General features: G+C 40.6%; 1 protein-coding gene and 2 long non-coding RNA genes across 5 annotated transcripts; 2 read left to right on the top strand and 1 right to left on the bottom strand.

The window, feature by feature from the left end:
* Nucleotides 1-26,417: 26,417 nt before the first annotated feature.
* On the bottom strand, nucleotides 26,418-40,737 carry LOC113599169 (uncharacterized). Its single transcript, XR_003419879.2, has 3 exons — nucleotides 39,638-40,737; nucleotides 27,096-27,252; nucleotides 26,418-26,653 (listed from the first exon to the last, which is right to left on the bottom strand). It is a non-coding gene; the product is annotated as an uncharacterized LOC113599169 (long non-coding RNA).
* On the top strand, nucleotides 39,954-135,052 carry WARS2 (tryptophanyl tRNA synthetase 2, mitochondrial). Of its 2 annotated transcripts, XM_015076185.3 has the most exons (6): nucleotides 39,954-40,088; nucleotides 90,153-90,410; nucleotides 115,366-115,446; nucleotides 119,227-119,312; nucleotides 131,564-131,682; nucleotides 134,404-135,049. In XM_015076185.3, the coding sequence occupies exons 1-6, from the start codon at nucleotides 39,999-40,001 to the stop codon at nucleotides 134,850-134,852; spliced, it is 1,083 nt and encodes a 360-aa protein (XP_014931671.2). In that variant the 5' UTR covers nucleotides 39,954-39,998; the 3' UTR covers nucleotides 134,853-135,049. The 2 variants fall into 2 exon arrangements, with proteins under 2 accessions (XP_014931671.2, XP_026914065.2); XM_027058264.2 differs by lacking the exon at nucleotides 90,153-90,410 and having other exon boundaries at nucleotides 39,984-40,088; nucleotides 134,404-135,052.
* A 713-nt stretch (nucleotides 135,053-135,765) lies between these two features.
* LOC113599170 (uncharacterized) lies at nucleotides 135,766-138,182 on the top strand. 2 transcript variants are annotated; one of them, XR_003419883.2, is made up of 3 exons: nucleotides 135,766-136,466; nucleotides 137,073-137,166; nucleotides 137,342-138,182. It is a non-coding gene; the product is annotated as an uncharacterized LOC113599170 (long non-coding RNA). The 2 variants fall into 2 exon arrangements; XR_008295199.1 differs by having other exon boundaries at nucleotides 135,766-137,166.
* Nucleotides 138,183-144,179: the final 5,997 nt, after the last annotated feature.

The following is a 144,179-nucleotide window of genomic DNA, read 5'->3' as shown; positions in this document are numbered from 1 at the left end:
CTTCTGGCCATTTCTTAACTGGGTTATTTGTTTTTTGGGTGTTGAGGTTGATGAGTTCTTTATAGATTTTGGATACTAAACCTTTATCAGATATGTTGTTTGCAAACATCTGCTCCCATTCCGTAGCCTGCCTTTTAGTTTTGTTGATTGTTTCCGTCACATGGTCGTTTTTAAAATAACATCCCTCTCTTTTTGCATCCACTTGCCTCAGTTCAGGTTTTCTGTCTATACAACTACAACATGACAGTAACTTCGTAATTATCCTACTGCTTTCAGTAGGTCTCACTTCCAAGATACACTTCACATTGATACTAAAGTATTCTAAAGCAAAAATCTGTCCATTCATCCCCATATTTAAAGCCCCTTGATGGCTCTTGTGATTGCCAACAACAATGACACCAAAATCCAACTGAGGCAGCTTATCATTTAAGAAATTTAGTGATCTTCTCCTTTCCAGCCTCACCTATCAATCCTGTCACCTGTCATAAGCTGGTTTCTTAGAACTACATCCCTGCCACCAAACACATATCCTCATGTATTCATACCACTAGGCTTTTGCACATGTGATTATTCCTTCTGCCACAAATTGTTTCCATTCTTTTCATGGCTGGAAAATTCCTGATAATATTTTGAAATCAGATCAAATGGCACCTTCTCTACAAAGGCTTCTTCTGATTCATGTTTAATCACTTCCTACTTTTTTATCAACCCGACACTGTACACATCTATCTATTATAACAATTGTTACAGCTTATTTAAACAACTTATTAACATGTCCATATCCCCCACTAAACTCTGGACTCATTGATGCTAGGTCCTCTATCATCTTTTGTCTTAAGTTCTTAGTACCAGACACATACATTTTGTCTGTGAGTGATCATCTCAATAGATGCAGAAACGATATTTGACAACATTCAACATCCACTCATGATAAAAAAGAAATCTTTAATGTGACAAAGAAATGTACATCAACAACACACATAATGGTGAAATTATGTTAATTATGTGTAAATTAAAAGTTTCTCCTTTGAGGTAAATAACAAGCAAGATGTCCACCAATTTCTATCTTCTGCTTTCTCCTAACCTTACATTAGAGGTCTTAATCAGTACAATAAGGCAGGAAAAAAGAAATAATAGCTAAAAGGATTGGCTAAAAAAAAAAAAAATCAAAATTCATTATTGGAAGATGACATGACTATATACGTAGAAAAAACAAAACTATCTACAGATAATTATATTTAATACAGATTTAGAAAAGGGGTGCCTGGGTGGCTCAGTCGGTTAGGTGTCTGTCTTCAGCCTAGGTCATGATCTCGCCATTCATGAGTTTGAGCCCCACATTGTGCTCTGTGCTGACAGCTCAGAGCCTGGAGCCTGCTTCGGATTATGTGTCTCCCTCTCTCTCTCTGCCTCTCCCCCACTCACACTCTGTTTCTCTCTCTCAAAAATAATTAAACATTTTTTAACAAAGAATTTAGAAAAATTATTGAATATAAAATCAGTACACAAAAATTCTTTTTACTTCTATATACTAGCCACAAATAGTTAAAAATATAAAAAGGATACCATTTTTGGAGCACGTGGGTGGTTCAGTCGGTTAAGTGACCGACTTCGGCTCAAGTCATGATCTCACAGTTTGTGGGTTCGAGCCCCCCATCGGGCTCTGTGCTGATGACTCAGAGCCTGGAGCCTGCTTCTGATTCTATGTCTTCCTCTCTCTCTCTGCCCCTCCCTCTGCTTCTACAGTCTGCCTCTTTCTCTCTCAAAAATAAATAAACATTAAAAAAAATTTTTTTAAATAAAAAAAAAGGATACCATTTTTAATACCATTTTAAAAACTACTTCAGAATATATCTAACCAAAGATGTGCTAGAATTCTTAACAGAAAATTATAAGATTTTGTTGAGAGACATTAAAGAAGCCTAAATAAATGAAGAAATATATATAGTTTGTGATTTAGAAAATTTGATGCCATAAAGATGTCAGATATCCCAAACTACTTTACAGATTTCATCAAATTCCAAACAGGTCTTTGCATATGTATGTGTACATGTGCACACAACATGTCTGGGTGTGTGTGCGTGTGTGTGTGTGTGTGTGTGTGTCATTTGACAAATTGATTCTATAATCAGTAAGTAAATTGTGAAGGGCCAAGAGTAAACAAGACACTCATAAAGAAGGGCAGAGGGTGTACTTTTCTAAAAGATTGCCAAGGTTTATTACAAAGCTAGCAATTAAGGAGCGTTACTAGAGCAAGATTAGTAATAGCCCAATGGAAAAGGAAAGAGAGCCCCGAAAGTGTCATTCATATATAGGAATTTGACGTGTGACAGAAGCGGAACTGCAGGGCAATGGGGAAAGTACAGTCTTTTCACAAATGGTGCTGGGGCAATTCAATACACATATGGTGGCAGAGCAAGAGGAAAATGAATCACTCCCTCACACAACAGCAAAAAGTCAATCTATAAACCTCAATGTAAGAGGCAAAAGGTTTCAGCTTTTAGAAAATACTATAGGAAAATATCCTCCTGATCTCCATAATGAGAGTTATTTATTTAAAAAAAAATTTTTTTAACGTTTGTATTTATTTTTGAGACAGAGAGAGACAGAGCATAAGCAGGGGAGGGGCAGAGAGAGAGGGAGACACAGAATCTGAAGCAGCCTCCAGGCTCTGAGCTGTCAGCACAGAGCCCAACACAGGGCTTGAACTCACAAACCGCGAGATCATGACCTGAGCCGAAGTCAGACGCTCGACTGATTGAGCCACCCTGGCGCCCCGAGAATTATTTATTAAACATGACACAAAAACATTAATCATAAAAGGAAGAGATTAATAAGTTGACTACATTTAACTAAAGAACTTTGTTCATCAATAAAAACCATAAAGGGAAAGAACAAATCACAGAATTGGAGGAGATATTTGCAGCACGTACTACTAACAAATGAATAGTATCCAGAATACAAAAAGGATTCCTACAAATAGATAAGTAAAAGACAAACAAAATCAGTCTAGCAGAGATACAGCCCAAAGGCTTAAAGACACAATTAACAAAAGAGGACATTTTAATTGGCTTATTAGCATATTCTCAGGCTCTCAACCTTAAGGAAATACAGATTAAAGCCATAGTGAAATTTCACTATAGGATTCCAGGTTCATAGAATTCAGTAAGTCTGATAATGTCGGGTGTGGCAAGAATGTGGCGCCCTTGGAATTCCCAGTTAGTGACAGTATAGATTAGTGCAAACTCCTCTGAAAATTGCTGTTAAGTTTGAAGTTATACATACCCCATGACCCAGAATTCTACTTCTGGGTATCCAGGCTAGAGAAATTCCTGCCCTTGTCAACCATAATACATGTACAAGAATGCTCACAGCAACATGGTCCATATTTGTCCCAAAGTAAAGATAACTCACCTGCCCATCAATAGTAGAATGGGTAAACAAATGGTCTTATATTCATACAATGGAATATTATACGGCAAAAAAAAATTATACAGACAAACCTAAAAAAGTCAGACACAAAAGAATACAGTATCATTATATTTATGTAAACTTTAAAGCAGAACAGAATAAATCTTAAAGTATATTAATAAGAAACATATTTATAGGTGGTAAAACTGTAGAGAAAAACAAGGACTGCTTTGAAGACTGGTAATATGCTATTTCTTAGTCTGAGCAGAGGTTGCCTATTATTTGCTTATTTTCATACAGTACATTTAAGTTCTGGGTATGTTTCTACACACATATGACATTCTGAAACTTGAAACAGGCTTTAACAAAAGATTATGCAAGCTCAGCTAAACAATACTATCCTTAAATGCTGCTTCCTTTATAGAAAAATGATTAAGAACAAAGGTTTCCCCTTTGCAACATGTGTGATTCTATAGTCAACATTGAACTTCATAGCCAGGAATCACCCATGAAGCTGACTGATTTAACCATAAGGCCGAGAATCTTTAGATTCTCAAAAAATCTACCTCCAGGTCTATGGTCATACCACCCTGAACACACCCAACCTCAGAAGCTGAGCAGAGTTCAGAGCTGATTAGTACTTGGATGTGAGATACTAGGGAATGCTGGGTATTACAGTTAAAAAAAAATTCTATCTCCAATAAAGAAGAAATAATAGGAATGTTGCTTACAGAAATATCTGACCTTCAATAGTATTGAACCGGTTTCTCAATAATTTATACTTTGCCATTTTTACATTTATTTTATTTTGAGGGTGTGCATGCATGCGTGCATGGGAGTGTGGGAGGGGTAGAGAGAGAGGGAGAGAGAATCCCAAGCAGGCTCCACGCTGTCAGCACAGAGCCAGATGCGGGGCTCAATCCCATGACCCTGGGATCATGACCTGAGCCGAAATCAAGAGTCAGAGGTTTAACTGACTGAGTCACCCAAGCGCACCTACTTTGCAGTTTTTAATAGGAAATTTAGATTGTTTTAGTCTTAATTCTTCAGGTAAAGAACTTGTCTTTATATAATAATAATGAAGATAATAATAGTGATCGCATATAATTGCCTGAGTTTTAACTAAGAACTAAAAGCGTATTGTGCCCTTGCTGTGCTCGTGTACATCTTCCGCGTGATCTGATCCAACGTCCACTGCAACCCTACAGTGCTAGTATACTTACCGTTGCTTTGCAGGTGACATTCACACAGGTCAGGTAATTTGTAAATATGGCTAATAATCTAATGACTCGTAGCTAGGATTTGAAAGCAGGTCTTTTTGATTTTCAACATTAAATGTTTCCTGCTATACTACATGGTTTTCCCTGAAGAACTCAAAGTATGCCAGGCTAAACATATTAGATAAGCTGAAAAATAGCAGCTTCACTGAACATCTGCCATGTACCCAGCACTGTGGTGAATACTGTAGAAAAGGCAAAAGGCATAGCTGAGAGAGTTGAAAGGGTACAAGACATAATGCCGTGCCTTAAGGAACAGGATACCCCTTCAAGCCTGAGATGCTCGGGTTCAAGCCAACTGAGAAGACAGTGACCACACATTAAACAGCTAGAGAACATGTCAAACACCATGCACTTAAGATCAAAGCTGTGTGATACGGAAGCAGAAGACCCTGCCTCCCTGTTTGTACTACTTTTAACTTTTAAATTCTCGAGATGTGTATCTGTGACTGACTTTCATGTGTGGCTTGGCCGCAAACTGTGAATAACCATCACCTGCATGATTTGGTCATATCACAGAACACTGGGCTTCAGCTAGTTCCACTCTCGTGATTAGACCTGATGGTGTCCCATACAGCAGTGCGCTGGGAGTGGGTGGGGATAATGAAGGCCTTGCCAAGATTAAGGACTAGAACAGTGATTCTTAATCAGAGGCAACCCATCGGCCACCACCAGTAGATCTGAGAAATGCTGCTAAACATCCTTCAATGCACAGGATGATACCTCCCTCCCCACCCCCACCGCCCCAACAACAAAGAACTATTTGGATCAAAATGCCAATAGAACAGGCTTGAGAAACCCTGGCCTAAAAGGACCCATAAGAGAAACAGAACAGAAGAGAATTTGGGAATGTGCCTGATAATTACAAAATTTTTCAATCAGCAGAAAGCAAAAGCATACACACATACAAGTGGTTAGGAGAGATGATGGGAGATCTCCATTTATAATAGCAACCAAAAAAATTACCACGAAATGGACATGATTTACGTTTATTTAAATACAGCCTTTAAAGAAACATTTAAATACACATTAAAATGAGCACACACACACAGAAACACACATGACAAATACAAAAGCATACCACACTCCTGGGGGGGAGTAATCAACATCATAAAGATGCCTACTTTCCCTAAATCTACAAATTTAACACACCCTGATTTTTTGAATGCCAAAATGATTTTTTTGAACTGGCAACCTGATTCTAAAATTCATATAGAAGAAAACAGCAACAAGGGAAACAGGAAAATTCTGAAAGACAAGAGTAATAAAGGGAATTATTTCTATTAAACAATCAGACAAAAATTTTGGTGCATTATTTTATAAACTGAAGCCAATTTATAAAAGCCAGTTTATGAAGAAGACGGACCTTTCTAGTTCTGCCACTCAGACCTCGATAACTAAATGTCTCGTTGGGTGGGATTCCAGTCTTTTTGAAAAAACAATAAATCAATTTTTGAAGCCACAGATAATTAAAATAATATGATATTGGCATGACAGATAACACAAACAGATTAGGAATTTCAAAAAGAGGTACAAATGCAATGGAGATTTTATGTATTTTAAAGGTAACATTTCAAATCTATGGATTAAAGATAGATTATTCAATAAGTGATATTGGGACAACCGGGCAGCCATCTGGAAAAACATAAAATTTGATTTACCTGCCATTTATATGAATACTAGAAGAAACTATGGGATGTTCACAATTTTTTAAAATTTAGTTTAAAAAATTTTTAGAGAGAGAGAGCATGAGTGGGGGAGGGGGCGGAGGGAGAGAGAGAATCCCAACTGGGCTCTGCGCTGACGTGGGGCTCAATCCCACAACCCTGGGATCACAACCTGAACCGAAAACAAGAGTCAGACACTCAACCGACTGAGCCACCCAGGCACCTCAAAACCATGGGATTTTTAAGAAGCAATCTCAAAGTGGAAAAAAACTTTTCTAAGTATGTCGCAAAACCAAAACCCAGGAATCATGGAATGAAAGGTGTGAATATATTCATCTATGTAAATATAAAAAATGACAAACAGGAAAATACATCTGCAACTTACATCACACGGGGATAATCTCCTTGATATATGAAGAGCCCCTCTAAACCAATAGAACTCCGCCAACTCCATAGAAATATAAAGAAAGGAAATGGGCTATCCACTGAAAAGGGAATTCAAATGGCTCTAAAGTTTGTGAAAAGAAACCAAACTCACTCATAACAGATACACAAAGATGACTTACTTTTCACCCCAAAAGATTGTCAAGGCTCTAAAAAAAAGTGTGTATGTGTGTGAGGATGTGTGTATGTGTGTGAGACATTCTCATACATTAGTGGTGCGTGTATAAGTTGACAAATAGTCAGATTTGAACAAGACAACCTGACGCACATACCTTTCAAACCAGGAATTTTATGCTACAAATCTACTCACACATGTGCAAAATATGTAAGTTATTCAGAGAGGCATTGCCAGTAATAAAAAATTGGTAAGCTCCCTAGATGTTTATTGATAGTGACTATAAAAAGTCACAAAGAATATAAAACCTCATTAATTGCAGGCCACAAAATTATTGCACATTTATACATATGCATAAAAAGTATGGAAGGAGCTATTTATGCGTGAATATGGACCTATCTCCAAATCTGCAAGATATATTGCTAAGAGTAAGAGCAAAGAGGAGAGCAATGCATACAGCGTATCACCATTTGTCAAAAAACAGAGATGGGGCGATACACATGCACACACAAATACGTATTGGATGCATGTGCATAAAACATCTCTGGAATGGTACAGAGACAAGTAACTTTGGATGCTTCTTCAGAGTTGGGTGACAAGGTGATGAGCGCAGAAGCAATACTTTCTGTTCCTTGTACACACTTTTGTACCTTTTGGATTCTGAACCAAATTTGACTATCACCTATACCAGTCAACCATCAATCAATAAGAAAATCTGAAAACAAACCCCAACACGGTCATCCTGATCTCCAGCTCTGACCGGCCAAGTTTCCTGCCCCTTTCCTCGCCTCTGCCGGCCCTTTCCAGGCTGTGGGATAGGGAATTTGAAACAAGGGAATAGCTTTCCTTTATACGCATCAAACCAAGGCTGGAGCTCTCCATGGGTTCACAACAGCCTGCTTTTCAATCCACGGGGGTGGAGAGTTTAGCTTATTTTTAAATTGGGTGGAATTCAGAAAAGAACTGCCAAAATGATTAAATGGACTGGAGAGGCTGGTTCATAAAGAAAGATGAAAAGACAGAAATGTGTGTAATTTGGCTAAGAGACAGCAGGGCCAGGCTGTGGTTAGCACATAGAAATATTCAAACACCAGGGCAGGAGAACACGATGTAAATAGGAAAAAAAAAAAAAAAATGAAAATATGAAAAGAAAAACAAAATGTCTCAGTCTTTCTGTCTGTCTCTATCTCCAGAGCAGCCTCTCCAAGAAAGCAATGGATGTGTTGTTCCTTGCACAATATCCTAGGAAATCTTTACTGTGGCAGGGTGTGAAGCCCACACCAGCTCCCAGGCCAGGGGTTAGATGTCAGCACAGAGGCTTGGCTTTAGCTTCCTTTTCTCTCTACCATCTCCTGGGTCCAAGCAGTTACTTTGCTTGCTCTCTCCCTTCTGCGTGCAGACCCAGTGAGGGTCAGATAGTCTTGTGCGGGGAGGGGTCCGTGCCGAGTATATTAATCATCCATATTTCCAAATCTTGCTGGGTGCCTATGATGAAGCTGGAAAACAAGACTGTCCTTCCCTGCTACTATCAAGGAGTTCATGAGAGCCCACGATAGTTCGACTATGAAGAAGTGACCATCAAAATGACCAGGGCGACACGGACCAGTGTCCCAGGAGCGCTCGGCTGTCCATTAGGCCCATCTCTTCTAATCAGCCTCTCATTAGGCCTATCCCTGGGGCACACAGAATTACATTACTGCAAAGCCATTAAAATGAGTCACATTTGTTCATTTGGAATCTATCTGCCTGGTCTTTTTAGTTGCTATATCTGTCCCATCCCTTATATTTCTTATTAACTAAACCTCAATCCATATTCCTTTGAGCCTGCATATCAATGTGCCAGGATATATGCTAAAGGATATACATAGCAATGCGGTAGTAGGTATAAAAATCTCTGTGCATGTCTGTGTAAACACAACAGTCTGTGTGTGCCTTTCTGGGTTAATATCTATATGTTGCTCTATATCTAAGGAGATGCACATATGGGTGGGATGAGCCAAGAACTAGATGAGCCAAAAATAAAATTTAAGAAGCACTCTTGTAGGGATTCCAAAACCAATACTTAGGAGTATATTTTAAAACCATTTGTGGTTTGTGTTTATTTAAAGTTTTCCCCATTTATCAGATGAAGGAACCGAGCTGTGGCTGAAACGGGGCCCAATGTGCTTACTGTTGGCAGCAGCAGGTGAAGTCACACCCCTGTGGGCAGAGAAGAGGCTCTGAAAGGAATAATCAGTATAATTCTCAATTATCCTGAAAAGGCTTCTGGGCGAGGAGATGAAAAATTGGCAGTTCGGTCCTAGACTGTAGGTAAGGAGAGAATTACTTCATTCTGGGCTCTGGTTCTCTTGGGAAGAGGCTCTGAGGAGTCCAGCCATGCTAAAGGGCTTTCGCACACAGTGGAGAGGAGTTGGACTCCGCCATATGCAACCAGGTCAGGAGTCCAGGAGCCCCACAGCAAGGGAGGAAAGCAGGTTCATCATCGCTGCTGTGCTGTGATCAGGTTTGCCTACAGGTTACAGAACACCCAATCACACACAAAGAAGCCCAGAAGCGATTCTTCCAAGGATGCTGTGATGACTTCCCCAAGAAATCAGTGACTCCACCTTCTTTCTGCTCTATCATCCTCGGCATTTGGCTTCCAGCCTCAAGACCACCTCATGTTCCAATATGGCCGCCATAGCCCGTGTCGTCCCACAACTCATTTCAGGCAGCAGGAAGGGAAAAAGGAAACACCTCTCAGTTTTACCAGCCCCTGCAAGGAGCCCTCCCAGAAGTCCACCTCTATGGGGTTAGCCAGAACTCAGTCTTAAGACCATACCCAGCTGCAAAAAAGGCCAGGAAAGATATTCTTTTAGCGGGCTTCAGCACCATCTCAAATGAAATTGTTTTTCTGGAACAAAACAATAAGGACAGAAAGGGTATTGGGTGGAAAGCTTTTCTGCAGTATCAGGGCAGAAGTGTGGCCTGTAGCAGACTATGTAAGGATGGATAGCTGACAGCTGAAGGGTGATTTTGATATATATCTGGGGCTGTACCAAAAAAACCAGTATTCAGTGTTACAATCTATTCTTGGCTGCGCTGTTAGGTATTACAGAAAGGGTGTGTGTCCCCCCTTGGGCAGCACCCAGAGCCTGTAGTGGTTGGTAGCACCGGTGACCTTGGAAAGCACTGGCCTGGGCAGAATCACACAGAGCTTTCTAGAGCAACAGAGCTACTTTACGCTCAGAGACGAGGTATCTAAGTTGTCCTTACTGACAAGGGGGACACAAGCATGACACCTTCTAGAGACTCCCTGAGAAACATGAGAGGGTAGCAGCACCTCAGAAGTGGGCTGGGACTGTTCCACAGGCGAGGGTTACCACGTCAGTGAACTTCGTGCTGAACCACGTCTGTGACCTCATTTATAACCATGAGCAGGTGAGCCTGAGGGACATTTGAATGACCTGAAATAAAGGATGCATTTCAAAGTGATATGTTCTATAAAGAAAGAATTGGTTAAGGAAACGTGAATGCATGCATTTTAGACTAAATTCCAGCTTTTAAAAAAAAATTTTTTTTAACGTTTATTTATTTTTGAGACAGAGAGAGACAGAGCATGAACAGGGGAGGGTCTGAGAGAGAGGGAGACACAGAATCGGAAACAGGCTCCAGGCTCTGAGCTGTCAGCACAGAGCCCGAAGCGGGGCTCGAACTCACGGACCGTGAGATCATGACCTGAGCTGAAGTCGGAGGCTTAACCAACTGAGCCACCCAGGTGCCCCTAAATTCCAGCTTTTTAAAGTGAACAGTGGTTGGTGCTCACTTTGGTAAGCTCACTGATTTTCAAAGCACATTTCATGCATGGGACTCTCTAGTTTTGGGGAGTACCTCAGAGACCAGAGGAGGGCTTGGGTCCCCAAATAACATATAGCTTACAACTTATTCATATTTTTGCATTCCATATAACTTTTCATTTCAAAATTATTTCCACTTCTCAAGATATTAGAAATTTTTGACATTGGCATTAAACTTATTAATGGTGGTTATCTAATAAAGTTGGTCTCATTACCTTAAACACAGAAAAACTGCAGAAAACCTGAATAGGAGGACATGGGTGTATTACATCTACTCTTCTGGAAAAACAAAAGAATCCCAGCCTCAACCCACATGCACTGAGATATGCAATACCATTCACCGTGATTGAGGTATGAAAGAAGGTTCTGGATATCATCAAGTACAAAATTTCAGAGGAGAGGAAGGAATTCTACATGAGGACAAGCTTTGGAAACTCCTATTCATCCATCTGGGAAGATGAAAGAAATGGCGGAGGGAACGGGCGGGTGGAGTGTGCAATAAAAATCTGATTAAAGTTTTCCAAGTCATGGAGGATATGGAAATGGAGAATCATAGACTCTTTAACCAAATTCTGGGATACGACACTTGGTGAAACTCCTTGAATTTAAAAGAAGCAGATACACAACAAATAAAAGGAAGCCCTACTCCATCCATACAAGTTGAACATAGAAATCGGGTACAGGAAAGATTTAGAGACATTGTGAACCACATGAGTGCTTCAGGTCCTGACTTCGATGAGTGGCTCTTGGGACCCCGTACTAGGAAATTGAGATAACCTAGAAATCTCCATCCTAACCTTTCTGAGCCAGTATTTTTCAGGGTAATCATTACTTTCCACATCCCACATGGAATAATGAATCCCATCATTCTACTTTCCGACTCAGATACTGGTCTGGGAGGACCACGGACTGATATGGATTCTTACGAGTATGTACACAATGGGGAGTTACAGGCATTTCCTCTACCAGCCAAGTTTTCCTAAAGCAATGAGATATAATGTCAATCAAAGCAGAATGTATAGGACACACACTGCTGCTAATTTCAACGTAAGAACATACGCCTGCTTTGCTTGGTCGGCATCATGCTTTGTTTATCGTAACACAGATCATAATTACAACAAGCAAGTATTTACGTCACGCTATGTTAATAAGAATGCTTTTAGTAATCGCTACATACAGGCCATTACTCCTGATTAGAAGTGAAATGTCACACTGAACGCTTTGCACCATGAATTAAAATAATAAAGCTATATACAGACAGCTTTCTATTTTATTAAAACTGCATCACTCAAATTCCTGCAGGGGGAAAAAAAACATCAACTTTGTTATTGCCAATGCAAGGCTCTATCTTCTAGCACTTTGTTTCCTTCTGAAACAATGGGATTGGGGCACAGGAGGTTACTGAAGAATGCAATTATTGTGAGGCAACAGAGTTGCCTGCAATTGGGAGCTCTGAGTAGGCGGCTTATCACAATCAGTGGCAGGAGATGTGATTCAGGCTACTCTAGAGAGACATGAGCAATCCCTTTAGGACAGAATCTGCTCTAATACTGTGAGAAGTGTGGCCCTTCACAGAAAAGATGGGGATTCCTGCTGAACTGAAAAGCTGCAAGTGACCTTCCAAGGTCATCTAGTTCAGCCCCTTCAGGCAGAAACCCTTAGAACCCACAGTAATTCAATGATAAGGCAGCCTGAGAGAGGGGGCCTACATTCCAGAATCACTTCAACATTAAGAACTTCACTGCCAAGAAATCCCTCTTGGGTTTAAATACAATTCTTCATGCTATGGCTAATTTGCTTTTGTTTCTGTTTTCTTCTCCTGAGTGACAAATAAGCCAGTCAAGTAAGACTAAGGCACCAAAGGAAAACAACCTGCCTAAAGGCGGTGAATTCAAAACTAGACAGTTCATTCTATCTCCATTCTTTCCCCCAGATCTAAAGAGCAGCAAATGGCTTTTCTTGGCAGGCTGAGGGCACTGGCAGGAGGCAGCTGGTCTACCTGTTGGCGGATAACTAAAACCCTTACGGCTCAGGGTACAACACACCAGGGAGTCATTTGGTAGTGCCAACCAAAAAGAAAGAAAAGGGTAGAAAAAAAGAGGAAGGAGAGCAGCAATTTAGAAGTCTACAAAAATGGTGAGCTACATGGGTCTGAGCGTGAGGGTGAGCAGGAGGTCTCTTTTTCACCCAGGTAATGATTGTACGAGCCCCATAAGGAGATGGTTAAATCAAACACCGAGATGACTGCTCTTAAGAGGGGGAAAATATGTCAATCACACTTTGCCTTTGACACAAGGAAATTCCTTGAAACTGAGAATGGAGAGTGGAAGGGAGGGAGAATGTCTCCTGATGTGGGTGGCCAGGAAACCGGGGGCCAGAAAAGCATGAGAGGAGAGAGGGAGAAAGAGACAGAGAGGGAAAAAAACACAAGATTGAATTCTAATCAAAATGCTATGAGGCGTTCACACCAGGCCTTGAGAGAATATTAACAAGGTTACCCGAGGGGGGGCCTTTAGCCCCAGGAATTATTAGTGAATATGGAATTATATTTGCACAAACATTACCAGATGCAAGGAGCTAAATGTCCTGCAGATGTGGAAGGAGCCAGCGTATGTTCCAAATAGGCAGCAGCTTTATTTGTTTTACCCTTCTTATAAGAGGCTGGGTAGCACGTTTCTGAGGGGTTACATTTCTGGAATGACCACCATACCACTAGGCCCCCATTTCCCCACTGCTGCTTGCACCAGCTTCAAAAATATCTCAGCCCAGGACCACATGGAGTGTCCCTGAAGCAGGTTTGACAAACTTACCAGCTTACCTCTACCGCCTCCAGGTATCATAGTGCTCCCTGGGGATCATGGTGCTCCCAGAAGGGATTTTCTGAAAGATGCATATGTTCAGAGTCAGGTAAATCACAGAACTTTCAAAGAGGAGTTGTACACTCAAGTGTAACCGGCTGACATTGGGGGAAAACACCCAGAAAAAACAGAAGGAACAAAGAGTTTCCTTCTGATATGCCATCATCACATCCTCAAGACTCAGTTTAATTTAGACTCACCATTGCTGAAGGAGACATATCTCGTCTCTGTGTTTGGACAAGCTGTTGCCTTCCAGAGTCTCCTGAATTTGTAACCCCAAATCCCTACCGTTATTTTGCTCACGTTGAGTAATACTTGCCAATATGAGGGACAGAATTGTTTGGCATGCCCATATGACACATAGAGGTGGTTGACCATGAAGCTAATGGCATGAGCCCCCTCCAAGGCCCTGGTAGGAGTTCTAGCAATGTGTGGGCATGGTTATATGTTTTTGTAAAGTTTACAAAATTAAAGTATTTGACGTTAATTCATTAACTGGTGACTGAATTGCCCACTGCCACTTCTCCCTTTGTGTAGGCTGGCTTTTGGAGTTGAGTTGAAGATACATTTAGCTTGAGTGCCATGCGATGTATTGTGTAGCTCACATCACTTTTGTGTATAGGTGATGCTAGCCACTGGGTTGTAGGAATGGATTTCAACTCTCTTATCCGCTGTTCACTCAGTGAGCTGGAGTATCATGGTATATATCATGCTGGGATGTGACTGCATTCTACAATGCCCAGCCTTGAGATTAGGAGGACAGAGGAGGAAAGCAAGAATTGAGATGTACAGAGTCAGAAGCTAGTCCATGAAAGACTTACCTAAATCTTAACTCTTTCGTGAAAAACCTTGTTAGAACATTTCCCAAATTTGACAACAATCGTAAAATTGTGTGTGACATTACAAGCAAGTCGTGACACTGAAAAAATTGTTTCTAAACTATTGATAATAAAAAACAGATTTTGACAAATCATACTAGAGGAAGGTTAAAATACGCTCTCATTCTCTGTATATATTCAAGAATTTTTGTCAAATGAAGAGGCCATCAGAATATACAGCACATATATATATTGTGTATGTGTATACATACACATAAAACACACCAAACAGGTATTGTAGGTAGTTAATAAATTTAAACATCGTGTCGTTTTCCTGGATTTTGTGATGTTTGTGGTTATTGTCAGTTTGGTGGTTTTTTTAAGTGATTTGTTATTTCTTTTCTCATTCGAATTATTTGCTTTACTATATAATTTTATAAACCAGAATTGTGTATTTTCTGTGTGTGTGTGTGTGTGTGTGTGTTCTTTTTCTTAAAGATGGCCTCCAATACTGTCTAAGCTTTAGACCCAATATGACCCAAATTTGCTTTTGGTACCACACACCATGTAAATATTTAGGGATTTTTTTTTTTATTATTTCACTCATCAACTTACAAGGTAGGACTTATTTTAAAAGTTTTAAAAAAGAGGAACCTCAGACTTTTAGTCATGGTTTCTATGTGGATTTGAATCCAGGGTCTGTCTTATGCCAAAGGGAGTAGATTCGTCTTGGCCCTAACTGTATTCACTAGCCCCACCAGAGGGCATGCTGAGTCCTTAAGTAATCTTTCTGTGCTTTATCTAGTCTGGTTTAAAAGGCTTCTGCTGACACCTTTCCCTCTACCACCCTAACCCATCTGTCCCCTGAACTACCTCCTTGTTAATAGATCTGAAAGACCTCACTGTCAGAAAACTTTTCTTCACTTCCTCTCCATTACTCTGAAATGTGCCCCACGGACCTCTTGGTCAATTCCTTCTTCTTGTGACATTTGACAAATTTTTTGTGGTGTTTACACTCCATAGAAAGAAACAGAAAAGATATTTCAATTCATCTGAGTGGAAGGACACACCATCTCTGAAATCTTGCTTTTTTAATTAAAATTCAAAACACACCTCTTCCAAGAAGCCCACCACATTAATGGCAGGCAGCAAAATCCCCACACCATCCTTTCAAGCTATAACTTACTTTTGGCTCTTCACAACCACACTGGAGGCGTTTGCTTATGTTCTCTTTCTTATTAGAAAACTCGAGATTAGCAATGCCTTACAATCTTTACTGCTTAAACTTAAATGCGTATTTGGATTCCAAAATTTTTGTGGGAACTCCATCAAACGTTCATACTATGTGAAAGGAAGTGAAGTCTGTTTTTGTCCTTCAGTACACCTCAGTATCGATTGTGTTGCTTCCAAAATGAAAACTATGCAAGTTCATTTTGTGTAAAAACAGAAAACCTTGCTTCTGTGGTGAAACAAAAGCTCATCAGCAGCCTGGCCTGGTTCTCCCAAATTCTAATGCACAGCTTTAACTCTTTCAGTGGGTAATAGCGGCGAACAAAAATGCTTCAGTTTCTCTATCTGTGAAATAAGAATTGTGTTATTTCTTGCCCATTTGCTTCACAAAAGTCTCATGGGGAACAAGAGTTAGATGATTAATGACTTAAAGCTCTTAGGCAAACACAAAGTGCTTAATAAAAATAACCCCTGGTTGCCACAGTGATAGGCACCAGTGACCTGATGCTAAACCCTGACTGAAATGGAAGGCAATTCAGATAAACTTTGGGCCCTGTCCATGAATTCGGGCTTCTTTTCCCCTGGTGAGGACAATCTGGTCTCATGTTCCTTGACTTCCTCCACTGACGGGCCCCTGCTTATGGCCCCTGCAGGCTCAACCCCAACCCCCAAGTTATATGAAATCTAGCTTCCTGGTTGTGGAGGGGCAACATGTGGGAGCCCATAAAATGCACCATTGTGAGGTCAATATAATTTTATCCTCCCCCTTTCAGGGAACATGCTCATACCACAACATTATTAAGAAAACTATTTGAGATCAAAACTCCATTTTTCATCGAGGTTAGGCCCTTCCTAAGAGAAGTCCTTGCATAGCCCTGAAAAGAGTCTCCGAGTGAGCAACATTTCCTGTCATGACTGAAAGAACTGGAGTATGCTTGAGGAGTAAGTGTATCTCTATTGGCAGAAACCGTAAAGTTATTTTAAAAGGAAACAGGGATTCAGGCATATTTTTAGTTTATTGAACATAATCTATTCCTGGACTCAAACCTGATGCAGAAATTCAGAAAACTCAAGATGCATGCTTACTCAACCAATTCCGCTGTACATTGGACTGTCCTGTCCTAAAGTGGCTTTTTAAAAAGTCCCTTCTTTAAGAGAATGAAAGAAAATAAGAGAGTTCCTAGCAGAGAAAAGAACCACAGCTTTGTCATGTGTCATGAACCAGAGGACAAAGCAGTGCAATGAGTTTGGGCTTTGGAATCAGACAGACCTCGGTTTGGAATCTCAATAGTATCAGTTACTAGCTGTGGGAACTCGAGCAAACTAAATCTTCCTTGAATCCAATTCCCTGTCTATAAAGAGGGACAAGAATCTCTGTATCATAGAGCAATAGTGAAGGCTGAATTAGATATTGTATAAAATGCCTGGTAGAGTACCTAATTTACAGTAGACAGTTAATATATGATAGCTAGTCATAATCATGAGAATGAAAATAATATATTCCTGGACAACCCATAAATCAACAAATGGTCTTGAGGATCAATGTGCTGGGCACTATGGGAAAGGAAAATACAATGATTCACACAAAATGAAACCTACCCTCAAAGATCTGACCATTTAGTTTCATTTTTGAAAATGTTAGTAAAAATATGTCTTTATGTAGTGTCTGCTTTTGCTTAAAATATACGCCAATCATAGCATAGGTTTTGACCCATGCTATGATGGGTCTAAAACTGTGCAGGTTGTAACTACTATACCACCATATACAAACTCCTCAGAAACAATACATACCATAAACTGCATGTTCAAATGAAAGGGAAATGGGAAGAAAAAAAAAAAAAAGCCAACATCTTCAGCTTTGTAACCAGAGCACTAACCAAAACAGTAATTATGACATGGAAGATAAGCCCAGGAAAGCAGATCAGCTGGAGGCTGCCTCAGGGGAAATTTTAAAATGCATTAAAACAATAACATGTGACTTCTGCTTCTGACCAAGATGGAGTATCGGGGACTAGATCTGCCAAAAATAAATGCCTGGGCAAATACATGAAACAATAACTCTCAAGATTAGTGGAAACAAGCAATGAAGGCCAATGGTCTCTGAGTGATGGAAAACAAACACTGGCCTGAAGAGATAGAGCTGTGAGTCCAGGTAAGTCAACGTGGCTGGAGTTCTCATCGTAGAGGACTGGAGACGAGAAAATTGTACAGAGAGAGACCTGAGATCCACAGAGGGTCCCCTTCAAGATTTCAGTCCACGGCTGATCAAGCATGTGAGCAGGGAAATCTACCTGAGGCCAGAGAACGAATCATCTTACAGGATAAGAACAAACTGTCCCAGGGTTCATACAGAGCCAGGACAGTGGCCATTCCCATCATCCAGAGTGGAAAACCTCATGATTCATGAGGCTGAGATTAGGAAAAAGAAAGTTCCGACCTCAGCAGTGGGGAAAAACAAACCCTAGGCTAAGTTCTGGTCCCACCAAACACAGCTTAAAAGCAAGACCCAAAGGTATGAAACTGCTTCCAAATATTTTAACCATATTCCAGAATAAAATTTTATGACACTTTTAAGAATATAAAAATATCCAACATCTCTTAAGATAAAATTCATAAAGTTGGGAATCTAATTAAAAATTTGACCAAGCAAGCTAAGAATCAGAAAAATAAAACCTATAATAAGGAGGAAATTAAAAATTTTTTTAAAATACCAAAAATGACCTAGATAATAGCATTACTAAATAAGGACAGTAAAACGGCTATGATATGTGTATTCCACATGCTCAAAAAATAAGTAGAAATATCAAACATATTAAAGATATGAAAGATTGTTTAAAAATTTTTTTAATGTTTATTTATTTTTGAGAGAGAGAGAGAGAGAGAGAGAGAGAGAGGGAGGGGCAGAGAAAGAGGGAGACACAGAATCTGAAGCAGGCTCCAGTCTCTGAGCTGTCAGCACAGAGTCCAACACGGGGCTTGAACTCATGAACCATGAGATCACAACCTGAGCTGAAGCTGGACACTTAACTGACTAAGCCACCTAGGCACCCCAAGATATGAAAGATGGTTTTTAAATTGAACTTCTATAGGGGTCAACAAAAATGTCTGAAATGCAAAATACACTGGATGGGGAGAACAGCAGAAGAGACATCCTGGAAGGAAAGATGAGTGAATTTAGAGGCGCAGAAATAGAAACTATGCAAACTGAAGCACAGAGATTAACAAAAAGAAGAACAAGGAAGAAATAAAGTGTTGTTGAACCATGGGACAACTTCAAGTGGCGAAACACGTGTGAAATTGGGAGCCGTGAAAGGCAAGGCAGGGGGGCAGACACAGAATACTTGAAAAATGAATGCCTGCGATATTTTCAAACTTGGTATAAACTCATAGTTCTAAGAAACTGAATGGATTTCAAGCACAAGAAATATGAAGAAAACAACCCAAAAATGCATCATAATCAAATTACTTAAAACTAGTGATAAAGGGAAAATCTTAAAAGAAGGCTGAGACAGATGATGTTTTACACACAGAGAAATAACAATAAGGATACACAAGAGTTTTGTCAGGTGTTCTTCAGGTGAGAAGCTAGCGTAGGATACCCTTAAAGTACTCACAGAAAACAAGCCTAAACTAAAAGATGACCCACCTGTGATCATCTCAATAGAGGAAAAAACATTCGACAAATTCCAATATCCAGTCCTGATTTTTGAAAAAAGTCTCAGCAAACTCAGAATAGAAGAAAATTTCTCACCTTCATAAGTAGCGTCTACAAAGAAACCTACAGCTGATATCATACTTAATGGTGAAAGACTAAATGGTTTTCCTTCAAAATCAGGAATAAGTCAAAGATGTCTGTTCTACTACTTCTACTGAACATTATCCTGGAGGTTCTGGCCAGCACAGGAGGAAGAAAAAGAAATAAATGATGTCCAACTGGGAAGAAAGAAGCAAAACTGTCTTCATGCATGGATGACATTGTCTGTGTAGAAAATCCTAGGGAAACTAAAACAAGCTACTAGGACTAATCAGTGAGCTCAGCAAGCTTGCAAGACACAAGTTCAAGATACAAAATATAATTGCATTTCTATATACCAGTAACAATGAGAATTTTTAAATCCCACTTACAATAGCATCAAAAATATGAAATAGGGATAAATCTGACAAAAGATGTTCAATATTTGTATACCACAAACTACGAAATATTGCTGAGAGAAATTTTAAAAGACCTAAGTAATTGGAGCATTACACTACATTCATGAATCAGAAGATCTGATGTCGCCACCATGTCAGTTCTCTCCAAACTGATATACAGATTCAATGCTTTCCCTCTCAGAATACCCACAGTGGTTTTTGGTTTTTTGTTTTTGTAGAATTTGACAAGATGATTTGAAAACTGATACGAAAATGACAAGGCTCTAGAATACTTAAAACACGTTGAAAAGGCAGACAAAACTGGAGAACTTACACTACCTGAGTTCAAGGCATACTGTAAAGCCATAGTCATCAAGGAAAATAAGTAGACAATATATTTGAGAGGCCACAGGTAGACCCACACCTGTGTGGTCCATGGATTTTTGACAAAGATGCAAAGGCAATTAAGTACAGAAAAGATAGTCTTTCCATAAACAGTGCCGGCACAATTTTACACTCATATGCAAAGAAGTGAACTTTGATCCATAACTGGAAATTAACTCAATGTAGACTATACATCAAAATGTGAAACTTAAAATTACAAGACTACAAGAAACTATTTGCTGAACGATTTGATGTAAGTTACAGGTATCGTGACATTTCAGCCCTGAGTACTTCAGCATGTGTCTGAAACACCGAACGATTATACTCTTTCCATGTTACTGTTATCACACCAGTAAACACGGATACCTAATATACAATACATATTCAGATTTTCTCAGTTGGCCCAATAATATCCTTTTCTTGTATCTTTTTCAATCCAGGATCAAACCAAGGATTATGATTACATGTAAGATTCCATGTCTCTTTACTATAATCTCAACTAGTCCCCCTCTCTCAAGTCTTTAAACACTTTATGACATTTTTCAAAATGTCATTTTATGACATTTATCAAAAGCCCATGCCAATAGTCTTGAAGGATGTTTAATAATCTGGATGCTCTTATTGCTTCCTCAAGGTTTTTTGTTTTGTTTTGTCTTTTTGAGAGAGAGAGAGAGAACGTGTACACGAGCAAGGGAGGGGCAGAGAGAAGGAGGAAGAAAGAGAGAATCCCAAGCAGGCTCCACACTGTCAGCACAGAACCCGATGTGGGGCTCGAACGCACAAACTGTGAGATCATGACCTGAGCCAAAGTCAAGAGTCGGATGCTTAACTGCCTGAGCCACCCCGGGCGCCCCTTGATTCCTCAAGTTTTGATGCAGGTTAAATATTTTTGACAAATATGCTACATAAGTGGTGGTATACACTTTCCGTTGTATCACAGTAGCTACACCTAATGTCATTTGCCCATTGGTGCAAAGTTTAATCACCTGGTTAAGTGCCATCTGCTGACTCTCTTCATTGTAAAGACATCTTTTCTCTTTGTAATGAATAAGCCATCTGTGATGTGATATTTTGAGATTTATGACTACTGTGCTTTCCAATAACAGTTCACTATTGACAATCTTTTTTTGGGGGGGTCTTCTATTTTTAAACTGAGATATAATTGACATATAACATATGAGTTTCAGGTGTAGAACATAATGATTCAACACACGTATATACAGTGAAATGATCCCCACAGTAAGTCTAGCCACTACTGATGATCTTTACCTGAACCAATTATTGTATTGCTGGTTGCAAATGGTAAACTTGTAAATTTTATCATCCCTTCTATATATATTAGTTGGCATTCTTCTGTAAAGAAGAGCTTTCCTCCCTCCCCTTGCTTTTGTTTTTTGTTTTGTTTTGTTTTAGTATCACTACGAACATAGGGACTTTTAATGTCAGCCCCTCAGGACTGCTCCTGTGTCCTTTAGACATGTCTTTTTTTTTTTTAATGTTTATTCATTTTTGAGACCGAGAGAGAGAGAGACAGAGCATGAGTCGGGGAGGGAGAAGGGGCAGAGAGAGAGGGGGACACAGAATCCGAAGCAGGCTCCAGGCTCCGAGCTGTCAGAGATCATGACCCAAGCTGAAGTCTGATGCGTAACCTACTGAGCCACCCAGCAGCCCCTAGACATGTCTTTTGTAGTCTTTGAACACGCCCTGGATTTCTGGTACTATATATTTTGGGCTCATCTTGCGCTTCCCCTGCTCCAAACTTAGAATTGGCCATCAGCCCAGGGGGCCTTGTTGTTTAAGAGAGTAAAGAATCGTATTTAGAAACCAAGACCTAATTTCTAGGTGTGCCCGCTGCTACTGACACAGAATTCATCATGGCACCCTCCAATTTCAGGGTTCTCCCTCACCTTTCCCCACTGTGTATATATTCTAAACAGGAAGGACCCGAGTTCCTAACTCCCTCAACACGATTTTTTCTTTTGCTCTATCCCACAATACAAATACGGTAATTTCAGTACTCTAATACCAATCCTAACAGCAAACCTACTAAGTTCCAAGGTTTGCTGCTGATCTTTTGATCCTTAGGCTGTCTCTCATTCAGATTACTGTGTCCAAAAGTTACTTTAATTCTGTTAACCTGCATGGTCATGTTACCAATTTGAGAAATGATTAGGTTTACTTTTTTTTCTAGTTATTTTGATTTCAGGGTTTGCTTCTTTGAGTCTTTTCAGTTTAATTTATTTTTTAATGTGCAGCACATTTACATAACTCAAAAATTCAAACTAAATACAAAGATCCACCCAGGGATACTGCACCCCCATCCCTATTTAATCTAGCTCAGTACCTACCCCTTATCTTACATTAGGTTAACGGTGGGTAGCCTATCGTTTTGGATCTATCCTTCCTGTGTTTATTTTTTGTAAAAATATTTTTATTTTCCTTCCTTCTAACAACAAAAACTAGTATATTACGTACACTCTGTTGTACTTGCTGTTTTTCACATAAGAGCATATCCTGGAAATCACTTCGTATCAGGTCACAGCGTCTTCCTCACTGTCTTTTATGGCTGCATCATACCCCATTGTGTGCGTATGCCATAGTTGACTAGTCTCCAGTGGAAGGAAATTAGGTTCTTTCCATTTTTGTTGCTATCATAAATATTATCACAATGAATAATTTTCATTATGTTGTTTCCTTTTTATGTGTCCAAGAATTATTTATTAGTTTGCTAGGGCTGCCATAGCAAAATACTATAGATTGGGTAGCTTAAACTGCAGAAATTTATTTTTTCCCAGTTTTAGAGACTAGAGATCCCAAATCAAGGTGTTGGCAAATTTGGTTTCTCCTGAGGCCTCTCTCTTTGGCTTGCAGATAGCCACCTGCTTGCTGTGTGCTCACATGGTCTTTCCTCTTACTGTGTAATGTCCATGTCTAAATCTCCCTTCTAATAAGGACACCAGTCACATCAGGTTAGGATGCACCCATACAACCCAATCTTGCCTTAATTACCTCTTTAAAGGTCCTGTCTGTAAACACCATTGCATTTTGAAGTACTGAGCGTGAAGACGTCAACATACGAATTTGGGAGGGGACACAATTCAGCCCATAAGCAAGGGTAAATGCTAGATTTGTCTAGGTAAATTCTAGGTAAATGCTAGAATTGTCAAATTCCATTTCATTGGGCTTGCCCAATTTTGCACTACCATTAGCAATTAAGCACTTCTTTTTAAATTCCTTAAAATACGATGGAAAGAACTACTGCTTAGCAGCAGACACACTAAAGGTTTTTCCTTCCATACGGAAGGTTATAATTTCATTCCTGTCATTCCCGCTGTCCTTGCCCAGGATAGTCATGCTTGAGTTCCACAAATTCCATGTTTTACTGACATTATTTTCCTATTTGCCTATTGCATATGAGATACCACACGTTACAGAAACATCTCGTGTAGCAGACCAGACAGGACTTTAAATTCTTGTGACTCAGATTTTTTCCCCTCCAATCTGGATATTGTTTTGCAAAGAATTTCTGCCCAGAAACACTTCTCTACGGTAATGATTCTGAGGGTGGGACACTAAAGAAAATGTGTACACGTGGGCATAGATCCAAGTTTTCCAGTCTGTGTGAGAAAAAGAGGAATTGAGCGCACTCTAGTCTAGTCTAGCAGAATTTAAAGGGAGTAGTGCAGACTGTATTGTCCTTTGGGTACAAGAGAGGAGGACTAAGTGCAGTGCTTGACCACTGTTCCTTGCTTTGTAAGTGTATCCTGTAAAAATCAATTCTCATTCTAGGGCTCATCCCGATCTCATGGGGGGTGGGGAGATAGTAACACTGTAAGAGATTTATAACTATCTCTAGCCTGCTGGATCTTGTTAGCACAGGGTTACCTCCCCCGGTGCTCCCCAGTAGGTAGCTGGTAAGGCATAGTCCCTTCCCCTCTGTAAGCCTGCCCTTATCAGAGCTCTGTCTCTGACTGTCCCCTTCTGTGGTCTTATTTTGATGAATGGTCTCATATTCTGGGCTCTGCTTTGCAAGTAGAATCTTATTCCCCAAACAGTTACAAACAAGTGTTCTTAATCTCTTTCATCTTTTTTAATTACAAAAAGGAACATCATCATTATGTCATGTCTATATACCACAGACGTCTATGAAAAAAAAAGTAAAAGTCTTCCCCTGAACCCCAGAGGTAACAAATTTCCAGCGATGGGAGCAGTTGGGAAACATACTCGCATGCATTGCTGCTGAGTGTTTACACTGGTTAACAAGTTGGGGTCTAAATTAGGAGGTAATTATCAATATGTAAATATATGTAAGCTCAGAATTAGTCATTCCACTTTTAGAAGTTTACCCTGCAGATATATTTTCTTTTGTGCACAAGTATATATTTACAAAGGCGTTCAGTAGAGTATTGTTTGCAATAGTAATGATCTAAAAACAATTCAGATGTGGACCAGAAAGAGATTGTATAAACAGTTAATGGTATTTTCACTCAGTGGAATACTCTGAAGCTCACAATTGTCTTTTAAACTGAAATATAGATGTTTACTGATATGTAAGGATGTTTAAGACACAAGAAGGGAAAAAATCCAGTTGTAGAACCTGTACAGAAAGAAAGCATGTGGTTGTCTGTGACATCTTTGTAATATGCATAGCCATCTTCAGGAGGGATATAAAACAAATGGCTAACAGTGTTTCTTATGTCAGTGGGTTCAGCAGTCGGGGTAGGATATTGGAGAACAGAACATTTACTTCTTGTTTGGTACTTTTCTTTACAGTTTGATTTTTTTTGTTGTTGTTACCATATCCAAGTATTCTTTTTAAAATGGTACTGGATCAAAAATATATACATAGATGGATGGAACAGAATAGAGAGCCCAGAAATGAACCAACACTTATATGGTCAATTAATCCACAACCAAAGAAGCAAGAATATTCAATGTTGAAAAGATATTCTCATCAACAAATGGTGCTGGGGAAACTGGACAGCCACATGCAAAAGAATGAAATGGGACCACTTTCTTACACTATACACAAAAATAAACTTAAAGTGGATTAAAGACCTAAATGTGAGACTGAAACCAAAAAACTCGTGGAAGAAAAAATAGGCTGCAATTTCTATGACATCAGGCATAGACGCATTTTTCTAGATATGTCTCCATAGGGAAAGGAAACAAAAGCAAAATTAAGCTACTGGGACTACACCAAGACAAAAAAACTTCTGCACAGCAAAGGAAATGATCCACAAAACAAAAAGGCAACCTATTGAATGGTAAAAGATATTTGCAAATGATATATCCAAAAAGAGGTTAGTATCCAAAATATATAAAGAACTCCTACAACTCAACACCAAAAAACAAATAATCCAATTAAAAAGGGGCATAGGACCTGAATAGACATTTTTCCAAAGACATACAAATGGCCAGCAGATACATGAAAAGATGCTCAACATAATTCATCATCAGGGAAATGCAAACTAAAACTACAATGAGCTATCTATCACCTCACACTTGTCAGAACGACTAAAAATCAAAACACAAGAAACAAGTGTTAGTGAGGATGTGGAGAAAAAGGAACCCTCATGCACTGTTGGTAGGGATGCAAACTGGTATAGCTACTGTGGAAAACAATATGAAGGTTCATCAAAAAATTAAAAATATAAATGCCATATGATCCAACAATTCTGCTACCAGGTATTTACTCAAAGAAAATGAAAACACTAACTTGAAAAGATATGTGCACTCCTATGTTTACTGCAGCATTATTTACAGTAGCCCAGATATGGAAGCAACCCAAGTGTCCATCCATAGATGAATAAAGAAGATGTGGTGTGTACATATAATATAATGGAATACACTCAGCTATAAAAAAGAATGAAATCTTGCCATCTGCTATAACATGGATGGATGTAGAAGGTATAATGCTAAGTGAAATAAGTCAGAGAAAGAAAAATACCATATGATTTCACACATATATGGGATCTAAGAAACAAAACAAAGGAATAAAGAAAAAAAAGAGACAGACAAAAAACAGACTCTTGAAAACAGAGAACAAACTGGTGGTTGCCATAGGGAAGGTGGGTAGGGGGGTGGGTGAAGTAGGTAAAGGGGATTAAGAGTATCATGATAAGCACTGAGAAATGTATAGAAGTGTTGCATCATTATATTGTACACCTGAAACTAACATAACACTGTATGTTAATTATATTTCAATTAAAAAAAAAGAGCAGAAGAAAAAATATACAACTCACCTCTATAGCTCTTCTGGGGGGGAAAAAAGAAACAAAAGAAAAGAAAATTTTTAGAAAGTATTTTAAAAAAGCAAGTTCGATGTTCTTGGACATAAAAAACTTACAGTTCCCTGTTAAGTAAATCATAATGCATTTGTTTACCACTGTCCTCTGAAAGCTTTCTTTTCTTCTTCCTTTTCAGTAGCCATTCTACATCATGGAAGAGAATGGTTGAGTTTTGTCTAAGGCATAGTAGAACTGGAAGGAAAAAGAAAAGCAAGTTGGGCTTCGTCTTACATAATTCCTCACTGTGTTATAATAACATATCTAACTTCCCAGGCAACATACCAAGAAACACTTAAGCGAAAAGGGCAAGAAATTTGAAGTGAGGCACTCTGGATGCAGATGTGCAGAACATCCGCCTCCCCAACCATGGCACTCGCATTCTAATTGTTCCATGTTTACCTTCTAAATCCCGGAGACCAGGCGTACTTTTCTCATACCAAAACTGCATTACAGTTGGAAAAGGTGGATGCTTAGTTACTTTGCTGTTGGGGAATACTCGAGCAGTATTTCTGTGGGAAAGGTCAAGAATTATTAGAACTCACTAGACTAAGGCTTTATGAAATAATATCCAACCATCCTGGACCTACAAAATTTTTACAGGCACACAGAGAGAAAAGTCTTGGTTAACGCTCACAGCTGGCCAAGATGAAAATCAGACATTGGATGCATTGGACGACAGGGCCATCAGTACCGTATTCTGAGAATTCACAGCTGTATCTCTGAGTTGCAGCATACATATGACGGTTGGCCATCTCATTCCACAGTAAGGACATCTTCTAAAAGTATGGCATCTGTAAATTAAAATGAAATGAATATTTGACTTCATTTTCAGAATATTTAGAAGTATTTCGCAATTCCCCTGGAGAACTGCAGCTCCTTGGACCGTTGCAAAGCCAGGGCTAGCAATCCCTGCCAGAGAAGACAACTGGCGTCAGCCACTTGAGGAGTCAGGAATGGTATGAAATGGCACCAGGATGTGTCACCGTCGCTTGTTTGATTTGAATTTAAAAAATTAATCAAGAGTTGACTTCCTAAGATAGGTGCCCAAACAGTGGTATTGTTCAAAGATTTCCGGCAACCTGCATCACCAATTGAGTGAAAGCAAGGCCCAAGTACTTCCCTCACCATCCCTTACCAACTCCAGCAACGGAAAGCCACCTGCGCCCTGGCTAAGCCCAGAACAGCCGAATTCTCTGTGCGAGTAACCACTCCTCCTACCATCCGAGTCCCATCCAAACACTGATGTCTGCTTCAGTCTGCAAGGGACTGAGCGCATGGGCAGTCTCTGCTACAGTTCTGTGAGAGCAAAACTAACATCTGCAGCCGACTTTAGAGTTTTCAAAGCATTTTTCCCTCCTATATCCTGTGCTCTTCCTCATACACAACCACAAGTATGAGGGCAGCTCAAGTATGGTTTTTGTTATGTACTCAACCTGTATCCCTGCTCAGCCTGTCAAATCAGGCTGAAATGTCATTGGCCAGTATTTATTTGAGAACTGCCAGAACAGTTTTTTGTTTTTTCCTTAGAAATAATCCATTAAAATTGAAAACCATTTTCCAGCCTTCCGAAACGAGAGTTTGACTTCAGATATCTCAAACTTTGCCCAAAGTAGCGCCTACGTTGTATGATACCATTCAATTCAATGAAGCAATGATTTATTAAGCACATTCTGTGTGCAGGGCATGTCCCATGCAACCTCAAGCAGGACTAGTTGCTGCTCTAGAAGGATCTGAGCGTCCATGGAGAACACAGACAGGAGATGGGACAGGGGATGACAGACCCTGTGGAATATGGGAGCATCAGGAAGGGTGCTAACCCCATCGTGGGAGAAGAACATGTCTCGTGTGGCTTGACAATAGATAGCCACCGCATCTTCATGGGATGTTAAGGAGAAACATACTGTTTGAATTATAGGAAGCGGTGTGCAAGCATCCTCTCTGGGGGAAAGCAGAAGAAAGCTTGCATATTCACCCCTGGGCTTCGTCCGTGTTCATCATTAGCCCCTCCCTTATCTCATCATGGCCTTGACTCCTCGTGAGCTGCGCAGGATACTGGCTCCCAATAGATTCCTGGGAAACGTCTGAAATGCTGTGTCATACCAAGGCGTGGGATGCAGTGAGTGAAGGGACCGGGGGCAGACACTGGCCTGGGGGGAAAGGCATCCACAGAACAACTGGCTCCGTTTAGCAAAACACCAGTGGCCAGGGACAGGCAAGCCCAAAGGGCCCAAACCTTGGTAATGATCAAACCACTCTACTGAGATGTTAGTTTTGGGATTCTCTACTCACAGTCCCCTCCTCACTAATACCATCTTCCAGGCAGGGTCAGATACCCACTCTGGGCCTCCACCAGAGCCCTCACTCCTCTCTGGTGGCACTGGCTTTCAGTGGAGCAACCCTCTGTTTGCTTGTCACCCCTATTAAGCTCTAAGTGTGTGGAGTTCAGGAATTTGCTTTTATCTCTAGTGTCTGCCATAATGCCTGGTTCAGAGTAATGCTCAGAAAATATTTGTTTCTATTTTTAAAATTAAAAAAAAAAACCACTGGGAATCCTCAAATTAAAGTAAAATATAACAGACACACTTAATCCCACTGCTTTTTTAAAAAATGACATAAAGATGTAAATGTTCCCCTTTCATATCCTCCGTTTTCCTTTGCTAAAAGGGACCATATCAGTATATACAGTGAATGTTGGTTAAGTGAATTCATAAAGGAGTAAACAAGTAAATCTAATCGAGTTGAAGAGACCAAAGGAAGGGATGTCAGAAGTTAAGTCAATAATCAGAAGGATCATCTCCCCATGTCAAGATTCTTAATGTCATCTCATCTGCCCAGTGCCTTCTGCCATATTTCTGGGCAGTAGGATGTAGGCAGAGCTGAAGCCCATCTTTCTGTCTACAAGGGGGTCCTTGTTACCAGTCCACACTCTCCCTCTAAGGGGCAGATGGACCTCACTCACTTTCCTTCTTTGGATCTTAGTTTCCTTACCTGTAAACTGGGGAAACTCATTCAACAAGTGCGTTACTAGCCATCCACATTCTAGGCTTGAGAGGTACAGAATAAAATGAAATTCTCTGCTCCTATGATGCTTATGTTCTAGAGGAGGGGCAAATAAATTAAGTAGAATATGTTAGATGGTAATAAGGGTTGAGGACTTGTGAGGAGACCGGTGTGTCCAGGCAGAGCAAGGTAAGGGGGGGTGGTAGTGAGGAAAGAGGCCAGAAAGGGAGGTTGGGAGAATGCAGATCATTTGGGCCTTATAGGTCTTGGTAAAGACTTGGGATTTTTCCCAAATGACATGTAAAGCCACTGGAGGTTTTGAGCAGAAGGGTGGCTGTAATCTGACATATAGTTTAATGTGTTGCTCCGGCTGCTAATTACGAATAGACCGGAAGGTTCAAGGGAGAAAGCAGGCAGAGGTATTAATACCTTATTTGCTTTAATTTCACCTTTTGGTATGCCTTATTCATGTCTATGGCCATGCTTCCTTCATGCAGTTATCTCTCCTAAGGGCACCCCGGTCCTCTTTCCAATTCAAAATCCCATCCAGTACCTCCTTCAAGAGCTGCTCAGTCCTCTCCTCAGAGCTGTAAGGGAACTCGGGGAACTTGTTATCCCCTGCTTTCATCTCAGGATGAGGAAACTGGGCCCCAGGCCCTTAGGAAGCCTGTCCGGGGTCGTACAAGTAGCAAGTAATAGAGCCAGCATTGCCCTTGAAGCGTGATTCGAGGGAAAGCAAAAGGCCTTCTTGATACAAAGATGTTTTCCCTGGAATTCTTTTGCTGTTTGCAGCTTCCCTCATTAAATTGTGATGTGGAAAAGCGCACAGAGTATCTTATTCAGTTTTGTGTACTTAGCACCTGGCCTGGTGCCTGGGTTGTGATAGACCCCCATAGGTATTTGCTTATGTGTAAATAACAGAATGTCAAGCCCTCAAGAGTCTGGTGTTTATATGTTATATGTCTCCCCACCGCACCCCACTGCCTCATGGTATTAAATGTCAGACAACTGGAAAGGTTTAAGAATCTATGAGAGCTAAACTGAGTGTTCTAGGAAACGAGACCTTGTTATTGTAATGAAAGGCGTGGCACCAGGATTGGAGTGGGATCTTCCAATCATCATAAAGGTCAGAGCTGGAGACCCCTTCTTTTTCCTTCCCTCCTTGATTCCCAAGCAATTCTAGAATAAAAAGGATAACACAGGTTCTGAAGGGATGTTATTCTTCGAGGAGAAACCACAGTCCTATTTTGAGTGAACTCCTGTGCCCAAAGCATGCAGGTGATAAGTGATAGTGACGATGTGATCGCCAAGCGTAGCGAAGGCTGGTGTGGGAGTGGTGTGTGTTGACCTGGAGACAGGCCCTAAGAAGCGCATCCTTGTTCTGCCAGAGACCCTGTGGACTCATATTGAGTTATCTAGTTGCGAATATTTTTTTAATGGGCAACTTGAGTTCACATTACCATGTCCACGCTCAAGAATGGCTCCTATCCTGCTGTATTTTTTTTTAATTTTTTTTAACGTTTATTTATTTTTGAGACAGAGAGAGACAGAGCATGAACGGGGGAGGGGCAGAGAGAGAGGGAGACACAGAATCAGAAGCAGGCTCCAGGCTCTGAGCCATCAGCCCAGAGCCCGAAGCAGGGCTCGAACTCACGGACCGCGAGATCATGACCTGAGCTGAAGTCGGACGCTTAACCAACTGAGCCACCCAGGTGCCCCTATCCTAATGTATTTTAACAAGTTGACAAGAAATCTTCCCTGCAGTACTCAGCTTCCCCAAGGTGGGATCCAGCCTTTATCCTCTGTGGATCCCAGTACTTTAGACAGTCCCAGGTTAATAGTAGGTGGTCAGCAAGTACAGAAAAGAAGGAAGGCAGGATGGGAAGGTGGGAGTCGGGAAAGAATGCCGGTTTCCCAGTTTCTCTAAGTTTTCAGAGTGGGAACTAGTAAACTACAGCCAGGAAAAGAAGGTGATAGATGTGATAACTATAAGAGGTATCACTATGATGACTCAAGATTGCCTTTTTAGTCCTTTAGTTTTATGGGCATGCAGTTAGCATGCGGTAAATGATTTCTGGGTGAGTAAATACTGTGAACGAAGTTAACGGCACCTTTGACTAACAAATTTTACGGTAGCTGGTTTCCCATCTCCTCTACCTCCAAGGTCTCTGCCCAGGCACTAGCTGCCAAACTGGCCCCCACCTCGGAGATGCATGTGATATTAAAGACTCTTCATTTCACCTTTCCTTTGAATTTACTATCTAGTGATTTCCTCACTGACAGTATGCTCTTCAAGTTAGTCACAGTTTGGCTCAATTCCTCCAACACCAGATTACCCAAGACAGTTTCTGGGCCTTCCACACATGAACAGTGTAATAGGTAAAGGATCATTGAGTCCCAGCTGGATCGTCTGTCCAAATGGGAGTATATTTCATCCTATCTGCCCAAGTACCAGGAGATCCTTGGTTAAAAAATGAGACACCTGCATGATCATAAGCTTATACAGTTAAGGGCTGGAAGGACCCTTGAGAATCAGCTGGTTCAACCACTCCCATTTTTTCAAGGTAAAAAGCAGGCTGAGAGGCTACTTTCCAACGCCACTTTGCTAGTTGTGGCAGAGTCAGAACTGGGTATAAAACCCAGTGTTCTTCTCAGGACACCCACTGCCTACTGGAACACAAGCTCTTCTCTCTTGCTTCCCAGTGCTTCAAGCCTGCTGATGGAAGTTGCTCTTCTTAGATGCAAAACTGGTATGGACAGATCCTTAAGAAGAGATGCTGGCAAACAGAGAGCTTGATGATAAACAGGGAGATGATGCAAACACAAGAACTGAATCCAGAAATAAATCATATCTTCACAATAGTGTTTACAGAAATTGCACTTTGAATAATTTCCATAGAAATTATTTTACCCGCCACAGGAATGGTGCTCCCTCCCACAGGGATTTGACCAAACAGAAAGAGAAGCAGAATGGAGGAAAAGCAGTAATTTAGATTTATATATAAAACATTAGTTGGAACCTAAGTAATAACCCTCAACTAATCAGAGTATTTTATGCATTCTGCTTTTTAGTGGAAAGAGCAAACCACAAGAAAGCGGGCATATATCAGAGATTTTAAAAATGCTTCCAGGGCTTATTTTAGACTTAAAAATTTTCCCTCCAATTCCCTGCACTATCTTTAAAATATCCCACTGCACACCTCCCTCTTCCTCCTCACATGTGCTCATTTGCTCATTTAATCAATCTGCCAATATTTATTGAGCCCTCCTCTGATGTCCCAAGTACCCTGCTATGTCAGAGGTGAAAACATGGTCTTGCCTTCAAATGTAATGCCTGGTTAGAAAGTTAACCTAATACGCTTTAGATTTTTACCATTGTTTCAGAGTTATATTTCTAGCTTTGTAAATGGATAGTGGCTCTGTACTGAATATTTCCATTTGGACTTTCAAGATCCACTGTTCCTATTTTGCAGCTGTTCTGTGCTTCTGGGAAATGGGAAGTGGTGGTGGGGGGTGGGGAGGAGAACTGACATTTATGGACCAGATAAATCATGTTACTTCATCCTGAGGTTCAGCAAATGGGAGGAAGCAAAAGATCAGATCAGAGGATGTGTAGAGAGAGGCAGGGCTGCCCCACCCCCCACACCTCATTCCCCACACCTGCCTAGCTGTGGGTGGACACTGGCTACCTTCCTCTCCTAAAATCACAGCACCTGCTTGATAACCCTCTACTAGAACTCTTGGGTTAGCAGCTGTTACATAAGTCACTGATTGCCAATTACAAAATAATGACTGTGTTTCTGACAAATAACGAAAGCAATACAGTTGGGAACCCAGTGGGTTGCCCTAACGTAGCTAGAGTGAATGAAAATGGGTTAAGATATTCTTCTTACTTACACTTTGGAAGATATGTGGAAAGCCATTTCCTGCTCACAGTTGGGTGAGAAAAGTTGCATATTCCCTGTCTTTCACAAACCTAACCCTTCCAAGACAGAAGGAATAGGGCCCATTTTATTTGGTTGAGAGTAGCTGCCTGGAGCTGTCTTGGGAAAATTTTGCAGCCCATTCTCAATATCTATATGTCAGTATCTGCCATGGGCACGTGGTCAGGGGATGTGCTCTGAAATGTGGATCCTGACTGTAATACCTATTTCTGTACCTCTAAATGAATCTAATTTGGGACAAAACAGAAACTAGTTCCTAAAATCACAAGAGTTACAATGTATGTCATCTAGCTCCCCCCATTTTTTAATACACTTGACACACGTTATATTAGTTTCAGGTATACAACATAGTGATTCAACTTCTCTATACTATGCTTAACTTCTCTATGCTCACCAGTGTAGCTACCATCTATTACCATGCTACATTATTATAATATCATTGACTGTATTCCCTATGTTGTGCCTTTTATTTCCTTGATTTATTTATGCTACAGCTGGAAGCCTGTATCTCCCACTCCCCTTCACCCATTTTGCCCATCCTTCTACCCTTTTCCCCTCTGGTAACCATCAGTTTTACTCTGTATTTATAGGTGTGATTCTGCTTTGTGTTTATTCATTTGTTTTTTAAGATTCCACATGGGGGAGATCACATGATGTTTGTCTTTTCTCAGTCTGACTTATTTCACTTAGCATAATACCCACCCATGTTGTCTCAGATGGCACGGTCTCATCCTTTTTATGGCTGCATAATATTCCTGTGTGTGTGTGTGTGTGTGTGTGTGTGTGTGACATCTTCTTTATCCATTCACCCATCAAGGGACACTTAGGTTGCCTCCATATCTTCGCTATTGTAATTAATGTTGCAATAAACATAGGGGTGCATATCTTTTTGAATTAGCATTTTCATTTTCTTTGTAGCCCTAGCCCTTTATTCATTTTATAGATATGAAAAAAGAGGCACATGAACGCTAAACGGTTCACTGAGATCAGTAATGGGGCTAGCATCCAGAATTTCTCCAAGATCATGCTCACTTCTACTTATTAAAGACAAAAAGTGAAGACAATCACAGCTGACTCCAACCATCACTGGGTTTCGGAAAAGTCCAACAGACTCTAACTGGTTAAGATGGGATTTGACTGAGACAGTGAGGTTAACACGTCCCTTGTTTCAGAGAGATCTTTTCACGTTGTTTTTAGAAAGATCAAAATCTAAGTATTGTGTCTCACTTTAATAGCTCCTAGCATTACACCACGGAGATAGAGTATGCGAAGGGATCAATGGAGTTTGATTACATAGACAAAATAGAAAGGAGCCTATCTGAAAGACACTCCAGGAAGCTTTGTCCAGACCTACTTCTTTTTGTAAAACATAAATTCCAAAGTGGGGAGCCCATTATGAAGTAGCTGGGAGTGATTTAAAAATACAGGGGCGCCTGGGTGGCTCAGTCGGTTGAACGTCCAACTTCAGCTTGGGTCATGATCTCAGTCTGTGAGTTCGAGCACCGCATCGGGCTCTGTGCTGACAGCTCGGAGCCTGGAGCCCGGAGCCTGCTTCGGATTCTGTATCTCCCTCTCTCTCTGCCCCTCCCCTGCTCATGCTCTGTCTCTGTCTCAAAAATAAAAAAAAAAATTTTTTTTAATTAAAAAAAAATAAAAACAGAACAAGTGTGCAGACAACATAAAGATCTTGTCTTCGGGGCCATACCATTTGGAGCAGCTATGGCATGCAAAGGGAGACAACAAAGTAAAATGCTCTTTTAAAACTTTAATTTGCTAATTTCTAAGCTCCATTTCTTCCACGGAACATCTTCTCCTAAGACTGAGGGTGAACAATGGAGATAGAGAATATTGAAAGTTGTCTTTTACATTTCCAGAAAATTATTGGCCCCATTCTGGATCCATAGTCAAGGGGGCAAGTCTCTTCTTTGAAGACTGGTACTCTGATGTTGAAACAGCCATTTAGGCTGAAATGAAAACATCTTCAAAATACTTTAGAAAGCATTTGAAAAAAGTTTCAATGCTTTTGAGGGAGGGAGCCAAACCATAAGAGACTCTTAAAAACTGAGAATAAACTGAGGGTTGATGGGGGGTGGGAGGGAGGGGAAAGTGGGTGATGGGCATTGAGGAGGATACCTGTTGGGATGAGCACTGGGTGTTGTATGGAAGCCAATCTGACAATAAATTTCATTAAAAAAAAAAAAAAAGAAACAGCCATTTACAAAAAAAGTATAGAGATAAACTATTAAATATGAACAGGAATCCCCAGGTCTGCACCAGCCCCATATCCTATTCCTGGGATCCCACGCTAAGGACTCTACAAGCAATGGAGTCATTTGTCTGAAGACTGAGACATGCAAATCATTCACTTCCTAGCTTTGACTCTCTCCACCCCTCCCACCTTCTCCCACTCCCAAATGTTTTCATTGTGGTGGAGTAGCTAAGTCCTTAAGAAGCTGAATCTGGAAAAAGCTATGGCCTTGGCCCTTAATTTTAAGGAAAAGGTGCTCTGAGAAAAATTGTTTTGCTATTCACATCACTAAGTCTCTCCCTTAATTTTGCTAGATGGCATCTTCGGGGGGGAAAAGGGATAGTAATGCCTCCTTTAAACCTCTAAGTCTCTTTTTCCAAAGACCAGATGGGCCTTCTGACTATGATCCTCATACAAAGATGGTATAATGTACACTTCCCCAAAAGCTACTAGGGAAAAACAGCATCTTTTAATGTTAGGGGAGGAGAGACGAGCGCATCAACCCTTTAAAAATTAGCCGCTGAGTTGCTCTGACTTGGAAGCATGACACAAATATGTGCCGTTAGATGAAACCTTGCCCTTGCATCAGTCCTGCCTCAGCTACTTCAGCTTTACAGTGGTGTCTGTTACTGTAGAGCACTTGTCTATCCTGCACCTTATCGGTTGTGTGATTTTTGTCAAAGTACTTAGTATCTTTGGACGACTTTCATCACTATGAAATGAGGGCTAGAACTAGACAATGAAGCCAAAGGTGGGGGGAGGGGAAGAAATTATCTCCCCGTCATTATTATGGTTTCCCGCATACTTTGATGACACGCTGATGAAGTGATCTCATTCAAAGGCGGACTCTGCCTCACTTTGATTTAGATCCTCAGAACGAGTCCAGCCTAAGATAGCATGGCTGTACCCCAAATTATGAAGAGGAAGATTTACCTTCACTGTGGAATCTCTTCCTCTATATTTGAAAAACATATTTAATATAAAGGAAAAGCCAAAGGTGAATGGATTGTGCTTTAAGTAAGTTTTGAACATAGATGCCATCTAGTCTTTGCAGTCTGCAAAATTCTTCTTTAAGTGAATAAATGTGTAGGGCAACTCTCCATTACCTTGATCAGCATCTAATACCAACCTGACACTTAGAATTAAATTAGAGAGACAAAATTGGATACTTTGAGACTTGAGGGCTGATTATACTACTAGAGCTGAAAGTGGATTTAAACTCTTTCCTTATCCCATTTAAATCTAACTAGATATAAACTCTCCATTACTGAGGAATAAAGGTGTGTCTGCAGAGGTGGAGGTTCCCCTTGATGTTCTTGGACAAGGAAACCTAATCCTTTCTTCTGACACACATGGTTGCAATAGAAAGCGTTCCCCAACTGCCAGTCTGGTTTTAATCTATTGTTTCAAGCAAGATGGGATTTGCAGGGAATGTTAAGGAAAGAGCAAAATTACCAGGACGTACTATAAAAGTGTTGATGAGAAATCAAATTTTAAACAAGTATCCAAAATAGTATGCATGGACAGCTGCAGACACACAGTGTATGCCATAAGCACAGGACTATACAAATTTTTAATTCTAAGTATATTTGAGGTAAGCTTTAAGTACAACATTTAGATCTCATTTTATTAAAGTTATTCGGCTTACCAAATGAGAGCAGTGTGAAACACTGCCAATAAATACAGCGATGCTTCATTTAAACAACACTGTTGGACAATGAAATATTCCATGAAGTGAACTTCTCAGGTAACCAAACTAACCCTGCAGTATACAAACTTTTAAAATGTTAATCACTTTGTACAGAAACATTTCAAAAGTGTATTACACAATTGTTCATTAAACGGTACGCTGAATAACATACCTTTTCCTGAAGACTCAGAATTAACATTTAAAATACTCATTAAAATAGGCTGAATGTATTGCACTTCTTAGAAGAGCAGAAGGCAGTGGGCTTAGACAATGGTGAGCTTTTTCATGATCCTTTCCCAACGCCAAAGATTTCAGAACGCCACGTAAAAAAAGTACAACAGACGAAACTAACTTGCTTTAAATAAATCCAGTGTCTTTTCCGCTATCAGCTGTCCCTCCTGGCTATTAAAAACATACCAACCTCTGACAATTAGTTACATACTTGGTCAAATATCAAATAAATTTTTATTTTATCAAAATAAAATATTTTATCAAATAAAATTTAGATATAAAAGATGGGACTTCTCTGTGCAAGGTAGCGTACTGGATGCACGGGGAAATGTAAGAACCAGAAAACACAGTCCTTGCTCAAGGGGCAACCTGGCTGGCTGAGTGACACTCAAGAGTCACCGGTCACCTCTGTGGTGGGAAGCAATTACTTCTAAGTTTGAAAATAACTTGTTTAAAAAATACAGATACGACCCCCCCCCCCTTGCTTGCGTGCCCTCTCTCTCAAAATAAATTAACATTAAAAAAATACAGGTATTGAAGTTGTTACACTGTGTTCCCATACACCTTCTTCAGTGGGAGTATGCCTTGGAAATATCTCCCATGGAAATATTATCAGCCACGTGAGTTTTTGTAGATAAAAGACTAAAAATACTGCTTGAGGAGATAAAGTGGACAGGCCTTGGACAGCTTTCTATTGTAACCCTCATTTTATTGCTAGGCTTTATTGCACAATCCAGAGGGCTGAAGATGTCACAAGTCCAATCTTACTAATTCCTAGGGTCATTTAATCTAATTAATATCATATCTGTAAAAAACTGTATTTTAATGCTTTGCTGTATATACAAGTACAAAACATTTCTAAAACTGCATGTTTACTTTTTTTAAATGTTTACTTATTTTTAAGAGAGAGAGAGAGAAAGAGTGAGGAAGGGACAAAGAGAGAGGGGGAGAGAGGATCTGAAGTGGACTCCGTGCTGACAGCAAAGAGCCTAATGCGGAGCTCGAACTCACGAATGGCGAGATCATGACCTGTACTGAAGTCAAGAGCTGAACACTTAACTGACTGAGCCACCCAGATGACCCACTAATATATACCTTTATAATGATCAATCATCACTTCCACTGGCAAAGTCTTTCCTGGGGTTGAGTAATACCACATTTTGGGGGTTTTAATTATGTTTTGACTAGTCCTTTTAATTTCCATCATCTGACCGCTTCTATTCCACAGACTACCTGGTGGTCTCAGACTTCCTTACTTTCAACTAGTATCTGTTTTGCAGTTTGGACCTCTCTCCTGAGCCCCTGACCTATTGAATAGTCATTACATTTAGAACTACTGCACACACCTCAAATTTAAGAGACAAAAGCAAACTTCAACTGATTTGTACAAGAATAAGTCTTGATTTCCTTCGGATTTTTTTTTTTTTTTTTGCTTTTATCCCTCCGATTCCTTCTCTGCTTATTTCTACATTACTCCAATTATGCTTGAATTTCCACCAGTACTTTGTACCACTATTAAGAGATTATAATGGATGGTTCTAATTCACACATTTTGTTTTAACCTGTTAAGATTTCAGCTGCTTTAAGAGTACAGGCATCCTTATTCATCTCGTACCTCTCCCTATGGAAATGTGGTAATTGTCAGTACTTGTTCAATGGATAAACACAACACATAAAAGAAGTCTGACAAATCTCTTCCTGTTATATTTACACTGATAGGTTCTTTACCATCTGGGAGCTTTTTGAGCGCATTAGCAGAAGCAGGAGCACTGTGTTAATTCTCAAAATTTAACCCAAACACAAACAATTTCTTCTATCAGTATCACCTTCTGAAGCCTTCCCTGGACCAGGCTCAGGCACAACAATCTCAACTACCCCTCTTCCGCAATCTTGAGTGTTTGCTTCATAACACACCAGTGCATCGTTTATTTACCTGCTACCCATCAGGCCGCATAAGACAGATGTCTTTGCACCTTCGGTACCTAGCAGATGGCAGGGTTTAACAAACGTTTGTAGATGGAATGAATTAATGAGGCCACATTAAGTCTCAAAGGACCACTTACTGCGCTCTAACAGGATTGGGAAGGCCCCATTCCGAGAGAAACTTCTTAAAAGATGCCTCTGGATGGCTAGGATCCGAAAGGCAATTTATGGGCTTTCTTCCAGTCTAAAACGCTGCTACTACTGTCCCGGGAGGAAATTCTCCCACCGTGAAGCCTACACAAAGACTAAACTCTAGCGGAAACACTAACGACAAGCCCCACCCCGTTCCTGTCCCCACCTGCTCTGCAAACACCCGAGTCCCGAAAGCAGCGGCACCGCGGCACGCCCGGATACATGCGCGCATGCGCAGCAAGCAAGGCAGCTGGGACTGGCTCTCTGAGCAGACGTCACACAAGCCAAGACGGCTCCGCCCCTCTCAAGATGGCGATGCGCTCAATACGGAAGGCGCGTGGGTGCTGGAGCTTCATCCGGGCACTTCATAAAGGACCCGAAGCTGCTCACGCTCCCCAGGTAACCAAAGCCGGTCTTTCTCCCGCCAGCTTCCCATCCCGCTAGATCCTTCCCGTCTCCCTTCCCTCCGTTTGCTTCTCTCTTCCTGTTTCCTCTGGAGAGCACCGAGACGGTTCTCTCCTAATATCGACTCGCCTAAGACTGCCCTCCTACTCGGAACGTGGCGACGTTGCAAGGATGTGCAATGATGTCAGGCGCCCTGATGGGAGGAGCGCGCTTCCGCCTGCCCCCTGGGCCTTCGTAGAACCTTGGCCTGCAGCTGTTGCCGGGCAACGAGGAAGCGGAGTCCCGCGTGAAGTCCTCACACCCCAGGGCAGGTCTTTCCCAGGCTGCCCGCCTTCTCAAGGTCCCCTCTTTCTATTCTTTCTATTACTGTTTCACCCTCCTTTCCCTAACAGCAAGCCGAGGGGCCAGCGCAGAAATCAGAGAGGAGGTCTTGTGAGGAATTGGGCGATATTTTTAAATCGGAGCAGCCACTTGACGTCCTCCTTCTGGCCGTGCGGCACTTCAGTGTCAAGTGTCGGTGCGTCTTCCTCTCTGGTTCCTCCTCATCCCCCAAGTAGACTTGTATCTTGCAGGCTCTGGGAAGGAATTACAGCACGTTGCCAAAGTGCATCGTCCTGTCCTGCGCCCGGCAGCACTGCTGTTACCATTACTGTGTCGTGCTGAGAGTGTGGATGCGGTTCAACCCACCCCGTCAGTGTCTGTGAATATACGCTGCATATATATACCCTTTCACTCGTTCAGTTATTTACTTCACTCATTCAGACGTTTACTAAATGTCTTCCAAGTGCAATCTCTCGGTGGTAGGCGCTTTGCTGTACATCTCTTGGGACGTATCTGTGGGGAAGTAGGCAGAAACTTGAGATTCTGTGATGAGATGATTTCTTGGCAGCCTTGTGTATTCGTTGTCATAATGCATAGGTGTGGATTTTGCGTGGTAACTGGTATACTGAAAGAGCATTAGACTTGAAATTAAGAAATCAAAGTCCAAGGGATTGGTCTGCCACTTGCTAGCTGTATGACACGACAAGACAAATATCACTGGATTTTTTTTCTTTAGCAAAATGGGTGGAGGAAGGGTGGACCCATTGACACGTTAATGTTCTTCAAAGCTTTGGAAAATCTGTGGCTCCGTAATTATGAAGCCAAAGTAAAGCAATTAGATAAATTATGAAAACCAAGATTTGAGTAGTCATCCCATAAACTAATGTTCTGTACTTAAGTTTTCTTCATTGATATGGGCCTCACAAGATTCTTTTAAGGATCAAGGATATACTGGAGCAAAACAGCTACTTAAATGTTATTTTAAATTTCAGGCAGCAGTGTTAGGTAAGAATTGATTCATAATTAGGTAAATCCATTAAATACCCCTCTCTTTGAAGTTGGAGGGTTTGATTTTGCAGAACCAGAATAGGCTGATTACTATTTTATAGCTAATAACGTGTTAAAACGTATGATACCAAAGTAACAGCCTTAGACCCAAATTTCCTCTCATTTCAAACCCAAGAAGTGAGGATGTCATGAGAAATAGAAAATCAAAGAGAAAAGGAAAGCAAGCTAGAGCCCACTAATTGCCCAGGGAATTCTAGGGCACTAAATTATTATAAATTCTAAAGAAAAAAATTCTTTCTTTTTTTAAAAATGTTTTTATCTAGGGGTGCTTGGGTGTCTCAATGGGTTAAGCATCCAACTTTGGCTCAGGTCATGATCTCATGGTTTGTGAGTTTGAGCCCCACATCGGTCTCTGGGCTGACAGCTCAGAGCCTGGAGCCTGCTTCGGGTTCTGTGTCTCCCTCTCTCTCTGCCCCTCCACTGCTCGTGCTCTGTGTCTCCGTGTCTCAAAAATAAGTAAACATTTAAAAAAAATTAATAAAAATAAAATGTTTTTATCTATTTTTGAGAGAGAGAGAGAGAGCATGAACAGGGGAGGGGCAGAGAGAGAGAGAGAGAGGGACAGAGGATCTAAAGCAGGCTCTGTGCTGTCTGCAGAGAGCCTGATGTAAGGCTCAAACTCCCAACCATGAGATCATAACCTGAGCTGAAGTCAGACACTTAAGTGACTGAGCCACCCAGGCACCCCAAAGAAAAAATTTCTTAAACTTCTATTATTGTTCTAGTGGAATTAATGAATATGGTTATGTTAAAGTTAATCAACTGCTAAGCTAGATAGTTTCAAAATGTAGAACTTCCAGAACAGATTAGTGTTTACAAACCTTTAATTTATCTTTGAGTACTTTTATTACTTTATGATCTTATTAATTACATTTAATAGGAATTAAGTGTGTAAGTGGGAGCATTTCTTTTAAAGTATAAAGCTACATGTAACATTTAGTCATTATGATGGCTTAAAGTCATATGATGGCTTAAAAGACCTGTTGAGAAAAGATACAAAATTGTATTCATAGTATAATTATAATATTGTTTGTAAATAAATATTTAGATAAATACACACACACACAAACAGACTGGAAGGAAACAACCAGTCTTAACTTTTTTTGTTTTGCTTTAGTCTTCCTAAATTTGGGTTAAAAGTGGCTGAAGTTTTCTTCTTTAAGCATTCTGTATTTTTCACATGTTTTAAATTGAAGATATATCACTTTTATACCCATAATAAAGTGTTAAGGCATAAATCTCCATATAAATGCATAGTCGTTAATCTCATCTGTGATATTTTAGATCTCTAAAGACCTAAAGAGATACCTGTCCCACAGTGCTATTATTAAAATGGCCTTAGAAAAGGACTACTAGAAATTTATGGCCACTTTTCCTGTATGTATCTTCTTTTTCTCTTGAAAAGCTTCCTTTGAAGTCAAAGAGATTTTTGTGAACAGATGCAGAAATATGTGAAGGAAGAATTGGATTCTTAAACCAGATGGATTAGACGTTTTTATGATATCTCATAACCTTTGTAGAAAACAGAAATTATTTTGCAACAGTATAGTCTAATAGAAAATGTATTTTTATCATATGGATGATTCTATCAAATCTACGAAATAGCCACATTGCTTGTTATTTGGTTACACAATTATTCCCTGAGGTGAGAGGCAGAAGTCAGGATGGTGGGGGGTGGGGGGGCACATAGCCGATCTTTGTTGGAAACTATGACTGATAAAGTATTGTGATTCCTAGGTTGATTTACTGTTTTCTTAAAAAAGCAAAATCTTGAATAATAAGGTTGACATTGGGAACCTTTAGTTATCTCAAAGGCAGGTTTTTGCCCCTCAAGGCTAGAGGTAGACTCAAGTTTAAAATAAAACATAGAAACCACGAATAACAGTGTTTCAAGCCATGTTCATTGTGAGCTGTCTACAATTTATGTGAAAGAGGTTTATTTTGCCAGGTGTTACCTCACAAAAAAACTGTTGAAGTTTGACAAGATGAGAGTAGTCACAGTCTGGGGAATGAAGATTTGACATGCTACGTTTAAATGCTGATGGCATTAGGTAAATGTAAGCCTGTCATCATTGGCCAAACACAGAATCCACACTTCTTGAAGCACTAACGAATGATTGTGTTGTACCAAGAGTGAAATATTGATGGTTAGTAGGCCTTTGCAAGAATATTTGTAATCATTCAGTATAAAACGTCCACATTTTGTTGCAGTTGAACAACACACTTCACTGTTAGCTGTCCCAACCTGGGTCTGGCCAGTGTTAACATAATGTTCCTACAGTTAATGGCCACTGAGTTTAGCCATTGGATGAAGGAATCATGCCTACAAAAAAAAAAAAAAAAAAAAAAAGGCAATGTATTAAATTAGTGATCTTGTATTTAGTTCTCACGACTAGGCTTTTTAATTTTTTTTTAATCTTTATTTTATTTTTGAGAAAGAGACAGTGTGAGCAGGGGGGGAGCAGAGAGAGAAGGAGACACGGAATCCGAAGCAGGCTCCAGGCTCCGAGCTGTCAGCACAGAGCCTGATGCGGGGCTTGCACCCCTGAACTGTGAGATCATGACCTGAGCTGAAGTCAGACACTCAACCGACTGAGCCACCCAGGCACCCCTTGACTAGGATTTTTAAATAATTGTTCTTTTTTTTTTTTAATTTTTTCATTTTATAATAATTTCAGATTTACCAAGTTGCAATAGTAGTACTTAGTATTCCTGTACACCCTTCACCAGGCCTCCTTTTACGTGATCATGACACAGTGATTAAAGCCAAGATATTAATTTGGTACAATAGTAGCTAAAGACCTATTTCAAATTTCACCCGTTTTTCCCCGAGTCTCTTACTGGTCCAGGATCAAATCCAGGATCCCATATTTAGTTGTTGTGTCCCCTCCAATTTATGGCACTTCCTCAGTCTTTCATGACCCCTGGCATTTTTGAAGAGAATTGGTCAGTTATTTTCTAGAACGTCTCTGAATTTGGGTTTGTCTGATGTTTTCTCATGATTGGGTTGTGGATTTTGGCAAGAATACCACAGAAGAGATACTGTTCATAACAAGGCTTTAAGGCAGGTTTATTTTAAATCATGAGGAAACAGACTTTAGTTAAGTAACTTGCCTGATGTCACACTGCTAATTAATTGTGGAATTAAGATGCCAGAATTTACTATTGGGATTTCATTCCATATTTTTCCATTAATATTTGTTACTGTAGGTTTCTGTGATCTTAATGAGATTCAAATGTGGTGATATTCCCAGTGACTTTTCCCTTAGCTTTTCTCTGCCACGTCTTGTCCGTCCAACTTGCAACAAGAGCTAATCAGCCTGGAGAGCTACCAGGAGCTTCCATAGCCATTATTTTGTAAAACAGTAACTGGGCTGGTTTGATGGGGCTTCTTCATCTCTCTGTGCTTTTCTCCAGTGGTGTTACCGGGACCCTCTCTAAAGCCCCTTTCAAGTTCAGTCAGCTTATGACTCCATTCGCTTAAAATCCTCTTTAGGTTGGTTTTCCTTGTGAACTGACTTAGCTTATTAGAAATAATAATTTTCAAAAATACATTGGAGTAGATACTGAAAACTACCGATGGTCACTGATGAAAATATAGAGGAGGAACAGTGAGTAAATGCTGAGGATTTTTGCTAGCAACTCTTACGACATCCACAGCTAGGAAATGCTAAGGAGAGTAAGGCTGAGATCCTTTGTCGGGATATCTGCTGCATGGTTGCAAGCTACAGAAGTGTCTGCAGAGGCTTACACAAATAATATGTGTGTGTGTGTGTATATATATGTATATATGTGTGTGTGTGTATATATATATATATATATGTTTTTTTTTTAAGCCTATGTACATCCATAACCCAGTCTTTCAGAAAAGGAACTAACATTCAGCTAGTGTCTTCTATGTGCTAAGGCCCTGTGTTGTGTGCTCTACACACTTTACCTTATTTTCTTCTCACAGTTATGGAAATACTATTCTACCCATTTCATGCAAGAGGAAACTAAAGTTCTGAAAGATTAGATAACTTTCCCAAGCCTAGTAAATGGGTGTGCCGGGATTCAGACTCAGCCTTGCCTGTGCTTTTTCCACTTTGATGAGTATTTTTTCACCAAATAAAATCTTACATCAATCCCTGTTAGATAAAACATAAAAGCCAAGCTGTTCCTGTTTCAGAAATAGAGGAGTAGCTGGAGCCCTGCTTGTGTGACCTCACTGCCCCTCCCCACTCCTCCCACCTGCTGCCCACCAACAGAGGCCCCTGAGATGGTGCCACACAATCTTCAATGTTGTATGATGAAATTTGAAAAACACTTCATCTTCCTAACATGTCCGAGTAAGTTTGTTGGCTGATGACCACATATAATGGATGAATTATGTTTTAGGAGCTACCCTGTAAAGAAGTAGTTTGAGAGTATTCACTTTGATATGTATGTATTTTATCAATAAAATGCAACATAGGTTCTATTATCTTTTTTTTTAAGTTTTATTTAAGTAATCTCTACACCCAACGTGGGGCTCGAACTCATGATCCTGAGGTCTAGAGTTGAATGCTCTTCCGACTAAGCCAGCCCCCGATTTATCTTAGGCTATACAAGTACTCAAATTAATAGTAGTCAATTTTCCTTCTTTCCTGCTCTCCTTCCTTCTTTCTTTCTCAACATAGCTGACTTCTGCTGATCTTTCTGCACAAAGATGGTTCTATGGATTCTCTCTCAGTCACTATTATAACCAACCCGGCCTCTTGCCTCCTCATAAAGAACATTTAACCAGTTCTGCTCTTGATTCCATTCCACCACTCAGGGTTCAGGAATTTCCCTTCTAGAGACTGCAGCATGAGGCCTAAGGCTTCTTTTTGAATTTCCACAGGAGCAATTTCCTCATTTAGGGTGGGAGCTTATCTGCCCATGTGAGACACTAGATGCAAAGAGGTAATTTATAGGCACAGAGGTGCTACGTTGACTCCAGCTTGACTTAATTTAACGCTGCTGGAGCATTTACTGTTTTCCCTATATATCATTTCTTAGCAATACTCTATCTTTTATTCCTAGTCGGAGGTGTAGCACTTGTCTTAACTTCCCTGCCTCCTGAATGAATCAAGGTCATATCAAGATCTTCACACCCCCTGACATCTAAGTTCCGTTGGGCCTCTAAACCGTTTATCAAAATTCATCTACAGCTTTCTTTTTTCATGGCACACAGTCATCCCTGCATCTCTTGAACCTACTTCTGGTTGGCTAAGGAACTGCCTTTTGACTGCCCCTTTGTCTCCTGAACAGCGGAATTAAGCCAGCTGATTTCTAACCCATGGGGATTCTCACAACTTCTGCTTCTCAATCCCTTGCCCTCTCGGCCAGGACACCAACTAGTGTGCAGGTTGCATTCCTTTGCTGGTGACACATTACAGTGCCAGGCAATGCCACTGTGGATAGAGCCCTGAATGAATGACCTAGGTTACACTGCTTATTGTCCCAGGTCTTTAGGACAGTAGTTGCAGATTTTTCATCAAGGTATGTAAAAGCATAAAATAAAATAACAAATTTCACCTTGTAGAACATTTTCAAATGGAATCTGTTATTTTCACTGATAATAATATCCTTTTGTAATATAGCACTTTGTAGTTTCCAAAATGCTTCACATATTCTCATTTAATCTTGAGTATAACATATCAAGTTTCACTATTTGGTCATCTAAAATTTTTACTCACTGATTAAATTTTCATTGTGTCTTCCCATTTTTTTTAACCAGTTTTCTAAGGGTGATGAATAAGTGAATATCAGTATTCTTTTTGTTTTTTTATTTTATAAATGTTTATTTTTGAGAGAGACAGAGCATGAGTGGGGGAGGGACAGAGAGAGAGGGAGACACAGAATCTGAAGCAGGCTCCAGGTTCTGAGCTGTCAGCATAGAGCCCGATGCGGGGCTTGAACCCACGAACTGTGAGATCATGACCTGAGCTGAAGTCAGACGCTTAACTGACTGAGCCACCCAGGCGCCCCTAATATCAGTATTCTTTAAAGTTTTAGTTCGCTAGATGTTATTTTCGTATTTGTATTAAAATCAGTTTAGTATTTAAGTTCTTTTGGGGCCCTGGTCTGATAGGACTGTGATCATTTTGGTTATTATAAACATGATGATGATGGAGGAGGTAGAACTAGCAAACATTTATTGGATGCTTACTATGTGCCAGGCATGATTTGACATGTGTTCGCTTATTAAATCTTCACAACCCAATGAGGTTTGTGCTAATATAAGCCACATTTTATAGATGAGAATAGTAAGAGGTTAAATAACTCACCCAAGGTCACATCGCTAGCAAGTGTTAGGGCCAAGATATAAACCCTGGTAGCCTGATTCCAAACTCTGTTCATTAACTGCTAAATTCTAAAACACATTACCCGTGATAACTGTCTTGCAACTTTTAAATTTGTTCCATGAAAGCCACTGATATGTATCTTGCCATGGTGACATGCAGAGTAGAAATTATAAATCATCCCTTGTTGTCACTGTTCCTACACTCTTGTTTGGCTCCATGAGTTATGAAGAAGGAGCAAAGCTGTCTTGTAAATTTATCTCCATGTCTCTATTTGGCTATTGCCACTAGGATTACCCTGTGTAAAATAAGGGCTTTAAATGCATGAGTCCCAAGGTGCATGTAGGAAGTTCTGTTTATACACAGTCTATAGCTAAAAGGTCAACCTGTGCACAGCCCTGCAGGCAGAGGGGAGGTGGTGAGTGCTGAAGCTGATGGATGACCAAGGGGCCACTATCTAGGGTTTGTTGGGATTTATGGCGAGAGTACTTTCTTCAAAAGTAGCAGAGGTGCAAAGTGGGAAGATGGGAGAGGTGAAAGTAATTAGTGTTGTGTGGGCCATTTCTGCAAGTGATAAGGAAGAATTTTATTCCAAAGGATCCTCATTCCAAGGAGCTCCTAAAAGGGGCTCTAATTCACTAACTGAATTAAAGTGAATCATTTCCAATTAGTACCTTAATTAGGGTACTGTTGAGGCTTTAAAATGAGCAAAATTGAACAGAATTTACTTTATACACCAAAGGGCTCCTCGCGGCCTTTACCTTATACTCCCCATGAACAGAGACTGCATAGGCTATTCTACTTTATGTTCATTCAGCCCCACCCTTTACTCTCTATGTTACCTCGGGCCCCTTTTGGGAAGCAGGAGAATGTAATGGAAAAGGGATATGGAGCTGTTTACTCAAATCCCTGATTTAGATTCCTGTCCTCCCATGGGGAGAATGGGCTAAGTAGCCAGTTCATAAATTTTCTGCAAGAGACAAGAGGTGTCTTGAGCTGGGGCTAAGTGTGCAGGATGAAGGTGGAGTCTCAAGGGAGATGTTAAGAACCAGACTGTGGAGCCCGTGCCAGTTCTGGGGAGAGAGCCAGGTTGCCCCTCCGTGGATACTAGTTACCTGGCCATCTTGGTTGTGAAGGAAGATCCTTCTCTGTAGGCAGGCAACTTTGGCTTCTCCAATGGCTGGCAACTTTTCAGCCACCCCCATGCCATCAAGCTGTGAAACTCTGTAACCTAGAGAAGCAAGTGTCTAGAGAATAAGCAGTCACATGAACAGTATCCTTGTCATTTTAATTTACTGGCCCCTTCCTAAGAGGAAGTGTGGTAAAGCAAAAGGGACATGACTTTTGGGATCATTTAGGCCTGGTGGTACTAACTTTGTGATGCCAGGCAAATATTTGACCTAACTAAACTTTAGTTTTCTCATTTGTAAGTTATTCATAATAATGCCTTGTAGGAATTTATGTGGATTCGAGATTTTATATATATACATATATATATATGTGTGTATATATATATATATATATATATAAAATACACACATATATGTATATGTATATATACATATATATATACATGTATATATATGTGTGTGTGTGTGTGTGTGTGTATATATATATTCCTTATATATATTCCTTTTGCTAGTGCACAGCATCTAGTGGGTCCTCCATGCTGGATGATGATTATTTCTTCAATAACATTTAAGTCTTCTCAGTGAACTTTTCTCTCCTCTACCCTTATCAATCTTAATAATCCTTTGATTCCCCCATCACCACACTTTCTTGCCCTTCCATCCTGTCCCCACCCCAACAAAATTAGTCTGACCAATTAATCTCCTTAAAGCAGCACTCTAATTATGCATTTTCCCTTGCTTAGCAACCTTTGAGGCCTCTTGTGAAGTTTAGTCTCCTTAGAGTTCCACATTCAAGACCTTCCCTAGTCTAGATCCAAAACACTTCTCTAGGTCTTTGCTGTCTTGCATGGATCCTTTGCCTTGGAGTTCATAGAATTTCCAAGTTTGTTCAGAGCTTTTCCCTTTTACTTATTTGTTAATGCCATTGTCTCTTCTTGGAAAGGCCTTTCTTTCCATTCTTATTTGTCTGTATTCCACCATTCTTTAAAAATGAAAAAAAAAAAAAACAACAAAATTCCAGACTTCAAGTTATAGTACAAAGCTATAGTGATCAAAGCAGTATGGTAATGGCCCAAAACAGACACATAGATCAATGGGACAGAATAGAAAACCCAGGAATGAATCTGCAACTATATGATCAATAAATCTTCGACAAAGCAGTAAAGAATATCCAATGGGAAAAAAGATAGTCTCTTCAACAGATGGTGTTGGGAAAACTGGACACCAACATGCAAAAGAATAAAACTAAACCACTTTCTTAGACCATACACAAAAATAAATTCAAAATGCATTGAAGAGCTAAATGTGAGACCTGAAACCATAAAATCCTAGAGGAGAACACAGGCAGTAAACTCTTTGACATCAGCTGTCGTGATTTTTTTTCTGGATATGTCTCCTGAGGCAAAGGAAACAAAAGCAAAAATAAACTATTGGGACTAAATCAAAATAAAAATCTTGTACACAGCAAAGGAAACAATCAACAAAATGAAAGGCAACCTTTGGAATGGGAGAAGATATTTGCAAATGATGTAACTGATAAAGGTTCATATCCAAAATATATAAACAACTTATCAAATTGAACACCCAAAAAAATAAATAATCCAATTAACCAATTGAGCCACCCAGGCACCCCTTCAGCCCATTTTTTAAGTGTCTGACTGTTGATTTCCATTCAAGTCATGATCTCTTGGCTGAGAAATCAGGCCCCATGTCAGGCTCCAAGGTGGGTGTGGAGCCTGCCTGAGAGTGTCTCTCTCTCTCTCTCTCTCTCTCTCTCTCTCTCTCTCTCTCTTTCTCTCTTTCTCTCTGCCCTTCCCCTGCTTGTGTGGGTGCTCTCACCCTCTCTCTCAAAAAAAAAAAAAAAAGGGGGGGGGGGCAGAAGACCTGAGCAGACATTTCTCCAAAGAAGACATATAGATGGCCAACAAACACATGAAAAGATGTTCAACATCACTCATAATCAGGGAAATATAAATCAAAACTGCAATGAGATGCCATCTCACAACTGTCAGAATGACTAAACAATACAAGAAACAACAGGTGTTGGCAAGGATGTAGAGAAAAGAGTACCCTCCCACACTGTTGGTAGGAATGCAAACTGGTGCAGCCACTGTGGAAAACAGTGTGGAGGTTCCTCAAAAAGTTAAATTCAGCAATTGCATTACTAGGTATTTACCCAAAGAATACAAAAACATGAATTCAGAGGGATACATGCACCCTAATGCTTATAGCAGCATTATCTACAATAGCCAAACTATGGAAACAGCTTGCATGTCCATCAACTGATGAATAGATAAACAAGATGTGGTGTATATATGCTGATGGAATATTACTCAACCATAAAAAAGAATGAAATCTTGCCATTTGCAGTGACGGATGGAGCTGGAGAGCATTATGCTAAACAAGTCAGTCCGAGAAAGACAAATATATGATTTCACTTGTGTGGCGTTTAAGAAATAAAACAAATGAGCAAAGGGGAAAAAAAAGAGATGCAAACCAAGAAACAGAGAAAACTATAGAGAACGAACTTATGGTTACCAAGGGGAGATTGGTGGGGGGATGGTTAAAATAGGTAAACAGGATTAATGAGTGCAGTTGCTGTGATGAGCACCGGGTATTGTATGGAAGTGGTGAATCACTGTTTTGTACACCTGAATCTATTACACAGTATGTTAGCTAACTGGAACTTACAACAACAACAACAACAGAATTTATATACTTGTTCCAGAAAACTTTGTTCTGAAACTGGAAATGATTGCTCCCATTTTTAAGTTTTATAGGACTTTATACCTTCCTTACAGAAATTAACACATCCTTCCTTATATTCTCTGCTTATAGACATTTGCTTTAGGACAGATGGAGAGCATGCTCTTTTTTTATTTAGACCTTTTATGAACGCTCCAGCAAGAAATGGCTTATAATTAATACCAGGATTCCACAGGTGCAGCCTTAGGCTGCCACTCAGCAGACAGATTTTACCAGAATGGATTTTACCATTCATGGAGGCCACCACCAGTCATAAAAGCTGGGAGGGAAAGATTCTTCCTGTTGAGACTTGGCTATGATAACTGTATGTGTGAGAAAATGAGTTATTACTTAAATCCTTGGCATAATAATTCCTGTAGCAGAAAGAGCTCAGTAAGTTTTTAAGTGAATGAATTCAGTGAAAAATAAAGCCAAGGAGGTAAGACAAGAGAAAGTGCATACCTTTGGCATTTAGTATACTGTTGAATTTAAACCATACGTTTCTGTATATATTTTTATGTATTTAATTTCAGAAGATGTTCAGTGTTTGCTGCAGTTACTAAGTGATCTTACTATTGTCCTAAGAATCCAGATATTTATAAGTGATTGGAAGGTAATACCAATTTTATTTCAATGATTTTCCAAGAAGACTGTAATTTTCAACTTGTTCCTATAACTGATTTTATTGCCTCTCTAGCTCTAAATTTATTTTTCATAGGCATAGCTAATTACACTGCAGTTTGCTACTTTTGCGTATCATATTAAAGTTTATTACTTTTGTCTGTAGGAAAATATAGACATACTTAGGATTAAGATGAGAAGATTTTATTTTGAGCATGGTTTTACCTTAGAAGACTGTCTGGTTCAACAAATGTGCTGTATTATCTATACAACTGATGTTATGTTTTTTTAACTGTTACAAATCAAGAGTATGCTTTCTGCAACTCATGAAGGAAATAGGCAGCTCATTTATCATATCAGCATTGCATTGCATTTTTTCTTAATTGTCCATCTTAAGTCCCTTTAAAGCAACCTGTCACACTATGCCTGGTACCTTTGCTCTATAGATCTTGGTATGCTCTACATAGATAAACAGCCTTAGGTCCTACTGCACTGTTACACTGTGTAGACAGTGAGGCCACTTGTAAGCTTCCAATCTAATGCTGTTTTATTTTTCTTTGCTTCATAGTAAGAATACAGCAGTGTGATCCAAGCAGAATTTAAGTCTATATTACAAAGAACTTATATTTTCTTCTTTTCAAAGTGGCCAGTGGCATTTTAGTAGTTGGTAAGCAAAGTTTTATTGTTATATGTGTTACTAATTTATCATTTAGATGTTTTATAAAACCTTAAATCATCCCAGCATAATCACAGAATGTCATGTCTGTTAAAAGGGGTTGGTTTGCAGCATCTTCCAGATAAGTCTGTGACTACAGTGGCCAGATATCTTGTTAAATCAGGGACCAGTTATACCCCTAAATCTTTAAAATGTCTTGCAGATTCCAATGTTTCAGCATCCACATGATATCTCCCGCATTGTTTTTCACATTCTAAAATGGAACAGAAATTTTTTGGCAGACCATGTGTCCTTAATTTTGATTGGGAATATATTAACATAACTATGACTCAACTAGAGATCCAGCTTATGCTCTAGTCTTATTTTTCTGGCTAAATGGCAGAGTTTGGGGTTGGACTTCCATGATACCTGTCTTCTTGAAAGCCAAATGCCCACCTTTACATTTAGAGATAGGGTCGTCTAGCTTCCATTTGGACCACATGTTAGAAGGGATGGGGAGAGAAAGGAGTGGATCTTCAGAAAGGAATAACAAAGCCATGACTACTGATAGGATTACTGCCAGCTGACTGGCACTTAAGTTTCTGTCTTCTTTTGTGAAATCATCAAGAAAAGCATGTAAAGTGGGAAAAATAATTTTTAAAAATCACAGGTTTTTAACCCTACATAGGCTCAAACTCTAGGAGAGAGCCAAAAGTTGATGAATCTAAAAAAAGAATCAGTGATGGGAGAACAATCACTGGAGTGTAAGTGTGGACCTAAGGATTTTAAAGAGGTAGAGAATTTCAAAGATAGTGAAGAGCATGATAGTGGTAAGGTATGATAAAAACTAAAAATGATCCATTGGTTTGTACAGTTGGTATGTCACTAAAGATATTAGCAACAACAGCTTTAGAAAAGTTATTGGTGCGGAAGATTAATTACTGGGAGACAAAAGGTGAGGAAGTGAGGACTGCTGTTTTGAGGAGGCTGACTGAGAAGTGTCAGAGACGGGGAAGAGAGCTGTGAAGCATGATCTGACAAAAGCAAAGTTTTTGGTGGTAGGATCTTTTAGGATAGAAGAGACTTGAGTATGATTATAGGAGTCAGTAAAGATGGAGAGGTTGAAGATACAGGAAAGAGATGGAAAGAAACAAAAGAAATGCAATCTGGAGCGAATGACTAAACACTGGGAGAGATCAACCCTGAGACTGGGGGAAAGATGGCTGTGTGTCTAGATTAGTTGGCTGCAAATGGGCTGAGAAATCCAGGAACTTCAAAACCTGTTGGATATAATTCTCCCAAGGGGCTTACGACCTGAAAAGATGGTATCGGGTAGTGGTTTAGCATATGGCATCTACAGTCTGGCAGGGTTCAATCCACGTTCTTCCACTTGATAACTAGATGTCCATGGGCAAATTACTGAACCTCTCTATCTCATTTTCTTCATCTGTATGATGGATTAAAAGTTAAAAACTTGAACTCTGTGGCCAAACTGCCAGGGTTCAGAGCTAGTAAGCTCAACCACTTAAATCCCTAACTAGCATTATGTGTGGGGCAAGTCACTTAACCTTTCTGTGCCTTAACTCTTCATCTGTAGAACGGGGTCAATAATAGTATCTACCTCAGAGAACTACTGTGAGGATTAAGTGAGTTAATATTTAGACGTGTCTAGAACAGTACCAGGCACATTGTAAGAGCTATGTAAGTTTAAAAAAAGGATTCAATTAGCAGTGTTGAGAGTTGAGGCCCTAAATGAGGTGAGAAACCATAAATTAGATTTATAGCTAGATTCTGCATTGTTTTTGAGATTTTTCACCAAAGTGCATAGCCACCAAGGTGTATAAATGAAGAACAGCTCTCTAGCCTTGATCTGGGATTGGTGTTTTTATGTGGCTGTTGAGACATAATAGCAAAGGGAGTTGGGTTGCAAATGAGAGCAGTCCCAGTGATTGACCCTGGGGCCAGGCTGGGGAGGGGTGGGGAGGAGATAGACAGGGACTGCTGCACCAAGAAAAAATGGAATAATCGGAGCCTTGATTCCTAAATGAGCTTGGGGAGCAGGTATAGTGGAAATAAAAGCATGAAAGGGTTGACAGATGGGATGGTTTTAGACTGAGTAGAATATTGACATTTATGATTTCAGAAATGGAGGAATCATGGGTGATGACAGGGTCCAGTGGCTGACCATGGGAATAGGTGGTTGAAGTTAGAAAGACTAAAGGAGTATATTGAATGCTAGTGTATTTCACGGGTAGTGTACCTTGAACTCTCTTGGATGATGGAAGTCAGGGAAGAAAGAGAGCCAGCTTCCTAAGCCTTTAATTGATTTAGGAGAGTATTCAAGAGATGGGAACATAACAACAAAGGGCTGAATAAGTGTAAACAGTTATTCTCCAATTTTTGTAGCCATGTAAGAGATTTTGACACATTTATAACCAATGTCTCCTGAACTATTAAAAGACTGTTCAATGGAATATTATTTGGATTTGTCACCTGGTGAACTATGTCCTCATCTCTAATTCATGGGAATAATAAAGTCATGAATTTTTTTTTAATGTTTACTTATTTTTGAGAGAGAGAGACAGGGCATGAGTGGGGGAAGGGCAGAGAGAGAGGGGGAGACACAGAATCCAAAGCAGGCTTCAGGCTCTGAGCTGTCAGCACAGAGCCCGACGTGGGGCTCGTGGGGACCGCGAGATCATGGCCTGAGCTGAAGTCGTACGCTTAACCCACTGAGCCACTCAGGCGCCCAGGTCATGAATATTTGATTTGTATTGATGTATTCAACAAATATTGAATATTTGTTATGTGCTAGGTGTTGGAGATAGACCATTGAAAAACATCGACAAAAATCTTACATTTCAGAGGCAGAAACAAATAAAAAGAAGTAATTAAAATATATAATATGTTATATGATTTTAGTGATATGGAAAAAATAAAGCAGGGACAGGGGATGGTAACTGCAGTTTTAGATTAGGTGAAGGCTAATCAGTGAAGGCTTCCAAAAAGGCATCGTTTGAGGAAAGAGCTGAAGGTGGTGAGAATATGTACAAACTGGATATGTGGGGGAAGAACATGCCAGGTGGAGGAAATAAGAATTGAAAAAGTCTAATCTAGCATGTTTGAAGACCAGCAAGAAGGCTAGTATGGCTGAAGAAGAGTGGGCATTTCCTTTGTTTAACAAATATTATGCAATACTTACTTACTGTGTGTTGGGTACTACTCTAAATACTTTGCCAATATTAAGTCTTTTAATTCTCGTAACAACCCTATATAAACCCAGTGCTGGTGCTAACAGATGAGGATCTGTAAGACAGATGTTAAGTAACTTGTCACAGGAACAACAAAATGCACAGACCTAAAAAGGGGTGGGGGCGAGGGTTCTAACCTTGGGTTTAATTATGCTGCCCAATATGGTAGTAGGACATGAAGTCAGGTGACTAACAGAAAAGTGGAAGTGGGGGATTCAGTTGTACAGCACCTCAAAAGCAATTGCAAAGACTTTGTCTTTTACATGGGTTGGGTTGGAAAGCCATTGGAAGGCTTTTGTTTAGAGGACTGATATGATCTGATGAAGGTTTTAAAGCTTACTCTGGTTGTCATGTTAAAAATAGAATGCAGAGGAGCAAGGATAGAAGCAAGGAGATGAGTTAAGAGGCTAGTACAGGATGCATGCAAGAGATGATGATGGCTCAGACTTGGGTGATTGGTACAAATTGGCTTCACGAGAAGTGGTCAGATTCTGGATATTTATTTTAAAGGAGGTAACACCAGTAAGATTTTCTGATTCGATATAGGATGAAAGGAAGAAAAGAGTCAAGATTGATTCCAAGGCTTTTGGCCAGAGCACCTGGAAGAATGAATTTGCCACTTAAAGATTATAAGAAGAACAAGTCTCGCGGGGGTGGGGGGGTGGGGGTGGTGAGCAGATGAGGGGTTGAGTTTTAGACATGTGGAGTTTAGATGCCCAGGGAACATCTGAGTGGAGATGTCAGGTAAGCAGTTAGATTTATGAGACCAAAGCTCAAGAGTGAGGCCTAGGTCTATAAATCTGTGAGCTTTTGGTAGAGACTGGGCTTCAGGCTATGAGACTGGGTGTGATCATCTAGGCAGTGTTTGTAGAAAGAGAAGAGATCCAGGTACTGAGCCTGTGAGCATTTCAACATTAAGAGAAGATGATGAGAATGACCAGCCAAGATAGTAGTAGCCAGATGGGTAGAAGGAAAAGTAGAAAAAAGGTGACCTCCTAGACACCAAATGAGGAAAATGTTTCATAGACCAATCCACCTGAACGCGTGTGCACCCACACTCAAGTGCATGCACACACCCACGTGCACACCATATATCATATGTGAATTTAGAATGACGGAGTACCGGCTGCTTTTCTTTACTGATTACCAGAGTCTCTACTTGGAGGCAAATTGAACTGGAAAGCCAGATTATTAAATAAGGTGGCTTGACATGTGGGGAATCAGAACAAGGGGAGTTCATTAGATCACCTTATTGGCTTGTGTAATTAAGTCATAATAACCCAAAGCTTCATCTCATTATGGGACATACTTGCTCCTCGGGTAACATATTCTTGGCCTGTTTCAGGGCACCATTTCTCTTGGACAGCTCTTGAAAACACATGTCCAAGGTTTTCCCAACAGTGTTGCTTTTCTAAGCTTCTACCCTCCAGGGGAGGTATTCTTTCTTTAGATATGTTAATGTACCTCATCTTGTTTCTATTAAGTCTTGTCCTCAGAGTTCTTATACTTTTTGGGTTGGTGGGGGGGGGGGGGGTCGTTGCTATTTCCTTTGATTACAATGTGGACCTTCCACCTAGAAAAATATGTACATAAACTCTCAAAACTTTGTGTGCAAGTTCAGAAGTCCATAAACCGTGGTTAAGACTCGCAGAAGGTAAACTTTCCTTGTTTCAAATATTGAGCCTTCCTCCTCCTCATTGCCTTTCTCTATTGCTACCCAGTTACAAAGCTGGTCTTACAATCTACACCATAGGACTTTTGTGTGAAATTGTTTTATAATGAAGTATTTGTGGTACTTCAACACGTAAAACCTCTTGTCTAGAGAACGAGGTAGACCTTCATACCTTATTCCTTTCTGTATAAATCACTTTATAAGTGAACTTCTCATATATGTGTATACAAAAACAAGTATGTAAGGCTCATGTTAGCCAACTCTGAAATTCAACGTTTGTAGGGGTATAAAATCTTACTGTAAGATGCTGCTGCTTAAACATTTAGGAATATATCTATTTTTTATTAAAGTTTTGGAGGAAATAGAGCAAGCTTGAAAATATTTGCTTGAAGAGTGTAAAAAAAAAAGATGCAGAAGATTAAGAACAACACTCATCTGAACTTCACAGAAAGTGTCATGAGAGTGTCAATGATTAGAACTGATTAGATATTTGGCTGTCCTTTTCAACCAGAAGATGGATTTGAACCAGATTACCACATCCATGGTTTAGTTTTGAAGAGAGAGGGGGAAAAAAAAGCCAATTATTTGTCTCTTTGTTCAAAGCCCCCCCCCCCTTTTTTTTTTTCATTTTGTAGATCTCTGAGCAGCCAGTAGAGAATCCAGCCTTTCACATCCATTAAGGTTAGCTCTGAAACTGTTGAATTTGATCTCTTCCATTTGCCATCTGGATACAGTAGAGAAAAAGCTATTCTGCATTGGGTTGCTGGACACCATCCAGAAAATAATATGTCGGGGGCATCAAAGGCTTGAGGCACTTGGTCCAGTCTGTCTAATGATCACAGGCAGGGCCTGCTCTCCAGTTTTGTAGAATGTTTTATTTTTGCTGTGACAATATATATCCCAGTAAAATAGATCACAAGGATTACTGCCAGCTTGTCAAAGCTAGGATTCTTCCATCATAGACTTCAAAAAAGGACCAGATTTTAATTGGGCAAAGCTTGATTTCCAAAATTGAGGAAGCTCCGTCTCATCTCAGTCTATTCCCTTTCTTTGGGAGGGCACTTCATGCAGCGAGAGCTTTAATTTGTAGACTGTTTCATCCCACACCCAAATGCCAAACTTAAAGCCTCCTTAAAATTGACCTTATTTAAAGTGGTATTCCTTATCCTCTTTATAAGTGGGCCTGGTACCGGCCAGCTAATGACCACGCTGGCGGCTTTCCAGGAATCTGACAACCACATCTCATTATTCACACCAACTGGAGCCAATTGTGGCTGGATTTTTTTTTCTTTTTATTCTGTTATTTAAAAATGTGAATAGGAAGCAACAGCAAGCAATGGCATGTCGTTTGGTCTCCTCTGGGATTGGGGAGGGGCCTTGCATAATAGGACCTGTAATGTCCGAGAGCATATGGCTGTGTTTTAAGGTAGCTGGAGGCCATCTAACTCTAAGTGCTGATAAAGTGAGCTTTGGTTTGCATCTATGCAGGATGTACTTAGGGATGAATTTATAGCCTCTGCAATAGGTAAAACTGTAGGGCAATTGCCATTTTGTCTCTTACACAGGAAAGGGATTCAGGAACGGTTTCCAAACCCTAACCACAAACGTGACTTTTCCTTGTGGACAGGAATGGCCCCCAAACTGCACCCTAAATACTAGGGCAGCTCCCAAATCTCCCACAGTGACAGCTGGAGAAGCCCTTGCTGGGATCTGGCCAGCTGACTAAATGGGGCATCATGGACAGCATTGGTCTGGTTTTGTGCCTTGTTGGAGTTATCCGGTACATCCAAAGTTATAATTTATTCTGCTCCAAACTGTACAGACTGTCTGCACTCCCATCTTGTCATTCAGGGACTCTGCTCTCAGAATCCTCTTGTTCTTCTGTTCTCCCTTCAGATCTCCTGATACTGAGAGCAGCAATTCTCCTCGATTAAGAAAAACAAACAAAATCTCTTCTGAACCATAAATCAGGCAAAGCCAGATTGCCAATTCTTAGCAGCATTATCCCTCTGAGTTTTGGACACATACTCATGGCTTCTATCTGGCCCCTTTCAGGCTGGCCTCTCTCTTTCTGCCCTCGGTGGCTCGCTTTTCCTGTAGGGTTTACCTGCTCTCAGATCACCCCCCCCCCCCCCCCGACTGAAACACAAAAGCAACAACAACAAAGGAAAGGCTGTGATAATCAAATCATTAGAGCCAGACCTCTGGGCCCTGCCACCTCCCACCCAAGTTAAGTTAACACCTCTATGCCTTGGTCCCCTTATCTGTAAAGTGGGACTAGTAATAGTGTCCGTGTTGTGGGTATGCTGCGATGGTCAAGTAAGGACTGGGAAGGGCTTGGCATAGCAGGGCATTCAATTTATATTGACCACAGTTGTTATTGTTCTCATTTGATATATTAAACTACAAACGAGTTTGGTTATTTTTACCTCAACCAATCATTTGGCATTTTAAGCCCTTTATTATTTATTATAGATGAAAAGATTTGGGGTTCTGCGGAAAGAATTTCAAGGATTAGCCAGCAGGAACGATTGCAGCAGAGGGGATCCTCAAGATCACACTGTTGCCGTGTGACTTTGACATTGCAGCAGAAGCCTTGTTTGTTGGAAGGAGCAGAGAGACCACATCCCCTGCTGCAAGATGAGCGCCCAGAGAGCAGGGGTTTGACCTGTTTGGTCACCTTTGCCTCCCAGTATCTAGAACAGTGCCTGGCCAGCTCCTCTTCAGTCTAGTCCTTCACAAACTCATGTGATGAAGCACAAAATTTTTTTTATCTTTTACCTTTTGTTCTTGAAAACATTTGGGGGGTAGAGGGCACCTGGGTGGCTCAGTCGGTTAAGCGTCCGACTTTGGCTCAGATCGTGATCTCATGGTTTGTGGGTTCAAGCCCCGCGTTGGGCTCTGTGCTGACAGCTCAGAGCCTGGAGCCTGCTTCGGATTCTGTGTCTCCCTCTCTCTCTGCCCCTCCCCCACTCACACTCTGTCTCTCTCTCTCTCTCTCTCTCTCTCTCTCAAAAAGTGAATAAATGTTAAAAAACAATTTTTTTAACTTTTTTTTTTTTTTTTTTTTTACTGCCATTGTCTGTCCAGACCCCTTCTTAGTTTTAAAGAATCCTCTGAGTTTGGTGGGGGGCAGGACAACTTGTATCACTGTGTAATCCTGAGGAGGAGTTCCCCTCTTTCTCTGCCCTCAGGTAGAACGAGTAAGGAAGGGCTCAGGACCCAAGCTCCAGCACTGGTACTCACCTGCCTGGGCCTTTGAATCTTACAGTGGGGAGGCTAAAAGAGGAAGAGGTGGGGGATGAGCTTTGTGGTGGCAGTGGGATAGGCCCTGCAGTATCCAGTGGCAGCAGCAACATCCTAGCTGGGTTGTTTCTGCTAGCCAGTCTTTTCTACTCTAGTTAGAGCCAGTTGGGTTTCTGCTCACACTCAGAAATTCTAAGTACTGGGGCGCCTGGGTGGTTCAGTTGGTTAAGTGTCCAACTTTGGCTCAGGTCATGATCTCGCGGTCCTCGAGTTTGAGCCCTGCGTCAGGCTCTGTGCTGACAGCTCAGAGGCTGGAGCCTGCTAAGAATTCTATGTCTCCCTCTCCCTCTGTCCCTCTCCTGCTCATTCTCTCTCTGTCTCAAAAATAAAACATTAAAAAAAATTAAAAAAAAAAAAAAGAAAGAAAGAAATTCTGAGTACTCCCACATGGCTTCAACTCTGGATCTTGTCCTCACTGGCATAACTTCACAAATGTCACCTATCATCACCCCAATTTATGAAACCCACCAGCTGACCCCCTCTTCACTTCATCAGGCACTCACAGGCCAACTGTGTTCCAACCCTATCATGTCCCCCAACCTACTGACCTGACTCCTTTCTCGTGATCCACCACCCCATTCCTCACGGCCAGTCATCGTGAATCGCTCCTTGGTGAATATTCTCAATCCCCGTGCTGTTTGCATTCAGCAAAACCCAGCCCACTCTTCACTTTCTTCTCACTTATCCCAAGCAGCCAAACGTAGCTGCAGAATATTACATGGCAGACTAATTGCTTCAACTTTAATTGCTGACCAAAGTCTTCAAACAGGCACCTACTATTGCCTGGCAACTATGTTTGTCTAGTAAATCGGTTTCCCTTTCTGAAAGGTAGACTCTCTGAGACTCTGTGTTATTTCCACTCCCGCACCTTGCCCTACCTCCTGGCAAACAGGTAAGGTTCCCACTCCATACTTCATTAAGAAAACACCACAACACACTCACTCCCTGTTTTTGTTTCAGCATCTAGGCTCATGTTCTCTTGTCTCAAGTCACAATGGAAGCCATGTTCCTGCTCCTGTGTTGGTCACTCAATCCATCTGTGCTTTGGGTTCCCTCTCCTTTTTTTTTTTTTAAGTTTATTCATTTCGAGAGACAGAGAGAGCAAGTGGGGGAGGGGCAGAGAGAGAGACAATCCCAAGCAAGCTTCACATTGCCAGCATGGAGCCTGATGCGGGGCTTGAGCCCACAAAACATGAGATTATGACCTGAGCCAAAATGAACAGTCGGATGCTCAACCAACTGAGTCACCCAGGTACCCCCTCACCTTCGTAAGGACTTAACACCTGTTTCTATATTCTCTTCTTTTCATCGCCTGCATCATACTGTCTCCCCCCCTCTGGATAATTCCTATCATCATACAAAATGCTCTGATTATTTTCCATCTTAAAAATACACATCTTGACCCAATAACTCCCCTTAACTGCTGCCCCACTTCTCTGCTCCCTTTCATGGTAGAACTTCCCTAAAAAGTTGTCAGTACTTGCTTTCTCCACCTCCTCAAACAGGCTTTGGTTTCTCGTCTACCTCCCTGCTCTAGAATCTTATCAAAGTCTTCAGTAACCTTCACAATGCCAAATCCAGTGGGCAATATTTAGTAATCATATTGCTTGATCAATCAGTAGCCATTGACAGAGTTGAACTCCATCCTTCTTTACAAAACACTTATTTTATGTGTTGGCTTCCAGGACACAGGCTCCTGATCTCACTACTACCTCTCTGGCTGCACCTCATTAGTCACATATCCTGGCTTCTCTGACGTGATGTGTTAGAGGGCTGCTGAGCTATATCCTGAGTTCACCACACTCTTTATGCTAGTGAGCTAGTCCAGTGTCTTGGCTTCAAATACCATGAATATGTTCATGATTTCCAAAGTGACACTTCCAGCTCTCCCCTATGCATTGTATTCGTATCCATCGACCCAATTAGCATTTCCTTGTAGAAGACTAGTAAGGATCTTAAACTTGTCCAAAACAGAACAAAAAATGGCCTCAGCTACCAGTTTCGCCAACTAGTACTTAGGATTTCCACTTGGTACCACCCTTTTCTTCAGCCATACACCCATTCTGTCAGCAAGTCTTACTGAAATTCCTTTCCAAATATTTATCAGATCTGTCCACATTTCTCCCATTTGCCTGCCAATACCCTAATCAAACCCACCATCATTGCTTACCTCTGCTCCTGCTTCCATTCTTGACTGTCTTCTGTCCTTTCTTGATCTAGAGGCCAGGGTAATTCTTGTAAAATGTAAATCTGATCATGTCATTCCTTTCTTTTTTTAAAAAATTATTTAATTTTTTAAAATCTAGTGTAGTTTACAGTTATATTAGCAGGTGTACAATACAGTGACTCAGTAATTTTATACATTACTCAGTGCTCATCATAACTGTACTCTTAATCTCCATCACCTATTTCCCATCTCTCCACCCACCTCCCCTCCGGTAACCATCAGTTGATTCTCTATACTTAAGAGTCTGGTTTTTTGTTTCTTTTTTCCTTTGTTCATTTGTTTTGTTTCTTAAATTTCACATGTGACTGAAATTATGTGGTATTGTCTTTCTCTGACTGATTTCGCTTAGCATTGTACTCTCTAGCTCCATCCATGTTGTTGCAAATGGCAAAACGTCATTCTTTTTTATGGCTGAATAATATTCCTTTCTATATATTTATGTATGCCATATCTTCTTTATCCATTCGTCTATCGATGGACACTTGGGCTGCTTTCATGGTTTGGCTATTGTAAATAATGCTCCATAATCTTTTTGAATTAGTTTTCATATTCCTTGGGTAAATACTCAGTAGTGCAATTACTGGATCATATGGTAATTCTGTTTTTATCTTCTTGAGTAACCTCCATACTGTTTTCCAGAGTGTCTGCACCAGTTTGCATTCTTACCAACAGTGCAGGGGGGTTCCTTTTTCTCCACATCCTCACCAACACTTGTTGTTTCTTGTGTTGTTGATTTTAGCCGTTCTGAGAGGTGTAAGATGGTATCTCATGGCTTTGATTTGTATTTCCCGGATGATTAATGATGTTGAGCATCTTTTCATGTATCTGTTGGCCATCTGTAGGTCTTTGGAGATATGTCTGTTCATGTCTTCTGCCCATTTTTAATTGGATTATTTGTGTTTTTTGGTGTTGAGTTGTATAAATTCTTTATATATTTTGGAGACTAACTTTTTGTCATATATGTCATTTGCAAATATCTTCTCCCATTCAGTAGGGTGTCTTTTTGTTTTGTTGATTGTTTCCTTTATTGTGCAGAAGCTTTTAATTTTCATGCAGTCCCAATAGTTTATTTTTGCTTTGGTTTCCCTTGCCTTAAGGAGACATATCTAGAAAAATATTGCTATGGCCCATGTCGAAGAAATTGCTATCTGTGCTCTCTTCTAGATTTTTATGGTTTCAGGTTTCACATTTAGGTCTTTAATCCATTTTGAGTTTATTTTTGTGTGTGGTGTAAGAAAGTGGTCCAGTTTCATTCTTTTGTGTGTTTCTGTTCAGTTTTCCCGCACCGTCTGCTGAAGAGACTCTCTTTTTCCCATTGTATATTCTTGCCTTTTCCTTAATTGACCATATAATTGTAGATTTATCTGGGCTCTCTGTTCTGTTCCCATTGATCTATGTGTCTGTTTTTGTGCCGGTATCATACTGTTTTGATTCCTATATGTTTGTAGTGTATCTTGAAATCTGGGATTGTGGTACCTCTAGTTTTGTTTTTTCTTTTTCAATATTGCTTTGGCTCTTCAGTGTCTTTTGTTACTCCATATGCATTTTAAGATTGTTCTAGTTCTGTGAAGAACGCTGTTGGTATTTTGATGGGGATTGCATTAAATGTGTAGATTGCTTTGGGTAGTAGAGACCTCTTAATATTTGTTCTCCCAATCCTATTAACATGGAATATCTTCCCATTTGTTTGTGTCATCTTCAATTTCTTTCATCAGTGTTTTATAGTTTTCAGAGTACAGGTCTTTCACCTCCTTGGTTAGGTTTATTCCTAGGTATTTTATTATTTTTGGGGGCGCCTGAGTGGCTCAGTTGGTTGAGCGTCCAACTTCGGCTCAGGTCATGATCTTGTGGTTCATGAGTTTGAGCCCCTCATTGGGCTCTGTGCTGACAGCTCAGAGCCTGGAGCCTGCTTTGGATTCTGTATCTCCCTCTCTCTTTGTCCCACCCCCGCTTGTGCTCTGTCTCTGTGTCTATCTCTCCCTCAGAAATAAAAAATAAACATTAAAAAAAATTTATTTTTGTTGCAGTTGTAAATGGGATTGTTTTCTTAATTTCTCTTTCTGCTATTTTATTATTAGTGTATAGAAATGCCATATTGATTTTTATAGCAATACAGGCCTACCTCAAGAAGCAAGAAAAATCTCAAATAAACTACCTAACCTTATATCTAAAGGATCTAGAAAAACAAGAACAAACAAAATCCAAAACCAGTAGAAGGAAGGAAATAATAAAGCTTAGAGCAGAAATAATGAAAAGAACAATAGAACATATCAATGAAACCAGGAGCTGATTCTTTGAAAAGATCAACACAATTGATTAAGCTTTTAGCCAGACTCCTCAAAAGAGAGAGAGAGAGAGGACTCAAATAAACAAAATCAGAAATGAAAAAAAAAAAAAAAAGGAAAGAAAGAAATGAAAGAGGAGAAATAACAACCAACACCACAGAAATACAAAGGCTTGAAAATTTATGTGCCACCGAATTGGAAAACCTAGAAGAAATGGGTAAATTCCTAGAAACATATAACCTCCCAAAACTAAATCAGGAAGAGATAGAAAATTTGAACAGACCTATTACCAGTGATGAAGTTGAATCAGTAATCAAAAAACCCCCAACAAACAAAAATTCAGGGTCAGATGGCTTCACAGGTGAATTTTATGAAACATTTAAAGAATTAATACCTATTTTTTTCAAACTATTCAAAACAATAGAAGAGGAAGGAAAGCTTCCAAATTCATTCTCTGAGGCCAGCATTACCCTGCTACCAAAACCAGATAAAGACTCTACAGAAAAGGACTACTGGCCAATATCTCTGATGAACATAGATGTAAAAATCCTAAAATACTAGCAAACAGAATCTAACAGTACATTTAAAAAGCCATTCACCACCATCAAGTGGGATTTATTCCTGGGACGGAAGGATGGTTCTAAATATATGCAAATCAACGTGATACATCACATCAACAAGAGAAAGGATAAAAACTCACAACAAAGTAGGTTTAGAGAGAAAATACGTCGACATAATAAAGGCCATGTATGAAAAGCCCACAGCTAACATCATATTCAATGGTGAAAAACTGAGAGCTTTTCCCCTAAAATCAGGAAGAAGACAGGGATGTCTTCTCCAACCACTTTTATTCAACATAGTACGCAAGGTCCTACAGCAATCAGGCAACAGCAATCAACAGCAATCAGACAACAAAAAGAAATAAAAGGCATCCAAATTGGTCAGGAAGAAGTAAAACTTTCACTGTTTGCACATGACACAATACTATATAGAGAAAACCCTGGAGACTCTACCCAAAAATGACTGGAGCTGATAAATGAATTTAGTAAAGTTGCAGGATACATGTGAGTCCTTTCTTAAATTCCTTGACTTCAGTTCCCAACCCAAGCTCCTGACCATATCCTACTAGTCCTTATGAGACCTGCTCCCTGTCTGCTTTTCCATCCTCACTTCTGGCCACTCTTCTCCCTTTGCTCAGTGCATACCAGGAACATCGTACTGGTGTCCTCTCTGTTCCTGCTGGTTTGTTTTTTGGCCCAGGATATTTTTGCCTTGCCTCTTCTAACAATCTGTTTTCTCTCTTATTCTTCAGATAAAAGCTCAAATATCATTTACTTCTAGATACATTGTGTCCAGTTGATGTACAGTAGGCACTACCCCATTACTCTGTTATTTCACCCTCTGTTTCCTTCCTGGCACTAATCACAGTCTGTATTTATCATGGTTATTCATTTACCCATTTTTTTTTTTTTTGCATGACTTTTTCTGGAATTAAGCTCCACAATAGCAGGACCATTTAATAGATGCTCACAACTATTTGTTGAATAAATGAACGAATGAATGGCTATTTCTCCCACTAATTTAGTGTTCTTGGGCAAATCAGTTAATTTCTTGAGGCATCACTTTTTTCATCAGAAGTATTGCTGTTTGACTTAATGATTTTTTAATATTCCTGAGTCCCATGATTCTCAAGAGGGAGAGAATGGAGACAGGGACACCAGTACAAAGATTATAAAAATATAGGTGTGAGGGGAAAAGGATCCTAATTTATGGGCATTAATATATTAAAAGGAATTTGTTACATATACGTACATTGACCATGGCATATTGTGAAGTGGGAATAAAAGCAAGGTCAGAGTAATGTGTTATGTGATCCCAAATTTGCTTAAAAATGTACCCTACATATGTAAAAAATTTTCATATTTTTTGATAAAGGTATGTGTATATACACTCCAGAGTCTTAATATCAATTGCTTTAGTTGGGTGTAATATGAAGAAGAAAAGATTTTTTTAACTTCCTCCTTTATATGCCTCTATATTATTTGACTTTTTAAAAATCTAATAAAGCAAAGAGGAGGAAGAAAAGATGACATTATGGCTTGAGGTCCAGGAGTGTACCAATCTCCTTCAAACCTCGGATTTCCTTCTCTAGGAGGTTCCAAAGGATGGAGATAGATACAGATACAGATATAGATACAGATACAAATGTAGATAGGTAGATATAGCATATGAGAATTACAATACTGTTTTATTACAACTCAGCATGGGTCTGATACCCCAACGTGTAACTCTGGTAAACTTGATTAGACTGAGACCCTTGCCCTAAACCCAGACCCAAACACGGGGATGTGAATTACCAGCTGCCTTTGGTAAAGGGTGCCAGAGATGGATGTCATCTCCGGAATGAGGGCAAGAGGATCTTGGGGGCCAGACCCAGCTCTGAGACAGGCTTGGAGGGATGACAGAAAGGACAAGACTCATCTGGAAACAAACATGGCCCGGTCATGGTCCTTGAAGTTGATCAGTTCAACAAGCAGTTCTTTGATCCAGGTGGAAAATGAGACACGGGAAGAAAGGAAGTTCTCCTTTCAGTGAACATTACTTGTCACAACAGCGAAAAGGTTGAAAACTGTTGTTATGGGGTAAGACCCAATGTAGTGAGTAAAAATAGAAAATCAGGAATAACAAAGACAAAATTGGAGAAACCATAGGCCAAAGTGACAATGCAGTGCAGCTTCATGAAAATCAAAGGAGAGTATTTGAAAGGATTGTAATAAACAGTGTCAGTTGATGGATTCAAAGAGATCACTGAAGAGCAACAAGACAGAAAAAGCCATTGGATTAAAGGATTATGGGACCACTGTTGGTTTTAGAGAAGTTTTAGTAACTTGGCGGGTGAGAAAGCAGATTATGGGGGAAGATTAAGTGGGGTGTAGATTATGGGGAGTTAAGGTAGTGACAGCAATATTTGGGAAGAGTAGACTGAGAGCACAAATAACTGCAGATAGGGGTAGACCTTTTTATATCTCTACATAGTAGGAAAGACTATGTAAAGAGATAAAGATTAAAAGTAGAAAATAGAAAAAGAAAACTTGATAGAGAAATAGTCTGAAGAACACAAGAAAGGACAGATCAACACTGGGAAAGGGTTAGTCTCAGAAAGATTTTTCTCTTCAAAACAGAAGAGGAGAGTAGATGGTTATCTGCATGGAAATATTTGGAGAATCAGAGTAGAGAAGATATATTATACACTGAACTCAGCAAAGCAAGAACTGAGGTCATCTAACTCCTGGGGCTTAAGTAGTAGACTGGAGATTTAAAATTAGCTCCAAGGGGGGCACCTGGATGGCTCAGTTGGTTAGGCTTCTCACTCTTAATCTTGGCTCAGGTCATGATCTCACGGCTCGTGAGATCAAGCCCCATGGCAGTGCAGAGCCTGCTTGGGATTCTCTCTCTCCCTCTCTCTCTGCCCTCCCTCCCTTGCTCACATTCTCTCACTCTCAAAATAAATAAAAAACATTAAAAAAATAAAATTAGCTCTGAGGAAAATGGACCAGCGAATTAGCTGGGCTTGGCACAATCATCATTGGACTATAGAGTCTTCAAGGGCAGAGACTGTGTTTTATTACTCTTGTATCCCCACTGCCCCGTACAATGTTCAGTGCATGGTTAGTGCTCAATGGATATTTGGATGGATAGATGGATGGATGGATAGATGAATGGTCTGGTATGTAGTATGTGCTTATTAAGAGTTTATTTTATTGAATTAAACTACACTTGATCCCTAAAGAAGGCTGAGGTGAAATTAACTATATCATTAAACTAAGCCTTTAAAAGTCTACAGTTTGGAAACAGGACTAAATAAAGTTGCTGGTACCCCTTTTATACTGCCCAAATTTTGTGTGTTGGCTTTCTGCAGAATAAGGGGTAGCGGTGGTATTTTGCTTTGGCAAGGTGGGTGAAAGGGTGAGTTGTTATGTCTAGCACACATTCATTATTCTGCTGCTTTTGGCTCTGGAATCTGGCCCAAGTTCAGAAATGTCATATTTGGGCTCATATTTGCAGCCTCCGAGGAACCTGCACCTTCCTGCTCTTGCATCCTCATCTGAACGTTCCAGTAACTTTGAGAGAGTTCAGATATCCCTGTTTAAAACTGAACAGCTAGTGTGTGTGTTAGAGGGGCTTGGGCACCCACGTTAGGAAACGTGTATGAGACGTGATAAGTGAACTTCACGATTCCAGATGTCATGGCATGTGCCTTTACTTTGGGAAAAGACTTGGAAGAGAAAAGAGGACAGGGGCTGTTTGAGAAAGAAAAGAAAAAGACCTCAAGTCTTTTATTTTTCTATGAGAATAAAAAGGAAACTGGTGATGAAACTCTCTCATCCAGTAATTCAATATTGAGCACCTGTGGATTACAGAGGACGTCTCATTAAGATGAAGCTAGTGAAATGCAACTTGTTCACTGAGGAAAGGTTTTTGTTATCCTTCATTAAAGAAACAGCGTGGTCTTGTTTTGGTTTTAAATCAGTGAAGATTCCAAATTGGTTATTGTCTAACAAAGGGATGTTGAAATCATCCTGATTCTAAAACATACATTTCTCTTCCCCTTACCAGTTTACATCAGGAGTTGGCTGTTTTTCCATTATTACTGGGGACACTGGTAGGACCAAAGCATTTTTCTCCATGTTGCTTCTGGTTGTTAAGAACTGTTATAGTGGAAACCCTGGCCCCTTGAACCACAGCAGCAGCAGGTGAGCGGAGGAGTAACTCGGTTTCAAAATATTTTAAGAGGTTGTTTGCTGTGTTGAAGTCGTCACACAACATCTGAAGTTGATTTTGAGATTCTTAATTTATCCTTCTCAAAGATTCAGACTAAAAAAAAGAAAACAGTAAACACACTTCCCCTTGGTTTTCTCATAAATCTCATCCCTTCACTCAACTCCAAACATCCTGATCCTGCAGTGTTCTGCTGTGTTCCTGTCCCTGCCAGATGGGTGTGCTCCTAGATGCCTGGTGGGGGCACACACTGCTTGTCTTCCAGAAAAGGGGAAATAGCACCATATTATAGGCAAGACACACTCAGCCTAAGGCATAACTAGTCAGAAATCAAACTGGATTTATATCATGAGCTCCCCGTGTGCTTGTGAATGCCTCTTTAACAGCACACGGTTAAAATAAAAGGTCAGGAAATTGTCACGTAAAATCCACTCTAAACCTTGAGATAAGATTGCTTGATTCTAAGGAGAGAGTCGAACAACTTTATAAGGAGTTCACAAAAATAATGTTTTTCAGTACATTTTATCCAAAGAGTATTTTATTATAGATTCAGCTAAAATTATAATACATTAAGAATTTGGGAAACTGTTCTGAGGATTGTAGGTACTGTTGACTAAACGATGGCTACCACTTGCTTAGGTAACCCGGCGGGGGTGGAGGGGGGGGAATTTGCTATTCTACTAGTCTTGGTAAATGTCCTTCCCTCCTCCACCTCTCCCCTGGCACTACTGAGCGCCATAGAACTTAACACCAGACTTCAAGCTCCTGCATTCAATAAGCTTCACATAGTATTCACTTCTACTTCATTCACATGCATGTATTGAACCTCCACCCTGCTGCTGCTGGGAATAAAACATGGTTCTCACCCTTGAGAATTTCATTGGCTGGTGAGGGAGTAGACTTACAGGAAAAGTAAATTACATACAACTACGTGCTATAACAGAGGGAGAACAAAGAATCATGAGTGCTTCTAGGGGCAAGTAACTCACCTTGGGAAGATGGAGAAGACTTCACAAATGTGGCGACATCTGGACTGGGTCTTAAAAGAGAAATTGAAATGTGTCAGGTGGAGAAAGGCACACCAGGAAGAGAGAACCAAACGTGCAAAGGCTTAGGGTTTAGAAAGAGTATGGCTTCTTCAGGGCAGTAAGAGAAGTGTGTAATTCATGGAATGCAATGGTGGAAGAAAAAGATTGACAAAGTAGACCTGGGCCTTGCAGAGCGCTGGCGGCGGGGGGTGGGGGGTGGGGGGGTTGAGGGCTAGCACAAAAGGTAACATTGCTGGAAACTTGAGAGAATTTGCAAAAATACCTTGAGTTTGTTACATAAATAGGTAGGTAATTGGGCAATTTTTTCTGCAACTGTGTTTTCTCTCTTTTAACTCTCATTCAGATGGAAAATAAACAAAATCCCTTTCGTATAACTCAACCGATGACATTTCAACAGCATCATCTTTACCAGTGGGGGTTCTTCCTCTCTACGCAAAACAGCTCCCTGTCCTCTTGGTACCTACATTTCTCACTCTTCTTCCCTAATTGCTGATTCAGGTGTGAATATTTGCAGTTACTTACTTAGTACCTATGATGTTTTGATGGTAATGTCAAAACAAAAGTCTGTGTTATTTTTCACAAAAATGTCAAAGAGTTTACCAGTCTTGGCAAGCAGTCATGTCCCTTGTGGTACCAAGTATCTTATCATTAATAATTACTCAGCATATAGGGGCGCCTGGGTGGCTCAGTCAGTTGAGCATCCGACTTCGGCTCAGGTCCGTGAGTTTGATGATCTCACAGTCTGTGAGTTTGAGCCCCATGTCAGGCTCTGTGCTGACAGCTCAAAGTCTGGAGCCTGTTTCAGATTCTGTGTCTCTCTCTCTCTCTGACCCTCCCCCATTCATGCTCTGTCTCTCTCTGTCTCACAAATAAATAAAACGTTAAAAAAATAATTTTAAAAAATTACTCAGCATATAGTAATTGGTTATGTAAGCAGATGAAAAATAATGTACCTTCAAAGCAAGTACACTTTCAAACCATGTGATTGAAATTGTTGAAAATAAGAGTAATGTTCTATTATCACATTGATTATTTTACCTACAAGAATTTAGTCATAGAGGAGAACTATGTACAACATAAGCAAAACTCAGTCTCAAAAACTCAGGAGTAAACTGCATTTAGGATCATTACAGGTTGAGTGTGAGTGCTGATTTTGTGGTGAAGCTGTTGAAAACTATAGTTTTGACTCAAAGCATATTTACAAAAATAAAATGTACCCATATAAAAATAGAAAATATGTAAAAATATATAAAAATAAAACGAGTTGAAAGTTTACTGGAAAATAGTGTTCACTGCAAAAGAGACATAAGTATCGTTTGGTGAATAAACGCAGACTTGGGGAGTTGTTGGAAATGAAACTAAAATATAAAAGAGAATAATTATTTCGGTTTATACATTTACAACTTGGTTGCTCTAAGAATGTATAGATTCCAAATGAAATCATTGGAATTGGAAACAAAACTGCATTTGGTTGCAGTTAGCTACATTATCTTATAAATGAGATACATGTTTCTTCAGCTTATTCAATAATACATGATGAGGCAATTCAATAACAGAATGAAAACAATGTCATCAATTTGTGTAAACAATCAGGAAAGGAAAGGCTATCTTGATTAAAGAAATATTTTCAAATTTAATAGGCACACTGAGAGAATTGACTAAGGAATGGGAAGTTACACACACACACACACACACACACACACACAGTATATGCAAATCAGAACCATGATTTTTGACACTAAAGAGGAGTAGAAAATTAAATGTGGTAAAGTTTTAGAGGAACAACTAAGTCCTCGACTGTGCAAAATTCTAAGGTTTATTAGTAAGTGTAAGAAATTGAAAACTCTGAAGTCCCCAGTACTGACACCTCTTTGACCACACGGTCTCTCACATCTACACAAAGATTGCCAATTTTTTCAAAACTTGTTTAAGAGAAGGGGCACCGGCTGTCTCAGTTGGTGGAGCATGTGACTCTTGATCTCAGGGTTGTGAGTTCAAGCCCCATATTGGGTGTAGAGACTACTTAAGATTTTAAAAAAAAAAAAAAAAAGCAGGGCACCTGGGTGGCTCAGTCGGTTAAGCGTCCGACTTCAGCTCAGGTCACCATCTCGCGGTCCGTGAGTTCGAGCCCTGCATCGGGCTCTGGGCTGATGGCTCAGAGCCTGGGGCCTGCTTCCGATTCTGTGTCTCCCTCTCTCTCTGCCCCTCCCCCGTTCATGCTCTCTCTCTGTCTCAAAAATAAATAAACATTAAAAAAAAAAAAAGCTTGTTTAAGGTGCTCAAAGCTGTGACACTCAGGAAGCTATGTGAGATGTTAAAAATATGTTAGACTATTTGTTCTCTAACGTTACGGGCTGTCGTCAAGGGCTTCCAGAGATAATCCAGGTAATCTTTCAAACGTAAGGAGGAATAGTGAATTAATGATTGGCTGACACTGATTTCTAAATGTGAACTTTTCCCTCCCCCCCATGTTTATTTATTACATACAAAGCATTTTAAGAATTTTTTCTAAAAAGCTTTGATGAGAAATCATAGATATATTCACTTGGTCTTTAAAAGTAAGAGAAACAGCTCATTGCTTATGATCTAAGAAAATATCTCAGAGCCATTTGGGCTGGGGTAATTATGCCAAAAACAATCTCTTAAAGTTTCAAAGGGGGACAAAACGTTCTTTCCGAGAACAACAGATCATAGCAGCTCAACAGTGCATATACTGCTTCATCAGATAAATGGCACACAGTATTTTCACCAAAGACAAGAGTATTTGCTAAGTTTAAATCTGCATTTTTCTGAGTGATTACAGCATAGTGAAAATTTCAGAGCTACCATTCAAATGTAAGAAATACATGGAGCAGAGCCAAGCACGTGCAATAATTGTACAAAATCAACGCAAATATGACCCTAGAACCTGGATTTTCCTGGCGCAAAGTAACAACAACTTCATCTATGTGTCTATTTGTCGTGAGCTATGCAAAAATGCTTCCTGCATCTCAGCACCACTGCCTGTGTGTCCTTGTAGTCCGATGGGTCCCAATCACCAGTGTTGAATGCTTGTTTTCTACCCTGCCTTGCCCCAGCATGGGCTCGTGCAGCTCTTTGGAGGAGCTCAGCGGCCTGGCAGATTACAGATCCTGAAAGACTCACCAACCCACTCAGTTCACTGGCTTAGCCAAGTGCTTTAGTTTTGCTGCCATCACAAAGTGCCACAGACTGAATGTTTGAAAACAACAGAAATTCATTCTCTCACAGCTCTGGTCGTTAGGAGTCTGAAATCAAGGTGTCAGCTGGGCCCTGCTCCCTCTGAAGGGTCTAGGGAGAATCTGACTTGACTCTCTCCTTGACTCAAGGAGAATCTCCTTGACTCTTTAGCTTCTGGTCGCTCCCTGCCATACTTGGCATTTCTTGACTTATGGCTACAACCCTCCTATCCCTGCCTGCCATGTAACATATCCTTTTTCCCTCTGTGTCTCCCTCTTCTTATACGGACACAGTCACTGGAATTAGGGCCTACTCTAATCCAGCATGACTTCATCTACACTGATTACATTTGCAGAGGTCCATTTCCCTATAAGCTCACGTTCTGAGGTTCAGGTAGACATGAATTTTAGGGAGATAAATTCAACCTACTACATCAAGCAGTGGAAATACTGTAAATTTCATCTTATCTGGAATAATGTCAATTGTTACTTTTTTTTTTTCTTTGCATTTTGGGCTTTAAATTATAAATCCTAAAGATTACTCTTGTGGTTTCAGTTGAATATGATATTGGCTCCAGTGCTAGGATGATTAGTGAAAAATAGCTTGTTATAAAATGTGAAATTTACTCATATGAGGACTTTAAGAGACAAAACAGATGAACAGAAGGGAAGGGAAACAAAAATAATGTAAAACCAGGAGGGGGACAAAACAGAAGAGACTCATAAATATGGAGAACAAACTGAGGGTTGCTAGAGGGGTTGTGGGAGGGGGGATGGGCTATATGGGGAAGGGGCATTAAGGAATCTACTCATGAAATCATTGTTGCACTATATGCTAATTTGGGTGTAAATTTTTAAAAGTGAAAAATTAAATTTAAAAAAAATGTGAAATTTAAATAGTAACCTCTGGGGCACCTGAGTGGCTCAGTCAGTTAAGCATGTGACTCTTGATTTCAGCTCAGGTCATGATCCCAGGGTTGTGGGATCGAGCCCCAAGTTGGACTCCATGCTCAGCATAGAGCCTGCTTAAGATTCTTTCTCCTTCCCTCTGCCCCTCTTCCACTCACTCACTCTCTCTCTCTTTCAAATTAAAAAAATTAAAAAAATAAACACACATTAATTCCAGATTTCTCACTTGCTTAGTTAAGTCTCATCCAGAGGCGCCTGAGTGGCTCAGTCAGTTAAGTGTCCCACTTCAGTTCAGGTCACGATCTTGTGGTTTGTGGGTTTGAGTCCCCGGTCAGACTCCGTGCTGACAGCTCAGAGCCTGGAGCCTACTTTGGATTCTGTGTGTCTTCTTCTCTGTCTGGCCTTCCCTCGGCTTGCGCATTCTCTCAAACATAAATAAACATTTAAAAAAAATTTCTTTTAAATTAAGGCTCATTCATGGAGATATGTGCCCCTACCATGTCTAAGTAATTTGTATGTGTGTGAAGTCCACTTAGGAAGGATTTTCTACACTATATTCAGGTGTTTGGATTTGTTCCTGTAGGAAAGGAAGAACCAGTGGAGATTCACTATTTCAAAAAGATATTCCAGGTTGTGGTATGGAGTATACAAAAGTCAGATCAGATGAGATGAGTGGGGTTTAGGCTACATTGATGGGGATGGGGAAGTGAGATTGTATTGGGTAACATCCTCACGATTCAGTAATTGATTAGATGATGTCAATAATAATAGCTAATATTTTTTCCAGCTTTATTGAGATCTAATTGACATATAAAACTGTGTAAGTTTTAGGTGTATAACCTGATGATATGATACATGTATATGCTGGGAAAAGATTTCTGCAAGAAGGTCAGTTAAGACATTCACATAATTATTATATTTTGTGTGTGGTGAGAACATTTAAGACCAATCATAGGTAAGATTTATTGGGCATTTTCTATGTGTCAGGCACCATTCTAAGCACTTTTTATGTACTAATTTATTTAATTCTGGCAATAATCCTATGAAGTAGTTCTTTAGTAGTACTAAAATTTTGATTTTATATGAGGAAACTGTGGGACAAATGCTTGCCAAACGTCACCTACCTAGTAGTGGGAGGAATCAGAATTTTGACAGAATCTGGTGAGCAAAAGGAAGGAGTCTGGGGTGACTCTGGAGATTGGGGAGCTGAGTAGAAGGTTGGGTCATTAGCCAAGACTGAGATACAGAAGTGCAGCAGGGGTGGGGGGGGGGGAGTTTGACTGGATGGTTGTGAGTCAGTACATTTGGTTTTGGGTATAATATTAAGTTTGAAGAGCTGTGGGTGGGAAATCCAAATGGATATGTCCAGCAGATAGTTGATAGTAAGTACTAGAATAATATTTGTTACTCTTTTAAGTGTGTTAAAATTAATCTTTTAAAAGAAATAGTTTTAATTTCTTTATTTTTTTCATATTTATTCATTTTTGAGAGAGAGAGAGAGAGTAGGGAAGGGGCAGAGAGAGAGGGGGACACAGAATCCGAAGCAGGCTCCAGGCTCTGAGCTGTCAGCACAGAGCCTGACACAGGGCTGGAACCCACAAACTGGGAGATCATGATCGAGCTGAAGTCGGATGCTTAACTGACTAAGCCACCCAGGCACCCCTAGAAAATACTGTTTTAATGTATACATTATGCAGCTGTAGTAAAACATAGGGGAGAATCCGTGATACTGTCTCCTAGCCCCCAAAAAGAAAGTGCTTTTAATAGGGTGAGATTCTTTGTGATAGTGTATCCTCTCTACATCAAGTCAGGAAGGTAAATGACTCTCTTACCTGGAACTTTGTGACATTGTTCGGCCAAACAGGAAGAGGAGAGGCATTGGTGATGAATGTGCACCCGCCCTATCGTGGGTGAATTGCCTTCATCACAAACTCCCCTCAACTCCCACCCTGTGCTCCAACATTCCAGCAAATGTTCCCCCGCCTTGCTCTAACCACAGGGTATTCCAGTTCAAACCCGGCAGTTTATGGGAACCGCTTTTGTTGAAGTCATTAAAGAAAGAAAGGCCTGTGACTTCTCTTTCCGACGCACCGCCTGTTTTCTGTGTCATTTCAGTCTCATTAATCAGCGCTGCAGCAAGGTAGACATCGCGCTGTGTATTTTACTGTCCCCCGCACAGCGGCTCCTGCGTCTCTGCCCCCAGGCCGGCGCATTGGGGAAAAAGAGGGAGGGAAACCATCAATCTTCCCAGTTGCACATGTCAGCAGTGATTCCTTCCCCCTTCCTGTTGGCTGTCTCTCTCACCACCTGTGTTTAGAATTAGCATTGAAGCTGCTGCCCAGATGAATAAGAACCACTGTCCCTGTCACCTGCCCTGGTACGGGCCACCACTTCTGAATGAAAGCAAGAAGTCCGTAGGGCAATTATATTCATTTTGTGAACAGTGCAGGAAACAGAATCACACACCCCCTTAGAAGCTCATTAAAGCCTTACATTCAAGCAGATTTTAGGTCATGCATTCTAGCAGGTAGCATCATTTACTGGATCAGAGGAGTAAAAGCAAATAATTTCTTGGTGCCTTGCTGTATTTTCATAGTCTCCCTGTAAGTATATACAGCTGGTTGGTCTAGCCAGGTTCAAGTCCACTACTCACAAGCTACGCGTTATTCTCTGAACCCCTCTGTGCCTCAGTTTCTTCATCTGTAAAACCGACATGGTGATACTACCTACCTCATAGGGCTTTTTGTGAGGATTAAATGAGGTAATGGATTCATAGCTCCTGTACTTTGCACATTGTAAGCACTCCAATGGTAGCCGTTAATTACCATAGTTAACCTCATTGTTCAAATAATAAAACCGAGGTTCAGAGAGGTTAAGTAATTTGTGCAAGTGATAGGAGTGCAGAAGGAATTTGAATTTGGCACTGTCTGAGTCCCCCAAACTCATGCCCTTTCTGTTAGACTACATTGTTTCCATTCCAGCTCTATCTTAGAGATAATTTCATATGTGAGCTTAATAATTCATTTAACTTTATTACCCATTATATGAAGCAAAAATGGTAACAAGTGACATTCCTGTTAGCACTAGACTCTTGTAATTACATCAATTAATATAATCAGGCTGTATGCAGAAAAACTATTTTAAAAATTTCGCTCTACTAGGGCTCCTGGGTGGCTCAGTTGGTTAAGCGTTCGACTCCTGATTTCAGCTCAGGCCATGATCTCATGGTTCGTGGGATTGACCCCCATGCCGTGCTCTGTGCTGACAACACGGAGCCTGCTTGGAATTCTATCCCTCTCTCTGCCCCTTCCCTGCTTGCTCTGGCTCTCTCTCTCTCTCTCAAAAATAAATAAATAAACTTATTTAAAATTAAAAAAAAAATGGCTACAGAAGATGTTCTTGCCCTTAAAAAAAAAGTTAAACCATACAAACGTAACAAAAAGGAGGTCATTACCATCACTTGGGGTAACAACCATTGTTGTTAAAGTGTGTTCTTCCTTGTCAGAATTCATCTATGTAACAAACCCTGGTGGGCTAAGCATTGTTCTTGGGTCTTGAGGGGGCTGCTATTAGTATTCCCAGTTTACAGATGGGGAGGTTGCGTGACTTGCACAAGGAAACACATCTAGTGCACGGCAGAGCTGGTGTTGAACTCAGTGTCTGGCTCCAGAGTTGAACCCTTCACCCACTCTGCATGACTCTTAAATTCTTCTTAATTCTACTTAAGTTCTTCTTATCTCTTCCACAAGATTCCATCTCATAAAAATAAAATTTAATGTTATTTAATATTTCTCCTACTGATGGACATGTCGTTACTTGTGGCCCTCTCGCTGTGAAATAATGTAGAGAATGCCAGGTATCCTTTCGTTCTTGTATAAATATTTCTTTAGGACAGATTTCTATTCATTGAATGGTTGGATCAAAATATGTAAACGCTTAAAATTTTGACCTCCATAAATGGTCAGACAACTTAGAGCTTACTACATGCCAGGCACTAAGCACTTTACACTAATAAACGTATCACAGTCCACCCCTCCCCAGCCACCCATTTAATAGATGCTCAAAACCATATAAGTCATAGGGGCCAGGGCTTCAACCCAGGCAACCTAATGTGAGCCTGCTTGTTACCATGGTTAATAACCAAACAAGTTATCATAGTCCTGTTTTACTGCTTGACTTTGTCATTTTTCTCATTTACACTAAAGTCAAGATAGCGATATAGGCTGACACAAGGATCTGAACTGAAGCAGGTGTATTTGAAACATCCCCAGGAATTGTGTGAGTCTACGGGTTGCATGATGAGAAAGGCAGTCCTGGGTGGCGGGAAAATGAGACTTCTTTCTCTTGATAGTGGTCAGGACAGTCAAAGAGATTCTTTTTTGGAAGGGACTGTATGCCAGGAAAATAACTAGAAGTTTTTTCTCCATTTATAACATGATAGCATGTAACAAATTCACACTGTGTCTCTCTCAAAGGTTCAGAACACTTGGGTTAGTCATGGAGTTATTTCCTACACTGTGTATAAGAATTTCCAGCATCTCTGCTTTTACGTAGCCAACACCACCTGTTGTTTGTTGAGGTTTTGGTCAACCGAGTAACCATAAGACCTACCAACAACTGCTTAACTATTGAATCCAGACTCTCTCATAGGCATCAGAAGGACTTAGACTTTTCCAGGCAAGAAAATGGGTAGAAAAGAGCATTCTATATAGAGATCATTTTGTTTTCTCTCCATTACAATTCTGGTGTCAAAACCTTCTTGTGCGATTATTTTCTTGGTAAAGCCCAGGCTACATGTGCTTCCTGAATCCCTGAGCCATAAGGATTTATGGAACTGGACATTGCCAAGTAAGTCTACCTAGGCATCAACGATGATGTGCTTACTTGTTGTTACAGGTGTCTTTTCTCACCAATGTAGAGACTGTAACCATACCTTCATAATCTGTTGGTCTTCCCTGCTGCCAAATGTGATATCTGTACTGCCTGATGCCCAAATGGCTTCTGACCATGAATTAAGAAATAACTGTCTCAAGAGTTTTATTACCTTGAAATGTACATTATAAGCAAATGAACATACTTTTCACATTTTTACAGTGTGTGTGTGGGGGGGTGTGGGTGTGGGTGTGGGTGTGTGTGTGCGTGTGTGTGTGTGTGTATTTCCTAGCAGGTTGGCAGCTTTGGAGAATAATTATGTAGTAGTTGGCTTTGAACAGTGTTTTTTCAATCTTGGCCACACATTAGAATCACCTGGGGAGCTTTTAAAACTCCCAGCGCTCATGCCAAATCCCAAGCTGATTAAATCAGAATCTTTGAGGATGGGACCCAGGCATCAGTATTTTTTAAAGCTCCCAGGTGATGACTGTGCAGCCAGGATTGAGAACTGTTGACTTAGAAGGTATCTTTTTCTCGTTCACAGCATTTTCATCTGTACTTCAGTTTAAGTGGTTGAAGTGAATTTTCAGAATTGATGTTGGTGCCCCAAACCCCTCTCAAACTGGAGCATGCCCCAGAACTACTTGGAAAGCTTGTTGAAGCACAGATCATGTAACTCTTATTTCTTCTGGGATAAGCCCAGTCTTAGAATTTCTGAGTCGGTAGGTCTGGGTTGGGACCCAGGAGTTTGCATTTATAACAAGTTCCCTGTTATGGCGATGCTGCCGGTACTGGGGACACGTTGTGAGAACATCTGCTCCAGTGCCTTCCTTCCACCTTCCCTCTGCTCTTTTCTTTGCCGGCAGGGGCTGGCCAGGGCACCTGTCCCCAGGGCCGCCTGTGCTGTCAATATCCACCTTAGGAAAGGGATGCTTGAGAATACCACACCTACCGCACCACCTCCAGTGAGCACACAATCGAATTTTAAAAGTCTACTCCTTATAGAGTAGTTGAGTGCAACTTCCTCCTCATTCCAGATCACCCTCTTAAACCTTTTATACATCAGAATCAGAGGCACCGCTGAGGGTTTTGGTGTCCCAGTATGGAACTTGGATTTCACTTTCCCACAGAAACAATTTTATGAATGGTGTGTAGGTACAGCTGAAATGGTGATGTTAAAACCATTCATCAAGAATATTGTGGGCTCAATGAGGCTTCAATGGACTGCCTTCCAGGAACTTAACCACCATTTAAAGAACTGAGTTTCTGAGTTTCAGAAAACCAATTTCAAACAAACTCGTAGAACGTAACTTGTTTAGGAACTACATATAACTGGAACATTTGATTCATTTTGTTTATAGTTATTTTGCCCTTTACATTTTGGAGCCAAAGTGGGGTGGGGGAAGATTTGTCATTCATTCCACTAACATTTATTAGGTGCTCACAATGTACCTGGCACTGCCCTGTACTGGGAATATAAAGATGAAAAAGACAACTTCTGCCCTAGAGGAGCTCATATTCTAGAGGGAAAATATTTTCTAAGCAAATAAGAAAATATTTACCAAGTTGCCAGTGTGATATGTGCAATAATGAACTAATGAAGGAGGGATCTGTTCTGCCCTGGGGGCAGGGAGAGGGGTATGGTGGGTGGGGGGGAGAGACTGGGTAGGGGAGGAGAAAGAGAGAGGAAGGGGGGAAGGGAGGATGGGGGACTGTGTGTGTGTGTGTGTGTGTGTGTGTGTGTGCACGTGCGGGAGAGGAGAAGACATGTTTAAGAGGTTTAGAATCAGGGAGAGACTGTTAGACCTTGAAGACCCAAGGGAATTGCCCAGCAGAGAAGGGGATTAGGGCATACAGGACAATGGAACGGTCTGAATGTGGACAGGAATGAGCTCTACAGGACCGGCAGTAACCAGGTCAGCTCCTCACATAAGATGATGGAGGATGCCTGGGAAGGCCATTACTGGCCACACGAAGTTTGGACCTTAACCCAGAAGAAGAAAGGAGATTTATGCACACAGCATATATGGTGTTTGCATTGTTATCTCAGACCTTCTTTTTAAAGAACTTTCTTCTGTATGTGTCCCACTACCCTGAGGAAGACATTTTTTTTTCCCCAACAAAATATTGATACTTAGAAAATGTCTTGAATCAAGCAGTTTTCAGACCTGTGCTCTGGGCACCCCCTCAGAGGCTGGGTGGGGTGAGGGTAAAAGAGCAGGGAGGGCCTCCCTCCCTAACTCTCCCATTATCCACCCACCTACCAAGCTTTTCTTTGGACTGCTTTACATGTTGGGCATATCTAGTGAGAATATTGCACTTGAAAATGGGTATGTAACTAAGAAAGGCTTTAAAACCACTGTAATCTAATCCTCACACGCTTAGCAATAGTTTAAGGACTTTGGTGTGCGTAGCCAAATCTCTCAACTGTGGTTCTGAGACCATCAGCTGAAGGTGGGACATTAGGCAGGCACTGAGGCCGATGTGTGACCCGTGACAGTGGTTAGGAGGGTAAGACTTTAGTTGGCCACAAGAGGTAATGACAAAATCATTTGTCCCCAGAATGACCTAATACTTTAAGATCAATGTTTGAATTTTCTTATGAGGAAAAACTAATGTTTTTGTAAGCATCTCAGATTATTCTTTACACTTTTAAAAGTTGAGGACTTCTCGATCCCTTGCCTGTGTTAACTGTTCCATTCAACATAAAAATACAATGTGTGGTGGTCATTGAGGCATTTATGTCAAGAATTTGACACTTGCTGATTTGGTTTAGGAAGTGGTGTCATCATTAGGAGTTAAAAGTATTTCTCACCACATACCATGTTACATTATAATTATTTGTCATCTTCATATAGTATGTTAATTTAGTTTTGATCACCTTTGCTATGAAAATTAAAGAGACTGGTTTATTCTGTTCCTACATATAACCTTTGCATTTATTTTTATTTTTTTAATCTATTTTTTAAAGTTTATTTATGTTTTTTGAGAGAGAGAGAGAGAGAGTGAGAGCATGGGGGAGGGACAGAGAGAGGGGAAGAGAGAGAACCCCAAGCAGGATCCATACCATCAGCACAGAGCCTGACGCAGGGCTTGAACCTGCTAACCACGAGATCATGACCTGAACTGAAACCAAGACTCAGATGTTCAACCGACTGAGCTACCCAGATGACCCCATATAAGCTTTGCATTGAAATATAACTTAGCTGCCCTGAAGTGACAATGCAGTCTTTCTTGGGAGCTGGAGTCCCAGACCTTGTATTTTATCATCTGTCTCTGGTGGGGAGACATTCGCTGCGTTGCTGTTTAACATGTAGGAAACAAAACAGAGAAGAAAGACCTGAAGAATATAAGCCCAGAGAGCTGTTGAAGTACAAAAGAAATCGCTACAGAAGAAAAGAACACAGTCAGTGTCCCAACCTGAGGCAGAGTGTCCTGTGGTCTGCGGCTGGGCTCTGGGGTTCTGGATTCTGGTCCCAGCTGTCTGCCAGTGTGTCCATGGCCTTTTGGTAAACACGGCTGTGACACACTTTGTCCTTCTGAGAAACCTGTGTGTGGAGGCAGGTGTTGGTGGCTGAGGGTGCTCGAAGCCCGGGCCACCCCAGAGGTGAAGAAGTTCTAAACGGGTCACAGCCCAGTGTCGAGGGAGGGACCAAACTCAGAGCTCAGCTCTGGGACTGACCTCCCTGCCAGTGATTTCCCCCCACAGTGTCCTTCCCTAGAAAGTGTGGCCACTAATGTCAACTCCATCAAGGACATAAGGTATGCACGAGTACCAGGAAGTACGCTCATCACAAGAAGGAACATGTATGCGCATAAGCCTTCCATCCCAGGCTGGGGACTGCACAGAGCACACAGGGAAAAGAGATGCGCAGCTCTTGAAATTCGGAAGAGGCTTAAGTAAGTCTGCAGGAGACTTGTTAAAAGTCAAGTTTATTCCTTTTAGACTCTTTCATAGCCGAACAATACACATGAAGTGTTTATCATCTATGCCGTTAAGGAACTCACAGGGGTGAGTTAAGGAACTTTGGGGGTGACGTAAGACGTGCTTTCTCTTACACTGAATTAATATTTACTATATTGATTTCCAGGTCTGAGCATCTGGCTTCACTTCTGAGCAGAAATGAACCCATTTTTCTTGGTGCTGAGTCAGCATTTCCTCCCCAGACCCTGGGTTCTCCGGACATTCTGGAAGAACCGACTGTGGCCGAACAGTGAGCTATGGCCAAAGAAAGCTTCAGAGGAGCACCTGGCTTTTCCCGGCCACGGCTGAGATACTGTGTTTCTGTGCCGAGTCTCCTCTGTTTCAGCTCTTAAATCACTAATTGTTAGTAGAGGTGTTTAAAAAAAAAATGTTGAGATGTTCAAGGAGCCTAAGATTGAAATAGTAGGGTGATATATAGGATAGAATTGAGAAACACTGACAGAGAGCCAAGGAGTTGAGAATCTTAAGATGTATTTTTCTTTATACACAATTAGAAGCACATATAGACTTACAGAAAGAGACTTTTAACCCAGTTAGTTAATAATGTTGGTGACTTTTTTTATCATACTCTGTGATAACATGCCCTTTTACAGACCCGGTTAGACACAGTGGTTGTTCCCCAAGGTTTTGGTGTTGACTATAGCTAAAACAGATGAGGTGAATGAATGATTGCTATTATAGCTGGCTACAAGCAGTTCTTGGTTATAAGAATCTTGAAATTCTTACTAGAAGCCCTTGGTTCCCAACACCATACCCAAGTCAAAGCTAGTAGGCAGCCTCCTTTGCATGGATTTTATTCACTTGGAATTAAAGACAGAAGCTCTTTTTAGCTAATTGCAAAAACTATCTTTTGCAATAATTGGCAGCTTCCGATGTTTCAATTGCTTTTGGGTACGGTAATTAACACGAAGATGGCCGTGAATTTTGGATACGCTCAGTACCTTAAGACAGGAGTGGTGTTAGCTACGTCTGTCAGATTGGTAAGTATGTTCTTCCTTTGATTTGAACACCCAGCCTCTCCTCTGGAAGATATCAAATCCCGGGGCTGAAGCTGCCCATCAGTAAACACCGATTCTGCTACAAAATGAGCCAGTGAAGATACTGATTGGAAGGGGCATTTGTTAAGGAAATAACACCTGAGATAAAAATGAAACCCTCTTTTGTACAGAGCTCCTTGCTTATCCTCTGCACACTGCGATGGGATTGCAGCCCGATGCTCCAGACTCCCCATGAGAGCCTGTGGGCTAGTCCTGAAGCTGTTTTCTTTGTGGCTTGCCTCCTGTCCGCTGGGGAGACCACACTCCTCTCATTTTCATTCTTTTCCAGCTCTAGTGCTTTTGAACACAGAACCCCCATCCTCCAGCCACCCAGCCTCCACATTCCAGCCCCGTGATCTCATGGTACCCGGCAGAGCTCCCCTGCCATGCCGGCAGGCTGCCTGCTGACTCTTTCAGGGGGAGCAGATGGGAACATAAACTCGCCCGCAAGAGCAGGATGCTCTCTGTATATTTTTAAGACCAGGAATCCAGTTCTCATTTAGAGGCTGTATTTTTTTAATAGCTCCTTGAAAATTGAACAAAACCTTTCTTGTTGCTCTTATTTCTTGATAACATCATTCCTTCTGTGTAGACATATAGAATCACAGAAACTGGAGAATGGAGAAGATACATTAGATCTTGTCTGACCCATCCCCGCTGGTTACAGTTCTTTTTTCCCACAGTCTGTCCTCTAGTGCTTTTCTCTTTTAGTTTTCTCAAGAATTAGTTTCTCCATTTCTCCTGGGGGAAGGATTCCTGAGTTTGACCATGGAGGAATGTATGTGCAAATATTCATAGTCTTTTTTTTTTTTTCAGCTTGATATTCCTACTCTTCATAGCCCTTAACATTAGCATAAACAGCCCCTCTTTATCCTAAGTCAAGTATTTCTGGATGGTATTTCTTTTCCTCTTCCATTTATTAAGTTCAGAGCTTGTTTTTCTGCTTTGCTTTCTCTCTTCATCAATCAGTCCCTAAAGCCCATTAATCATTTTTTTTTTTTTACCTCACTGAAAGCTCCTTTGCTTATTCCCATATCAGGAACCCAGGGCTGGTTAAGATCCCAAGGTACTGAAGAAGCCTCACTGATATGTGTTTATTCCATGTTAACTCACTCTCTCTCTCTCTCTCTCTCACCCCCACCCCCCACCCCCAGCCTCGGTTCACAACCACAAAATGTTTCGACAAAAATGTTTCTAAATTATGATATGGGGAATTACTCATATCAGTCATCTGAGGGCTGCGTGTGTGTGTGTGTGTGTGTGTGTGTGCGTGTGTGCATATGGTTTTAAGTGGTAAGATTATATTTGTTCTCAGTTACTTAAAAGATATTTTTCATATCCTTGGAGCCACAAATCTTTCAGGTCTCCTGAGTGCTTGGATCAAATGCAATTCTGGACCACAGAACTATGACACATCAGTAGAATGTAGCATTCTATCGTAGAGCTGTTATCTCAGAAGTAGACGGGAAAATAATGACATTCAGGGAAAGCAGACTGTATTTGTAGGATGTACAATTCTTGAGGAAAGAGAAGGGCAAAGTTTAAATAGCCTTGGCCCTCACATATCTAAAGCAGATTAGCTCTTAAAAACTAGTTAGGTATATAGACTTTTTTCTTATATCACTTTTTTTTTTTTAATATCTCAGCTGTATTGAGGTATAATTGACAAGTGAAAGTGTAAGATATTTAAAGTGAACATCACAGTGATTTGATATGCACATGCCTTGTGAAAGGACTTCCTCTGCCTGGTGAATTAACATACCATCACCTCAGATGTTTATTTTTATTTGTTTGTTTTGTTGAGAATATTTAAGTTCTACTCTCTTAACAAATTACAGTTATACCATACAGCATTATCAAGTGTAATCATCATGTTTTACCTTAGATCCTCACACATTATGGTTTCATGGATTGGAGGACCTAATATTATAAAAACATCACTTCTCCCCAAAGCAATCTATAGACTCAATGCAATCTCAATCACAAACCCCAACAGTGTGGTTTTTTTTCTCTTGGAACTGGACAAGGTGATTCTAAAATGTATTGAGAAATATAAAAAGCCAAAGATGAGTAAAATAACTCTTGAAGAAAAAGGTAAAAAGACTCTCTCCACTGTGTGCCAAGACCTACTAAAAAGGCACTGTAGTGCTGACCAGAGATAGACACATAGACCAATGGGACAGACTGGAAAGACCAGATATAGACACAAGCATAAAAAGGTGCTTAATTTATGACAGAAGTGGCATTCCAGAGTAATGGTCAAAGACAGTCTTTTCCATAAAGGTACTGGACCAGTCTGATATATCCATGGGGGGGCGGGGGGGTTGGTTAAAAGAAATTGGATGCCTACCTCACACCATATGCAAAAAACTCCAAATGGATACACACTTAAATGTAAAAGATGAAACTTCAAAGCACACTCATACATGCATATACATATGCTTTATATATGTATACACACTCATACCTTTATGACATCAAGGTATTAAAAGATTTCTTATATGCCATAAAAATCTGTAGTCAAAAATCATATATTTGGTAAAATGAAGAATATCTCTTCATCAAAAGATAACATAAGGAAGACACATAGCTACACAATGAGAGAACATTTGGCTATACATGTAATTGATAAAATATTAGTGTCCAGAATATATAAAAATACTTAAATCAGTAAAAGACAATCCATTCTGAGAAAAATAGGCAAAATGACCTCAATAGGCTCTCCACAGAAGAGGAAATAAAAATAGCCAATAACCGTAAGAGTTCTCAATTTCCTTAACAACCAAAGAAATGCAATTAAACCATAATGAGATTCCACCTCATAGCCATCACCTTAGCTCAAAATAAAAATATTAAAAAAAAAAAAAACACTGGCAGTGTTAATGAGGATGGAGAGAGACAGAAATTGACGATAGAAATTGCAATATGTTGGGGCGCCTGGGTGGCTCAGTCGGTTAAGCGGCCGACTTCAGCTCAGGTCACCATCTCGCGGTCCGTGAGTTCGAGCCCCGCGTCGGGCTCTGTGCTGACAGCTCAGAGCCTGGAGCCTGTTTCGGATCTGTGTCTCCCTCTCTCTGACCCTCCCCCATTCATGCTCTGTCTCTCTCTGTCTCAAAAATAAATGTTAAAAAAAATAAAAAAAAAAAAGAAATTGCAATATGTTACATAGTTAGGAGTAGTTTTAATACCCTGTAGTACACCTGAAGAGCCATAATGCCTACCTTATGATGCAGCAGTTAGGTATATACGCTAGAGAAGGTTGGCACACAGAACACAAAGGTGTGTTGTTTTTTTTCTCCGTAACTTAATTTTTGGAAACTTGCAAGCCTACACAAAAGTTGCAATATTAATACAATGAATGTGATGAAGTCTCCCTGGATAGCAGCTAGTGGAAAGAAGTAAGTGATACTTGCCTTGATATCCCAACTTCACTTACTAGCCGTGTGGGCAATCTGTAAAGATCTGTGAGCCTCAGTTACCTCCTCCGTAAATTGGAAGCAATAAAATGCCTGCCATGTTGGGTATTGTGAGAATTAAATGCATTAATGTATATAAAGCCCTGAGCATAAATGCCTATAACATAGTTGCCCAGCAAGTTATGGCTGCTGTTATTAATATTTTGTTGTTGTTAAAAGTGATAATGACACATTTTATTTTTTTCAGAACCTTTTAATGACAGCACATTTACTGACGTGTATTCATTTTTCGTGTTTCACTACAGAATGCAAAATTATTCCAGAGAAAAATAGCCTTTTTTTCATCCTCTTTTACTTTTTTCTTTCTCATTTTCCTATTACAACTTCAATATTAGAAAGTGCAAATCAGTGAGAATACATGCCCTTAACAAAAATTTTTTATAATTTCAAATAATATATAGAATTAAAAACTACTTTTGAAGAAATAAAAGTATGATTTTATCAAAAATAAAAGGAAATGGAAGCACAAAAAAAGTTACATAACTTTATCAAGAAGCAACATTAGAAATAATGTGTAGGTTTTCTCATTTCTGGCCCAAGATCCTGCACACTGAGTTGTAATATCAGCAGTTATTTTTAAAGAAAACCGAATTAATTAAATAGCACTAGCTCTTAGCTCTAACGGTATGCCTTCCTTGCCTGAACGACAAAATGAATGAAATCGCATGAAAAACCTTTGAAATCGCATTAAAAGCCCTTTAATCTCCAATGAAACTTGGTTCTGTGTCTGAAGTCTTTCTCACTGACCCCCAGACCCACAGTCATCTTTTCCTCTTGGGAACTCCTGCCCATACCCCACTATTTATGGTTGCAAACAGATTACGATCATATTGCCACGTTGTACCATTACATATCTCTTCGTAAACATATCCTCTATCTCCAATTAGCTTGCATCTCCTGGGGATCCAGACCTTTTCTTATGTGCCTTTGTATGTTCTTGAGTGCAAAAAAAAACAAAAAACAAAAAACCTACCCACATTTTAAATATCATTTTCTGTCCTTAGTAACACCTAACATAGTGCTTTGCACAGACACAAAATAAATGCATAAGGATGACGACTGTCAGATTGCAGTTGTAAAAAATAGAACGAGTCATAGCTATGGTAACACAGGCATAGGCTCCATGGATTCTGCCTCGAAAGCAAATGTCTCTCTTCCTCTGTTCCAGAAAGAAGCCGTAAAGCGAGTGTTCTCTGGCATTCAGCCTACAGGAATCCCCCACCTCGGCAATTACCTGGGAGCCATTGAGACCTGGGTGAGATTGCAGGAGGAGCATGGCTCAGTGCTGTACAGCATTGTTGACCTACATTCCATCACTGTCCCCCAAGACCCGGCTGTCCTTCGGCAGAGCATCTTGGACATGACCGCTGTTCTTCTCGCCTGTGGCATAAACCCAGAGAAAAGCATCCTTTTCCAGCAATCTCAGGTCAGCTTCTCAGATGAGAACCAAGAAAACCTGTACTTTCAAATTATTTGAGGAAAAATGTGAATGGTTTATGTAGCTCCTATTAATGATTCTTTTTAAATTGCTGAAGTGACTTCATCAGATGCAAAGATTTCATTGTATTTATTTTTATTTTATTTTATTTTATTTTTTAATCTTGATTTATTTTGGAGATGGAGAGACAGAGCACGAGTGGGGATGGGGCAGAGAGAGAGGGAGACACAGAATCCGAAGCAGGCTCCAGGCTCTGTGCTGTCAGCACAGAGTCCGACGCAGGGCTCGAACTCACGAGCCGTGAGATCACAAACTGAGCCGAAGTCGGATGCCCAACAACTGAGCCACCCAGGCACCCCTATTTTTATTTTTGATTTGAGAGAGAGAGAGCGTGAGCAGGGGAGAGGGGCAGAGAGAGAGAGAGGGAGGGAGGGATAGAGAGAGAGAAAGAGAGAGAGAGAGAGAGAGAGAGAGAGAATCTTAAGCAGGCTCTGCTCTAAGGGCATAGCCTGACACGGGGCTCAATCCCATGATCCTGGGATCATACCCTGAGCCCAAATCAAGAGTCAGAGGTTCAACCAACTGAGCCACCCAGGTGCCCCGAATGATTTAATTTTAATGTTTACCCTGCATTCATACCTTTAAATGTCATCATGAGGCAATAGTGTTTTTCACCTTTTCCTCCATTATACTTTACTTGCTTCGTATAACAAAATGTTGCATCTCATTAGTACTTGTAACTCTGGAATTGTTTTTCTATCCTGGGTTGAATTCAAACTGATGAATTCATACTGTTGACTAATCTCCTGGTGATCAAGGATAGAATTTAGCAACCAGTGGTTTTGCATAATTCCATTTTGCTTTACTGGGTATTGCATTTGGAAGGCCTATTGGATAATTCCCATTGTTCATTCTTTGTATAATAGCTTTTGAGAAGATTTGAGAGAACTGGCTGGGAAATTGGAAGACCATGTCCATTCTCTTGAGTCCAAGCCAAGAAAGGCTTCAGAACAAAGCCAAAATATTTGACTCATATCGTCACTATGGATGAATCAGTTTACTCTTGGACAGGCAGATAGCCTGGACCAGAGACAGGGCACTTAAGAGACTCCCTAGCAAAGAAGATGAAAAATTTAACTGGATCATGCCCTCATTACATATCCACTTTAACATTATGACAAAGCCCCAGCCCAAGAACAGTGTGTTAGACATGTTTTGGCACATGTTAACATGTATACATGTATGGTATATATATGTGTGTATGATGTGTTGTACATGTGGATATCTCCTTCCTTGATCATAAACTTCAGACAATCATCATTTTTTTTTAAAGAGAGAGAGACAGAGTGAGAGAGATATATCAGCAGGGAAGGGCAGAGGGAGAGGGAGAGGGAATCTTAAGCAGGCTCCATGCTCAACATGGAGAGCAGTGCTGGACTCTATCTCATGACTGTGAGATCATGACCTGAGCCAAAATCAAGAGTTGGACGCTGAACCAACTGAGCCACTCAGGAGCCCCTGACAATCATCATTTTTATGTACATTTTATCACCCGCAAAACTTAGTATAAAAATTCACAGTGACCATTTTAAAAATATGTAATAGGGGCGCCTGGGTGGCTCAGTCGGTTAAGTGTCTGACTTCGGCTTATGTCATGATCTCGTGGTCTGTGAGTTCGAGCCCCACGTCGGGCTCTGTGCTGACAGCTCAGAGACTGGAGCCTGCTCCAGATTCTGTGCCTCCCTCTCTCTCTGACCCTCCGCTGCTCATGCTGTGTCTCTCTCTGTCTCAAAAATAAATAAAAACACTTAAAAAAATTAAAAATAAATAAAAATGAATAAATAATATGTAATAAATGAATATCTTCAAAAAATAAATAGATTTATCAGCTTAAAATGTGTTTCCAGCTTGGAGATAATGTGATAAAATCATAGCATCTAATCATTAAAATATCCATAAAGGCAACTTGTCTCAATTTCATTCCTCACAGTTGGCCTTTAGTCACACATAACTTTTCAAAGTCAATCTTGGACTGATCTAATTGTTATAAGAATATAAATGTACTTGCTTATGTTGAGCATATACCTGCCTCCCTATAATTCCCATCCACTCATTTGACTTACGCTCTCTAAAAATGCAGAATAAATCAACTCTGTCTTCCACATGGCTGCTTTTCAAGTACTCAGAGACCTTTATTATGCAATCTCTTTACCCTACAGATCCTTACCCCATAGGTCTTAACCTTCTTCACGCTAGGGGTCCCATCTCGGGAACAGTCTGTCTCTCTGAAAGGAACGTGCCTGTCCTATATCACGAAACAATGTTTATTCAAACTCTTCACATCTGTCTCCAACATTATACTGCTGACCATCATTAGAGCCACTTTTTAAGTTACTTGATACACCTTAAGTTCATCTAAGCTATTTTTTTTCATCTAAGCTATTTTTGATAAACGCTCCCTTTTGATCCTTATGTGACACTGTTTCTAAAAATGGTATTCCCAGTACCTACTTCCATACTTCTGGAAGGGGAAAATGTCTATGTCTCCACAAAGTAACCACTTGCCAGACTGCCTTGTTAAGTGATGTTTAAAATTAAAGGCTCATTTACAACCACATCCAATGCTTGCACTTTGAGCTCATACCCCCAGGAATGATCACATTATAATTTTTTTTCCTTCTTTTTAAAGGATGTTTGGCAGTGATATCTGTAAGCATCTAAAATTTGTGATAATTAAGGTCTCTTCTTCAACATGATACTTTGTTGTTCAAAGTAGCAATAGAAAGAGCAGCCCACAGTATGGGAGACTTTGTGAGAACTCCCCCATAAGTGAGGGATAATGAAAGTCACCTTCCTTGTGATTCTTGTACGGCATGTGATACGCTCACTGGTTCCAATAGTGGTGGTGGGTCTATGTCAGAGACTGCAGGTCATGGTGTTGGCTGTTTCCTCAGTGGCCTCGATGCAGCCTCACAGTGCCTCGAAGCTCCCCTTCTCCCATCCCTGACTGCAGCTCCCTCCGGGGAATTTGGGTAGCCTGCCAGTAAAATGTGAGGGAAGTACTCATCAGCCCATAGTCCACAGTTCATCCCACAAAGACAATATGAGAAGACTTCCTCAGGTGTCTTTCTAACCTCAAGACATGTTTGGTCTGGGCCATTTCCTTCTTTAACTCAGACAACCCACCTTAGTACAACTGAGTGGATGGACTGGATGTTTTATCAGGTTTTCTTTCCTTGTTTAAATATTTAATAAAGAAAAATTTCAATATGTATAGAAGAGTAGCCTTTTGTGATTTGTCTCATCAAGGTGGTTTTTTGTGGTTGTTGAAGTATTTTAAAGCAGATAACACATATCATGGCATCGCAGCCCCTGCATATTTCAGTGTCCCTGTCTGTAAACTGAGAATATTTTCTTCCATAGCCACAATACTGTCATCACACCCAACAAAGCTAATGATAATTCCATATGATCATCTACTACGCAGTCCGTATTCAAATTACGCTGAGTCTCCGAAAATGTCTTTTATATTTGGCTTGTTTGAATAATGGTCCACACGTTACATTTTTTTTGTATCTTTTGATTTGTTGTTCAAATTTTATTTTATCTCTCATAGAGTTAATCCTCCACTTAAAAAGAATTAAAACCTTAGGTTTTTTTAGACTCCCACTTTTTTTCATGACTTTGATATGTTGATCAGCCTTTCCTTTATTTGCTATATAATTAGCTCTTTTGAGCACGAAAATAAGCCTTATTTTTTGTTGTTGCTTTTTCTTTGCTCTAATGTGTATTAGCTCATGTTTAGTGGCTATCCACCATGATTCGCAAAGTTGCTCATCGCCGTTTTTCATGGTTGGAATAGACCTATGCTTGTCTGGTGCCTGTAGAATGCCCGGACGTCAGTTCCCTCAGAATGGCCATAAAGCTTCTAGTTGTTCATGGAGGATGATGGGAAGTTCTTCCTCATGCTTTATCTTGAAAGTATGAAGGCATGTATTGGATTTGCTTCTTAGAACCATTCTCAAATAGAAGTATAATCAAACAAGCTAGTCTCCCTGAAACAGTTATTATTCTAGACATGTAGCCCCATATTTGCAGTGTTCTATTAAGTGAAAGAATCCTCATGGTGTTCATGTTTTATGTCTTACCATACAAAAATCAGTAATTAATAACTGTCTTTATCAATCTGTGGAGTCTCCAATAGATGGAGACTGAAAAGAAAATGCTCATAGCATTTAGGAAAAAAATTGGAAGTCATGTTTATTAGAAAACTAATTTTTTTAAAATTTTTTAACGTTTTTTTTAATTTTATTTTTGGGACAGAGAGAGACAGAGCATGAACGGGGGAGGGGCAGAGAGAGGGAGACAGAGAATCGGAAGCAGGCTCCAGGCTCTGAGCCATCAGCCCAGAGCCTGATGCGGGGCTCGAACTCACGGACCGCGAGATCGTGACCTGAGCTGAAGTCGGACGCTTCACCGACTGCGCCACCCAGGCGCCCCAAAAACTAATATTTTTAAATATATAAGATTGGAAAAGCCTTTTCATGTGTATGATATCTCTTTTAATCCTCAAAAGAGCACATGAGTCAGGGATTACTGTTCTTTCACAGGTTTCATATTAGGGCATGAAAATGTTCAGTAAATTATAAAATGTCCTCAGAATCATCTCTGAGAGGTACCTGATACCTAGTAACAAATGTAGCTTCTTAATTTGACCTGTCATACAGGTGGCAAATCCAGGACTCTTTTTTTCCTCCTAAGGCACCACTTTTGGAAGGTATTCTCATGGGAGAGAACCTTATTCTGCCCCCCCACCATGCCTTTGCCTCAGTAGCTGGCGTCTGGGGGACAGCGGAGAGCCAGGGCTGACCTCGAGGTCCTCACTGTTTCTTGCTTGGACAGTTATATCACCCTTCCACTCCTGCCTCAGGCCCTCATATCAGCCATCCTTCCCCCACATTGCAGCCACGGTCATCTTTCTACTCCAGCTACCTCAGCACCTCTCTCCTATCCTCAGCTTAAAAATCTAAACTCAAGGGGCACCTGGGTGGCTCAGGTGGTTAAGCGTCCGACTTTGGCTCAGGTCATGATCTCACGGTTTGTGGGTTCAAGCCCTGCATCTGGCTGTGTGCCGATAGCCTGGAGGCTGCTTCAGATTCTGTGTCTCCCTCTCTGTCTGCCCCTCCCCCACTCACAAGTGTCTGTCTCTCAAAAATAAACATTAAAAAAGAATTTTTTTTTTAATCTAAACTCAATTTCTAGAAAGCCCTTCAAGAATGAGGCCCCTGATATGTATTTATAAAATATACCTACATACGGGGCGCCTGGGTGGCTCAAGTCGGTTAAGTGTCCGACTTCGGCTCAGGTCATGATCTCACGGTTTGTGAGTTCGAGCCCCGCGTCGGACTCCGTGCTGACAGCTTGGAGCCTGGAGCCTGCTTCTGTTCTGTGTCTCCTTCTCTCTCTGTCCCTCCCCAACCTGTGCTCTGTCTCTCTATGTCTCTCAAAAAATAAATAAATGTAAAAAAATTAAAAAAAATATATACCTACATATTTTGTACTTATATATTATAAAATATTTTTACATATTTTTATACATTATATTTATTATAAAATAATCTATATAATTTATATACATAAGGGGATATTATTCAGCCATAAAAAGGAATGAAATCTTGCCACTTGCAACTACATGGATAGACCTCGAGCATATAATGCTAACCAAAATAAGTCACTGAAAGACGTACCGTATGATTTCACTCATGTGGAATTTAAGAAACAAAACAAAGGAGCAAAGTCAAAAAAAAAAAGAGAGAGAGGCAAACCAAGAAACAGACTCTTAACTATAGAGAAGCTAGTAGTTACCAGATGGGAGGGGATGGAGGGATGGGTGTAGTAGGTGGTGTGCAGTAAGGAGTAAGTACCCTTGCGATGAGCACCGGGTGATGTATGTTAAGTGATAAATCACCATATTGTACACGTGAAACTAACATTACACTATATGTTAACTATACCAGAACTAAAATTAAAAACGTAATTAAAAAAAAAAAAGAACAAGGCCCCTAAGAACATCCGTCCGGTGTTTCCACTCTACCACTTTTCATTCATCAGGTTGTTTTTGTTCAGATGATCTGATTAGCTTTAAAGCAAGAGTTGGGGGAGGTTCTGGTTTTATTTTGAGAAAATTTGATAAATCAGTTCTTAACTTTCAAAGCAGATAACTTAGAGGTCAGTTGTCTATTTAACAAGGGTTTTTGTTAGGTCCTTTCTTTGGGAGTTTTATAATGCATTCAAGCATTTAATTGATCATGAAACATGTAACCAAGAGGGTAGGGATTTAGAAAACAATTGTACTTCAAGCCAATGCCAGCTAAAATTAGATATACCTTCATTACTCTCCCCATACACTGTTATTTACAAATAAAATTAACAATTTTGGGGGCACCTGAGTGGCTCAGTCGGTTGAGTGACTGATTCTTGGTTCCGGCTCAGGTCATGATCTCACAGCTCGTGAGATCGAGCCCCACATCAGCCTCTGTACTGACAGCACATAGCCTGCTTGGGATTCTCTCTCTCCCTCTCTTTCTCTGCGCCTCCCCCACTCATGCATGTGCTCTCTCTCTCTCTCCTATACTAAATAAACTTTTTAAAAAAAGAATTTTTGAAATTGCGAACTAGAGAAAAATTTTTAATTATATAGCGCCCTCTTTTCGTGTATTATCCATTGTGTTAAGCAAAGTACTTGAAGCTAAATCCAAGACTCGTTCCCCAGGTGCTATTGTTGTACATGGGAGTAAGTTCTAGCAATCATTTGAAGTAGGGAAGGAATTTAGCTGTGCTATAATGCTTATTTTACCAATAATTTTCATTTCCAATCCTCTGCATTCTTTCTCAGCAGTCTGACTGAAACAATTTAGACTTATTGAAGATTTTTCTCATTATTTTCTTTTTCTTTCTCTCCCAGTGGCCTCTAGTCATGGTGCTTCCCCTAAAATATGTTTGCCATATGTGGGGAATTTTACAGAGCCTCTCTTCTGAAAGGTGTGTGTGTGTGTGTGTGTGTGTGTGTGTGTGTGTGTGAGAGAGAGAGAGAGAGAGAGAGAGAGAGAGAGAGAGAGAGGGAGAGAGACTGAGAAGGAGAGAGAGCAAGCAAGCCCACTTGTGTGTGTGTTTGGCAGAAGTTTCCATCCCAATGCCAAAATCAATGGTCTTTTATTTCCAGCAGGCCTCAGTGCACATCCAGTCTGATTCCCACAGCTGTCTCTGAGGTGCACCTCTCCACATCTTTAGTTGTTACTTTCCTTGCGAACTAATCACCCTGCGGATGGAAGATAAAAGCTGGAGTTCATAGCTTTAGGTGCTGGCTTTCTGCCAGAGCCAGGAGAAAAGGACAGTTTTGGCCAGCAGACAGTATGTTACAGAGAGCTCCAGCACTGTCCAGGGAAGAGTTGAGGGAGAAGAGTGGAATCTACAGCTTTGGAATGTGGCTTCAGTCTCTAATTAGAGTTATGTTTTGTTTTCCAGGAAACTAAAATAATAATAGTAATAATAATAATAATAATAATAATAATAATAATAAAGGATAGTAAATAGTAACTAAGCTCTCACATGTATCCTGGCTCACGTACACAAACAAAAGGTGTACCTGACCCACTGTCCCTCATCTCAGAGGTGTGAGACCCCCCAACACTTAAACTTGAACAGACAGTCTCATGTTTTCACTTACCCAGGAATTTTGGAAGCCTATTTGACAATACATATTTATAGTTGTTGAACTCTCAAAGTTGTTAGGCTACCAACAACAGGTGCAACATACAACTCAGAAAGAAAGTAGCGGCCCCTGGCTGGCTCAGTCGGTAAAGCACGTGACCCTCGATCTCGGGGTTGTGAGTTCGAGCCCCACGTTGGGTGTGGAGATCACTTAAAAAATATATAAGTTTTTTAAAAAAGAAAGAAAGCAAACAAACATCCGTAAAGATTAATGGACTTGAGAAATCAATTTATAAAATTGCCATTACCTCCAAAGTTTCTAGGGAGAGACAAAGGATCTGAATGGCTCATGGTATAAATAATAGAGAGAAGTTAGGAAGATTACACAACCAAACTCCCCAAGTATTTCTTTCTCTAAGAAGTTTCCACTGGTACCACTTGCTCGCCTGGATTGATACTCCCTGTGACGTCATGAGCAAGCTACGGTAGTTTTGCTGCCTCCATCCTGGACCACAGGATTAAGTCGTATCATAATGATACTTTCAGGAAGAGTTCTATTTTACTATCATAGCAATAGTGGAAAAAGTACAGGTTTTACAGCCAGCTGTAGTTCGCCTGAATCGCACTGTGACCTCTTTTTGTTGTCACATGCTGGGCAAGTTCTCTGAACCCCTGTTTTAATGTCTAGAAGAGGGATATTTAAATAATAGGATATATCATACCTGGTAAGTGTTAACTTTCTTTCTTGCCCTACCCCACTACACACAATACTGCTCCCACTGAGGCTTCTTGATACCGTGAAGATTTAAGGGTGGAGTGGAATTGGAAAGTGCAGCTCAAATGAATGATAGTACCTATCTTCATACTCAGTAATCAAATATTTTCTGAAAAGTTTATTGTTGAAGGTTTTGGGGGAGCTTCTTAAATAGTTCAGGGTGCCTGCGTGGCTCAGTCAGGTAAGCGTCCGACTTCAGCTCAGATCGTGGTCTCACGGTTGGTGAATTCGAGCCCCACATTGGACTCTCTGCTCTCAGCACAGAGCCTGCTTCAGATCCTCTGTCTCCGCTCTCCCTCTGCCCCTCCCCTGCTCAAGTTCTCTCTCTCAAAAATAAACAAGCATTAAAAAAAAAAAGTTCAGATATTCAAAAAAGCAGGAAGATGAATGGTTGCTTTTTGCAATGCTAACCTTTGGGCATACTTACTTATTAATGCTTTTTGTTTTTTAAGAAATAAGGTATTAGGAGTATAGTAAAAACTTTCTATTTAGCTCCCTCTAATCCCATTCCACTTGCTGCCTCCCCAGAGGTAACCATTGTATTGAATTTGATATTCATCATTCCAATGTATGTGTTTATATTTTTATTGCATAGGCTTTAGCCGTAACAGTCCATATTATTAATTTTTCATGTTTTAAAACTTTATATAGGTGGTGGTATGCACATAGCTTCCTGCATCTCCAGTTTTGTGTGCAGCATTACTGGGCTGAGATTTGTTCATTTTGACTGCTCTCGATATTCCACTGTCTGGCTCTATCACAATTTATCCATTTCCCCAGTAAAGAATATTTAGATTTTTTTTCTCCAGTTTTTTGTTATTATAAACAATACTATAGCATGCTTGTATATGCCTTATGTGTACGCCTGAAAGAGTTTTCTAGGTATGCGTACCTAAAGTGGGATCATGACAGTGTGTGACATACATCATCAGCTTTACTGGATATAGCCAGATTGCTCTCCAAATTGGCATTCCAGTTTATATTCCTACCAATAGAAAAGGAAAAGAGAAATTACTCCCTGTCTACCATGTGAGCACGCAGTGGAAAGCAGCTGTCTGCACACCAGGAAGAGACCTCTCACCAGAACCTGACCCTGCTGGTACCCTGAGTTTGGACTTCCAGCCTCCAAAAATGTGAGACAATAAATTTCTGTTGTTTAAGCTACCCAGTGTGGGGTATCTTGTTATGACAGCCAAGCAGATTAATACAGAGCTACTTAGCCATTACCATAAGTGGAAGGCTTGTGCTTGGATAGGAAATTCAATATTGTTAACGTGTCAGTTCTCTCTAATTTGATCCATAGATTCGTTGCAATCCTAATTGAGATGTTGTAGACACTGAGAAATTGAATTTGAAATGTATATGGCAATACAGAGTACTTAGAATACCCAAAACAGTTTTGAAAGAGAAAACACAGTTGGAGGACTGATACCACCTTTCCTTAAGACTTACTCTAAAGCTACAATAATCAAGTGAGTATGGTCTTGAGATAAGAATAGACTAATAGATCAATGCAAAGGAATAGGGAATCCAGAAGTATACCCACATCCAGAAGCCAAATGTTTTCAACAAAAGTGTCAAACCATTTCAGTGGGAGAAAGATAGTCTTTTCAGCAAATGGTTTTAGGTGTCCAACTGGATATCCATATGGGGAGAGGGGAATGAACCTTGGCTCTTATCTTACACCATTCACAACACATCGACCTAAAACTACCATAGACCTCAATGTACATGTGAAAACTATAAAACTTCCAGAGGAAATCATGGGGGGAATCTTCCAGACCTTGAGGGTAGTCAAAGCCTTCTTAGAAAGTACAAGAAAAGCATTTAACTTAAAAGAAAATGTTAATACTTGTTTGAGTTCCTGAAAAGATAAAGCTTCTATTTTTTTTTTTTTTAATTTTTATTTTAGAGAGTGTGTGAGCAGGGGAGAGGGCCAGAGGGAGAGAGAGAATCCCAAGCAGGCTCCATGCTCAGCACGGAGCCTGATGGGCTTGATGCAGGGCTGAATCCCCTGACCCTGGGATCATGACCTGAGCCGAAATCAAGAGTCAGATGCTCAACCGACTGAGCCACCCAAGCGCCCCAAAGCTTCTATTTTTTGAAAGACACCATTAAGAAAATGAAAAGGTGAGCCATAAAGTAGGAGAAAATATTTTTAATACATGCATTTGACAAACTCTATGCCAAATATATACAGGACTCTTAGTAAGACAGCCTAATTTTGTAATTGGACACTATATATTGAACAGACATTTCACAAATGAAGAAGTAAGCACGTGAAAAGCTCAACATCATGGTTGTCAGAGAAATGTAAAATAAAACCACAGGGATATACCATTTCACCCACTTGGTTGACTAAAATTAAAAATACTGGCAATACTAAATTTCAGTAAGGTTATGAAGCAGATTGAACTCTCATACATTGCTAGCAAAAATATAAAATGGCAGTTTCTTACAAAATTAAACATGTTTACCCAATGACCCAGTAATTCCAGTCCTGGGTATTTTCCCAAGAGAAATGAAAACATTGCCTACAAAATGACTTGTACACAAATGTTCATAGTATTTTAGTTATAATAGCCCCCCCAAATCCTAAACACCCATCAACGAGTAAATAGATAAACAATTGTAGAATATTCAGTTAATGGAATACTATTCAACCATGAAAAGGAGTATATCACACTGTGGAGGACTCTCAGAAATATTATGTTGCTAGAGGCCAAGCACAGAAGAGTTCATATTATATAATTCCATTTACAGGCTTTTCTAGGATAGGCAGAACTAATCCATAATAACAGAAAACAGGTCAGTGGTTTCCAGGAGCAGGGGTGAGGGATTTGTTGCAAAGGGGTATGAGGGAACTTTTGGGGGACATTGAAATGTTCTTTGTCTTGATGGGTGTGGTGCTTACACATGTAAATTGGTCAAAACTCATTGGACTGAACAGCTAAAATAGGTACATCTTACTGTGTATAAATTATGCTCCACCAAAGTTGATATAATATAAAAAAAATTTTTTTGAAATAAGTAGACACTCTGGATGTTGTTATATAAATCAAAAGAAAAAAGAACCATGGAATTGTGTACGAACACTACAGGTATTTCAATGTAGCTGTTGTTCAGACATTTAAAATGGCGCAGACAAAACAGATATGGCATGAAAATGTCATCCAATCTTTGAGTCATCCATTCACAGTGAAGCCAAGAATCAACCTGCTCACAGATTTAGTAACTAAACAAATTATTTGATTTGTTGAGGTAGCGTGTTCCTTGTATGTCTTCAAATGGTACAGATTGTAAACCAGCCAGAAGCACTGTGAAACCAAGTGTTACAACTATTGGCATCCCTCCAGGGAAAGTGTGAGAGCAATGTGCTTATTAGGACAGTGTTTAGAATTAGATTGAAGGGATTTTTTTAAATTTTTTTTAACGCTTACTTATTTTTGAGAGAGACAGAGACTGAATGCGAGCTGGAGAGGGGCAGAGAAAGAGAGAGACACAGAATCCAAAGCAGGCTCCAGGCTCTGAGCTGTCAGCACAGAGCCTGACACAGGGTTTGAGCCCACAGCCATGAGATCACCACCTGAGCCGAGGTTGGATGCTTAACCAACTGAGCCACCCAGGCGCCCCTAGATTGATGGGATTTTAACTGCCAAGAATTTCGGGAAATTTTAGTCAAAAACTGAAAAGAGCTTAAAATAAGAATATGAAAACCATCTTATAATTTAAGATTTTCATTATTTTTGCTTTGAAATTGATGTGTTTCCTTGTCTAAACATTGTTTATCCAAATCAAAGCAAACAAAAACTATGTAGGGAGAGCCATCTTTTACAAATATATTTTCTCTCTTTTTTTTAAGACCTTATTATTAAGTAATCGCTACACCCAATGTGGGGCTCAAACTTACAACCCCAAGATCAAGAGTTGCACGCTCCACCGAATGAGCCAGCCAGGTGCCCCTACAAACATATTTTCTACTTCGTTACGTCACAGGATTACGAACACAACGAAGTGTTTGTGTTTTTAATGAAGTGCAACGTGACCCCTTACCTGGGCTTAGTCTGTTCTTACTTCTTATACTTCTTGACCTCTCTGATTCACTGATACATAGCCACTTCTTCCTTTTAGGATTTTCTCTTGACTCTAATGATAGGGCAGTAATGTATTTTTCTTCTACTCCTCTGATCATTTGTTTCATTTACTGACTCTCTTGAATCCGCAGTTCTGTTCTGAGATAAAAATCTCTCTCTGTATATTCTGCCCTCCTAAAATCTTACCTCCTTCTATAACTTTCAGCCATTTTCTCTCCCATCTTTGCTGCCAGCGCCTACCTTTCTTCTTAATTCTACACTTGCACGTCTAGCTACCTTCCAGGCATCTCTATCTGGATTACTTTCCCAAATCTCAACTTCAACATACCAGAAGCCAGGGCTTTCCTTTTTGCCTCTGACCAGTCCCTCCACCTGATTTTTTTAAATAATTTGAGGCGAGATTCATGTAACATAAAATTAGCCATTTTTCCCAACTTGAGAAGTAGGTTTAATCTGTATGTTTTTCTTTACACAGTATTTTTAAAAAATAGTGGTAAAATACACATCACATAAAATTTATCATCTTAACCATTTTTAAGTGTACCATTCAGAAATGTTAAATACAGTTCCACTGTTGTGTAACCAATCTCCATAACTTTTCATCTTAGAAAACTAAAGCTCTGTACCCATTAAACAACAATTTCACATTCTCCACCTCCTCCAGTCCCTGGTCACCAACTTTCTGTCTCTATGAGTTTGACTACTCTAGGTAATTCGTATAAGTAAAATCATACAGTATTTGTCTTTTGTGACTGTCTTATTTCACTTAGCCTCATGTCCTCAAGGCTCATCTGTGATATAGCATGTGTCAGAAATGTTTTTGTTTTTAAGGCTGAATAATATTCTGTTGTATGCATATACCTCATTTTGTTTATCCATTTGTCTGCCAAAGGACATTTGTGTTTCTTCCACTCATTGGCTAGTGTGAATATGGGGGCACAAATGCTTGAGACCCTGCTTTGAATTTTTTATATCTATACCCAGAAGTATGCTGGATCATATGGTAATTCTATCTGTAATTTTTTGAGGACCACCTTACTGTTTTCCATAGTAGTTGGACCATTTTGCACTCCCAGCAACAAAGGTTCCAATTTCCCTGTCCTCACCAGCCCTTGTTATTTTCTGGGCTTTTTGTTTGTTTGTTTGTTTTTGATAGCAGCCATCTAATGGATATGAGGTGATACCTCATTGTGGTTTTAATGTGCATTTTTATAATGATTAGTGATGTTGAGCATCTTTTTATATGCTTGTTGGTCATTTGTATATCTTCGGAGAAATGTCTATTCAAGTCCTTTGCCCATTTTCTTAAATCAGACTGTTTGTTTGTTTGTTGAGTTGTACGAGTTATTTTCTCCCATTTTGTAGGTTGCCTTTACGCTTTGATTGTATATTCTTGATGAAAAAAAGGTTTTAATTTTGATGTACTCCAAAAAAACCTCCATTATTTTGTTGGACCTAAATTCCCAGGGCTATTGGACATGCCCACACAGAAATTTAAAATAGAAGCTACTAAAAAATGGATTTTATTTTTTTTAATTTTTTAAAAGTTTTTATTTATTCATTTCGAGAGAGAATCCCAAGCAGGCTCTGCACTGTCAGCACAGAGCCTGATGGAGCATTCGAACTCCGGAAATGTGAGATCTTGACCTGAGCCGAAACCAAGAGTTGGACGCTTAACCGACCAAGCCACCCAGGCGCCCCAAAATTGGATTTTATTTACAAAATAAGCAAACTGTCTGCCATCAAGTTCTGTACAGGATAGCTAACACTCTTCCTTCCTCAAGGTAGCCAATTTTGAGAGTTGCTTGTGGTAGATTGTTACTGTTTTAATTATTCATGTTCATTTCCTGTAAGAACAGGGATCAGCCAACTTTTTCTGTAAAGGCACAGATAGTAAATATTTTAGGCTTTGCAAGCCACATGCAGTCTCTGTCACCCCTGCCATCACCACCACCTCTTCTCCTTTTCCTCCTCCTACTTTGCCTTCTCCTCCCTCTCACTCTCTTTTTTATTTGATTATCCTTTATTTATTTTTGAGAAAGAGAGAGACCAGGGGAGGGGCAGCAGAAGAGGGAGACAGAGAATCCCAAGCAGACCCTGTGCTGTCAGCCAGAGCCTGACGTGGGGCTCGACCCCACAAACTGAGATCATGACCTGAGCTGAAGTCAAGAGCTGGACGCTTAACCAACTCAGCTACCCAGGTGCCCCTATTTGATTACCCTTTAAAAATGTAGAAACCATTCTTAGCCCATGGACTGAACAAACACAGTCCACAGGCCAAAGGCCTGTGAGCAGTAGTTTGCTAACCCTAGCAATAGTTTGCTAGTAGTATGAGGATTAAGTGCCCTTATCCACTGGCATGTGACTATGAGTGCATCCTATAGGAGAAGTGTCTCTTCCTACTCCACTGATGTTGGGTTCCTCCATATGACAGTAAAAAGTGAGTGGGCATTGTATACATGATGCCTAAACAGAACCTTTAAAAACAATTTCCTGTTTGTTATAACTCTGCTGCTCTTTTCTTCTAACTTGAGAATGGCATGTTCCAGATAGGGAATACTCCTTCCGTTTGGGTCTTGGAATGAGAAGGTGTATAAGATAAGAGCTATAGCCAGCCTTCAGCTACCAATATATAATGTGTATGAGAAAGAAGCCATTGCTCTAAGCCATTTATGTTGGGGGTTACTTGTTACTCAGCATAGCCAAGAAATAGCTGGCTAATATAATGCAACAGGTTTTTTTAAATCCATATATACACACATACATACATATACACAATAAGCAATACAGTTTCGATGGGGATGACTTTTAACTCAACTGCAGGCTGATAGAAGCTGTTTACTTAGCTTTGGAAATATTGGACTAGAAAACATATAGAAAAAATCCAAATGTGTACACATAAATACTGACAGTTGAAGAGAGTGAGTGAGAGTTTATCATTGATAACATACTGCTTTTAATTAAGATCAGATCCCCAAACAACGTTCTGTGAAGGGGATTTGTCATGGGGATGATGAGTCCAATAAAAATACTCAGCCTGAAATTGTTGGTTTTGAGAAGATATGATAAATGGGAATTTGTGAGTCTGAATGATCTTCCAAGTGTCCTAACCAAAATTTACAGGGCCTGATTCCTGGGAAGATCACAGTGTTTCTATGGGAAATAGTAAAATCCTGAGGGACACTGAGGGTATTTTAGACATTTGATCCACTATTTACTGAACCAGCTAATTGCTTGGATGCATTTGATTGCTACCTAACAGCTATAGCTTTGGGAATCATGGTATTCTATGTTCTTTTTGTTAATTAGATATTTTTAGAGAATAATGTCACACACATTCATGTTTCCAACAGCAAGGGTGAATATTGTTAACATTTTGTCATATTTGCTTGACTTTCTTATATTAAAAAAATGATTATGAAGTTGAGGTCCCCTTTAATTCTTCCCCTTGCCACTCCCCATACCCCTCCTCCCTGCATCCCTTTTCTCTCTCCCCAGGCAACCAAAATCATAGATTTGGTGTGTGTCAATCTAGCCAATCTTTCATACTGGTTTTCACATATAATTTCACGACCAACATATAATATTTTTATTTGTATGGTTTTTAAAAATTATATAAGTAATGCCATATTGGGGTACTTTCTTTTCTCATGCAGCAGTGTGTTTCTGTGATCTCACATTTATACATATAAATCTAGCTCATTTCTTTTATGTGTTGTGTAGTGTGCTATTATATGAATATGCCACACTTTATTTAGACATTTCCCCATTAACCAATCTTTAATTTCATTCATGCATTCATTTAACAAATATTTATTGAGCACTTACTGTGTTCTTGGTACTCTGCTAGGTATTCCCATTGCTTTGCCACCATGGTACTCATAACTATAGTAAATTTTCCAAACATAAGGTATATGAGGTGATAGGTTATTCAGAAAACCATTAAGGGACATTAGGAGTGTCACTGAGAGAGACAGATTGTTATGCTAAACAGTGCAGTCTGGTGAGCCTCCTTAATGGTATTTTAGCAAAAAACTTAAGGTGAAGGAGTCAGCCAGGTGGCTATCTGGGAGAAGAGAATTCCCATCCCAAAAAAGAGCCCTTGCAAAGCCCCTAGGGTGGGAACATGCCTGGCGTGTTCAGGGAACCCGAGAAGGCCAGCAAGGCTGGAGAAGAGGGAGCAGAGAGGGAGAAGGGCTGGAGGACTGGAATCACAGATGTCACAGGCTTGAATAGGGGTCGATGATCGTGCCTGGTCACGTAGGCCATTATAAGGACTTTGGCTTCCACTCAAAAGAAATGGGAAGTGCTGGGTTTTGAACAGAAAAGTCGCATGATCTATGTTTTTAAAAGATCAGTTCAGCTGTGTTGAGAATAGATTGTACGAGCAGTCCGGTGGAAGCATGGAGACCAATCAGCACGTTATTACAGTAATCTAGGTGAGGGTTGATGGTGCCTTGGACCAGGGTGCTAGCAGAAGTGTTAAAAAGTGGTAAGACTCTGAAGATATTTTAAAGGTAGAATTAACAAGATTTGCAGATGGATTAGATGTGGAGCGTGAGAGAAAATGAGGTGTGAGAATATCTCCAAGGTTTTTGCCTAAGTCACTGCAAGGATGGAGTTGCCACCCACAGAGATGACATCTGTGGACAGAACAGGTGCAGGATGGAAGAGTGGGAAGTCAGTTTGGGATGTGTTGAGTTTGAGGTGTCCCCTAGGTATCTATGTAAAGATGCTCGATAGTATGTAAGTCTAGAGTTCAGCAAGGAGGTCTGGCTGAAAGTACAAATTCAAAGGTCATCGGTTATATAGATTGTATTTAAAACCATGATTACAGGGGCGCCTGGGTGGCTTAATTGGTTGAGTGTCTGACTCTTGCTTTCAGCTCAGGTCATCTGATCTCACGGTTCGTGAGTTTGAGCCCTGCGTTCGGCTCTGTGCTGACAGTGTGGGGCCTGCTTGGAATTCTCTCTCCCTCTCTCTCTTTCAGCCCCTCCCCCACTCGTGCTCTCTTTGTCTCTCTGTCAAAAATAAAATAAACTTAAAATAGTGTATTTCCAGGGTTGTGCATCCATCACCACAATCAATTTTAGAACACTTTGTCACTCTAGAAAGAAACGTTGTGTCCATTGCCCTCTCCACCCACTCCCTGGCAACCAGTACTCTTAACCTTGTCTTCTGTGGATTTGCCTTTTCTGAACCTTTCATAAAAACGGAATCATACAGCGTGTGTTATTTTGTGATTGGCTTCTTTCATTTAACATAATGTTTTCAATGTATATCCATGTTTTAGCTTTATCAGTACTTCATTTGTTTTTATTGTTGAATAATATTCCACATTTTGTTCATTCATCAGTCAACAGACATTTGGGTTGTAACCACTTTTTAGCTATTGCGAATAATGCCGCCATGAACATTTGTGTAAAGCTTTTCGTATGGATATATGTTTTCAGTTTTCTTGGGATACACCTAGGAGTGAAATTGCTAGTCATAGGGTAGGTAAATCTATACCTAACCTTCTGAGGGGCTGTTAAACTGTTTTGAAAGTGGCTGCATCACTTTGTGTACGAGGGTTCCACCATCAATGTATAGGGATTCCAAGTTCTCCATTTCCTTCCCAAAACTTGTTATGGTCTGTCTTTTTTTATTTTAGCTATTCTAGTGAGTGTGAAGTAGTATTTCAATGTGGTTTCGATTTATCTTTTCCTAATGACTAATAATGTTGACCTTCTTTTCATGTGCTTATTGGCTGTTTATCTTCTTTGAAGAAATATCTTTTCAAATCCTTCTCATTTTTTACTTGGATTTATTTGTCTTTTATTGTTGAGTTATAAAGCGTTTTCTTATATATTCAGGATGTATGTATATTCAGATGTATGATTAGCAAATATCTTCCCCATTTTGTGAATCATCTTTCACTTTCTTGATGGTGTCCGTTGAAACACAAAAGTTATTAATTTTGATGAAGTCCAGTTTGTTGATTTTTTTTCTTTTGTTGCTTATGCTTTTGGTGTCATATCTAACAAGCCACTGCTTACCCCAAGGCCATGGAGATTTACTCCTATGTTTTTTTTTCTGAACATTTTATAGTTTCAGCTGTTAACATTTAGGTCTGTGATCCATTTTGAGTTGATTTTTATAGATGATGAGAGGTTAGGGTCCAATATCATTCTTGTGCATGTAAACATTGCATGTAGATATTCACTTATCCCGTCACCATTTGTTGAAAGGCTATTCTTTGCCCCCATTGAATTGTCTCAGCACCCTTGGTGAAAATCCGTGGGCTGTAGATGTGTGGATTTATTTCTGGGCTCTCGATTCCATTGGTCTATATATTCTATCCTTATACCAGTACTGCACTGTTCGATTACTGTAGTATTACATTGACGGATTTTTGGATGTTAAACCAAGCTTGCATTTCTGGAACAAATCCCACTTGATCATGTTGTGTAATTCTTTACCTATGTTGCTGGATTTGGTTCATTAGTATTTTGTTAGGATTCTTGCATCTATATTTGTAAAGGCTATCAGTCTGTAGTCGTCTTTTGTCGTGATGCCTTTGCCCGACTTTGATACCAAGATAATACTGGCCTCCTAGAATGAGTAGGGAAGCACGCTTTTTTAATTTTCTGGAAGAGACTATGAAGAATTGGTATTTATTATCTTTAAATTTGTAAGAATTCTCTAATGAAATCCCGCACACACTTAGGGTTCACTTTTGTCATTGCTGTTTGTTTGTTGACTTTCCTTCATCAATTCTGTAAAGTCTGTCTACACTGCCATGTCTAGCCACTTCAGTCTCTGTTGGGTTAGCTTAGTGTTCAGGTAAAAATTGAACAGACATTTCCAAATGCCTTGATCCTGTATTCTTGACCCTTTGCTGAGGGATTTATACAGGGTCTGAAGGTGGGGCAGAGGTGAAAGATTAGGATCTCTTCTGGACATGTGCAAAGCCCTGCACGTGCGTGTGTCCTTTTAGATGCCCTCGAATATGTCAGTCAGATCTTTCCCCAGTACCCCATGGCCATATTATTTCCCAGCTTTTTCCTAGTTTTTAGCTAGCCTCTTGTTTTCCCCTACTGGTATCAGCACCTCAGACAGCTGCAGTATTAAATCATTGCTGCTGATTATTTCTGGAAAATGTCCTACAGATAGGGTTTTTACCACTGAGTGGGCTCGAAGTGAGGTCCATTAACAGCAAGCCCTGCCAGTGAGGTTTTTCCACAGAGCTGTCAGACAGCTCAAGGAGTGACAGTTGTATGTAGATGAGAATTGACTTTTCGAGAAGCTCCTAACCCAGTCTTTCCCTTCCAGTGGCTGCTAGGCTGCTGGTTTTCAGAGCCACCACAGACATGGGCAGGGGTGACGGGAATAGGATGAGTTTAAATGCCGCACAACTCTGTTTTCACTGAGATTCAGATTATTTCTGAAGTAGGTACTCTTGCCATTATGGCAAGCCTTTGGTTCCTTTTCCAGAATTCTATAAAAACTGCCTTTGACAATTTGTGCTGGTGGTCTCATTGCTTTTATGGAAGAGCAGATTGTCAGAGGGTATTCCTCTGCCATTCCAGAAGTCCCTCCACCTTATTTTAAACACCAAAAATTGTAAGCAATCCAAACGTCCACCTTCGTAGGATAAATTGTGGTATATTCATACAATGGAATACTATAGCAATGAAGATGAGTAAACTATTGCATTCAACAACGTAAATGAATTTCATAAACATAATGTTGAGTGAAACACCAAAAATTTATCTTATTCAAGAACAAATGTAGACTTGCTAGCTTTTTATCTATTTTTGTAAACTGAACACGCCCATGAACTTGTACCCAGAATGTTCTTCATGCCCCTTTCCAAATAACCTGTTTCTAAACCTTGATATAATTTGAATTATTTAGTATATACTTTTTTGTGTCTGGCTTCTCTCACTCAACATTATATTTATGAAATTCATTCATGTTGTTGAATGCAATAGTTCATTCATCCTCATTGCTATAGTATTTCATTGTATGAATATACCACAATTTATCAATCCTATGTAGGTGGACATTTGGATCGCTTACAATCTGGGGTTGTTACAGTGCATTCTGCACATATATTTTTGCAAACATATGTGCATACTGTTGTTAGATATATACCTAGAAATGGAACAACTGGGCCGTTTGTTATATAGAATGTTAACTGTAGATGCAGTCAGTTTTCAAAGTTGGTACACCAATTTACATTCTCACAGTAGTGAAAAGTATTAAATGTACCCAGTATCCTTGCCATACTTGGTTTTATTTGACTTTTTCATTTTAATCATTCTGATGTGTATGTATGGGGTCACATTATGACTTTAATTTGAACTTAATGCATTTAGTCCATTTTTATGGTGCTATCTGCTTTTTTCTAATTAATTTGTAGAAATCCTTTATATTTTGTATATTTACAAATATCTCCTTCCACACTGTGACTTGTCTTTTCCTTCTTTTTTTTTTTAAGTTTATTTATTTATTTTTGAACGAGAGAGAAAGTAGAAGTGAGGGAGGGGCAGAAAGAGAGAGGGAGAGGGAGAGAATCCCAAGCAGGCCCCACACTGTCAGTGCAGAGCCTGATGCAAGGCTCAAACTCACAACATGAAAGCATGACCTGAGCCGAAGTCAAGAGTCAGACACTTAACCAAATGAGCCACCCAGGCGCCCCATGTCTTTTCCCTCTTTAAATGGTAGTGTTTCAATGGAGTACTATGTGGCAATGAGAAAGAATGAAATATGGCCCTTTGTAGCGATGTGGATGGAACTGGAGAGTGTGATGCTAAGTGAAATAAGCCATACAGAGAAAGACAGATACTATGTGGATCCTGAGAAACTTAACAGAAACCCATGGGGGAGGGGAAGGAAAACAAAAAGAGGTTAGATTGGGAGAGAGACAAAGCATAAGAGACTCTTAAAAACTGAGAACAAACTGAGGGTTGATGGGGTGTGGGAGGGAAGGGAGGGTAGGTGATGGATATTGAAGAAGGCATCTTTTGGGATGAGCACTGGGTGTTGTATGGAAACCAATTTGACAATAAATTTCATAAAAAAAATAAATGGTAGTGTTTGATAAAGAAAATTTTAGTAAACTTGATGTTGTTTAATTTATCAATATTCTTTGCTATTTATGTTTAGTAGTTATCGGATCCTGTTAAGATTTTTTGCTGGCTAAAGGAAATCAAATGCAATCAACTGATTTAATTTTTTCTGCAAAGTTTTAAAAGCACCTACGATTTATGAAGAATATTTTAGTCTACCTTGACGAACAACAGTGCTTTCCCAAGAGTGTATTTTATGAACGATTGTCCTCTTTCATTCACAAAAGCATCCACAAAACATCAAGCCTTAGGATTTTTTGTTCTTTCCAATCAAACCCAGCAATTCCATTGAGTATATTTTCTCATCCCATTTGTTTCTACTGGACTGTCCTCTATTTTCAGAGATAACAGAGCCTATTAGATGTGAAATTCTCTAACTTTTTGCTCTCCACTCCTATCCCATAAAATAGATCCTCATCTGTATTTATTTCCCCTCTTCCTGCTTCAGCGGAAGACATTTCATAGAAAGTGGGTCTATCCCACCTTAAAAAACAAAATAAAATTTGTATTCTCTAACCCCTACTAGTTATTATTCCCATCTCTCTCCTTCCTTAAAGAAGGAATATCTTACGTATGCGATAAAATTGCACGGAACTAAATATACCCACACAATGAGTGAGTATACTACTGGTGAAATCTGAATAGGGTAGATGGATTGTATCCAATTCAATTTCCTGGTTGTGATATTGTAGTTTAGTCATGCAAGATGTTGCCATTGGAGGAAATTGGGTGAAGGTGTATTGGGTTGCACTGTATTATTTTTTTACAGCTATATGTGAATCTACAATTATCTCAAAATAGAAAGTTAAAACAAAAGTCTTTCTGAAACTTATCCGTAAGAGTAATTACCATTTATTGAGTGCTTGCTGTGTGCTAGGTACTGTTCTAAGCACTGTCAGGCGGATACTGTCGCTAACCTCATTTTATACATTGACAGAACAGGCATAGAGTGATGGAGTCACTTACACAGGGTCACCCAGCTCACACGTGGCAGAGCTTAGCATTCAGATCCGGGCAGCCTCGTTACAAAGGTAGAGCTCTTCATTCGGCTACACGTCTTGTGTAATCTGCCTTCCTGCCACCTTGTCACACTTCAACCCACCCCTCCTTAATTTAGCTCCCATCCCACTCACTCGGCTGAAACTGCTTTGCCTGGACCACCAAGTCTGTTAGTAAATGGAATGGATTCTTCTGGGCCCTTACCTTTCTTCCCGCAGCCTTTGGGAAGGCTGCATTCAGCCAGTATTTACTGAGCACAGGGTGCCAGACTCTGCTTTTCTGCTACAGCTGAAGGATGTATGTATCTTCACTTGTTACAACTCGGGGATCAGAATTTTCGGACCCTGCTGACTTGCTTGTGGGTGGTTGACAAGCCACCTTCTGTGTCCCATGCTTTTATTTTTCTGTAGCTAAAACAGATCAGATTGTTATTTTGTTTGTTTCACAACATTTAGTGGGAATGACTATATTTAGATACTGTTTCCACTTCTCCCCAGACAGAAATCTGAACCTTTCCAAGCAGTTGTTGTGAATATGGATACATTAAGAGAGCCAAATCCTGAAGTATTTTACCCCTTCTTATACAATTATTAATGATAAATGATTAATGATACAAATGATCTGAAAGTTGCCTTTGACTCTTTACCTACCTTTTTCTGTATAAGAATAATTTGGATTATTCTTATGCCCCCTTATATGGAAATACCAGGAAGATCACTGTATAATATTAAGTAGGTTTCATTCCATATGTTCAAATAAAAAAGCCACTCCAAGGAAAATACTTGATTTCATGAAAACACGGTGGAAGCTTTTTGCATATCATCAAAACTGAGCATTGAAGGCCAAGTTGAAGGAAAGGAGTCAGTCGTCTCGTCTCTTTCTACATATGCATGGTTATTTTTCTGTATTTTCATTCCTTTCCCTAATTCAGTGAAGGAGAAAAAAAATTTTCTCCTACTTCTTCATGCCAAGAAAACAACTCTTGTTTTATTAGTTCTAATGGGAATGTGTTTTGCTTGATGATTGGAAGCAACTATAATCCTCCTGCTCCCATGCAGGGTTACTGTTTTTGTCTGTTAGCTGTTTGTTTACAGCAGCAGTTAGCAATTTGTATGGACAGTGCTGTTCTCAATGAAACCCAAATGCCTCTTGGAAGAAAGATGACGGATTCAGCCCAGTGACTTGCAAAACTTTAAAAGCAATTCCTTGTCAAACATGTGAAAAACAACTCTTCCCTCTCCATGACTCCAGGAAAAAAATGAGAAACTATCTTACACCAGATGGTGATTCCTTGCTAGTAAAATGGGCCGGGGCTGACTGGGCCCCAGTGCTTCATGTTCCCTTTGCAAAACCCACAAAGAACACATTTGGGGCCACTTTTCAGAGTTGGCAACAGTCTCTGCTTTTTAAGGAAATCATATGGACACCAAAAAAAGCCACAGTGGATGAAGGGCTCGGAATCCCCAGAGTCCAGAAATGGGATACTTAGCCCTTAAATTCTAAGTCATCAATTGGAACCTGGCCTGGACCCAGGAATCATCCCAGCTGTTGCCAGCTTTGGTTACTTGATTAAATTTGGTTAAAACAAATTGAGAAAAGGTTATATTCTCTTGTTGACTACAGCTCTTTTTAAAAAGAAGATGGAGGGAGGAGGAAAATGGAAACGAAAAAAACAAAACAAAACAAAACACCTTTGGAATGATGAAGTGATTAGCAAATTTCTAATTACTCCAGATCTAAGAGATTCAATCACTGATTTTTAGGCCAGAACCTTCCTCTCCTAATACTATTTACATGTAAGGTATTATAGTTGCTTTCACATATTTATAAGTTATTTAAAGAGGATTTGAGAGAGAGAGAGAGAGAGAGAGAGAGAGAGTGTGTGTGTGTGTGTGTGTGTGTGTGTGAGTGCGCATGCATGTGTCAATTTCCTGGCTTTTTAAAGATGGAAAGGATGCGTCGGGACATAATGAAGCCCTTTCACTGACGACGTTGAAGCAGAGTCTGGCCAGCCACTTGCTAGGGATGTCGTGAAGATCTAAACACTAGAATAGTAATTGTATTGGTTAGTTTTAAATTTTTCTTCTTCATCTCAAATGCTGTGCATTATGAATCAGCCCCCTTTGCCTGTCGTTTTTTAAATTACCTTGATTTGCACTTTCCGTCACTTGAGGTAACACCTGTTTACTCTTGCCTTATATGCAAGAAAACGTTGACCACCTTCGCTAACGTTCTGTTTTATTTCTTAGGTGTCTGAACACACACAGTTGAGTTGGATCCTTACCTGCCTGGTCAGACTGCCCCGGTTACAGCATTTACACCAGTGGAAGGTAAATGCTGGTGATCTGATTAATAAATAAGGAGTTCAGAGCTATTTTTTTCTCCTGTTTATATTTGTGTTCAGCTCTGGGAATCCTGCATTTACTCGCCTCCCTGGTCTGTTACTCACTAGTGGCTAGAACAGCATTTTAACCTCTCTGCCTCAGGGTCCTAAATGGGAAGTAAGAGAGTTCTCCAAAATTTCAACTTAAAAACAGGATAGGGGAGCCGAGGTGTCTCAGTCGGTTGAGCGTCCGACTGCGGCTCAGGTCATGATCTCACGGTTGGTAGGTTCAAATCCCCACATTGGGCTGTGTGCTGACAGCTCAGAGCCTGGAGCCTGCTTTGGATTCTGTGTCTCCCTCTCTGCCCCCCTCCCTGCTTGTGCTCTGTCTCTCTCTCTCTCTCTCAAAAATAAACACTTAAAAATTTTTTTAATAAAAAAAACAGGATAAAAATGTCCAACTTATTAACTATTTGATTTTATCTGTGTAGGTTGAATCAGAGCGATCTTTGGATAGATTTGGTAATGACTTAGAACATTATAATTAACAGACAGTCACAATTTCTGGATTACTGGGCTCTGAAGTTGCCTCCCATCTCCACTGTAATTAACTGGCAGTCAGGCTCAAATGTTTCCATTGTGGGGAGAGGAAACAACATATTTTATTTAACATTTATACAGGTTGAGTCCAGGCAACAGTTCAAACCCACAGAAAAATGAAGGCTGTACTTTTTCTAGAAAGCTCAACTGAGAAAGATAAAGTGGATAATTCATAGTACTTCACTCCCATTTATTTTTGCAGTTGGATAACCTGAGGGTAGGTAGCCCCCATGTATGTCAGCCTTGAATTTCAGTTTCAAGCTTCTTTCCAGCATATTTTCAGGGCCATTGGTTTCTTCAAAAGCTGGTCCAGAAACCTCCACGTGAGTCTCAGCAAGAATCAGAGCTTTCAAGTGGCCGCGCCTAAATAAGAGGTAGAGTTAATACTGTAGAATCATTACCTGCCAGGAATTAGAAACAAAATTTTTTAATGTTTTCTACCATATCTTGGTTTTAGGCAAGACTTTGCCATTTGATCATAATACTCTAAGTTGAATACTGCAATCCGTTTTATGAGAACTGAATACTAACTTAATGGGAAATGTTCCCACTTTAAAATCATGTCCGAGGAGCTCCTGATAACACATTACTAGTGAATGCACAAGACGGTTTCCCCCACTACCCAAAACTAGAACATTCCTCTTTCATAAGCCACAGTGGAGTAGAACCAAGAAGCAAGTACTACTTCATAAAGGTGAAAATCCTCTTCCGATTTCTTCCAGTTATCAAAAGCAGGCACTACTGTAAGTCATTTGCAAAAGCAAAGTGGCATAATGAGAACTTTCAGGTAGCAGGGGAAACCTATATTCTGGAGAAGCCTTCCCTCCAGTCCATGATATTTTATTTGTGGGGAAAAACATGGGTTTCAAATGCCAGCCTTATCCTAGAGCGTGTTCCTGCCTTCTCTGGTCATTCCTTCATTAACAAATACCATCAAGTCTCGTATCACATTAGGCGCTGGGGTTACAGCAGTCAACAGGAGGGACAGAGCCACTCTCATGAGGCTTGTCATCTATTTGGGCAGAGACAATTACACAAGCCATCAGAAAGTGTGAACAGTGATCAGAGGGGAGAGTTCCAGGACTGTAGAAGGATCTCCGAGCACCTAGCTTGGTTTTGATTAGGGGGGATAGTAGGGTAGAAAGGTGGAGTCAGTGTTGCTTGAGGTCAGGGTTATTTGGAAGATTCTACAGGGAGTAACACAGATGTAAGGCATCTGAGGCACATAATAGACACTCAATAAATATTAATGCTCTCCACATCTCCCCCTTCCTTTGTAATTTCGAGATCCAGCATTCTAATATAGAAAGACTAGGAAGCTAATGCAGTAACAGTTTTTAAAAACTGGGTTCTTTTCCCATTTGCTCATTTCCAAATTGAGCTTTCATTATCTTTACCCAGTGATCATTGCAAACTGGGCTTTGTAGTGGACATTGTAATCAAGAGATGTACTGAAGGAATTATACGTTCAAACTTTTCAAGTTTCCTTTGAATGCCTTATAGCATTAGATGCTATAAGCCAGAAACTACTTGAAGTAACCTAAAGAGTTAACTTTGTACCTGACTTGTGGAACATTGACATTAAGAGGGTTAAAGAGGAGCTGTTGCTTTTCAAACCCAGACTCAAAGGGTGTATCTGCATGTTGGTTGGGGAAGCCCGAGTGGTGAGCCCATGAACTTGGTCTTCAGAATCATGCAAGTGTATATATTCAGTTGTTCAGTTCATTCAGAAATAATCAGACCTCAGGGAAGTGATTCATATTAACTAAATGAATAATGTCTGTACACCAAAATAACCATGTTTCATTTTACAAGAGAGATGCTTAGGCCTTGAAGCAATGACCAGTAAACTGTATGCAATATTCCCTATTAAGTAGTTCTGCCCAGAGCACTGTTACCAAATGTTCTGCCCAAATTACCTGTTATCAATGCTTAGCTGTGGCAAGGGAAATGCTATCACTAGGGCTTATGTTCGGTGGGTACATACTCGTAGCTTGTGGTTGGTATCCATTAATTAAATACTTGTCGTATCTCTTCTGGTGTTACTATCAGCTTCCCCATTAAGGAAACACTTTTCGTCTATACAGTCTGTCTTGTACACTGGAATCACTTTATGCCCTCTAGTTTTCAGTACCTACAGACCAAGACAGATTCACAATTGATTAGATTAAAATTTTCTCTTAGTTTCGTTTTTTAAATGCCACAACTTTTTGTTTTTGGTTTGGTTTGGCTTGGTTTTTTAAAGAATTTTTTTTTTAATGTTTATTTATTTTTGAGAGAGACAGAGAGAGAGCGTGAGAGGCAGAGAGGCAGAGAGAGAAGGAGACACAGAGCCCAAAGCAGGCTCCAGGCTCTGAGCTGTCAGCACAGAGCCCGATGCGGGGCTCAAACTCACAGACCGTGAGATCATGACCTGAGCCGAAGTCGGATGCTTAGCCGACTGAGCCACCCAGGCGCCCCTTGGCTTGGTTTTTTAAATGTGATTTTAAGGGGGACCTCACATTTTGGTCAACAGCACAGGGTGAGACTTTCAGGGAGGTTTCCACAGACACGATATGGTGTTTGATGTTAACTTATCAAATTAATTAATTTGCAGGAATCTAATTTCATTATATTTTCTGACCTTACTTGTGAAATACGGAGTTCATCTGATTTAGAAACTAGAAATCCCCCCCTTTTTTTTTTTCATTTTATTTGTGTATTTTTGAATGTTTTAATTTACTTTTGAGAGACAGAGAGTGCAAGCAGGGGGGTGGGGCAGAGAAAGAGGGGGACGGAGGATCCAAAGCGGGCTCTGTGCTGACAGCAGCGAGCCTGACGCGGGTCTCGAACCCAGAACCATGAGATCATGACCTGAGCCGAAGCCAGACACTTAACTGACTGAGCCCCCAGGGCTCCCCAAAAACCAGAAACTCTTATATGCTTGTTTTAATTAAATGGATAAGAAATAGTGGCCATGCAGGACCCGTTAGAGGGGCAGTGGTGAAGTAGATGTCCCTTATTCCTGCCTGAGCCTGCAGCATGAAGACAAGCCAGCCCCATGGCTAGTGTTGCTAAAAGGAACTGAGATATAATGCTAGTCCTGGTAGCTTCAGATTACCTTTTGCGTGCTTTAAAGATTTCTTTATTTAGCAATATAATTAGGTGCATGTCGGATTTCATTCTCTCCTCTCTCTTCACCGCACAGGCAAAGACTGCCACCCAGAAGCATGGCGGAACCGCGGGCCTGCTCACATACCCAGTGCTCCAGGCCGCTGACATTCTGCTGTACAAGTAAGGAGCAGAGCTTACCTCTGGTCTCACACGTACTCATGCTGACAGGAGAGTGAACCGATCCCGAAAAGATTTGGTTCGTGGGGCAAGGGGACATAGAAAGGATTGTGTGAATCAGTTCGCATCTATTCCCCAGTAGGAGATACAAAATGATAGAAGTATGTTTCCATATGGAACGAGTAACGTTAAGGGCTAACACCTAAATAGCACTGGCTACGTGTTCAAAACTGTCATAAGTGCTTTATGTGCATTAGCCCACTGAATCTTCACCAAACCTTATAAAGATAGCACGACTATCATCCCCATTTCACAGATGAGGAAAATTAAGTTAGTGATTTGCCCAAAATCATGTAGCTAGCAAAGCTTGGACCCAGGACTTGAGTGTAGAAAGTTTGAGTGCAGAGTTTTTGTGCTCTTTTTTTTTTTAATTTTTTTAATGTTCCTTTATATTTAAAAAAAAAAATTTTTTTTTAACATTTATTTATTGTTGAGAGACAGAGTACAAGCAAGGGAGGGGCAGAAAGAGGGAGACACAGAGTCCTAAGCAAGCTCCAGGCTCTGAGCTGTCAGCACAGACACGGGGCTCAAACTCTTGAACTGTGAGATCATGACCTGAGCTGAAGTTGGACACTCAACCGACTGAGCCACCCAGGCGCCCCAATGTTTCTTTGTATTTTGAGAGATAGAAGGAGAGACAGATTGTGAATGGAGGAGGGGCAGAAAGAGAGGGAGACACAGAATCCAAAGCAGGCTCCAGGCTCCGGGCTCTCAGCATGGAGCTCAAAGCGGGGTTCAAACTCACAAACTGCGAGATCATGACCTGAGCCGAAGTCGAATGCCTAACCCCCTGAGCCACCCAGGCACCCCGAGTTTTTGTGCTCTTAACCACTCTGTAATATCTACTTCCCTGGTAATAATTAAACTTCAGGGGTTTTAAGTGTTGACTTCTACAATCTAGACTCTCAAGCAAGGCAGTTTAATACAACTTGTCTGCAATTATGGCAGTCAACCCATGCTTTCCAAGACCTTAGCGGCTAGCCGCATGGACTGTTGACAGAGGAACTGAATTTTAAATTGTGTTTCAGTGTAATTAATTTAAGTTTGAATGGCCACCTGTGCAAGTTTTTCAGCATGATGTAGAGTTGCTCTGCTTGTCCCGGACCCACAGTCCATGCAGTCAGCCAGTGCTGTCCTTTATGGCCTCAAACCCTACAACCAGAGGCCGCCAAGGCCTGCCCTCTCTGACTGCTGGCCAGAGCTTCTGACCTCATCCCTCTCCCAGTTCTTCCCTGCCATCCCCAAGTCACCTCCCTCAGCCCTCCATTTGGCCTTCTAGAGAGAAAACTTCCCAATCAGCACGCGCATAGCCAAGCCTTGCTACTATGAACACTTCTGATGAAAAAGAGAAACTCCGTGAATCTTTTCCCCCCTCTACGGCCTTGATCCTTCCCTAGGAAAACTAGAATTATTTGCATGTAATTATGATAACAGCATGGAGATGATTGGATATGTACCTTGTACTATGACCCCAGAGCCCTTGTGCAATTAAGATGGAAACAGCCAGAAGAACAGCCTCTTAGCTTTACAAATAAGGAGTGTCGTTTACTACACGCAGGCTATCTTAAACTCCATTTCAAACGTACACATAAGGATTGTGTGTTGTTTGTTGTATTAACTTGAATGCTGGATTCCCAACAGCATTTACTACTTATAGTAAACTTTTGACTTAGCCTGGAAAATCCAGAACACTTTTCTCCAGGAGTAGCAAAATGAAAGTCTAATAAAGATCTAACATACCTTCCAGCAAAGTGGCATGTTTTCTCACCTGTAAAATGGGAATCATGATTATCATGCACAGGATTATTAAGGGATTACCATGAAATATGGGCCAGGAAGTGCTGTGGCTGGGATCTGTCAGTTGGTCATAACTAGTGATGATTGTCTTTAAGGATTATAAACTCATGTGAAATTTCACTTCCCAGGGGGTCTTCTGTATAGAAGCAAAGGCTGAGATTTTTTGGCACCAGGATATCGAGCCAGTTGATTTCCTTAACAGTTCAAGAACTACAATGTAAAAGTCCTCTAAGCTCAGGGCTGTGAAAAAAGAATAAACCTGAACAAAAGTGACTGCCTCCTTTGTGATACCAGGGAGCACAGAGAGGGAGGGAACTTTTCAGGGCTCTCTTTCATTTTCCTAGCTTTACAGATACAGCCCAGTGAGGTTGAGCAGTTTATCCAAAGCTGCACAGCCTGTCAATGGACAGGGAAGCATCAGAGCATGATTATGGCCTCCTGAGGCCTGTGCTGACCCTCCTTAAGGAGTCAACAGTTATATTAGGGGGCAAGATCATCACATAAGTAACTAGGACAATACAAGGTCATATATACTGAAGTGATGACAAATTTATTTTTACCAGTTGCCCAAAAGACAATTGGCAGGATGATAAAATCCTGCAGTTTCTTTCATCTATAAAGTGGGCCAATGGGACATAGCTCAGGGGTTATTAAACAAATTATGTGTGAGTTGACATCACCTACTATATGCTCACTACACACGTTTTAAAAGTACAAGCGACATTTTAAAAGGCTGACATTGGCAAAAGTAGCCCAAGGTCCCCAAATCTGACACATATTCTGCCTAAGCTTGTGGATGTCTTCTTCGCTTACAGAAAACAGTAAGTATTTCAGATGTTGCTGGTATACTTGAAGAACTTTCAGTAGCTTCCTGCCTCACTTTGCCCTGACACTAGCAGGTTCTCATAGTTAGTTAATGTTTCCAAGGATAAATAATACCTTTCTAGCATCAGCTACCCTCCAGCCCACTCTCTGGAAGCAAAGAAGTTATCATACTATATATAAATATTCCTTTTTTGACTTCTGATCCAGGGGCGCCTGGGTGGCTCAGTTGGTTGAGCGTCCGACTTCGGCTCAGGTCATGAACTCGTGGTTTGGTTCATGAGTTCGAGTCCTGCGTCGGGCTCTGTGCTGACAGCTCAGAGCCTGGAGCCTGCTTCGGATTCGGTGTCTCCCTCCCTCCCTCCCTCCCTCTCTCTCTCTCTCTCTCTCTCTCTCCATTCCTCCCCTATTTGCATTCTGTCTCTCTCTCTCTCTCCATCTCAAAAATAAAGATTAAAAATATTAAAATAGTGGATATTTGAAGAGAGACAAAATACCCAAAAGTAGCATTTGCTCGTAGTATTATTTTGCATCTGCATTATTTTTCTGAATATCCAATTTCAAATAACTAGCTATCTGTTGAGTAAATGTTTCTCTCTCACTTTCTCTCTTTCTCTCTCCACACACACACACGCACACACACACACACACACACACACACACACAGTTGTAATGAACATACAGCAAATACATGTTAAGTACTTGTACTGCCGCTAACCCAGAGAAAGGCACCATGCATGGACGTGAGGCAGAGGGAAAGAAGGAATCAACATGAGGGGGGCATTATTTGGCAGTCGCTGTACTAGCCACAGCACACCTGTCATCTATTCAGAGTTTGGGACAGCTCTGTAAGGTAGGTAAGTGATATTATCCCGTTTTACAGATAAAGAAGTGAAATTTTAGAGCGGTGCCACAAAGTCTGCTCGGATAGAGATGACAGTGGTTACCTGGGCCAGTCGGTTTCTTTCTCTCAAGAATGCAAACAGAGAAATACAGAAACAGGCTGAGAAGATAGTGAAAGCAAAAGCTGACACGACATAGGAAAATGGGGAAACAGAGGCCTCAGGAACTGTGAGTCAACAGAACCAAGACCCGCCAGGAACAGAGTATACAGAGTCTGATGACTGGTCAGAAACGTCACCCTTGGTAATATTCCAGAGAAGAGCGTAGTCAGCCCTAATGTCTGAGAATCAGAATCCAACCACTGCCATTGAGGACAGCGGAGATAATCAGTTCCTGAAACTGCTTTGGAGACTTCTGGCTGTTGAACTACATCCTTTCTCTATGAGGCCGGTCTGCCCCCAATTTGTATGACATCCTGAAAGCTGCCGGCCACATCTTGACCCACAACTGCCAAGCAGTAGTGTCTCCTCTTGGTCTTTGACTTTCCAGCTCTGCGGCAAGTGCCTGTGGTAAACCAGAAGCCTCTGGAAATGTGGCTTGCAGGCTGCTAGCCCCTGGAAATAGAGAAATTGCCTAGAAGGGAGAGGGTGGGGCTGAGATGTCAACAGATAACCCAGGACACTCTCCTGAAAGCAACAGGAAGCTCTTTGTGATTTTCAGGACAGCGTGAGATGATCTGATTTATACTTTTAAAAGTCAACTGATGGAAATACAGAGAGTGAGTTGCAGGGGCCAAGAGCGGCTGGGACAGTCTGTTCGGGGCTCTTTCACTAGTCTGTCTGGACCGTGATGGTGTCGGTGAAGATGAAGAGAGTAGGCAAATTTAGGAGATTTGGGGAAGAAAGAGGGATAGAGCTTCCCGATGGAGTGGTGGGTATGAGAAGGGGGTCTCGGTGACCCCACATTTCTGACTCGTGGCTGGATGGATGGTGTCACCATCCATGGAGACTGGGAATACTGTAAGTGGACTAGCCAGAGGAATTTATAACTTCACGTGGTGTTTTCTCTCCTCAACTTCACTAGAGGTAAAAATCTTCATTGTATCTCTCACAAGACCCAGCACCAGGCCATGCACATCATAGTCCCGAAGTCGGGAAAGAATCCCTGAATTAGACATCATTACAGTATATCCAACAAGCAGCCAGTGATGGTGAATTCATCCTTTGCAAAAGGAAAAACAGCACCAAACTCCACCCCACCCAGGCTGGTTAGAGGCAACATCACTGAAAACTCACCAACATAACCAAAGTAGGAAAAAAAGAGAGGAGGACAAAATTCTGTGAGCAGATATATGTAGGCAATGATTATTCATCTGGACACTAATTTTGCTGGAGGGTGGGGTGGATCCCGAATAAATGTGGATACAACTAAGAACCGAACAAAAGGAAAAAACATGAGTTAGTCACCAGAGAAGAAGATCAGACACATTATTATGTGACAGAAGTTATAACAATCAAAATTACGAAAGGCTTTTGTTTTCTGTTGTATCTAAGGAAGCACAATCAGGATAAGTTAAAAAAAGAGAGAGAGAGAGAGAGGAAGGATGGAAGGAAGGGAGGGAGGAAGGAAGGAAGAGAAGGGAAAAAAAACTGGGGAAAAAAGACATATTAATATGGATATCATTATATAGGGCATAAATTTTAAAAGAGCATCTCTAAGTTATCTGATGATGAGGACAGAGGTTGAAAATATGAAGAGAATAAGGCCCATAAGTGAGCAGAATCAAAGACAGGCTGAATTAATGTGAAGTGTGAACCCAATGAATGAGAAGTAAGGGCCAAGATAAATTATAGGAGGTGAGGAGAGCAGTAGGAGCAGAGGGAGAAAAGACTAGAAACAAACAAACTAAAATCAGAGGAAAAAGCCAAGCAGGGCAATAGGACCAGGTGAAAAAAATTAAAACTTTTTAATCCTTTTTTCTTGTTTTTTTTTTAATTTTTTTTTCAATGTTTTTATTTTTGGGACAGAGAGAGACAGAGCATGAACGGGGGAGGGGCAGAGAGAGAGGGAGACACAGAATCGGAAACAGGCTCCAGGCTCTGAGCCATCAGCCCAGAGCCTGACGCGGGGCTCGAACTCCCGGACCGCGAGATCGTGACCTGGCTGAAGTCGGATGCTTAACCGACTGCGCCACCCAGGCGCCCCTTTAATCCTTTTTTTCAAAACAGCACAACCTCACAGAATTGTAAGAAAAGAGGCACGGATCTCACAGAAAGCCAAGAGGCATGCAGAGTCATTATGAAAACTAAATGTGTTTTCTGTTTAGGTTGGTTGCTTTGTGGATCTGGAACCATTTTGACATGTGGAAATATTCATTTTGATGTGCCTAAAGTGTATTGATTATGGTAATTGCTTTTTCTATGTTAGCTGCAGTCCATTGTGATTTCCTATGGGCTACTGTAATTGCTTTTTAACCTGCCCTGTTGGCTAATTTGGTTTGGGGGAGTCAAAGTGACCTCTGCGCGTCAGCCTGACTAGAATCACAAGACAGAAGAACCAAAGTCCAGTCAAAGAAGAGAAACATAGGAGGGGGGTGTTGTGTGTGTTTACCTCCGAGAGGCGCGCATGCGGGCTTATGGGCACGGAAGGAAACCTAAAAAGGAACATTTTTGGTTTTACCACTTAGGAAGCCAGTGACTGACTTTCTGTGTGGAAGAGAACAATGGACAAAGCCAAGCAACCATTTTGTAGAACTTCCTAAATTCATTTACTGACCTTAGACAAAGAGAAACCACTTCCTGATCCATCTTCACGGTCCCTGTGCTTTGCCTGTCCGTTCATTATTCTGTCTCTGTTTTTGCTTAAATTAAAGGGGTTCTCAGAATTCCTATAACATGCTATTTATACCTGGGGATTGCCTAATCAGATATGTGAACCATCAAATTTGTTTTCTATATGTTTCAGGATCGCTGCCCAGGTCTGTGACTGTCTCTGGGATTATATGCTGGTATTTATGTTTGTGGTATAAATCACCTGGCAAAAAAGGAACGTGATCCTGGCTTGAAAAAAGTCACAATGTACCTCTCATCAAGGTCCCTGATGGTATCAGTCTTTTACCATTTCATACTTCATCATGTCAGATATTAATGAATATCTATTATATCAACAGCTAGTGTTTATTGAGCTCTACTATCCAGTATTATGCTTGCTTATCTCCTTTAATCCTTGAAACAATCTTATGAGGTAATAAGCACCATTATGACACCCAATTTACAGAAAAGTAGGAAGCTTGGCTATGGTAACTCACCTAGTAGCTGGTGGAGCTGGGATATGAACTCAGATAGTCTGACTTCTGACTCTGTGCTCTTATCTTATACTGATGACAAAGCGATCTTACTATGATTTTTCGCTTGGTATAAATCTATATAGGTCACAGTGCCCTCCTCTTAAGATCATTCATTTATTCAATAAATATTGTCACTTGATCTTAACCAAAAGGCCGAGAAGCCATTACTTACTCAACAAATATTTGTTGAGCTCCTCAAATATGTCAGGCAACTCCTGTAGGTACTGGAAATAGATTCAAAAAGAAGACAAACAAGCTTCCTAAAAGCTTATTTTTCAGCCGGAGAGAAAACAATATACAATTAAATGAACAAATGAAAGAACATAATTAGATTAGGATTCATACTATAAAGAAAATAAATAGGATATGTGGAGAAGAACAAGAGGGAGAAATCAACATTGGAGAGTATGGTTGGGGAAGGCTTCTCTGAGGAGGTGATATGTAGGCTGAGGCCTGAAATAAAGGAGCCAAGCTGAGGCAGCTAAGGGAGGAACATTCCCAAATTCTGGAAGAGCCTCACACGCTCACCCAGGTCACTGATACGACCTGTTCGTGGGATTTCACTCCTTACTGCTCCTGACTCTTCTGTTTTGTGTTTGGTTTTCTTTATTTCATGAATTCACTTCTTTTCATTTGATCGGTTTTCTGTCACCACCTATGTTCTCCGTTTCGTGGTCCTGCTTTTATCTTGTGGCAGTGATGCCTTTTTGAATCCCATCGAGGGAACCAAGCAGTTTTCTTTTTTTTTTTTTTTTATGTTTATTTATTTATTTTTGAGAGAGAGTGAGCGAGCACATAAGTGGTGGAGGGGTAGAGAGAGAGGGAGATAGAGAATCCCAAGCAGGCTCCACACTGTTACCACGGAGCCCGACGTGGGGCTCAATCTCACGGACCTTGAGATCATGACTTGGGCTGAAATACAGAGTTGAACCCTTAACCGAGCAACACCACCCAGGCGTCCCAAGCAGTTTTCTTTACAATGCAAAACTATCTGTTTCTTGTAAAAGCTCACTTTCAAATGTCTGATCTTCCTCAGGATCTAAAGGGTAAAGTCCCCCTTCCCTTGTTCCACAGTACTTTTCACGGTCCCATATTGGGCTCTTTTACTTGTCTGTCTGAATTTTATGGGCCGGGTGTTTTAAATCCATATTGGAACAAGGGAACCTTTCAAATAACGTCTGCCAGTCTACGAAAGGCCCTTGTGTCCACCTTCTGCCTCCCTGGCTGCTAGTTGAATTCCCTGCCCAGAATTCAACAGGAGGGCAGGACAGTGTGTCCAATTGCACATGCCAGTCAGCTAGGTTGGTACCGCTGGCCCGAGAGAGAGCTTTCTCCTACCACCTGTCTGGCTCTTTCACTCTGAACAGAGGCATTGCATGCAAAAGAGCCTTCACCAGGTTACACTGCTCCCATGTCGCTTTCTGCTTCAGTGTCTCACCTTCTGCGCTTCCCTTTTTCATTCAACACCTGTAACCTGAGTGCCGTCCTTCGCTGGCCAGGATGTGTTCTGTGTCCTGGGTCCGGCAGTGGCCCAGACAAACAAGGTCCTGCCCTCACGGAGCTCTCGTCCCATTCTTGCGAGGATACAGTGCACCCTGACCTGCTCCTGCCGCCTCCGCTGCGTGTCTGGTTGCTTCCTCTTGTCGTGACTGAGTGTCTAAAGAGTCAGGCTGATGAGACAAGGGCCGCCCTGGCGGCAGCAGAGGGGTGTCTGCCCCCATCCCGCGGGGCATGGGTTTCCAGCAATGGGGGCTCTCGCTCTGACCCTACATGGCCACCAGCTCCACCAGTCGCTCTTTTCAGTGCTTCTGTTGATCCTCACAGTTCATGAAAAGTCTTCTCAAATTCCGTCTTCAGGTGTAACTCTTGCTGCTAGTTTTAAGTTATTTATAGTTTCTTTGCCTTTATGGGTATTTTAATACGAAATTGACATAGGTTCTCTTGGAATATAGTGCCGACCTGCAATGTTGGTTCTCCGATGTTGAGTTGGGGAGTAAATGTGGGATAGTCAGTGCCAACATCTAGCAGGAAGGCAGAGATATAGTCCTAAGCCTTCAGAGACACAGCAGAGCTAGAGGCAGAGCCCCAGCATCATCAGAGGAGAAGGGACGTGTAGATCCCCAGGGGAAAGCTGATGAGCTCTCTAGTGATGAGAGAGAACCAGTGAGCCAAGATGATGTTTTTAGAAATATCAACACTTAAGGGACAAAAGGGAGAGAAAATAAGCCACACATTGCTCTCTGTTGATTCTGTTTCTTTTTTCCTCCCCTGTGAAAATTTATACATACATAAATAAATATTCATCAGGTCTTGATTATCCGCTTTGCCAAACAGATGACCCTGGGCTTTTTTCCCCTCACAAACGTCCCCTCTTTGGGGCCAAGCTAGAGAGAAGTTGGAATGAGAGTCAGGTCACGGGCGAACCTCTGGCTGCATAGGCAATGTTCGTGAGCATCCTTCTGAAATACGGTGTAGTACCATTTTAGAATTATTCCCTACATAGCTACCGGTGTCTGAAGGCTTACAGACTTCAGGCAACTCCACTAAGCACACGTTGTCTCATTTCACCTCGACAATAGTATGGGGTAAATATTATTACTCCCATTTATAGTGAGAAAGTTGCCTATGATAGGAATTCTATGATTTACCCAAAGTCACACAAAATGAGAGTGGCAGAGTCAGGATTTGAAGCTCAGAGCCTGAGCTCTGAGGGCCATATTGCATTCCCACCCCACCCCATCCACACACACACATGCACACAAACATGCACACATGCACACAGGGCAACTGCATGGGTATTTGAGGGGCTGTATGAAAACAACTAATATTCAGAGATTTTTTTTTTAATAAATAAAATATATTACTTCCATGCAAAAGAAGTGTCAGAGTTGCTTTCAAACCTACACTTACTTACTCTAAACTTCAAAACATTTATCAGCATTCATTTTGGAAATATACTCTGCGTTATTTTATGACAGAAACAAATATTAGTTTCATTAGCTGACAATCATACCTTGTTATTGACCAGAAAGTACTAAACATACATTCACCAGATTTACCTCCACAGGACTTTTGGGTTATTGTAAAAGATTATTTTTTTCACTCGAATCAAAATTTCCCACTATATGAATATTCAAAAGAATCTGCTACAAAATCATGTAAATTCTTTACGGTTCTGTAACTATAGCACAGGAATATTCTTTTTTTTTTTTTTTAAATGTTTATTTATTGTTGAGAGAAAGAGTGCGAGTAGGGGAGGGGCAAAGAGAGAGGGAGACACAATCAGAAGCAGGCTTCAGGCTCTGAGCTGTCAGCACAGAGCCCAACACGGGGCTGGAACTCACAATCTGTGAGATCATGACCTAGGCCAAAGTCAGATGCTTAGCTGACTGAGCCACCCAGGTGCCCGCCCCAGCACAGGAATGTTCTTATGCAGCTATTAAAAAATTTTATTAATGAAGACCACATAGAAACATGGGAAATACCCATTATGTTAACATGAAAGATGGTATGCATATTATACTGCAATTATGTAAAAATATGCATCCATAGAGACAAGAACAAAGACTAGAAAGTAATTGGCAAAAATAAAAATGATTGCAAAATGAGGGATATTTCAGACTTTTTCAAAATGTTCTCCAGTGTTTTACTATATTAAAGTAGCCAGTCTGTACGCTTTGTTTGCTCATGCTCTGGACAGCTTTGTGAAGTAGACCAGTAAGTAGCCTGTGGGCAGTAATTCACAAGGGAAACATAAGATCTCTGCCAGTTTTTTAAGGACCACTGCTTAACCACAGGGATAGGAGATTTTCCTCTCTATAACAAAGTAGAATAGTTTTCCTCTTCTGAGGCTGTTTTAAAAAGTTGTTATTTTCCCACTCAAAATGTACAATTATCGTGTAAATATCCAAATTCACTTTGAGGCAGCTGTTTTCACAGGAAGAACATGAAACTGTTTTGATCAAGAAACAACAGCACTTTATTATCTATATTATCAAACGTAAACTTCCCAGCCAAGCATTAAAGACTTAAAATCTCCTATGGGGCGCCTCGGTGGCTCAGTCGGTTAAGCGTCCCACTTCGGCTCAGGTCATGATCTTACGGTTCGTGGGTTCGAGCCCCGCGTTGGGCTCTGTGCAGGCAGCTCAGAGCCTGGAGTCAGCTTCGGATTCTGTGTCTCCCTCTCTTTCTGCCCTTCCCCTGCTCAATTCCTGTCTCTCTCTCAAACAAGTAAACATTTAAAAACAGATAGATAGATAGATAGATAGATAGATAAATAAATAAAGACTTAAAATCTCCTGTCTCTTTCCCTAGTAATGCTTCCGGAGAGAGTTTTCCCCATCGAGACGTCTCTGTAATGGCTCATTGTTCCCTTGTTTGACATGCTGCATCATGATCCAGCACTGCAAATTTTATATATGGGATTAAAATAACCATTAGTGAAGCTCCTATATTCTGACATCTTTGTCTCACATCTCTATTTTTTAATAAAATAAAATAAAATAAAATAAAATAAAATAAAATAAAATAAAATAAAATAAAATAAAATATTGCGGGATACAATTCAGGTCTCCTTTTTGCTTTTCCCCAGACCCACTGCCCTTCCCTCCTCCTCTGGGGGCAGCTACAGTCATGGCTTTGTGCAGGGGTGGGGGCCGCTTCCGTGTGTCATCCTACTTACATATGCAGCTGTAAACAATAGACAGTACTTTAAGATCTGCACGTCCGTGTACTCTACGTGTCTTCTGCGACTTGGTTTCTTCATTCAACATTGTTTTCAAGATCTGTCTGCATTGTAATGATAGATTTGTTCATTTATTTCAAGTTCCCTGCAGCATATTAATTGTGCTGTGATTGCAATTCACTGAAAAACGAAGGAGCATATTCCAAAAAGATCTTGAGTTACTCCCTGTATGACAGGGAGGAAAAACCCTTGCCGGAAGAGCTTTCTGCCATCTTTGATTTGAAGAGTGGATTGGAGCGGCTTTCAAGTGTGAGCGCAAGCTCTGGAGTAAAAAGCATCTGGCCAGGGCTAGGGTAATATGTGCTGACTGGGCGAGGGAACAGGAGTGGTTTTAAAATACAATTATGCTTAGAGCATATGCTATTTAAGATACTATTCCTCCCTCCCAGCAAGATCCTGTCACACTGGTGTTGATGGCTGTATTCTTCTGCTATGGAAGAAACAGAACTAGAGTTGACAAATGTCTCTTTGGCATTTGTCTGATACGTAGATAAAGACTTGGGCCTCAATATTCCCTCTGTAGTTGGTGAACATTTGTTGAACACCAACAGTGAAATAGGCACAGGAAAGGCAGCTGCTTGCAATATCATCTCAGTATAAGCAGGAGCCTTGCTGAGTGTTTCTGTCTGTCTTTTATTAAAGGTCCACACACGTTCCTGTCGGGGAGGATCAAGTCCAGCACATGGAGCTAGTTCAGGATCTAGCACAAGGGTTTAACAAGAAGTATGGGGAGTTCTTCCCGGTGCCCAAATCTATCCTAAGTAAGTAACACACATATGACTGTTAAATCAGGCCATGTTTCCAAGACAGGACTGGATAATGGACCAAGGCTTGGGATTTCTCCGGGGCTAAACTTGGCTTTCTTGTGGACAGGCTTCAGGATTTGTAACTAGAATCCCCATCTTTCTCTGTACTGTGGTAGACCTTGTTAGATTATTGGATAAAATAACTAAAAAAGTTTGAAAAGTATGGGAAAGGCTAAAAATGAAAAATAATCAAATTCATTAAATTATATAATATGTATATATATATATATTTGGTAAATTATATAATATTTTGAGAGTATGAGAAAGACTTAAAATGGAAAATAATCATTTTTATTAAAAAGGATTATATAATTTACCAATTATATATATTTGGTAAATTATTTTATATGTATATTGAAAACATATTAATAAATCAATGTGTTAATATTGTATTATTAATATATCGTATATTAATATTTTATATATTTAATACTTTATAATGAATTACATATATATATGCACACACATACTTCCCTGGTTTATGGATGGGGATACTAATGGTTGGCAAAGCTAATTTTGCATCCAAGTCATATATCAAGTTGGTGGCAAAGCTCTTCTGATTTCTTTTTTTTTTTTTTTAATGTGTATTTATTTTTGAGAGAGAGAGAGAGAGAGACAGAGTGCAAGCGGGGGAGGGGCAGAGAGAGAGGGAGACAGAATCTGGAGCAGGCCCCAGGTTCTGAAAACTCTTCTGATTTCAAAGCCAGTCGACCTTGCCTTCCCTGCTCACAAGAAAACAGTCAGAAGACTGAGAACTGCTGAGTCATCAGCTAGATAAAACAAGAGGGCACTGATGGTTCTTACACTCTCCCTTCCTAAATGCACGACATCGACAGAATGTACCGTCCACCCAGTGGATCTGACATGGCACCTGCAGCTTGTGAGGTAGTACTGGTCTGGAATCTTCTTGAGGAAAGAAGCTGTGAATCTCTATCAATATTTCAGTAGCGATGCAGATTTGTGGCAAGGGCAGAGATCACTGAGCCCAATTAAACTGAGCGTTTATTAAACTGACTGCATTTACGTGGGCCCAGTATCTGATCAGAAGCAAAAGGCCGGTATAAATTTCTAAGCTATTGCAACGGTTCGCACAAATAAAAACCGGGCCTTCCATGCATTGAAACCTTCTTTTAGCAACAAGTAATATTTTAATGCTTTTGCCTATTATTGTTTTTCCTATTTCAACTTGATATGTTTCTGTAATAGCCATAAAATAGGCAATTATTTAAAACACTGGTTTATAAAGCACAGCTTAACATCTTGATTCTATCAGAGCAGTAAGTGAGTCACTTCTGTGTGTGTGTGTGTGTGTGTGTGTGTGTGCGCGCGCGTGTGCACACACACGCGTTGGTATATACTTAAATAACTGTGGATAAAGAAATGAAAGCATTGCCACAGATTGTTAAAATTTGTTGGGGGCAGGAAGGGCAGTGGTTGTAAAGGGCAGAGAGTGATTAGCTAATAGGGAAAGAGAGAAGGAAAGAAATAGATCAGACTTTTTAAAAAGGTAGGCACAGCTAAGTATGATTGATATATTTTCATTTGTGTACGATTATACATTTTATGAGTATATATGCATTAAGAGATGCATGAAAATATGATCAACAAAATGTTAACAGTATTATTACATATTACAGGTGATCTTTATTTTCATGCTTATATAAATGGCTTGAATTTTTCACTATGAGTATTTGGTATTTATATAATCAGATAAAAATAACAAAGTCATTTGGCAAGAAATAACAAGTGTTGGCGAGGATGTGGAGAAAAAGGAACCCTCATGCACGATCGGTGGGATGCAAACTGGTGCGGGCACTGTGGAAAACAGTGTGGAGGTTCCTCAAAAAATTAAAAATAGAACTACCGTATGATCTGATAATTTTACTGTTGGGTATTTACCCAAAGAAAAGGAAAACACTGATTCAAAAAGATATATGCACCCCTGTGTTTATCGCAGCATTATTTTATTTATAGCCAAGATATGGAAGCAACAACCTAAGTGTCTGTCAACAGGTGATGGAAAAGGGGGATGTGGTGTATATATACACAATGGAGTACTGCTCGACTATAAAGAAGGATGAGATCATGCCATTTGAGACAGGCTGGGTGGACCTAGAGAGTATTATGCTAAGTGAAGTAAGTCAGACTGAGAAAGACAACTACCACATGATTGCACTCATAAGCGGAATCTTTTTTAAAAGAGTCAACAAAAAGCAGAATCAGGCCTATGAGTACAGAGAACAAACTGATGATTCCCTGAGGGTAAGGGGGTTTGGGCCAAACGGGGGGAAGGGGAGAGGGAGGTACAGGCTTGTAGTTATGGAATGAAGGAGTCAGGGGAACAAAAAGCACAGCGTAAGGAATGGGGTAATAGCATTGGAGGGTTAGATGGGTAGATGGGGTAATAGCATTGGAGGGGACAGGCGGTAGTTATACTTGCGGTGAACATGGCATAATGTCTGGATTTGTCAAATCACTACGTTGTACGACAGAGTTGGTGTATGACTGTGTGTCAACCATACTCACTAATAATAATAATAATAATAATAACAACGTCATTTGGTATTCTCTGCACGTTTTAAGATCTAGACACTGACATTCCTGGTGATGTTTTCTGATTTTGGTGTTGTCTTCTGGTTTTGGTTTCGGTGTGTGTGCATTGGCGTTTTCCCCCAGCATCGATGAAGAAGGTCAAATCCCTCCGTGATCCTTCGGCCAAAATGTCCAAATCAGACCCTGATAAACTGGCCACCGTCAGAATAACGGACAGCGCGGAGGAGATCGTGCGGAAATTCCGCAAGGCTGTGACGGACTTCACGTCGGAGGTGACCTACGAGCCGGCCCGCCGGCCGGGGGTCTCCAACCTGGTGGCCATCCACGCGGCCGTGACCCGCCTCCCCGTGGAGGAAGCGCTCCGCCGCGGCGCCGGCATGGACACGGCCCGCTACAAGCTGCTGGTGGCCGACGCTGTGATTGAGAAATTTGCGCCAATTAAGAGGGAAATTGAAAAACTGAAGATGGACAGGGGCCACTTAGAGAAGGTTTTACAGGTCGGGTCAGCAAAAGCCAAAGAATTGGCACACCCCGTGTGCCAGGATGTGAAGAAATTGGTAGGGTTTCTGTAGGAAGCTTCAATCCCAGAAAGGCGTTTATGCCTTGTGGTCTGTGCACTCCAATAAAGGCAGCTTTCCTCACAAACGAAAAATTGTGGCTTGGGGATGTTTAATTTGGTACCCATGATTATTTGCTTCATTTGATAAATAATGATTTGTAGCCTTCAAATAGAGCAGTATTCTAAATCATCAGCAAAATGCTGTGGCTAAAGGAAGGAGGGAGTGGGGGAAGAAGGAGGGAAGGAGGGAGGAGGGAGGAGGGAAGGAGGGAGGAAGGGAGAAAGGAGGGAAGAAGGGAGGGAGGAGGGAGGGCAGGAAGGAGGAAGGGAGGAAGGAAGGAGGAAGGGAGGGAAGGAAGGAGGAAGGGATGGAAGGAAGTAGGGAGGGAGGAAGGAGAGGGAGGGAGGGAGGAAGGAAGGCAGGCAGGCATAAGTATCTGAACCCTCAATTATTTGAGGCACATTCCTTACCCTAAATAGGTACACAAATGTGATTGAGCTGAGCAGCAATTTGGCAAATGGAGGTATCATTTGTGTCTCCAGAGTACGTATTACTAGGCTTGCTCCACTTTATGTGTCCCAACACTTTGAAATGTTGTTATTGTTGTTGTTGTTGTTATTGTTTAAGTAATCTCTATGCCCAGCGCCCAACATGGGGCTCACACTCATCACCTGGAGATCAAGAGTCACACACTCCCCGAACTAAGCCAGCCAGGTGTCTCTCTGTCCCAAACCTTTTAAAAAGTAGTGTATAGAGTCTAGAATCCTTAGGATCCCATTTGGGCCAATTTGTATTGAGATCTTATAAAAACTCAGTTGATATATATTATGATTCATTTGTCACTAAGATAGTGCCTGCCTAAATGTATTTAAGCTGCTTAAATTGCTCCCTATGAGACCGCATTGACTGTCCTAACAAGTTGTTTTGTTTTGTTTTAATTCAGAAACGCATGATAGAGTCTTCTGAGAAGGTTGCATTTCAACTTGATTTATTTCTAGTGCAAGAATGCAAGTTCCTGGATTCTGTTTGTACTACATGCTTCCTTGCCTTCACCTCTAGTTCAGTATCACCACCCCTCTGGGAAGTATATGAGGGGGAATGCCATTTTACACCCAAGGACAGTGAGGGTTAGCTTGTGCAAGATCACTCAGTAAGAAGCAAGTGCAAGATAAAAGCCTTCACTCCTTAAAGAGTAGTACTTTTCTCATCAGCACAGAACCAAAAGAGGCCACGCGTATGAGACTCCAAACATTCTTATTTTGAAGGTGATTACTCGAAATGTAAGACCTGAGCTATGGAGGCTGTTTATATCGGTAACCCAACCAATGGCCGCCTGCTTTAAATTTGCTCAAAATCCCCAAGGCAAGTCCTGAGCCCTGTCTCCTATGTTTTATGCAGAGACACCTCAAAGTATATTTTGCCAGACTACAAGAATACCAAGGCCTGCCAGATCAGATTTTCCCAGTTACCAGAAGCTTCTCACCTCACCTCTACTTCAGCCTCTCTGAGTCATAACCAGTCACCCTAAAACCTAGCTTCTCTGCACTTTCTGAATATGGAAATGACAATCCTGACTTATGACACCAGGACCTGTTAAAAAGATTGATTTTGTAAGAAAAGTTGCATGTAAGTTTTTGCCAGTGGGTACCATGGTCACTTTTATACATAAGAGACTAGTATGTTAGGCAAAGAATTTGTACTCATATTTTTTTTTAAGTTTTATTTATTTATTTTCAGAGAGAGACAGAGTGAGGGGAGGGGCAAAGAGAGGGAGAGAGAGGATCCCAAGCAGGCTTCACATTGTCAGCCTGGAGCCTGATGCAGGGCTCGAACTCATGAACCGTGAGATCGTGACCTGAGCCGAAATCAAGAGTCAGACGCTTAATTGACTGAGCCACCCAGGCACCCGCCTTACTCATGTTTCTTAAGAGAAAAAAGTAGAGTGGTCTTCTTAGAAGAACAGATATAAAAACACAAGATACTGCATCCTGGAATCCACCCCAAGTCCAAATCCTTTTTGGGATCTTTTCTTGGAAGGGGTATCTATAGTCCTAGAACTTCTTTGGGCATATTTCCTCCAAAGCTCTTTTTTTTTTTTTTCCTTTCAAAGGAACCGTAGTATGAATACTGGAAAATGAGAAAATTAAAGATGGATCTACCAAACCAATTGTGTGTGTGTGTGTGTGTGTGTGTGTGTGTGTGTAACCCACTTACAACACCTTTCATCCACAGAACTAAAGGCACCATGGAAAGGACCGCTGAGGAGAAAAACTAGGGGACTTGTGATAACTTCCAAAGAACAAAGCCCTCACAGGCGAGGGTGAGGGTGAGGGTGAGTGTTCTGCTCTTATTGTCTTTGAAAGTGACCTGAGGGCTCATCACGTCCAAAATCCACGCGCATAGTGATTGAGAGATGTGCCCAGTGATCTCAGGAAGTAGAAAAATGAGCCAAGACAAGAACCTAGATCTCTTCTCACATCCTTTCCACCTACCATTTGCAGGCCTCAGCACAGTCTTTTCACAGAGATGAAGAATCGGAAGTCTAACTGGTGGCTCACCTCAGGAGGTGATTTTAATTGTCATTTTCCATATGTTTTGTGGAGAATTAAAATGATGAAAGGTATTTCAGACGGCAGTAATCATGGCCACGTAACTCGGTGTTCTGGAGCTCTGGCAACTGACAAACCCCATTTCAAACCCACTTTGACAGACTGTCGCTTGGAATACATTGGGAGTATCTTGTCCTTTGTAGGTGCCTCATAAACATTTATGAAAATAATGTCAGAAAATGAGTTAGAGAGATCTATTGAGGTGTGGGTTGTGTTTCAGAAACCTTGATGCTGATCCTAAAACACTAAATAACACTCCCGAGTTCTCACATGTATCAGGCACCATGCCAAGTGTCTTACCACAGTGCTTTCCCAGGTGTGGTTCCCTGACCCGCAGCCTGGGCACCACCTGGGAACTTGTCAAGAATGCAGATGCTCTGGGGGCGCCTGGGTGGCTCAGTTGGTTTGGCGTCTGACTTCCGCTCAGGTCATGATCTCACCGTTCGTGGGTTCGAGCCCCGCGTCGGGCTCTGTGCTGACAGCTCAGAGCCTGGAGCCTGCTTCGGATTCTGCGTCTCCCTCTCCCTCTGCCCCTCCCCCACTCGGGCTATGTGTCTCTTCCTCTCAAAAATGAATAAATATTAGAAATTAAAATTAAAAAAAAGAATACAGATTCTCTAGCTCTACCCAGGCCTACTGAGTCAGAAATGTGGGGAATGAGCCCAACAATCTGTGTTTTAACAACCTTCCAGGTGATCCTGATGAACAATAAACTTGGAGAACCACTGCTTGATGTGTATTCTCTCATTTAATTCTCTATCCCAATACAGTGATACTATTGTCAATTTCGTATTACCAAGGATGAAACTGAGGCATGAGAGTGCTCTGTAGGTGCTCACCAGCCTCAGTGGCTATCGGCTAGTGGACTGGACAGTGCAGATAGAGAATATTCCATCATCACCAGAATGTCTACTGGACAAGGCTGTGTGAAGCATTCAGCTTACTGAATTTGCTTGTAGCAGGTCAAACACATATAGGTCAGGACTCTCCCTGGAGAGTTCTTCAACTAGAGAATTCATGAAGATGTTAAAAGGATGAGTTAAGAATGACAGACCATTGAGTTCCCCAAACAATACTTCAGTAATAAGAGCTAACATGTGTTACATGCACTTGCTCTATGCTGGGCACTTGGTGTGTTTAGACGCCATATCTCATTTAATATTCCTATCAGGCTAGATGATAGGAATTATTAGTGCTGCTTTTTCAAGTAAGTAAACAAAGAGCAACTTGCATAAAGTCCCACACGTATTAGTCTCTATCTAGTATCTCCTAGTTAGGAGCTCGCTGATACCCCTTAACTAGTATGCCCAAGGGAGGGGTCCGCCCCTCCCTGACTAGTCTAGAGTCTTCCCTCAAGCACTTGTGATCCTCTCCTGTGTGTCCCTTGACCTTAGCCCTCACTTCTCCCTCCTTGCCTCCTTCCTTCCTATGCTTCTTGCTTCAGTGCTCCTACAATTCTTCCCCAAAAGTTCTTCGTGTGTGCACCCAGCGGGTCTAGTTTGCTTTTTCCTGCAGCCTTTATTTCCCCCCAGGTCTCACCGTCACGTGCTGTGTGCCCGTGTTCCTAGCTTAACGGCGGTGACTGTGCCACGTGGCGGCTCTTGGTCTCTTTCACATGACAGCTCTGCTCTCACTGCCTCTGTGTTCTCCCTGTGTGGTCAACATGCTCTTTTCACTCTGTCAACCAGAGGGGTCTTTTGGAATGTCTTCGGCCGGCAAGAGTCCATTCTTCCCGGAAGTGGAGCTGAAAACAGATTGCCTATCACTACCATGTCACTTTCCCAAGTACCCCCATAGGCAGCACAACCTGGAGGCTCTACTGTTAATCATTTAAAGTTCTCATCTGTTAACTTCCAATAATTCTGCTCTACTGGTGAGGCAGGGGTTGCCTTCTTTGTCCAGGAAGGAAACTGGTTTAGAGCTTCGGTGACTTATCCTCAGATATGTAATTCAGCATTGTGACAAACGTTTACGTAGGGCCTCCTTTGTGAAAGGCACAGGGGAAATACAATATGCCAGTAGGTTAGAGGAGGACCCACAGAGATGCTAGCTGGAAAATAGCATAGGAATGAAAGATTGACCAAGATGTTTGGGGAAGGAATAAAATAGATGATAGGAGAAAGGGCTTTCCACTCAGAAACTAGGACACGGAAACATGAAAGCATTTAGGGAAAAGCAAATCCATACAGTAAGTGGCAAGATGAGAATGGAAATACGAGGTTAAACTATACAAAATTGTCAACATTGGATTGTTATTTTTTACCAGAACACCAGTAGTTCAGTGTGGACCAACCTCATCTATCCAATGAACAAGCATTTTGTCAAGCACCTGTTTTACAGGTACCATCAAAGCACCAAGAATTAGAAATGAGACACAGTCTCAAGAGATGTCTCTCAGAGATGAACATGGAAAGCCAGTGAGAGGTAGAACCAAAGGCTTCTGGGTCTTGTACCTTTCCTGGACACACGCCATTAACTATGGCATTTAATTATTTGAAAAATGGCTCACTCGGTGTCTCTGAAATAAACAGAATATTTAGTATTTGATATAACCATGTTGGCTCTGTAGGATGTAGACTCTTTTTTTTTTAATACCCCCCCCCCACCCCATCCCTACCCACATACACACATGGTAAACCAGGCTAACGGTCATCATTTTCTGAAAGTGTTTCTGAAAAGCCCATGGTGTGGCTTTAAATGACTCTATTTAGAATAACTTGATCTGGGGTGCCTGGGTGGCTTAGTCGGTTAAGCGTCCAATTTGGCTCAGGTCATGATCTCACGATCCATGAGTTCGAGCCCCGCGTCGGGCTCTGTGCTGACAGCTCAGAGCCTGGAGCCTGTTTCAGATTCTGTGTCTCCCTCTCTCTCTGCCCCTCCTCTGTTCATGCCCTGTCTCTCTCTGTCTCAAAAATAAATAAAAACGTTAAAAAAATAAAAATAAAAAAATTCAGAATAACTTGATCTGATTTTACATAGTCACTGTCTTATCATATCCACCTTAACCCCGTTTTCAAATAAAATTTTTAGATACGGGCTTCCTAGGAAGACAGCTGTGGCTCTTCTTTTATCTGTGAATTCAGGGTGAAGAAATATGTGTGCCTGGCATTTACCACCAGATCGCCCCCCACTAGCCTGTCCACAGAGAAGCCTATCAAGAGCAACTGTCAGTTCAAATAGATTATCTAGAGAGTTCCCTTAGCTTGCAGCAGCCTCCCCCCACCCACCACCAAAAAAAAAAGAGGAAATCCTATAATAATTTAAACACACACACACACACACACACACACACACACACACAAGTATTATGCGAGTAGTCCAGACATGACCACGGGACCAGACCTGGAGAGAGGTGTTCCCACTAAGAACCAGACAGCCAGTGAGCAAGATGGGTGTTATTCTTCAGCCGTATTCTAGAAGAAATTTCTTATACTAAAAGGAGAGGTGAGTCCTTGTGGGAATGCAAAGCCAGAAAATTGGGTTTTATGATGGATTCCCCTCCTGGGAATTAACAAATTGTGGTATTTCTGAAGTTGCTGATTCCTGCATTGTCCTCCCTGGATCAGCCACTATTATGACTTCCAAGCCATCCTCACACCTTCCACAGCTTTGTATTCTTCTTTTGAGGAAAGCACATCCTGACGCCCCTTTGACGTACTGGCACTTTACTATGTCAAGGTAGACAGAAGAGTTTTTGCCTTTTGATCCATCTAAGTTCCAAAGTAACAACCTCTCTATTCAGCTTATGCTTCCCCACCCCCAGAAAACAATAGGTCCAGATACACAAAGAGTACTTACGGTACTTATGGTTCAGATTTTCATCATTTTACGTGTGGATTTGCCATAAAATTGTTGTGTGGCAACTCCTCACTATGCCCGCGTATCTAGTCTCTCTTTCCTCTTTAGTAATGGAATCCTCTCCCTTAGTTTTAGGAGAGAACATACTGCCAAGTAGGAACTACATTTCCCAGCCTACCCTTCAGCGAGGTATGGATCTGTGCGTTTGTTCTAGCCAATGGGATACGAGCAAAAGTGATATGTGCAATTTCTAAGACACAGCTTTTTTAAAGGAAGTTGCTTCCCCTTACCACCCCCCCCCCCCCCCACTTCTGGAAGAGCCTGTTGGACCAATGGCTGGAAGACACAAGAGAAAGATAGGGGGAATCAACCCCTGAGCCTGGGTCCCTGGACTCAATAAGCAGTGCTGCCTCTCTGCCCTGGATTACACCACCTATCGCTGGACTGTTATGTGAGAAATAAACATTCATCATATTTAAGCCACTTTATCTTGAGATCTCTTTGTACCTTAGCTATTATCCCAACTAATACACTCATCTTACTAGACTCTTTGTCTAATGTCTGCCTTCCAGTTGGGTTACTTCAATTCAACCAACATTTTGTGGGAGCCTTACCATGTGGTGAGACAGTGTTCTTCAAAGTAGGGTTCCCAGACCAGCGGCATCATCCTCACCTGGGAATTGTTAGATATGCTAATCCACAAACCTCTACCCCAGCCTTCCTGAATGAGAAGCTCTGGGGGTGGAGCTCAGCAGTGGGTTGTTTTTTTTTTTTTAAGTTTATTTTGAGAGAGAGAGAGCACGTGCTCATGTGGGAGAGGGACAGAGAAAGAGGGAGACAGAATCCCAAGCATGTGGGCCTCGAACTCAGGAAGAGTGAGATCATGACCTGAGCTGAGATCAAGAGTCGGAGGTTTAACCAAATGAGCCACCCAGGCGCCCCTCAGCAATCAGTTTTAACAAGCCCTTCAGGTGCTCTGGATACATGTTCATGTTTAAGAGCCACTGTGCTGGGGGATAAAAAAAAAGGGATAAAAACCGGCCTCTGTCAAGGAATTTACATTAGAGAGTAGAAGGTGCAAATGGATAATCAGTCAGAAAAACATAATTATCGCCTTGACTGTTGGCTCATTTTCCTGTCTCCTTCTCCTTTTCATCAGATTAACTCAAAATATTTAGCTTAGGTTGTTTTTGTTTACATATGCAATTGTTTATAAACAGCCTAAAAATTTAGGTCATATGAGTGTATGGAGATAACTGCGTAGGGTAAACAGAGATTTGATCATCAATATTAGAATTGATGAGGCTCTCCTGAAGCCAAGAAAGACAGGAGGAGGGGGTTCTTTTACACTGTGGGTAGTAAAATTACAGTACTTAGTTCCCTATGAAGGATTATATGGCCTAGAAATAAAAACAGGCAAGCATGGGTTAAATTCATGGGTGAGAAAGTCTGAAAATGGCATTGAGCACAAGTTAGGAAGGTTCAAATTATTCTCAAAGTCTCTGACGTCAGTATCCTAAAAGGAAAGTACCATCTTTACTTCTCATCATAATCTTCAGTGTTCAGAATTCTAGGCTAGACCGGACTAGGCCAAGGTGGCATCGGTGATGGGCTCTAAAGGAGAATACCCAGGAATAAAGACTCCTGTGTTTAGTGTGTTTTGTATAAAACCTGTACACACTTCAGATTTAACGGGTGATAAAGGTAGAGGAAATAAAGGAGACAATGGATGCAATTCATAAAAGAATTTGTTATCATTCCAGAGTAAGGTCAGTTTGCCATGACTCTTATTAACAAGAGAAGAGACAATCCACATCATCGAAATCTGTAGATAATCCAAAAACGACATGAAATATTATTATTACTAAACACAGCAAACTGATCTTATGTCTTTGGCATAGGAGCTACACACTTTAGATAGTGCTAACATGTAAAATAAGTGTTGTATGTCCCCAAACTGCCAAACTTAGGCATGCTAGACTCTTTGAGATAAGGAAGAGGCAGCAGTTAGCATTGCCGAAAGCTCTGTGAGTCTTTAGAAGAAAGGGTTTGATTTCCCCACCAACTGTTAGGAACAAACAGAAGTTATTCTAGCCCTGGCTTACATGTTTTCAAAATCTTGCAGTGTCTTTAAACTACCATCCAGTTTGGTAAGAGACAATCACTCTATTTCCTTCTTTCCCTCCTTTTCTCCTTAAGGATATTTCGTCTTCTTCCCCCAAAATACTGTCAGTCAGACGTTCTGTTCCAAATAACATGGAGGCAAAAGCATTCAACAGTCTATAGGTGAGCGAGCTCTTAATTGCATTTTTATTGAGAGCAAATTGAACTGTGTGGGCAGGCCAGAAAGGGACCCCTCTGTGAGGCTCCAGCAGCCCCACCATTGCACCCTCGCGAGGATTCACGTTACAAGAATTACATCGTTGTGATCTGCTTCTGTTGGCTGACCAGGCCAAACAGACTCCTGGGTGTTGCAGGCAGGTTCACTCCTGTCAATCCTCAGGAACCTTCCAGAAGAGAGCTCATGTGGCCTCCAGAAGTCACTGTCTTTCTTCTTGTAGCTTTCGAATCTTTTACTAATTTAACATGTGGAGATATATTTGGCAAACTGTAACAATATTTCATCTTCATAAGCTTGTATAAAGCATAAGAAATCTTATCCCCATTGTACAGTGAAGTTTTTCCTCTGTACTTCGGCACTGACTAACCTACTTATCGCACTGGACATTTGCACCATAAATTTCTATTCATTCATCGTATGTGTCCTTGTTTGTAAGTGCCTCTGAGGGCACTGCAAAGTCATATGGCTTCACAAGACAGAGAACTGTGTAAATTCATTAAATAACGTAACAAATGTTTATTCAGCGCTTATTATGTGCCAGGCGCTGCTCTAGGCACCAGGGATACAGTGGTGAACAAATAGACAGAAATC

This window comes from Acinonyx jubatus, chromosome C1 (genome assembly GCF_027475565.1).
Source record: "Acinonyx jubatus isolate Ajub_Pintada_27869175 chromosome C1, VMU_Ajub_asm_v1.0, whole genome shotgun sequence".
Lineage (NCBI taxonomy): Eukaryota > Metazoa > Chordata > Mammalia > Carnivora > Felidae > Acinonyx > Acinonyx jubatus.
This window is presented reverse-complemented; position numbering and strand designations above follow the sequence as displayed.

Bases quoted from the DNA above. Each gene is read 5' to 3' on its own strand.
- WARS2 (XM_015076185.3), top strand. From the start codon at position 39,999: ATGGCGATGCGCTCAATACGGAAGGCGCGTGGGTGCTGGAGCTTCATC. The intron at 115,447-119,226 runs GTAAATGCTGGT...TTCACCGCACAG, and splicing joins AGCATTTACACCAGTGGAAG to GCAAAGACTGCCACCCAGAA. The intron at 131,683-134,403 runs GTAAGTAACACA...GTTTTCCCCCAG, and splicing joins GGTGCCCAAATCTATCCTAA to CATCGATGAAGAAGGTCAAA.